This window comes from Camarhynchus parvulus, chromosome 8 (assembly GCF_901933205.1).
Source record: "Camarhynchus parvulus chromosome 8, STF_HiC, whole genome shotgun sequence".
Taxonomy (NCBI): Eukaryota; Metazoa; Chordata; class Aves; order Passeriformes; family Thraupidae; genus Camarhynchus; species Camarhynchus parvulus.
In genome coordinates this window covers 23,796,822-23,928,423 of record NC_044578.1, presented here as the reverse complement: position 1 = coordinate 23,928,423, position 131,602 = coordinate 23,796,822, and the positions used below count along the sequence as shown (strand labels likewise).

At 43.3% G+C, this 131,602-nt stretch overlaps 4 protein-coding genes across 8 annotated transcripts; 2 read left to right on the top strand and 2 right to left on the bottom strand.

Annotated features, from left to right (window-relative positions):
- Window positions 1-56,558: 56,558 nt before the first annotated feature.
- On the top strand, window positions 56,559-73,207 carry IVNS1ABP (influenza virus NS1A binding protein). The gene is made up of 15 exons (XM_030953307.1): window positions 56,559-56,809; window positions 62,346-62,577; window positions 63,762-63,888; window positions 64,200-64,369; window positions 64,457-64,532; window positions 65,347-65,520; window positions 65,877-66,002; window positions 67,357-67,464; window positions 69,515-69,641; window positions 70,146-70,370; window positions 70,448-70,569; window positions 70,731-70,857; window positions 70,940-71,071; window positions 71,211-71,384; window positions 71,798-73,207. The coding sequence occupies exons 3-15, from the start codon at window positions 63,778-63,780 to the stop codon at window positions 72,049-72,051; spliced, it is 1,926 nt and encodes a 641-aa protein (XP_030809167.1). The 5' UTR covers window positions 56,559-56,809; window positions 62,346-62,577; window positions 63,762-63,777; the 3' UTR covers window positions 72,052-73,207.
- A 339-nt stretch (window positions 73,208-73,546) lies between these two features.
- On the bottom strand, window positions 73,547-98,188 carry SWT1 (SWT1 RNA endoribonuclease homolog). Of its 3 annotated transcripts, none has more exons than XM_030953303.1 (19): window positions 98,099-98,188; window positions 97,161-97,235; window positions 95,007-95,065; window positions 93,585-94,329; window positions 92,518-92,589; window positions 92,323-92,379; window positions 91,571-91,700; window positions 91,342-91,443; window positions 90,020-90,208; window positions 89,588-89,681; window positions 88,254-88,390; window positions 87,452-87,603; window positions 86,060-86,198; window positions 85,120-85,265; window positions 83,831-84,039; window positions 83,481-83,609; window positions 76,745-76,811; window positions 76,000-76,064; window positions 73,547-74,616 (listed from the first exon to the last, which is right to left on the bottom strand). In XM_030953303.1, the coding sequence occupies exons 2-19, from the start codon at window positions 97,224-97,226 to the stop codon at window positions 74,511-74,513; spliced, it is 2,664 nt and encodes an 887-aa protein (XP_030809163.1). In that variant the 5' UTR covers window positions 97,227-97,235; window positions 98,099-98,188; the 3' UTR covers window positions 73,547-74,510. The 3 variants fall into 3 exon arrangements, with proteins under 3 accessions (XP_030809163.1, XP_030809164.1, XP_030809165.1); XM_030953304.1 differs by having other exon boundaries at window positions 83,873-84,039; XM_030953305.1 differs by lacking the exons at window positions 73,547-74,616; window positions 76,000-76,064; window positions 76,745-76,811 and having other exon boundaries at window positions 83,831-83,987.
- A 68-nt stretch (window positions 98,189-98,256) lies between these two features.
- TRMT1L (tRNA methyltransferase 1 like) lies at window positions 98,257-112,593 on the top strand. Its single transcript, XM_030953326.1, has 16 exons — window positions 98,257-98,435; window positions 100,987-101,139; window positions 101,993-102,055; window positions 102,797-102,910; window positions 103,886-103,950; window positions 104,296-104,425; window positions 105,861-105,984; window positions 106,396-106,475; window positions 106,737-106,983; window positions 107,644-107,856; window positions 108,636-108,826; window positions 109,654-109,732; window positions 110,418-110,584; window positions 110,787-110,846; window positions 111,189-111,315; window positions 111,438-112,593. Exons 1-16 carry the CDS (start codon window positions 98,306-98,308, stop codon window positions 111,745-111,747), a joined length of 2,253 nt encoding a protein of 750 aa, XP_030809186.1. The 5' UTR covers window positions 98,257-98,305; the 3' UTR covers window positions 111,748-112,593.
- Window positions 112,594-114,208: 1,615 nt separating this feature from the next.
- On the bottom strand, window positions 114,209-129,809 carry RNF2 (ring finger protein 2). 3 transcript variants are annotated; one of them, XM_030953329.1, is made up of 7 exons: window positions 129,674-129,809; window positions 121,638-121,726; window positions 120,818-120,978; window positions 119,367-119,582; window positions 118,288-118,560; window positions 117,260-117,431; window positions 114,209-116,636 (listed from the first exon to the last, which is right to left on the bottom strand). In XM_030953329.1, exons 2-7 carry the CDS (start codon window positions 121,722-121,724, stop codon window positions 116,535-116,537), a joined length of 1,011 nt encoding a protein of 336 aa, XP_030809189.1. In that variant the 5' UTR covers window positions 121,725-121,726; window positions 129,674-129,809; the 3' UTR covers window positions 114,209-116,534. The 3 variants fall into 3 exon arrangements, with proteins under 3 accessions (XP_030809189.1, XP_030809190.1, XP_030809188.1); XM_030953330.1 differs by having other exon boundaries at window positions 129,615-129,724; XM_030953328.1 differs by lacking the exon at window positions 129,674-129,809 and adding an exon at window positions 126,577-126,712.
- Between the last annotated feature and the right edge of the window lie 1,793 nt (window positions 129,810-131,602).

Genomic DNA, 131,602 nt, shown 5'->3' with positions numbered 1-131,602 from the left:
CCATCTTTTTTAGGTGATCTAACTGCAAGGTCACAGCTGCTTTCCTAAGCAAAAATCAGATTTCCATAGTGATGAGTCTGAGCTGCAGAACTCAAATCGTGATCAAAGGTTTGGATGCCTGGCATGTAGGGCATTCAGGCCATTACTGCAGTGTGACTCATGGCACTGGAAGAGGCTGCCTATAGCAGTCAGATCCAGATTTCCCAGTTTTGATGCGGTCAGCACTGAAATGCTGGTTCTGAAAGCCCCTGCTCAGGCTTGGTCAGGTGCCCTTTGTGTTGCCATAACCTCCACACAACTGATAACAACCCGCATGCTCGTGGCTGTATCAGAAACCCCCGCAGCTCCCAGAGCCCCTGCTGCTCACTGTGCCTCCCTGCTCCTCACCACAATCCAGGAGCAGCACTGTAACTTCAGCCCTGCCGAGCTTTCAGGAAAGGGAGGAAATTCCACCAGCACAAGCACTCCGAGCTATCCAGAAGAGGGAGTGCAGAGCATGCACACAAGGACATCAGGGGCTGCTGTGCTGTGTCCTCACTGCCCAGCACAGGGGCTCTGCAAATGTCCTGCCACAGCTCATCTGCACATACTGCTCCTCCTGGATGTGTGTCTGCTTGAGATTTTTCCCGGGGGGCTGTATAAGAAGTGTATTTTTGCTCTTTGATAAGCTTGCTTTACATATCAGCTCTCTAGTCAAAATTAATTAAGTACGTTTTGTTCCAAGTACCTTGCTCCCTGATTTGATAAGTAACTTGTAGGCAATGTTGCAGAATGCAAACTCAGAGATAATTTCTCAGACTTAGTCAAGAGTGAAGTTTAAAAATTCCTTTTCTGTGACCAACAGAGTTTTTCCAAGTGGAACTTCACTCATGTTTATCTGGGTTTGCAGCAACAGCCCAAAATGGTGCCTGGACACTGCTGTAGGTGCCCTTGATAATTAAAAATGCAGTCAAGTACAGGAACAAAGCCACAGGCAACCACCATGTGCAGTGATTAACCAGTCAGACCTACATTATGAAAAGGAAGCAAGAAATGGGCAGCAAGTTTATAAAGCAAACAATTCCGATAATGTTTCCATGTTTTTCTCCTTTCTCCACTGGCACATCCTCTTCCTCCCCCAGCACGTGCTGTTCAGCTGTTCTGCTGCTGAATTACCTTCTTATATATTGGCCTAAATCACTGACCTTAGTTTGACTTTTTTCCACTTTGCTTATCTTTGTCCTTCACTCTAGTTAAGAAAACCCCAAAAGACTTAGCTCTGGAAGGTTTGAAAGGCAATATTAACTCTGTATAGCTCCCAGTAATAGTGTAAACAGCAATAACATGATTCTTTAATGATTATTACCTGATTTTATGTGCCTTCCTTAACTAACCTTTCTCTTTTTTTGATGTCTCTTACAGATTATCAAGAGCCAGTATTCTATTGACTTCTGTTATTCATTAAAAATGAAGTTCAATGTCAACTGATAAATACATGTTGCTATTACAGTTTTGAAAACAAATAACTTCCATTGCAAAGCAGTGAGAAAGATTTCAAAAATAAAAAAAAAAGGAAAGGAACTTCCTGCCTGTGCTGCATTATTATGCAATTCTAAGTGGGTTAAAAAGAAATGCACTGCTGTACTTTGAATTATCAGTACAGTAATACACTGCTTTATCTTGCTCAACTTGCACCATCTTTCTGCAGAGAAGTCAAAATAGCAAATTCAGGTAATAACCTCTGGTTATCTCCAGCAAGGTAAATATCTGAGAAAGTAATTGGCATTAACTTGCAGTTTCTTAAGAGCAGTTCAGCTCTGTTATCAAGCCCTGAAGAGGTTAAGGTCCAAGTGCAGCCCAGATTCGCCTGATCCCTGACTGTGTGAGGAGCAAAGGCAACCTGAGGAAGGCACAGTCTGGGCAGCAGCACAGCAGAGACACCTCCTGTAATGGTCCTCAGTGCAGGAGGCCAGGCTGGACAGGGTTGGGAGCACCCTGGTTCAGTGGAAGGTGTCCCTGCCCATGGCAGGGGCTGGCACTGGAGGGGCTTGAAGCTCTCTCCCATCCCAACAGCAATGGCTTCCCCTCTCCCCCACACCATGTGCCCTGGGAGGGACGCTGGCTGCATCCCACCTGAAGGTGCTCTGGCTGCCAGGGGCTGCAGGGCAATGGTCACAGGTGACACAGGTGAGCACCAAGGGGTAAGGGACTGAACAGCACACTGGGGCTATTTCACAGCCCAGGCCCTGCAGGAACCACAAGGATGTCCATGGACACCTGGAGAGCAGGAGATAGATGCCACTGTGTGCTCATGTCCTTTAGCAGGCCCAAGGCAGGGGCTGTGAGAGCCTCCAAGGTGCCCCTTAGGAACCAGACTGCAGCCATTCTGTTTGCTGATGCAATGGGCATTCTGCCTCCTTTCCACAAAACTCCCAAAGCTTTTCCAGCGCAAGGATGACTGGGCACACACAACTTGCACTGCAAGGCTTGGCAGAGACACCAGCTTTTGTTTAGCAGGGTGCAAAGGACTAATAAACCACTTAATGCTTTGTGTTCAAACACTGAGCAGAGCCATCGACAGCAGCCATCGGCGCTGGGGCTCCAGCGGTGGCTCAGCCCTTGGCTGGGCTGGGAGTTCAAAGCCTGGCCACCAACAAGGGCTGGAAAAGATCTAATTCTCCCTTATTTACATGTATAAATATTGGAACCAAGGAAGGAATAGCAGCAAATGACATCAGTGAACAACCACGATCAATAAGAACAGTCATGGAGAGTGGAAATTAACATGAGTGGAAAAGAGTGCAATGGATCGCTCTCACCTCATTTTGGTTTCTTCCAACCATGAGGGTACGTTGATCCTTTCCTGCCCTGCCCCAAGGATTGATTGGTTGGTTTTCTAGCAGCTAAACCTGTTTTGAAAAAGAAACAATTGTTATTTTTATTTTACTTAGTGGTTGAGCTAAGCTGGAAAAAACACCCCAAACATAAAAATCTATGCCACGGTGGAATCCAGTGCAAGCTTTTCTACAGGAGTAGAAAAATTAGGAGAAAACAAATCCCTATTTATTGATCACATTTCTGGACTGCAGTATAGGAAGAACAAAAACCCACAGAACATCTTGTTGGACAAACCCAGTCATTCTTAGCTTAACACAGGAGCTGAAGCTCTCTGTATAAATCATTCCAGCCTTCTAAGTTACCCAAAGCATGAACTTAGAGGCTTCTTTCCTTCTGCTGAGCCCAAAGGGTGTCTTTGTTCAAAGGTTACAACAATAACTTTCACAAATACTTATAAAATAGTTCTGTACAAGACCCTGCAGTTCTGACCTCCTTTAGTTTCTTTACTCCTTGAGTTTTTTGCAGGGATTTGCATAACCATGCTAAAAGCAGGGCTATTCACCTGCCTGATCTGATAAGGAAACTCATTTCCTGCTACGGTAGGAATTTTATTTATTTTTAAAATACAAATGCATGATGCTGGCAGAGTAGCCATCAAAGATAAGGAAGTATCTAGAAGTTCTGAGCCCCTGACTTTAACCAGCAAGAAAACACTAACACTGACAGTCTGTACCTGCTGTTTTCAAAGTTGTTTAATAAACTTCATGTTTTCAAGGAGTTTAACAGCATATCTGATGTCCTACAGGTTGTTTGAAAACAAAATTTCAATGTACCTTTTTTCCCTTTATAGTCTCCAAATAAGCACTATGCAGAGAGGTTAAACCATGACAGGGAAGAAAGAAAATCAACAGAAATTCACATCATTTGCACAATTGCCATCCCACATGTTTAGAAAGATCGCAAATTTTGGGTCAAATGAAGAGAACAGGAAGCACTGCACACTCTGGCAGCATAAATGCAAAACACAAATTGAAAATAAAACATTAAGGTAGGCCACAAGAAAGGTTTTGAAAAACAATTTTTAAGGGGCAAAGAAGCAGTTATTGATAAAGACAAAAACGAACTGTGACATGACACAAGGATCATGTTCATCCACAGCCTGGGGGCAGATTCTGAAGGATTTTGGTGATCCATCCAGAGGACCTGAAGTCTGTTAGAAGTCAGTGTAAGGCACAAGCTTCCTGTGCTCACACTGCTCTTGTGGTTCCCCTCCAGCATGGATGACTGGATTGGACCAGATAGGTTTGGTGTTATTTTCCAGGGGTTGCTCTCCTCTACCACAGTTTTACAGTACAGTTTTGATATGACAAAGGCATAAATTACTCTGAGTAGCTTGCTGGTTTCTGAAATAAAGAGTAATTTCTTTTTCTCCTTTCACTGACTCCTAGCACTCCTGGAAGTGCTACTTCAATGTTTGATTTTGGTGGCTTTAAGGTGACCACATACCAGAGCCATTCAGAGGGTTCCTGTTTCTCCAGTACTTTTGAATATGTATGGTTATGGGTTTGTTCCTTTCTTCAAAGGATTAAGCTCCTTCAGTAGTGACACATGCATTCTGCCTCAGAACATTATTTAGAACTAGTTCTTCATGATTTGTGATGTGCAGAGCAACTAAATACCCTTAAATTACTAGTATATTTCACCTCCAATTTATCCTGGTTGGAATCTGTTTCCCACAAGTTATAAGAAAGCATGGAGTCGTGTTCTGCCTTTTCTTCCAGCCAGGGTGACTGTAATCACCCAGAGAAACATCAAAAATCAGCTCATACTGTTCCAGTGAAAGTATCCATCTGAATGTTACCAGCACAGCCTCAGACAGTGTCCCACAGGGATAAGGAATTCCTGGGACCAAGGCCACTCAATAGTTATGTTGCAAATGCAGATGTACCCCCAGGCTGACAGAGGCTCAGTCTGTAAACCAGACTCCTGCAAAACAGAGACTGATCCTACTTTAGCAAGGCCTTCTCTGGTCCCTGGTTTAAAATGCACACCAAAAGTGGTCCACAAGGGTCCCTTTGCAATTTTCTCCTCCTTATTAGTAGATCTTGGATATCAAGATGGGATCACTCTCGTTTATGCTGTTTAGTTACAGTAGAATTCTCTTGATTTCACTGATGAACTGCAATTAGTTTTGAGATGGGGAAAAAAGGGTATAAGCTTGTTCAACAGAAGTTCAGTTTTGCTCCTTCCAGGATGTTGAGAGCACTTAGGGCCATTGCCCTTGAGACTGTGTGCTTTTATGGAATGGTTTTAACAGTTGTTATAATTACACAGAATTTAAATGCACCATAAATTCGTGTGCCACTATATGTATTTCACCTGCTATGTTCACCAAAATGGGTGTGGAAGCAGAAATACAGGGGAAGTTATTCTTAATACTTGAAAACAATTTAAAAACAAAAACCAAAAAAACCCCACCAACAAACAACAATAAAAACCAGAGAGAGACTAATTAAAGTAAATGTACAAACCCCTGGTCCTGTGAGTAATCCTTTCCCCTGCAAATCATTCACTGACGTCAGGTGACGCTCTGTATGTGAGGCAGGATTATTTACTTGTCCCAGGGCTTGCAAGATTAAGTCTGAACACTATTCCAGAAAGAGTCCTCAGAGGTCTCCAACTTTATCTTCCTTATTCTGCCCTCTGTAAAGCAGCCATTCAACTGAAAATCCCTCTAATACGTTCAATTTCTTCTCTGCGCTTTCTCTTACCTCTGGGTCAGGTTTTAGTTGTTTTCCTGCAGTCACAGGGACTAGAACAGTGACCTAAGGCTGAATTTGTCATTGTAAGGTAATGCTGTTGCAGGAAGAGCTTAGGCTGAACTTCTGGTATAAAGTCTGGTTTTAGCTCATCACTGTGAAGAATCAGAGTTCATACACTGATATATAAATATAGTAGATACTGATATATACCCAGTCTTTCACTAAGTTCAAGCAATGCCAGTACATCACTGTTTCCTTCGAACTGCTTGATACAAGATTCCAGTGTCAAATTATCTCATCATCGATGCAGAAAACTGGCTGGTACAAAGCTTTAAAGCTTTTAGTATACAAATGACAAAAAACTCACCTTTTTTCATTTCTTTTCAATTGTGTGACTCCACAGGAAAAAAGATGGTCTAAATTGTAGTACATATCAGTAATGTATCACCATAATAAAGTCACATATCAGATTCATCCTTGTGCTAGTGCATTTTTAGCCTTGCTCCAATCTAACACTGTTTTATTGAGTTATATAGTAGTATATTTGGAAGATCACTACCTCAATCTAAGCTCAATAGTATCTATGGTTTTTATTATGCATCATGAAAAGGAGACAAAAGAGTTTTTTAGTTTAGAAGCCATCTTCTTTGACACTTGTTGAATTGAACTGGCTGTTAAAATTGAGTGTAATAAAAGATTCATGTACCAGAATACTGTAAGGGAGTGAATGATATTGTCCTCTCGTGGCACTTTGAATCCCTTCTCTTAAGCAGTACAGGGAGCTGGCCATGTCTCTGTGTTCCCATCTGCACCTGGAACACATGGATGAGCTCATTTGTACCCTGTGCTGAGTGCCCAGATGCACAAGTTTTCCCAGAAAATGGGGCAGTTTTCAGTTTTTCTGCCTCCTGCTGTAGTCCCAGCACTCAATCGAGTTCCCCACTGCTGGGTTTAAGATGAAGAAAAAACAGGAGCTCCTGCTCTGTGAGAGAGCAGAAGTGTGAAGTGCTCCCAGAGCCAGCTTGAAGGCATGGAAAGAGGAAGTTCTGCTCAGTGGATCTTTAGAACACACCTCATGTGGCCTCAAAACAGAGAAGGCAGCAGAATGTGGCCTCTAAGGGCCATTTTGGTCTGGCTCAGATACAGAAGTGTGCTCTGGCATGCCTTACCAATTAACTCATCATCTGCTGTCCATTATCCCCCAGGGCCACACAAAAACTGTGGATCAAGTTTAGGATAAACACAACCCTGCCTGATTTCCAGAACAGCACCAACAGCAGGACTGATACAATTTAGGGTTGCAAGAGAGAAACTCAGACCAATCTGTGGGATAGATTTGAAGCCCAGATTTGCAGCTGGAGGTAATCTTGGTTATTTAGGCCATACCTAATGCTGTTTCTAGATTCAGCATGCACACAGAGGTTCAGGAAAATCCTGCTGTTGTGGGAATATTACACTGAGGAGGACTCAGCCTCCAGAATTTTGTGGTGTCCATTTCAAAGGGACAGAATTTGATCCATGATTTTGGCCAATGGCCCATCAGTCATTCCCACAAGGACTAAAAAACCAGTTGATGCTGCACAGTCCTACCCAAGGGCAAAAAGGGATGAGTAACAAGGCATGTAACATCATTTTTTTTCTGAGCAACTTGAATATAGAAGGAATTCATCTGGCACAAATCCTTAACTACAACAAGCTTATAAATGACAAGTATCCACCATGGCAACACTGGATCATAGCTTCAGCACAAGCAGCAGGAAAACCCTTCTCAATTCAGAGTCCATACCCATATCAGCTGGATTCCCTGTGCAGTTACAGGTTTACTTGTTGTCCTTAAACCAGATGGGATCCATAGCTTTATGCAACAGCTAGTTACCATTGTGTTGTGATGCTCAGATCCTGATTCTCAAGATTTTTTTCAAAAAGATTCACTTTCTAAACAATGATTAGACTCTGTTATAGAGTTCCATGTACCCACAGCCTGTCTATTTGTGACTGGTGAAACAGTGGCCTTAGTAGTAAAACATTGAAGATGTAGATGTCCAAGTGAGGAAGATGCCTCTGAAAAGGTAGGCTTTTTATGGTCTAGAGGGGAAAAGAAATTCCATCTTGCCCAGAATGCATCATGAAAGATCATGGCACAATTCTTGGGCACAGGATGGGTGCAGAATTGCACCTCTACCCAGCCCAGCCCAGTCACTCTGCTACAGGAGATATTTCTCCTGAGAACAGCAAAGTACCAATGCTGCCACTTTCCCCTGATGGGCTTCCCCTGAGAAACAGGGTGGAAGAGAGAGCTACAGTCCTACAGAGGCATCCAGAGGCACCTGCTTGCCAGGAAGTGCTTTTTCCTCTTGGATTCCTGTCACTCCCCTCTTCTCCAAAGGTGGATTTTAGTGATAAGTCCATAAGCCATGGCTCACATTTACACAAACCACTGTGAGCCCTAAAGGGAACACAGCCCTTTGGGAAATGTGATCAATGTCGCAGAATAAACCTGCAAAGAAGCCAAAATACAGGAGTATCCCTTCCAATCCTAGTGGGATTTGATCTCATTTTTTGGAGAATCATAGAATTATAGAATTGTTAGTGTTAAAAAAGACCTTTAAAATCACCAGGTCCAACCACCAGGCAGTACCACCACCATGCCCAACATGCACATGGTTTATGAACACCTCCATGGATGGGCACTCCACCACTGCCCTGGGCAGCCTGTGCTGCACTTTATGGTGGATTTTTGGTTTTGTCTTGGTTTTTAAAGTGCTAAAAGCTGTAATTCTCACCCAAATCACAACACTCTACACGTGGATGAGAGGGGGAAGATACCACCACGTGTTTAAGGACACTGACATCCATTCTGTAACACTGCTGGAGCAGCTGGCCAAATAATTGAGCTGTTGCATTTTAGCATGAGTCATTTGTTTGTTGTCAGTTTTAGCAGATGAATCAGTGACCCTGTGTGTCAAAGTCTCTAATGTTGATTTGTTTTGATATTTTCTTAAAATGTTAAATTGAACCATCTATTTCATTTGCCAGGTAATCTTGCAAATTATTAACACGGCAATCCATAATAAAATAAATCATCAACAGCAGAACAGAAAGGTCTTACCAGGACAAAAACAATCTTTCAATAAAGCCCCAGGCTCTAAACATTAAATTATTTTTTCTATTTTGAGTTGCTTGTATTTCTAGCTAGGAAAATGCAATCCCAAATGAAAAGCTCTCCCAGAGAAGATCAGCAGCAGCAGCCCACTCTCTAGCCAGCATCTTTAAAGTTTGAGCTTCTCTGGAAACTGCAAACTCCTACTGCAGGAAGGGAAGGACAACAAATCTCCCCAAATCTGTGCTGTGTGTATCCTCCCAGCTCTAAGTTACTGATAGACAATGAATCACAATGTTCTTTGCCTTCCTCCCTCAATAACAGTGTTTAAATTCAACTAACATCACTTCAGAGAAATTGTTCATGGACAATTTTTCTGGACCTGTGCTTTAACTGCACGAACAATTGGTCCCCAAAGCCAGGCTGGCTTATCAGCAGAATAACCCTTTGAGAGATTGAAATGCACTGTTCTAAGAGCAACCATCAGCCTCTGAAAATACTTTCCTTCTGGGACCAACACAGTCATTTATATCAATATAACAAAGAAAACATTTACTGTGAGAAAAAGCCTTTGCTATATTATGAACATAATAAATCAGGGCCAGTTGCTTGGAATTCTAGTTTCATTTAGGCCACTAAAATAAATCTGCAGACATTTGCCTGAGCTCTGTTTGTTCTTCCTCTGAGGACATTAGTGCTGTAAGATCTAAAACTCCCACACATACCTCTATTTCTTTCTATTTATCCTTTAAAAGTAGAAAAGGTCTGATCAGGAATGCCCTGTGCTGGCATCCCTCACTTTATCAAGCTCCTTAGGGACAGACAAAAATCCTAAAAAGTTAAGATAAGGTTGCACACAGGATTTAAGTCCATGACTTCCTGACTTCAGATCTAACACATGAAACAGATACTGACTTCCAAGTCTCTTCTACTCTTTTTTAAAAAAGTGCAGGCTTTTTAAATGAGATTTTCATCTGCCTCTGCTCAAAGTAGATGCACAAATGTCTCATTGTGCCATTTCAGGGGCACTGCTGCCAGGCTTGGACTGAACTTTCAGGCTCAGGAATGCAGGAGTGGGCCCCAAAACACTTCCCTTGTGTTCTGTGAGGATTCGTTTCCAGTGTGGCCATTTCCATCCTGAGCACTTGGTCTGCAGGAGAAGCCCACTGGAATTGTCAGTGCCTTGACTCAGAGTGAGCCCCCTGATCATCATTCCAGCCCCAGCCCAGGGTTCATTTCCAGCATCTCTGCAGGCTTAGAGCCAGTAAATAGAGAATAGCTGGTACTGAGAATGAGTCTTGGCAACAGGTCCCAAGGCTTTTAGGCCATCCTGCCTTACAAACCCTAAGGAAACACACACCAAGGCTGCTTTTCCATTTATCAGTGCCCACTGCCATGGGTTTGAACTCATAGCCAGCTGTGTCTCAGAGGAACAGTGAAGAAAACTTTCCATTAGGTGTTGTTAACATTGATTTACTATCAATGGAGATTTACTATCAATGTATTTCCATAACAGCTAAACCCAGCACCGTGGTAAAGGCTCTATCTGCCAATTAAGGGATTTCCTCTGTAAGGCTTAGAGTACTTTAGATTTGTACTTATGTATAAAAGGAATATCTTTATATAACTAATTACATTTCTATTTTTGCAACAGTTCACTTCCCCTCACAAAAAGGAAAAGTTTTCTGAGTCGCTTTTCTATAACACAACAAATATTGCTGTATTTCATCAGACTGAGAGTCTTGTGTATTTTGTCTGCCTGCCTTATTGGACTTGTACACGTGACCTATATAATGTGTCATACCTTTTACAAGAGTAAATTTTTAATCCACTGCAGTCTTGGTGACCTCCTTTGGAGCATTCAAAGTACAAGTCAGGCTTGGTTTACATATTGATAGCCACTCCAGAACATGATCAGTGAGCCATGGAGGTGTTTCCACATGAACTATGCTGCCAGCAGTTGGTCACACTAAAGCACACCCAGTAACAACTGCCTGTCCTGGCAGAGCCTGGCACAGACCCCTCTGGTGCAGGCACAGCCAGCTCTGCCCCGCAGGATTTTCTCTGTATCCAGGCCCACTCCAGTCCCTGTTCCTTCTCAGAGGATTTTCAGGCATGCCTGAGCACAGATCTGTCACAGCACATGTCACAGTTGAGACAGCCATGGTAGATAGATATCATACAATTTCAGATATCATCATACAATTTCAGAAAACTTCAACCCATACAGAGCAACACCTTACCACTTCAGAAGGCTTCAAGCATCCACCCTTCTTGTTGTTTAGCCCAAGCTTTTATCCCCTCATGTTCACACATTGCACCTGTGTGCCCTCTGCTCCCTTTGGTGGTTGCTCAGTGCCCCTGGGCACTCCATGGCTCATTGCTGTCAGTGCTGCTCACCTGCTGCTCACAGCTGCACCCACTGGGGATGAGGCTCCAATTACCACAAACTGTGAAAATGTTGGTGGAGAGGCCACACCACCTCCTGCCATCCCAAGAGGTGGGAAACACCAAGGAAGGGCAATCAGGCTGTAGGATTGAAGGGAAGGAGGACAGGCAGAGCACATTCCAGTGACACACAGCACCATTTCCCAGCCCAGAGCAGCAGGAGGTTTCCAGGGTAGTTGGAAATAGTTTCTTTTTGGCAGCCTGGAAGCCAGAACTGAGTGGCCCTAAGGACACACCACAGCCCTCAGTGGGGAAAGGCTGCCTGGTTTTTCCTTAGGGAGTTGTACCCTGGGAAGAAATGGAGAAGAAGCCACCCATACAAAAACCATATAATAAACCCCATAAAAACACCTACATATTATAGCAAGCAGTGCTCTTAAATCAAGTGAGTAAGCATAAACAGATCTACACAGAGACAAGGGGAAATATGAGCACAGACTCCTCAGAGGAAATCAGAAATTTTCTTTTTCTGAGCAAATAGATTATCCATGTTGAAATATTTCTGTCTTGAATGCAGACTGAGCAGAAATATGGTTTCTTCTGTTTATTGGAAGATCTTCTCCAAATCACTAGCTAGTTTATCTTATTTTCTAGAAGTTTATATAAAGCAGCTCTCCAACTAGGTAGAGAGATGGATGTAAATCTTGCATTTCCATGGTTTTAGGCAGTTGTTAGCTACTTGCAAAGTGTCCTGAACATCTGATGAATGGGAAAAACCTGGAGTACTAGATAAAATTGGATCTGCTTCAATGCCAGTTACCCTGTGCTACCTACCACCCCTTGTTTTGTATACAGTAGATAAATAGTACCAAGAGTTTGGGGGTGTCAGTAAGGGCTTGTTTCTGTGGCCCTTCTCAAGGCTGCACACAGTGTTCCCTCAGCCTCACACTTCACCGACTCCTTGTGCTAATATTGTTGTGGATGTTTTTAACCACCTGAAATTGATTTGTTTGAATGACCCATGTTCCAGTGTAAACCTGGCCACAAAATCAGCAAGTTCATAAGCAACTGCTTAGACACAGAAGGCAGGAATCCACAAACAGGAATTTCTGTCTCACTGGCAGGTTTCCAGGGAGAGGTGGCTGTGTCTTGTTGACACAGAGCTGAGCAGACATCCAGTACCAAGGGGGACACTGGGCAGGCAGAAACCTGTTCTCTGGAACATAGTCAGGAGGACACCCAAACACTACCCTTCCTCCTCATGATTTTCTTTCAGTCTGAATCGGGATTGCACCCAGATGCACTCCCAGGACATACAAACTCTTATATTTCCTTTTAAACACTTACAACAGAATGGAAAATACTACTTTTACTGCCTTTGCCCCAAAAGTGTGCACAACCACTGTACAGTTACAACATTAGTGCAGTCTTGGACTCGGCTCCTTCCCATCCAGGACCTTTCTGAACCATTTCTTTATTTCACACAGCTCACTCAATGTGCCCTCTCCAGTCCAACCCAGTTCAGCATGTGCTGTGTCCCTTCAGGGATATGGGCTGTTTACCTAAGCTTGATAAAACAGGATTTGACCTGCAGCATGTTGAGGAAATACACCACTGTCTTTAAAAAGAAAAGGTAGAAGGAAATCTGAGGTAAAGTATCCTTCAGTCAACCTTTAATCCCTTGGAAACTCATGCACAAACAAATATGAGACAAGAAGGCAGCAAGTTATGTAAAAGCCACACACGTTCTTGGTGCAGTGAGTGGCCCAGAGGCAGGAGGGGAAGCCACAGAGGTTTCTTCCCTTCCCTTCCCTTCCCTTCCCTTCCCTTCCCTTCCCTTCCCTTCCCTTCCCTTCCCTTCCCTTCCCTTCCCTTCCCTTCCCTTCCCTTCCCTTCCCTTCCCTTCCCTTCCCTTCCCTTCCCTTCCCTTCCCTTCCCTTCCCTTCCCTTCCCTTCCCTTCCCTTCCCTTGGCACATTGCTACAGGACATTCTGGGAAGGAACTGTCACCTGGAGTGTAGCTACCAAACCACAGATGTGCGACTCACTGACAAAATTCCTCTCCAAATGTAGTCATCAGGAGAAGATTCACTGTCAGACCCCAAGGGTGTTGCAAGTGGGATTCTATCATTTAGGGTGAGCCTACAAGTTACATCTTAATGCAGTGATTGCAGTGAGAACAGAGAAACTTCATTTACAAAATGTGCAAAGCAATTGCAGATGCTCTGGAAGCCAGGATCAAAATTCAAAGTTGTCTTGACAAAATTAAAATTAGGTCAAAAAGCAAAGAAGCAGGACCCTCAAGAAACTGTCTTATCTACCCTCTGACCATAGGATCAGTTCTGTCAATACAATTTATTCCAGTAGGTTGTCCAACATATTCTTAAAATCCTCTGGTATTCCATGTGCTCCCTCTCTGTTTTGGGTTTGTTTCCAAGGTGTAAGTACACTTACTGCTTTTCCAAAATCAACCCAAATCTCCCTTAATGTAATTAGTCTTTTTTTTTTCGTCTTGTCTGCTTCTGGACATAGAAGACATACTGTTTCCTTTCTTTTTGCAGCAGCTCTTTAAGTCCTTCAGATTTATGTCCCACTCTCCTTCTTTCAAGTGCTTTTAAAGTGAGAGAATAGGGGTTGTTTTAGCCTTGCCCTGAGAACTGTATTTCTTAAATCTCTGAGCACCTTCACTGCTTCCCTCCCAGTACTCTCCAGCATGTTTTTCCTGAAATGTAGCATCCAAAGCTGGACCAGGTCCCACTAATGCTGACTAGAGCAGACACATTACACTTTTTCAAATAATGCTCCTTCTTGCACACCCTCACATGATATTTACCTTCTCAACTGCAGCAGAGCATTATTGATCAGCACTTGATTGATTGGCTTTTAGACTCCCTCTTCCACCCTCAGTTCCTTCTCTGCAGAACAGCTGCCTTGGGCACAGGGTCAAACTAAACCTCTTGGAACCAAACCGGAAGCTGTGGGCTCCAAAGCCAGATATCCATGTTTCCATTTTTCCAGGGAAAGGCCAAATGACAGGGAAGTTATGAACATAGTTGGTGGCAGAGTATGGATGTTTTAAGGATTGGCAAATACTGTTGGCTTTTGGATGCCAGTAGGCAGAACAAGTTTTTAATTACAAGATTAAACAAGATGCCCCCTCCCAGCACCTTCTTGAGCATGACATTTCCTTCTAGCACCTGCACAAATGTGATCCTGTTGGAATCAAAGTGACAAGTGGCACCCTGCTTGCCAAGGAACTTGATTCAATCCCAGCATGTCACCTGGCTGCAGTCCCTGACCTGTCCCCTGTGGTCCTGCAGGGAGATCTTTGTGCAGGCAGTGCCTCCTTTGATCCCTGAGCTCTGGGCTCAGGCAAACCAGCTGCGTCACTGGGTCAGCTGAGGTGACCTGAACCTTTAGATCTGTTCCTTTGCTGTTGTTTCCAAGAGCATTGTTTGGGAGGCTCCTTTTCAGGCACTGCACTGCTGCCAGGTCCTGAGCAAGCAATGGAATGCACAAGATATTTCTCCCCATTTTGTCTTCCTTTCCTTACTTCAGTTCCTCTTTTCTTCCCCTCCTCTACTCATCTCTCACTTTCTTCCTCTTTCTCTCTTCCTTCCTATACACAGAATAATAGAATGGTTTGGGTTGGAAGGAACCTTAAAGATAATCTCATTCCACCCCCTGCCATGGGCAGGGACACTTTCCACTAGCCTAGCTTGCTCTAAACCCTGTCCAGCCTGGCCTTGGACACATCCAGGGATCCAGGGGCACACACAGCTTCTCTGGGAACCTGTGGCCTGCCCATCCTCATAGGGTGTTCCTTCCTATACACCCTGCCCATTTCCAGCATACATCCCAGCTACAGCTAACAATCCTAAGCCCAGCCCATTAAAGACTCAGTTATTCAGATATTCTCCTTTCACCACAGCAAGCCAGCATCCCATTTCCCATTTTCAGTGATGTCAGAAAGTCAATGCTTTAAAAGCCCACAGGCACTCTCAGTAAATACCATAATCCCATTACAGATGGGATTTCTATTTAATTGGAAATAAATAAGCAGGCAAAATAGCCCAACAGCCCTCCCCTACACCAGAGCCACAGTGTCACCCACCACTATTCCAGTTTCAAATCCATATCCATTATTAAAGACACTTGGGAAGTGTGACCATGCAAGGCTCCAATCCTACATTTACCGGTGGAAAGATGACATGGAGGAACAAAAGCTTTTCCTCATTGCCCTGCTATGGTCACAGGTAGAGAGGGAAGTCAGCCCCTGTCAGCTGGAGGGGTTTTTGTCAGGGAGAGCACTAAAGGCAGTGCCAATCCTGCTGGAGAAGGAAGGCTGGGATCAGTCACTCCCAGTAATCCCCACTGAGCTCTGCTGGCTGACATCTGTCACGCTAAGTCACTGATGGCTGAGGAGATGGAAATCATGTTGAAGCACCCATGGATTGGAACTGTGTCCAGCTTCCAAAGTGGAGAGAAAATATGTGATGTAAACCACAGAAAGAGCTGCTTCAGCTGGAAGCTGTCCACCAGAAAAGCGGGATTCCAAAAAAGATGTTAGCAAATCTTCTATTTAAATCTTTGCTTGCCCTCAAAGATAATAAAAATGTCAGTTTGCCACTTTTTCATTTTCCTCTCTTTTCCCAAAAAGTCCTTGTCCAACTGTCTTTCCAATACTTTCTGGAAAAGTAATGACGTCAAAAGGAAAACATGCAAAGGAAAATATGTAAGAGATCTAAACATCATCCTGCAAGCCTCATCCAAAACAAACAAACAAACAAACAAAAGTAGAGGGAAGGCAAGGGAAAATGCAAGAATGCAAGAAATAGAATATTCAAAAAGGCAGATATATGAATATAAGACACATAAGACAACCCAGTTCACTTTCAAACAGTTGTTTTATCATAAAAAGCTACACAGGAGAGTAAAAGGAGCACTTCATCCATGCTTCTGCAGATTTTTAAGGGACCCTTAGCCTCAAACTGCAATACCCAAGAAGGGAGTACATATAATAAATCCTCCCATCTTACTCCATCAGACACACTAAAGGTTTGAATTTTTTTCTTGGAAGCTTCCAAATCCTGCAGCACTGCCATTGCTCAGGTTGGGTTACACAATCTGAAATCAACAGCAGACAACCAGAAGCACTATTGGTTTTATCTTCCTCTTCATTATAAGAAATCAGATAATAAATAGAGCCTATAAAAATCAAGCCAGGAGAATTCTGTAGCTCTGTTTCACCTGAAAAAAGTCAGGGGCATTGGCTCACAGAGCATCTCATAGAAAACTAAGGGAAAGTTGGGAGAGGAGTCAGGAAGCACAAATCGAGAAGTAGTTTTATAGCAACCTCCTTGCCAAATCTTTCACTTCTCCTTAAGTCTTTAAGCACTGGACCCTGTTTTCATCTATTTTATGATGCTCTTTTGGAACAGAAATAATTTATTTAAGGAAAATGGGGACAGAAGGTGATTTTAGTCTAGGAACAGTCATTAAAATTACTAAAAATACTCTAGGAAAGGTTCAAAACAAACCAAAGTTTAAAATCAAACAAACAAAAATAATGAGATTATCTTAAAGTACAGATCAGCAAGTGCTCGCCAGTGGTGAAATGTTTACAGGAGCTCCACTGAAATGGCAACATTTCTACCAGCTTTTATTATTTCTGCTAACTGACCAGGATTTGCAAATATATTCATTTGAAGTTGTATAAAAACTACATGCATATATGTTTATTTGTATAAAAACAAAATAAGTGAGGGCTGCAGAGGAAAACCCCTGTGAATTAGATGAGCATCTACATAAAACATCTGAACAACATCTTCATTTGTTCCTCCTCAGCCTTAGCACACTCAAGGCAGCAGAGTTAACAAAAAATTTCCACTGAATGCTTCCCAAAGATCACATCTTTAGTTTCATAGGGCTTGCAGCAAAGAATCACCAAATCTGTTCATTGTATGCTCACAATAAATACTGGGGACTAAAGAGGAAAAAAGGCTCCAGGAAAATGACTGAGATTTAGCCCCTAAGGGGCCACAGAACACATGGGGTGTGTCGAATCAAAATACAAAAGCTTTGCTACTGATTTAGGGAGAGTAATATATAGATGAGCATTTACACCAAGACCTGTGGGCAACCTGTGTGTGATCAGGGACACCTGCAAGAATGAAGAGAAGCAAGGCAAACAAACAAACCCCACTGCAAATCTAGTTCTATAATCTTGTACAATGCAGGTCTAAGCCCATCAGTGGAGCTCAGGAAGTTCTAAGTCAGTTTGCTATTTTTAACCATCCAACATTAAACAGCAATAAGAGACAGCATTCCAAGGAAAGGTTTATCCATGTTAATCATTTCTCATGGAACTACTGAAAATTTAGTAGGAAATAACAGTGCTATAGATACCTACTGCTCACTCATTGCTCACCAGTCTTGTATCTTAAGAGCCTTTAAGCAGGGACTCTAAGAGAAGCAAGGCAACTGGGATGTTGTTTAATCTGTCACTAAGAAATACTAATTTATCAATAAATAAAAAATTGAAAATCGTTGTGACCATTAAATGGAATCAATGTGATTATGAAGTGGAATCAATATGATTATTAAATGGTATCAATGATTCTGTGATTTTTACAATGTATCGAACTCTGTGATTCTTGTGGGTCCCTTCCAACTCAGTATATTCTGTAATTATAAAATCCTTTTATTAATGTGATATTCATTTACTGGTGACTGGTGTTTTACTGTAATGGCACACAAAGAAACAGTGCTGCATTTTGGGCAAATAGGACTTCAAGCATTCAAGGGATATTTTTATGAATGCTATTAGGTCCTTGGAGAATTAATCTCCTCCAGGTCATTGTTCATCCCCTGAACATGCCCCATGCCCTGTACCAGCTCCCAATATAGTTCCTGACGTGACAGGATCTCCAAGCCCCACAACACCCCAGGGAATGGGGACACAGAAAATACCAGCATGTTTTTATTGATTTAGAGTCAGCAGTGGCAAACCAGCATTGACAGCTGGAGATAAATGTAACCTACATCTGGCAGGGGACACATTGGAAAAAAGGAAGTGGGGCAACAAAAGGCCAATCTCAATTAGCTTTTATTGACCCTGTTGCATAAACAGGCCAGACAGCAGCCTCAGAGCAGAGGTCTGGATGCATTTTCCCTTCAGTTGTTTTCCAAAATATCCAAACATATTCCATCCTAACTACGTGTGGAGCACAGCACGGAGCAGCCTTAACACATCTGCACACAGAGCAGCCCAGGAAGTAGCTGAGTAATAGTCTGGCCACAGGGTTGAGCAACTTCTGGGGAAAAATAACAACTACACACTCACAAATTAATCTCTGGAGAAAAGCTTTCATCAGTTACACAGTATTTTAAAATGCAAATTCTATTTTTACCATGGGTTCCCTTACTATGCTTACCACAGTGAGAGTCCACTATCAATTCTGACAATAAAAATGGCATTTCTAAGCAGTTCTGGGTGCTATAGGAGGTATTTTCTTTCAGAAGAGGCTTGCAAAAAAAAAAACCAAAAAGGGTTTAAAGATCCTGACATTCATAGAAAATACAATCCTGGAATTATGGAATGGTTTGGGTTGGAAGGAACCATCTCATACTACCCCGTGCCATGGCAGGGACACCTTCCACTGTTCCAGGTTGCTCCAAGCCCTGTCCAACCTGGCCTTGGACACTTCCAGGGATCCAGGGGCAGCCACAGCTTCTCTGGGCACGCTGTGCCAGGGCCTCCCCACCCTCAAAGGGCAGAACTTCTTCCCAATATCCAATCTAACCCTGCCCTCTGGCAGTGGGAAGCCACTTCCCCTTGTCCTAGCCTTCTGTTCCTTTCCAACCTGTCCCAAGTTCCTTTCCAACTCTCCTGAAGCCCCTCTAGGTACTGGAAGGCTGCTAATTAAAACACTTCTAATTAAAAATAGTCAAAGAGGAGATGAAACAGTGATTGGATGCTAAACTTATCATTAAACTTCATGACCAGCTCAGACACACCATCAATGAATTTTATCTAGCAAGGGAATGTTCACTGGTGAAAATTCATGCCAAACTGTCATTGAGACCCTCATCTGGCCAGGTGTTAGTGAAAAGCCAAGAGGTGAAGGGGTGATGGTATTTACTGTTCTAAATAATGCCTGTAACAGATATTAAATAATAAATCTTAACATGGAGGCCAGTAGAGCTGGGAAGAGTCACTGCCACTGCCTTACAGACCTTCTGCTCCATACCTGGAGAGAGCAGCCCCCTTCACCTTGTCCACAAGTTCTTTGAGGAAGCTGAATTTTGCTTTTTAATTTTTTTAAGCATTCTTTTCCTGACCTTCCCCTCCTATTTCACAGTGTTTTCACCCTGCTGGTAGGAGGTGCCTTTCTGCTGACGTCCATTCTGACTCATCCACCCCTGACAATTACAGCACTTGCCACGTTTCAGCTCAGGCACAAAGCCTAAGGTGAGGTATGTCAAGTGTGCTGCAGCCTTTCCCAAGGAGAACCAGCCATCCCTCATGTGCATTTTAAAGGGCACCTCTTTTTCCAGCCTGGCAAGGAATTCTCTTTGAAACAAAGTTTTAAAACAAACAAAGATAGATTTTAGCCACATGACTATGGAAAATAAACATCTTTAGTAAACACACCTCACTGTTCTGTGTGTGTTAAACATGCCAACTGGCCTTTAATGGAGCTGCAGCACTGTCAGAACTTTGCCTCAGACAAAAGCTGGCCAATTCTAATTCCTTAATCATCTTAACTGAGATACTTTAAGCCTGAAGCACTGATTTCTTGGCAATATTAGAATTTCCAGGTAATTACAGTAATAGGTATTTGGAAATCAAATACAGACTTACACTATATAGGAAGCAATTCTAGAGCCTGATTCTGATGTTGTACCAACAAAAATTACTCTGGCAATAGCTCTCTAATAACTATTGACTGCTGAAGAACTGAAAATGACCCACAACAAAGGACAAGATCAGAATTTAAATCAATTTCACAACCAGCCATAAGAATATCACTTATCTGTAGCAGGCAGAGGATGTTTCAGCTCTCCAAAGCACTTGACATACACATTAGATAATAAATACCATCATTCTGTAATCAGTAGGAGCATTGTCCATCATATATTACAAGTGTAGAAAACAAATGCAGCACTAGAACCAAAGTTTACCCCAGCTGAAGCACCACAGACAAGGCACAGTTCAGTCCCACCCTCTGCAAACCAGCAATTTTAACTGTGCCCTCAGCTGGCAAATTCAGACAAGTTTAGGCCAGCAGGAGTAGGAAAATTCACCATTTTTCTAGTTTTAGATCCTATTATCAGGAAACAAAACCATATAGTTATTGCCACTGGATCTCAGATGCTGATTCTTATAAAGAAAGAAAGGTAAAACCTCAAAAAGCAAAACTGGGATGGGAGAAGGGAATCCAGTATTGGACATCTGTGATCATCTAACTCTGGAAGAGTTGGCTTTCCCAAATAAGAGCAACAATAGAAACTAAAGGGCAAAAGAGGTATAAAAAAAGAGTGGGCTCCTCACACGTGCTGTGGTCACTATGCACCTGCTTACACATTGGGAAATGTCTAGCCCAGCTGCACAAACCCCAGAAGGATCCCAGGAAGAATTCAGTGGAAATTCCAGAGATTCTTACAGAATTTTCCTTTTTTCAGTATGCATTTCAGAAAAGATTGTAGTAAGATTTATATTTTTACATCCAGTGCCTCAAGACACCAAATTAAGCTGTGCATGAGCTTGTGCATTGTTACAGCCAAAGAGGAAGTGAGATTTGCTCCACACATTTTCTGCTGTGTGTCTCTGCCGTGGCATTAGAGGGGTTCATTAAGAGCCCATTTAAAAGCACATCACTTTCCATTAAACTCCTTGATTCTCACAGAAGCTCAATTGTTTCATCCTTATTAAATTCTTGAGAACTTGTCCATGAGAGTATTCTAACAGAGGCTGACAAACTGTGAAGATTTCAAAGATATTCTAAGCATTAGATTATTTACATCCTTAAGAACACTCTGCTCCAGACAGTGAAATTAATTTGAGCTGGCTTGCCCTAAATTTTTTTCCAGCTCCTCAAGAGATTTTGCTACTGGGTTTAACAATATCAAGCTGGTGAAGAACAAAGTACTACAAGATTTGTAGAACAATCTGTAAATCACATGTAGAATAAAAATTCATGGAATTAGATCTTTTTGAAATAAAGGAATTATAATTCCTTTATATTCAAAGAATAAAATGGAAAAAAAAAGAGTGATGTTCTTTCTACACAGTGAGTCCAGATATCTAATTGGGTTTCTTCTCTACAAAATATCTTTGGAAAGTATTATTTGACTACTTTTGCCAGTTACAGGTAGGGCTGGGAAAGTATGTAAGAAGCTTCACATAGCATTTGCTATTTGAAAGCCTGCAGAAGGGTGCCACAATATCAAATACATTTTAAACTTGCTCCTTTTTCACTAGGAAGAGCATATGAAAACTCTTTGACAGTGAGATCTTCTCCTGGAGCAGCAGCAGCAGTCCTGGAGCCACCATTGCCACTGCAAGGATCAACAGGGTGTTGGTTCCATTTCTGGGAGATGTGGGTATTCCAGGTGTGCTGAGGTTCTTACTGCACTCCTGACTCTCCAGCTGCTGCCTGGCCTCATCACAGGAATAACAGACCTCTCTTTCCAGACCTCTGTGGTGAAGACATGGCAGTTGCCCAGAAAATCTGCTGCAAACTCATTTTATCATAAAATGCGCTATGGATTTCATAGACAGGGAAAACAAGGTAGTAGCTTTGCCCTTACCACAGGTTTTTTGTTCTTGAAAACTTAGGTTCTTCTTCAGTCTTCTTTTCCTCAAGCAACAGAACTCTCATGTTTTTCTTCACAGAAGGGGTTGTAAAGCATGGGCATAGGCTGCCCAGGGCAGTGGTGGAGTGCCCATCCCTGGCAGTGTTCAAAAACCACGTGGATGTGGCACCTGAGGACAAGATTTAGTGGTGGACATGGTGCTGGGCTGATGGTTGGACTTGGTGATCTTTAAAGGTCTTTTCCATCTTCTTTTCCACCTTTAATGGTTTCTTGATGCCTCAGACACCTTATTTTCCATATCCCTGATAACTCCCACCACTCAGCTGGGGGCTGCTGGCATCGGTCCACCTCTATCTCATTCTTGCAAGGCCCATTTCAAACACTGAAAACTGAACAACTCCCCTGACTGAAGGCCTTGCCAAAGGCAAAAACTCCTTCCCTGAGACCACTAAGGAGGATTTTGTTATGGGAAAAAGAGACCCAGACCTTGGCTTAGTGAGGCTGAAGTAAAGGAATTATGGTCAATTCTATTGTGAGAGAATGGCAAAAAAAAAAAAAAGCCAATTACATATTACTTTTCAGCTGCAGATTTTGATGATTAGTTGCAAGTGTGTGAAGATGTTTTCAGTACTTGAAGGTACCTTGTTGATTATCCACTACAAAGCATGTGGAAGTGCAGATGGCACGGCTCTGTTTCACATATTGTGTTACACAACTGTGATTGGAGTGACCCCAAACTGCCACAACAAGACATTTAACCCTCATTTCAGGCCAAATGCAAAAAAGATATTCAGATGCCTAAAGATGCAGATTGAAATCACTCAAACCATTAAAGCAAATTAAATTCAGCATGCATATACAAGCATGATCTTGTAAATAGTTGTAATGAAAACAGTGTTCATTAGTTTGGGAATTATTAAATCAACACTTTGAACAGCTTCAGGAAAACAGGCACAGCAAGAACTGAGCTTAGATGAAGACTTACATAAAATCATCAACTCAGTGGTTGGCAGCTGTCAAAAAGTAAAGTCTCAGGAGTGGTTACAAAAGCAGTACAGCATGAAACAGGTAAGAAGATTATACCATTATATACACCTGTGGATCCTTCATACTGAGTACTCCGGGAAACTTTGGTGAAACACAAAACATGCAAAGTGGAAAAGGGTCAAAAGAGAGCAAAGGTAATTAAATGTATGGACTGACTCCCATATGGGGATTGACTGAGCAGACACCCTGCAGCACAGGAAAGGTTTGACTTACAGGGGATATTTTAGAAGGTTATGTATTCTTGAATAACCTGGAGGAGGTGAGTAAAAATCAACTATCCCTCTCATGCACCAGTTCTTGTGCTGGAAGAGGAAGGGAAGTTAGCAGAAGTCAGTTTCTGAACAAACCAAGGCTGTTGGTCTTTCCAAAGCACTTGTTCAGCTCTTTCAAAGTACTGTAAATTTTGTGCATCTACAACATCCTTTGGTGAAGAGTTCTACAGGTCTACCACAAGCTACAACAATGTCTCCCCTTTGTGTTTTGGCTGTGGAGTTCTGCCCAATCAAACCTCACATGGATGTTATTCTGCACCTTTGTTGTCCTTTCCATTTGCTGCCTTTTTCTATTTTTAATAAGCAGAAAGCTCCCAAAGCAACTGGACAAATGCTTAGCAAGGGCTGTAGATGGAATTATAAAAGTGACAAATCACATCAGCCCTGCCTAAAAATATGGCTGGGAGATCACATGGGATTAGTCAGAGAGAAGAAAGGGAGAGAGAAAGATATGATACACACTCTGTTTTTACTTTTTTCTTGGCATACATCCCCTTCTGGCCAGTTGAGTCAGAGTCAAAGCAGTGGCCAGCTTGGTCTCAGTTAGCATATGTGTTCCTATGTTCACTAAAATCAGAGTGAAATTTAAAAAACAAAATAATTTAATTAGTCTTTTATCCAATAAAAAACTAAACAGTATTTGTTGTTCTGCCTTGAGCTGTTATTTTTATAGCACTGTTAGCTAGGAATTAATTAGTAGTAATTGGTGAACCCTTACTGTGAATCTTGCTGTAGAGTTTATTGTTTATCAAGATGTTTAGTGAAGGTGCATTCTCACGACTCAGATGTGAGGATAATGTTTTCCTTCAGGACTCCTGCAGGTTCCCTGCCATGACTCAGTGCTGTTATTTATTCTCCATGCTAAGGGCACAGCTGGTTTGTGAGAACAAGTGTCTAGACTGATGGATTCTCATCACAACCAAAACCAGAGGGGATGGATGGCTTCAACCTCTCACACAGTGTTAACGCTAGCACACAAAATGCCCATAAACTGAGCTAAAGACACAAACAAGTCACTCCAGATTTTGGAGTATGTCCAATACTCTGACACACAGATGTTGTGAAAACGTCTTACTCCTTATCTTTGATAGGGTAGATGCCAGAAACCTGTGATTTTGTGTTATAAAAAGCTGATAAGCACACACAGATGCTTCCTGCTTGATACTGTAGGGTTCAGCAGAGCCCTCAGTATTAGCAGACATTGGCGAACCAACTCTTTTATCTTTGTTGGTATTTTGAGTCCTTTGATCCTCTTATTTCAAATCTGGATCCAAAAATTCCCAATTTATCTTTATTTTAGGCTCCTGAGAGAGAAAACAATCCTTTAAAACCCATTAAACTCCTGAGTAGTGATGAAATTCTGTATTTTGAAAACATTTTTCAATCCCAGCAGCATTCTGAGGGTAAGGCTGGGCTCAAGAACAGGATTACTGTTTCTAAAGAAGAGGTGGTTCTCTGTTGTATCACTACAGGCTCAAAGCTTACTGACATTTTTTACCCCCTTCCTGTACAGAAAAGTTTCACTTCAAGCATCAGGCAAGCCTTGGGGCTCCCCTGTCCACATTTACTCTGCTATTTACATACCAAAAATATCCACCTCCAAAAGAGGAGTGTGAACCAGTGCTTTGGTGTTTTTCTAGCAGGAACCCAAATAAAAGAAATCAGTGCTTATATTTGCAAAGCCATTTGCTACATCAGGTTACAGGCCAAAGTGCTGCATTTAGAAATTCCTTTGCCTGGCAATATTTGGGGAGCAGCAGGAAGAAAACTTTCAGTAGACAAACAAGCTCTGTGTAATCAGGAAGTTAGTAAACCCTGTTGTGGAACAGCAGCATAAGCTGCATAACACTTCTACATTTCATGACTGACAAACAAAAGAGAATTCCTAGATTTAAAAAGGGAACAACTAACAGATCAAAATGAATGAAAAATGCATTTGCTGCCTGCCCTTTGGAAGTTTCCTGTCTGTGAGCCTGCAGGCACAGCCACCAGCATTCACACACAGCAAGCCAGGTGCCACTATGGACCAGGCAACAGCAGCACCTCAGAAAACAAATAAAAAGAGTAAATAAAACCTTACAAGGCTTCACAGATCCCTTTATTCGTAAGGACACTACAAGAACTGAACCAACCCTTAAGCCCATCAGCAGCAAGACCCTATTTTGAGTATAAACATCACGAGTGACATCACGGAGGAGAGACTTCACCTCCAATCCAATTTGCATTGTCTGATCTGCTCCAGACACAGACGCTCTGAATTCCTGCAGGGGTAACCTGGGAGCAGGTTCCCAGGCCGATCAGCTTGCCTCTGTAGGCCAGGCCAGCTCTGCCAGCCCAGGAGCTGTGACACTGACCTTAGCTGGGCATTTGGGTCACTCCTGGTTGGCCTCGGTGACTCCACACACAGGAGCCCCACAGCAGCTCTCTCACAGGAGGGAGGAGCTGTAAAGCCTCTTGAAGAGCACTCAGCATTGAAGGTAGAGAACAACATAGGCTGGCAACAGAACAGGCCTTAACAGGAGAATACATTGGATGGCTTGAGATTTTTTTCACACAAAGCATGACCAGCCTTTTTTTTCTTTTCTTGTTTTTTTTAGCAAGTGTCCTGTGCTATTATAGAAATGTAAAAGCTTAAATCTGATTTTTTTCCTGAACTGCAAATACAGTATTTCCCCACCCTCTTTATTCAAAACTGTTGCTTGCTGTCAGAGACTTAGGAAACATAGCAATTCCCAAAAGTCTATGGAAAAGTTTATTTTTACTTTGCCTACTCAGACAGTATTTCCCTTTAGCCCTGTCATACTGCTCTTTCCACCAGATGGTTTGCTGGTTCCTATTCTAGCTAAGAGGGATTTAACCAGCTTGAATTAATCCTTACAGTTGTCATCGACTAAGTGTTAATGCTCTGACACTGCTTTAATCCTTAGGGATTTCTTTCCCCTGTGCCCCCACCCTGCCGTGTCCAAAGGAGGGAGGGAGAAAGGAGGGCACTGGGGATGCTGAGCTGACAGAACAGCACCGTGCTCCAGTTCAGTGACAAGGTTACAGGCACTCACCTGGATAATCCATCCCAGGACATTCATAAGGGACATAAACAACTGCCAAGGAGCTTCTATTACTCAGGAAAACTCAGTAATTTCAGTGATTAAATGTGAAGCAGGAGCACATGTACACATGTAAGATTTGGCTTGTCACTTTTTAGCTTACTCGGGGTATTTTGTGTCTTCCACACCGCGATTTTTTTTTTAATTTTCTGCTTTAATGTTTTCTGAAAAGTAGAATCTGATACAAAGTAGCTTTCACCCTGGTGGGGGGTTTCCTTCTAGAGTCCATATTTCCTGTTGCACTGCTGAGCTCATGAACCCAGCACACCTGCGTGCCCTCTGTGTGCATTAGGAACACCTCCTGGAATTTGGGTCATTAGCATATCAGCAATCTCCACAAACTCATCATGTGCACACCCGATTCACACTGACCTTTTCACCCAGCTGCACCACTGACACACTCCCACCTTCCCCTTCCCCCTGTCCCTCAGGAAATCGTGGATTACTGGGTGTTCCCAGGGGGTGCAGGGATTTACCTGGCAGGCATTTATCATTATGGAAGAGATGGTAACGTTTGCCACTTGGTTAGCAACAGAAGCAAATATTCAGGGGGGAAATTAATTCAATTAGAATTTATTTAAGAAGCCTCTTTGCTACTGATGGAGCTCCTCTATGGCAAACCTTGCCTCCAGAAAACATCTGAGCTCCTTCTGCAGGGCTACAGACAGCAGCCTGGGAAGCATCCATTGAAAGCTGGGTGGTTATTCAGGGGGCACTGTTCCCACTGTCCTTGCAGGAGAGCTACACATCACAAAGAAATTATTTGGACTATTTCATCAGAAACCATTTACTAGAAGAGTGATTTGAAACCACGAAGCATCAGGACTAATTGTGACAAAACCTGCCACCCCTAGATTTGAAAGCAGCTGTATTTGAATTCTTTTGAAAAATGCTTTGAGAGGCTTATAAATTGTCTCAGCAGCACCCAGACAGCCCTAGACATGCTACATACTGTAAACTAAACATGAAGTAATTCAGGAGAACTTAGACCATGATCTCACATCCATTGAGCTTAATAAGCGTTCACAAGTATGAAATTAATACCTTTAGACGTTTGCAGGGAAAAGGTTTTAAATAAACATTTCCAGGTAGTGAACAATTTCAAAAGAAAATATAAGTCTTCTCTGGTTAGGCTGGAATCCCAAAGGGGTCATTCATAGTTCCAATTTTATCTTTTCTGTCAGCTGGTTTTCTACTTTTTGCATTAGCATTTTAAGGAGCATAACCAAAGTGTTTTTACAATAGAAGTGTATATTTATTCTGTTTTATTCTACTTTTCTGCAGTGCTTTCAAGAAGCAGCAAAGGAATTTTTCCTCAGATTTTCTAAGCTTATTCTTCAAGCAGCAACAGGGTGTGCAGAAGTTCTACCCAAAAATGAAGCAGGTGGAATCATGCTGGTATAATGGAAACCTTAGCAAGGCTGCAGCTGACATGAGCAGCCTCCAGTGTTAGAGTTTGGGTTGTATTTATATTTGTCTGTGTATATTATTTCCAAACTGCTTTCCTACTCCTCCACATGTTTATACACTTTGTGCATTCCCTTTTTTCCACATGCCCAACTTTACCTGGACCACTTTTCTTCCCCAGTGTACATCAGGGTTCTGGCCTCTCAATCCTTCCACAGAGAAGATGATGAACAAACGCAACTTCTCAATCCACTTCTGTGAATCATGGTTCCAGAATTTATACCTCATGTTATTTTTAAGCAAACTCTTGAACAGGGATACTGGAAGATAAAATATGTAAAATGCAATTAGAAATGGGGGGAAGGTTAAGTGTACTGGGACAGCCTTTATTATCCATTTTCACATTACACCAAAGCTGCTTGTGTACTTTTAATTGACTGACTTTTTTTCCTCCTGTTTCACTGTTCCACATAATGATAGAAACATGGAATTATAGAAAGGTTTGGGCTGGAAGGGGCCTTAAAGCTTATATCATTCCACCCCCTGCCATGGGCAGGGACAACTTCCACTATCCCAGGTTGCTCCAAGCCCTGTCCAACCTGGCCTTGGACACTTTCAGGGATCCAGGGGCAGCCACAGCTTCTCTGGGCACCCTGTACCAGTGTCCCAACATAACATATAATTATGTATATTGTTAAATACATGTTGTAATATATGCAAATATCTACAAAAGTGCAAGGGTCCCAGCACAGCAAAGCAGGACTGATGTGTCTCAGAAGGCCCAGTTTAAACTGATTCACAGCACTGTGGGATGTCTGCGGTGTCTGCATGAGGCACAGAAATCATGAGTCACCTCCTCTCATCTTACTGATCCCTGGTTCCAAAAACTGAAAGTATAAATTGAAACATTAAAGGGAAAATTGGGGTTTCAGCCTGCCCTCCAGTTTGCACACACACAGAGTTCTCACTGTTCTGGGGACAGTAGTGGCACTGCAGCAGTGCCTGTCCTCACCTACCTGCAGCAAGAAACTTGGTTTGACTCAAGCTACTGCAAACTCATCCCAAGAAGGGAATCATGTCCCTGGTATCAGGGCAGGCAGGCAAAGGATTCCTACTTTGGATCAGTTTAAAAACACTGACATTTTGCTTGGACAAAGACACAGGGCCACGTGGGAATGTGAGTTTTGCAGATATTCACTGTACATCCTGCCACTGAATTCCCCATGTCCATTAAATACTGTGAGACTCTAAATAAAAACCTAACAGTAGCAAATAATCACATCATAAATAATCACAAGAATTTGTGCTCCAGAAGTTATCATTTCTACATGAAACCCTTTTTAGAGGTCCTCAGCCTGCCAAAAATGTCACAGGTAAATTAAAATGTGTGGTTATTCTATACCCCACTGCAGAAAGCCAGCTCAAGTCTTGGTGGCAATAGTTGTGTCTGATAAAAGTGCTGAACTACTGATTGATTTATGGGCATCTAATATTTAGGATTTCTCCAAAGTGCTTATGGGAAGACATCCCCTTTAGGAGGATTATCCCTCTCTAAAAATGATCCATCTCCTCAGGCTGAGTTCCTGACCCATGTTCCTCTCTGCTGTGCTCCAGAGGTTGAGCAGATTTATTTTGATTATGTGTAATACCTTTACTTGCTTTTAAAATTATGGCCATGATTCTTATCCCCTAAAGACAATTAATTTAAAAAATCCATTCATGGCAGCATTATTTTGCATGATGTCAGTGATTACCTCTGCTCTTACTCAGGACAACATCTTGTGCAAACCTGTGCCCCACAATTAGTAAGACAGTACTCCCAGTCAAAAAAAAAGGGAGGCAGCAATTGCTTTAATCACATCCTTCAGTGAATTTAAGCCCTGACACGTACACCTGCTTATGCTAAATACCTCTGGTTATTGTCTCTTCATCAATTTAAATATGAATGTCTATTACTCTAACTCAACACAAAGCTCTGAGTAGAACATGTAGCAACTAAGCTTCTTGCTCATGTTGTGACCTGTAATGACTGCCATACTTTCCACCAGTCTGGTTTAATGTTTGCTTTGATGAATATTTTCCCCTCTGTTCACCAGTTCAAACAGCAGGAGAGTTGCCCTGGCCCAGTGGGTGCACATGGTCTGCACACTGCCTGTCCTCCATGGAGAGGCAAGGACAGGGACAAAGGAGCACGCAGCAGGGTTGTTCCACAAGAAAAGCTATTCCCCTGTGCTGCAGCCTCCCCATCAAACAGCCTCTGACAGAAAGGAGGAGGAAAGGCTTCACAGAGCAGCTCCCTCCCCTGCAGAGAGGACAGGGATAAAGAAAAAGCAGCAGCAGAGATATTCTTGCACTGAGGGGACTTAAAGACTGTTCCTCTCAGCTGGACTTTGTAAATGGAAGTTCTGGAGAAGACAAGGGACAGCTGATGTCTTCTCCACTAAACCCACCTGCCTGACCTTTACATATTGATGTAACGGATGCTATCAGGAAGGAAACAGGAATTCTGCACTTGATAGCATAAGCCCCTGTCTGGAAAATCCCTGTGCCTGGAGTAGCTGGCAGAGCTCCAGGGCAGCCCAGCACACCATCCCCTTCTGCTCAAAGAATTCCAGTGGACTCAGCCAATACTGTTTGATTCAAACTCTTCCCCAGATCTCACCCCATAAGCTTTCAAAGTCTCACAGCCCCAGGGTCTGTTTGGGCTGGCAAGTCCCAACTGGCTCTGGACTAACCAACTACTCACAACTATCTAGAGCCCTTTTTAGAGCTCCCCAGCAAAAATAATCCCAGGTAAATTAAAATTATGGTTATTCTATATCCCACTGCAGGTACTGCTGGAGAACTGCAAATTTAATCTGGTGAAATGTGCTGTGATTAAACTGTGCCAGATTCCTTGTTCTGTCAAGTTAACAAGAGGCCTTTCCATCCATGGCTTTATTGCAGGAATTCAGAGCTCTGCTTTCAAAGGAAATAGCTTTAGGCTGCATCACATGTTCTACCTCCATATGGGGAATAGATATAAAACTCTTTTTTTCAACATATCCAGGAAAACTGAGTTGCTGTCAAGGCTGACATAACAGTCTGTTTTATCTCCTCAGTGGATGAGCAGACTAAAATAGCCTTTTCCTCACAGAATGCTAACACAGTTCTGTTTCTATATAAAAGCCCAGAGATTTATTGCAAATCTACTGATAAAACTAGCACTACAGTAACTTATGCAGACTACTTGGGTATTTATTCCTCTTTAGAAAACTTGAATATACTAGTATTTTTTTCCTTTTAAATCTTTTAATAAGTTGCTTTAGGAAGACAACTTTATTTCAGTGCATTTCCTAATTTGACAAGCACCTCAGAAAGCAGACATGAACCAAACAATGCTAACTCAAGCTGCCTCTGTCAGCTTGGAAGAGACCTTGAAGGTAATCTCATTCTACCCCCTTTATCATACCTTCCACCAGAGCAGGTGAAATTAAATATATGCCTTAACTTATCAAATGTCCATCTAACAGTATTGTGGACAGGTGAATTCCAGCTCTGTTGGCAGTGGTAACGTCTGACCCTGCCTGCTCAGATCTGACCTGGTGGCAAGTTTTGGGAGGCTGCATTCCACTGCCAGTCACATGCACCCTGCCAGCTCCCAAACACCTTCCTGTCCTTTATGGCTTTGCCTGAAGCAGTAGGAATTCTTCCTTTTAGACACACATTCTGCATACTGTTAGTAGTTGATGGTATGCCAGCCCCCTTTCTCCTCAACTATTTCCAGTTCTCCAAACAAACATTGATTCAAACATTTTTTAGTAGCCTGCAAATGACCTTAAAGGTGTATTCCAGCCTAAACGAGTATATGAAAAAAAGAAAGCAAAATTTATTATTTAGGTAAGCATTCAGCAGTTTTTCTTGTACTTCTGAACTTTTTTCTCTCTGCTGTAGTTACTGGCAGGTTCCAACTACTTGTGGATTCAAGTTCAAGACCTGATGTAATTCTGACAACAGACCACACCTTTTTAAGGCTTCTAAGAAAGGTGTGTTCTAGACAGTTTCTAAGTTGTGGTAACTATTTGTGTGTCTTGTGCTTGGAGGAATGAGTAAAGGGGTGAAAGGCAGCTGCATTGGGAAGTGCTATTATATAATGTGCCCAGCTTGAGCTCCAATTATCCAGTAATGCAGGGGTTTTTTTTGTTTTCTTAAAGTTCCTCTTTTTTCTGCTGTTAAATCAACATGGGCTTTAAATGTAAGAATTTTCCTTTAACACTTTTCAGCAACTGGTTTCCATTTCCTGGTAATTAGTTAGTGCTGGCCTAGATATGCCAGAGCTATAGGAGAACAAAGGAGACAGAATCCTTGGATGAAGCCAGAGGGGAGGGGGGGACTGGGTCTTGTATTCTAACTCAGCAGCTTGTTTATGCTGCTCCCTTCCTTGCTGTTTCTAAGGGAGACTTAGGGCTCATATTTTTTTCTTTTAATGCCTTGACTTTCCCTAAATGCAGACAGTCATGCAATGATATTCACAAGCAGATATGCTGGCCATCAGCTCTCCGTATTCACAGCAGGTGAAAGCCTGCACAGAAAGCCTGAAGACCCAGACATCTGAAGCAGATGGAAATCCAGGGGGAGGTGGGGTGGGAGGGGTCAGTGACACTTGCATCCTCCTTTATTACTCACACACTGACTGCCTAGAAATCCCTCATAAATGGGATAATTATACTGCTCTTCAGCTGTGGTGTTTTCATTTAAATGCTCCTATGTCTTACTCACCTTCATTTACTGAGATGTCACGGGTTTTTTAAGAAGGCAAATTAAAAAGCTGTCACAGAAACTGAAGCTGAGGCACCCAGGAAAGATCAAGATATTCCCTTCCCTGGGAAACATGAAGCAGAACAAAAATGAAGAACAGATCTTGCAGCACAGTTGGTATTTCCCATTATTATTGTTTGCACTCTCTGCATGTTGGGTATTGGAAGGGAAAATACACAGCTCTGAAACATCTCTTCATTGCTCCTGAAGAGTCTAGCTGGTCTCATTAGTAAGCCAGACACTCCTACTATTTTCACCTCCTTGCTTTGTTTACCCATGATAGCATGATTGAATACATTTCTCCCTTACCATGCAAGTAGGTGTTATAATTTATGCTTTGTTTTCTTAAATAACCTCCTACAACAGACTCCTTCCTCTTCAAAATATAATCTCCACTGCATTTCTACTTTTTCACAGGCACCAGCTGAGGTCCCACTCATGTTATCATTGCTGTAACCCCTGAAGTCTGATCCCAACACAAGGAGGATGTAGACCCTTTGGAATGAGTCCAAAGGAGGCCACAAAGTTGATCCCAGGGCTGGAGCCCCTCTGCTCTTGAGCCTGGCTGGGACAGCTGGGGGAGTTCACCTGAAGAGGGCTCCAGGCACATCTTAGAGCCCCTTCCAAAGCATAAAGGGGCTCCAGGAGAGCTGGAGAGGGACTTGGGACAAGGGATGGAGGGACAGACACAGGGAATGGCTTCCCACTGCCAGAGGGCAGGGACAGATGGGATATTGGGAAGGAATTCTTTCCTGTGAGGGTGGGCAGGCCCTGGCACAGGGTGCCCAGAGAAGCTGTGGCTGCCCCTGGATCCCTGGCAGTGTCCAAGGCCAGGTTGGAGGGGGCTTGGAGCACCCTGGGACAGTGGAAGGTGTCCCTGTCCATGGCAGGGGGTGGAACTGGATGGGCTTTAATGTCCCTTCCAACCCAAACCATCGTGTGATTCTGTAAGTGAGGCAGCCTTGCTAGAACTGGGCAGGGCTTTCTCAGGACTCACTGAGAGCTGCCTGTCAGCCAAACCCTGATGTAAGAAGCACATTGAGGGGCTGTGGGGAGAGACAGGAAGGCTTCAGTCTTCAAATGGCATCCACCCTTGTCTTTTCTATTGAGCATTTTGGGAGAAGAAATCCTTGTCTGTCTGGAATAGAACAGAAATCACATTGATCTGCCAGCCCAAACTGTACAGTTTTTAGCCCATTCCAAACCTGAGTGTGCGCTGACAAGTTTATACATGAAAATAATAAAATGTCATTCTTCAAACCAATGATTCTTTACCACTGAATGCTACATAGAATTAAATAATTGTGTTCTGCACATCTGCCCACAACAACTTCAGGTTGTAGCACTAATGGTGATCGGTGATTCTACTGTTTTACAAGTCAAATTTACAAAAATCTTCATGATACAGTACAAGAATTTCCAAAGCAGCTAAAAATTATGGACCTTTGTAGAAGAAAAAATGTTACTTCAGGAAAAAAATACTTACTTGACAATTACTGCTGAATAAAGCAGAGTAAATAGAGGAGGCTTAGTACACTGTACTCACTATTGGATACACAATTCTCAATCAGGTCTGCTATTTCCCAAATACATGGATAGTATTTACATTACAGATTAACTATCCTTGGAGTGAAAACATTACAAAACCTTGTCACTAGGTAAATATCTTTAAGCTAAATGTTCAAGTTAAATTTCAAACTCCTTTGTCCAGTTCATTATGTCCTACTGGGCAATGTTTTTCTGTTAAATACCTTTCTGAGTTGGTTTTGCCCTGGTTCATTATTCCTAAACAATCTCTTGAGGAAGTTCACAGGATAAGGACTTAGCATGTCTTTCCAAATACAAATGCCTCTCTTAAACTGTTCTGTCGTAAGAGTCACAAGGTCTCCCAGCCCTGCTAGTGTACATGCGGTGGGAAACAAGAAAAATATTGTACTTACGAGTTTTGGAACTTAAAAACAGAAGCACAGCTGATCACAGGCTCTCTCAATCCAATTATCCCACAGAGCCTGCCTAGAAAAGACCTGCTCTGCCACAAGACAGTGCACAGACCTCTGTCAGAAGCAGACATAAAGTACTTCTGGTTCCCTTCATCTTCAGGTGGTATCACTTGACCTCCTCAAGAGGCCACTTCATACTCCTTGTGTATAAAATATGCTCAGGTTTGCCCAGAGTTGCTGTCTTGTAATGTAACCTCCTCATCACATTCAAAGAGTGAAAAAAAATGTTGCTATAATAAGGCAGAATCCTTTTTCTCTGAAAGACCTAGCAAGTTTGTATTGCTTCATCAATATCAAATAGCCTGGACTCAACTAAAACTTTTGTAACCCAATCTGTAACAGATCTGTTTTATCAACATCAAATGCCATTAATAATTAGATATCTCACTCCCCTGACCATGGCAACAAAATTATGTGTACCGCATAACACCCTTCTTGCTTCAGAAATCTTTTCATCTCTGTGTTAGTTATCGTTTCATCACTGTCATTATAAAAACGGATAAGGATTTGAAAATGGGTCATGCAAAATGAAAATATTCCAGAAATGATGCCCCAAGACATAATCAGAACCCTTACATCTTTATATTCCACTGGGTTTAGTGGAGCTATAGTGACTTAAGTAATTCTTTTCATGGTAGTCAGTGATCAGAAAATACTTCTGCACATTCAGTAATGCTTCATCATTCATTCTTTATACACTATAGTAGTTTATTTTTCAATTTATACTCACAAGTTTGGTCTCAGGAGGTTAGTGGCAATTTCACATATTCATATAAGCTCTCGGTTTCATAAATGTAGGGTCATGAATAATTGTCATCACCCAAGAGGGATGTAAAGCCTACAAAGATTTTTTTTAAAAAACTGAATAACCCTTATCTCACACCAGGGATTTCTTAATTGTAAGTGTCTCCAATTAATTACCGCTGCCTCATAGATTCATAAGCTATCCAATATTTCCTGGAGAGACACAGAGGCAGAATTCTTTCAGAGAAGCACATCCAGAAAATATCACTCACTCACTAAAGAGAATGCTCCCAACTGACTGTGCTAACAGATAATGTTTCTTACATCTTCAATAGCTTCAGTCTTGAAAATATTTACAACTTTTTTAACTTTGCCCTTTCTCATGGTGTCATATGAAATCTGACTGGCATCATTAACTTTTTGAAATGCCCTGCATATCATTTGGAGCTGGACTATTCTCATGTGAAATCATTTTAATTGAATTTGAGTAAGAAGCTCTTACTCCAGCTACTAAATCTGCTTTGTTTTAGCTCCACCTTTCAAAATGCCCAAATCTATGACATGTCCTAAAAATGTACAGTGTATATACTATGAGGTGATACCCAACTTAGTTTGTGCTATTGATGTCTGATCAGTTCCCATCGAAATAAATTTAAAACATTGTGTTGACTTAGTGAAAACTGATTTTGGCCCCAGAAGAGTGAGACTCTGCTTATATGAACTCAGAGAATAAGGTATTTCTTTGTTTAAAGAGAGAATGAAAATTCAGGAATCTCTTATTAGAGAGAAGGAGAGAGATAAGGACATAATTCCAGTGAAGTCAGCAGAGATAAACTGATAGAACTGCTTTCAGATGAAATCTGATGAATAATGAAAAACCAGAATAGCTGTTACAGCCTCAGGTTAAAACCAAGACACAAAACAGAGATATTTCACAAGATAGAGACAGCGCTGTGTTTATGAACATAATGACATATATTCAGCTCAGCATTTTCATCTTTTCCCTCTCATACTTGCATTTATGATCTCATCTGGGTTTCCTGCCCTTGATTTCTTAGCAGCCATAACCTGCAGTACTCTGAGCTTAGGGACTCTGTGAGTTGCCCTGGATTGTTCAGCACCAGTGGGACACTGCAGCAGCACTGTCACCTGGACTTTTTAAGCTCTTACACTACAGCTTTCTTATTTTGCAAACCATACCTCACGTAGAGCTAAAGAGCTCCCTGATAAACAAGCTTACCCACCTCAGTCAAGGTTCAGAGGTATTCCTGTGCTCTGATAGTCTTCCTGAAGTTTCTGATGTGCTTTGGCTCCCTTGGATCTTTCCAAGTGAAGGATAGCAGCTGAAAAAGCTGAATGAGTCTGTGTGACTGGGCTCTTTGGGGTTCCTGCAATGAGCTCTGAAACCCTTTCTGGAGGCTTCCATAGAGCAGGGACCAGGCTGAAGCTGTTACCACCTGGTGGGCGTGAAGGGGCACCCACTGCTTCTCTCCTTATCTAAAACTTGGAAGCATTCATCTCTAACAGGAGAATTCCTGTGTATCTACACCAACCCTGGAACAGAGCTTGGCCTTTGGATATGATCAATCATCACCAATGAAGTGCTGAAGTTGCAATTCTAAAAGCTTTAAATTCTTTTATACTTAAAAAAGAGCTGTATACTCACACAGAATCTGGAGTTTTGGAAAATCAGAGTCATAGAGTGGCTTTTGTTGGAAGGTCACGTCATTCCACCCCCTGCCATGGGCAGGGACACTTCCCACTGTCCCAGGTTGCTCCAAGCCCTGTCCAACCTGGCCTTGGACATTTCCAGGGATCAAGGGGCACCCACAGCTTCTCTGGGCACCCTGTAATTCTGCTTACAGATGAGTAACCACCACTACTGAAAATAAAGTAGCTGGGCCTCCAGCCACATGAAATGCTTTGTCTGTTTAATTGATCTGGTTTTGCAAGGGAAAAGTGTATTGGATGTTAAAGCCCAGCCGTTTTTTGGTGGGACAGTTTCCATAACTAGGAAAGAGAAAAAAAAATTCCCATGTTCATTTCAACACTGAGGTTCTTCATTAAAACAAAAAATGCATTAAGCATGGAATATAAATATTAATTTTAGAAGAAAAGACAAATAAGGCACTGTTAATAAAGACAGTAAGAAAACATAGCTGAGATGGATTTGATTAACACATTAGGAATGACAAAATAACCCAAGCAATGTTCAGTTTCCCAGCATTAAGTAACCTTAATTACTTTGTACTTCTCTAATATGTGTTTGCCACAGGGCATCAATCTACCACACTGAACAGTAAATTTATGTATTTCCTTATGTAAGTCTCAGTATCAGCAGCCTCTTATAAAAAGCAAAGTTTAGGTCATGCAGTGTTCTATATTTGCAGTCTACAGCCCACTGGAGCCAGATTCATTCTCCCACTGACTCCCCAGCCACCAGCCTGAGCCTGGTTAATGTGAGATTTTTTTACCCTGGGGAGTGTAATTGCTGTCTGGTCTGTCTGCCACCCACTGAAAGCGTGCATTTACCACTTGCTCTAGGTGAGAAAGTGAGTAGCAAGACTATAACTCCATGTCTCTACCAGGTTTTACAGCTGTATGTATTTTTATATATGAACATTTATCTGCATTTTCCAGGGGTAGGTAGTGATAGAATGAGGGACAATGACTTTACACTGAATGAGGTAGATTGGATATTAGGAAGGAATTCTTCCCTCTGAGTTTGGCAAGGCCCTGGCACAGGGTGCCCAGAGAAGCTGTGGCTGCCCCTGGATCCCTGGAAGTGTCCCAGGCCAGGCTGGACAGGGCTTGGAGCACCCTGGGCTAGTGGAAGGCATTCCTGCCCATGGCAGGGGTGGGAGTGGATGATCTTTAAGGTCCCTTCCCACTCAAACCGTTCCAGGGTTCTGTGACATTGCCAGGAGGTTGTAGAGAGCAGCAGTGATGAGGGAACATTTGCTGCTGCCCAATTCTCATCAGTCCAATCTCAGCCAAACCTTTTGTCATTATATGGCAAGAGTTCTATTACCATTACATTGCAAAGGTTCCATATTGCTAGAGTTTCATACCTCTTTAATGTTTCCCATAAGCAGCTCCTCCAGACACCAACTCTTCCTTATCCTCACAGTAACCAACCAATCCACACTTTTTATAACACTCTTCTTATTGGCTGCAGGTGTGGCCTGTTAAAATCAGGCCTGTTCCCAATCTCTAATAATTGGCTCAGCTGCAACTCCTTAATGGGGTAAGATTACTTTCTATACTATCTTTATTTTCTTATATTTTATCCCCCTACAAAACTTGTATCAAGAGCAAAGTGCTCTGAATTCCCCACTTGCCTATGGCTGGCAATGATTTTTGTGGCCCTGGATGTCATGTGCAGAGGAGCCAAGGGCTGCACTGGTGCTCCCCAGCTGTGCTGTGCCTTTTCCCCCTTCCCAGGAGAAGGGTGGCCAGTCCAACACTGCTGTCAGAGCTTCTGCTGTGGCTCTTTAGACACAGCCTGCTGCCAGGTGGCCAAAGACCCCAAATGAACTCTGAAAGGATAAAGAGGGTTAAAGGAAGAGTTAACATGAAACATCTGAAACCACATTCCCCTATTTTCAAATTCTCCATATATTTCTCTCAATGTAAATTATCTGTAGAGAGAAAGAGATAATGGCTGTTTATAGAAGTGACAGTATTTGTTATTACTATGAAATAAGAGCAAATTCTGAAAAAAGTAAAATTATCTAAATTATGAGAGAGGCAGTTAAACCTCACAGTGGTGACAATTCAAACTGTAAATATTGGAATGAAGCAAGCAAGTGAATAATCCCTTTCCATAAAGCATTGCCCGTAATAGCTGACATTTTCCAGGCCCTATTTTAGCCCCTTGCTGTATGTCAAATACTACTGCCACATTAAAATATAAATTTCAACTTTGAAATGTTATGGAAATAACTCCTCACTAACCTGAGGAAAGCTGTCACTGTCAAATCAAACCAAACTAATTCACTAGCATAAACCAGCTTGTCTCCTGGTACGAATGGACTGCAAAGAAATAAGTTGACATTTGGAAAAAGACAAACAGAATTGGAGTAAGGGGCCAGAGTGCCTTTCTGGAGGAATCTGATGGATTATTATTTTACATTACATTTTCCCTGTGTTGTATTGAGCCCATCAACTGCTGTGCATCCAGTTCTGGGCAGGGAACATCTGAGTTTTATTCATCAGAAGCACTTTTAATATTTACTCTGCTACAACCAAAAGCAGTTTTGCATTTCAAAGGGATTCTTTGTATTTATCCCCTCATTAAACAACTTATTTTTCTGCTGGAGACAGGTTTCATATAGTGAAGTGTTAATATTTAAAACTAACATCTTCTCATGTTGGGGATGCTACCTGCTGATTAAACCAGGTATTCAGCTCAGCTGGGCAAGTTACTTCACATCTCTGAGATGTCAGCACTCATAGGATCAGATTGATAGCCTCTCCTCTGTGGAAAGATGGGGCAAGGTTTATTAGGGCTTTGTAAAGTTTAAATGAAGGATATTGATCCTGAGATGTGAGGAAGATCTTGCTCTTCCTCCCAGTCCAGCATAAAATTTAGGTTTCACAGTCTGAGCCTGGGGCGGCTGGGCTATTGACCCGCTGATAAGCAGCATGTAGGTGAACATTTAAACATCAAAGCCCTGACTGGGGAGGGTGAGATGATCCAGGTTAAGCAGTTTCCATGAAGTTTAGCTTTTGGGCTGCACAGTGCCCTTACATACGAGGCAGAGCAGCTCAGTTGGATTTTGGCAGTCAAGGGTGGCTCCCCTCAGTTTGTCACCACGCTGAAGGTCAAGGTCCTGCTACTCTGATGCTTTTGGGGCTTAGGAGAATATTTTATTTGAGCATTTGTTCTCAGGAAGAATTTGCATAAGAGGTTATGAGCATGGAAGTGTACAAGAAATGTCTGGATGTGGCACTCAGTGCTCTGGCCTGGGTGACATGGTGGGGGATCAGTCACAGATTGGACTTGATAACTTTGGAGGCCTTTTCCAACCTGAATGATTCTGGGATTCTGTGTTTTCCACAGACAAGGTGTGTGAGTTGATTCTCACATTGCTTTTGAACTTAGGAGGCCTTTTCCTGCTCACCAGTAATATCTGAGCTACGTTCCCAATCCCAAGCTCAAGCAGAACAAGCTAATTGCTAAGAGACCTGCTGTACACAGAACTACTAATTGCAAATAGAGTATAACACACAAGAAGGCTGACATTAAATTTTGCCACCTGGCCTCCATCATCTCACATGGACTGGGGTTGTACAATTCATTTCCCATCACATGACTTCCCTGTGTATTCCATGGTAGTCAGCCTAGAAAGACATCAGTTATAATCTACAAGCCTCATTAAATTTTCATAAATATTCAGCTTTGGTGGTGACCTCCTGAACACCCTTTACTTGATGTTGTCTTTCACCAGGGAATAATTTCCCTTGACAAACATTGATGAAAATGCATTCAAAGTTAATAGATACGATTTCCATTTTTCACTCTAAGCATAGTTACACTCAAGTTTGCTCTGTTGCACATGCCAAGGATCTTAGAGAGGGACTTACTATGCCTGAGTGACTACAGCATCTTCCCACAAGCATGTGTGTGACAGTCTCCTCCAGTCAGCCAGAAGTCTTTTGCCAGCCATTTTCAGTCTCAAGGATAGCATCAATCTTGTGGTGGAAAACCTTATGAAACTGAAAGCTGCTGTCACCATCAGCAATCCAAACACTCTCCCTCCCTTTCACACAACAGTGCGATTTCTCCCTGAAGAGATGTTTCCCAGAAAACAGATGTTTCTCTCTGAACCAGAATTATTTTTAAAGGTACTTTTTATAAGTTTAATTTATCTTTTAGGTGCAGTGGCATCAGGAGCATCATTGTGAAGTCTGGCAGTGTTCCATGTCTCCTAGACGGAACTGATGGCACTGAACTGCCTCTAATCAAAACCCGCTTGATATTTAGTGACAAAACCACCTTAATTAAAAATAACAGCACAAATTTGTCAAGGTTTTTGCAACATTTGATATCATTAGTTCAAAACAGGAAGAGAAACAGCAAATATAGATGTGTTTTTGTATTGCTTATTGCTTCTGATGGCATCATGTCCACAGACTGCTTTCTGCAGACATGCCTCCATCTTACAGATGATTTCCTTGCTCAAAGCCCTTCAAAGATTAGTGACTATGTCAACATGGGTTTGCACAAGAGCAGCCCTCAGGGCCAGAGCAGGATAGTTGTAAAGTTGGAAATGCTACAGCAAAAATGCCTTAAACATATGAGTGTGTTGCTCTATTGTTAGTGAAAGTTAAAAAGCACCATCATTATATTAAGAATTCCAAAAGTTTTCCGTTCCCTGCTGATTTACAGGAAAATCATCACCCAGCTCCTAAAGATTCAGTGATTGTCAAAAGCTTCTCTGCAAAATTTCCCATTTTGTTCTTGTCCATTTTGTTCTTGTACCTTTGCTGTTTCCCTTTCCCTGTTCTTGCTGTAGCTGGAGAAGCCAACCTAGTTGTGTTTACTTTGCATGAACCAGACTGTGCAGAGGGAACCAGACACACAAACCTGCTGGGGAACGGGCAGGGTCAGAGAGCATCAGGAAGATCTGAGGATTCAGTTACCTGATCTCATCTTCCAGCTCATGGATTACTGCAAGGCCAGCTCTGCTGAGCTCCTCCTGCTTTGGGAATTAGGATGTCTGGGCACCTCACATCACTGGGCTCATCGTGTGTAGGTTACCTGTGATCAAACCATAAGGGAGATCATCCCTGATGCACATAAAGGGAAATAAAAAGACAATTTATCTTTTCATTCTTGTTACTGGAATTGTACAGCAAACTAATCCATTCCCTATTCTCTCCTGTGAGGGTGGGCAGGCCCTGGCACAGGGTGCCCAGAGAAGCTGTGGCTGCCCCTGGATGCCTGGCAGTGTCCAAGGTCAGGGCTTGGAGCAACCAGAGATAGTGGAAGGTGTCCCTGCCCATGGCAGGAGAGTTGGGTAAGGTGATCTTTAAGATCCCTTCCAACCCAAACTAGTTTGGGATTTTGTGATTCTATTGATGGGATTTTCAAAGCAAAGCCACAATTTTAAATCCAAAGTTGATTTATTTACAATTAAATCCTTAATACCAAGTGTTTGGAAGTATTTAAGCCTTGAACAAAAGGAAAAGCTTCAGGTGCTTATGAAAGGGCTCTATTTTTCACAAATTATCCATCAGCGTTTTTCCTTGGAAAAGGCACAGAGTTCAGTCTCTTTGTCCTAAAAGTTCCAGATCAGGATATGCAAATATGGGGCTTGGCTGTCTTGTTCATCATTTGGGGAGAATTTATGCTACTTTACATGGATACTGGGCCATGATGAAGTATACTGCACTCAAAAAATATAGAGAGATCCACAAAAAGAGATCAGTCTCTAGGGATTTACCCTAAAACCAGACTGGGATGTCAGTTAGATGCCTAATGGGATTTTCAAAAGTACCTTCATAGATTCAGCATCCAGTTGCACTGAGATTTAGGCATCTCATTTTCTTTTTCTCAGATTTTCCTTTGAAAATGTGATGTCTGAGTCCCAACTGCATTTCTAGGGACACAAGGATCTCTGGAAATTGGGCTTTAATTAATTTGCCAGGCAGAACATGGTATGTAAGAGAGCAAGTGCAAGAGCTCTCCAGGCTGCTAGCTGTGGTTCTGTTAGAGACTCATCCTTGGGCATTGAAGACATTTCAATCATGACAACCTCTGACTGACATGAACAAAAATACCTGTAAATAATGATATTGAAATATACCCTTATAGAGCTATATTATGAAATAAAATCTTATATAAAATATAGATATATAGAAAAATATATCCTAGGCCTCTCCATTCCAGATTAAGTGGAAGAAATAACATTTGTAATTCCACTCATAGAGGAAAAAAAGGAAAAATTTTAAATTAATTTAAACTTTGGCTCTAAAAGACTGAATTAAATTATTTTTACCTCCTCTCCAGATCTTATTTGTTTCCTATAGTGGCTGAACTCTTCCTGTGCATATTATCATATTATTTCCTATTTGTTTCTTTTTAAATCCCTCCTTTAGGGCTCTGCATCCTACACTCCCTCTTATTTTTCATGGAAATTTTTACCATGAAAAAAAGAGGAGCAGACAGAGTTAAGGTAAAGAATACTTTATTTAACTTGGCCTCTTCCTGGACCTACATATTTGTTTATGATTTGCAAGGTTCCTGCTTTCATCCAGGCAGAAAATAGTTGCTAAGAAGCAGCATTGCTTTATAAAAGGCAGAGGCAGGGCTTGATCCTGCACTGACTTGTGCTTGTGGCTACTCCCTCCCCAAGGGAGGGAACTTGGAGTTACCTCCCACCTATGCACTAATTTGTGTCTCTGTACAGCTCACAGTGTCCTGGTTTGGGCTTGGATAAAATTTGGACACATGGGTATATATGTGTAAATACACACACACACACACACACACATATATATATATATATATACACAGAGATAAAAAGAAATTATATTTTTGTTCTTGTGTGTATTTCAGGGTGCACTGGTACAAATCAACTTAAAACTTAGTGACTGCCTTCTTAAATGCATGAATTTACCTAAACTATGCTGGTAAATAAAGCTGGTCCCTGATTTTTGCCTTGGAAAAATCATCTTTAAAATCTTGCATCAGATTTTTGAGTTTCTTGCCAGATTTCAAACACAAAAGTGAAAAGCAGAGAGCTTTGTAATATATACAAAAACTGTCAAATAATGTCTCAGTCTTTTTTGCCTTGTCATGCCTCTGCCATTATTTTTACTAAAAAGCATCTCTTTCACTGAAATTTATGCAAGTGTGTGAGGTGCAAAAAACTCTAGAAATGTTTGGAGATTTTGTTCACTAATTATCACTGTATTTTTATATTTGATCTTGGACACAGCAGCCAGTAGGTTGCTTGTTGCTTCTCAGCTCATTAAACAGACCAAAAGCCTTAGAGGAGATGAGTGCAAATATGTGGAGTTTATAAATTTATCATACAAATGTAATAGGATATGAAATGTTTATATTGTCTAATCAGTAATGAGACTTCATCTAAACTGCTGTAAACATCCCACACAGACCCAGAACTTAGACTCACAGAATCCTTCAGGCTGAAAAATTCTTTTAAGATAATCATTCCCCCAGCACAAGGCCACCACTAACCCGTGTCCCCAAGTGTCACATTCACACATGTTCTGAACTCCCAGGGACAGTGACTCCACCACTTCTCTGGGCAGCCTATTCCAACTTGATCAGCATTTCCATGAAGCAGTTTTTCCTAAACTGGGGTGCTCTTACTCTTCAGAGTGCTTACACAGGTTACCTGATTCCCACTATTGCTCCTGAGACAAGTCCAGTGCCTGGGTGCTGGGACCACATGTGGGAAGCCACCCAAAGCTTCCTTAAATCCATAAAAGTGAGCTGGATTGAGGAGAGGTGCCATAAATTCCTGACTTGATAAGCCTGACGGTAAATAGGCTGAACTTCAACTCCTAAACTTAACTCCTGAAATTGCCCAGGTGTGGCACAGGTTGCCAGGTGTCTTGGGGCAATTTTCAGGGATTCTCCACACTCTGTGTGTAATGCAGGGGTCTGGCTCAGCTGGGAGATGCTGTGGTCACAAATGGGACAATATACTTGTGCCCAACTGCTCCTGCTTGGGATCATGGCAGAGACCCAGGAGAGGAATGAGAGGATGGTGCTTCAGGAGAACACAGAGTTCCCTTTGGAGGCACAGCTGGCCTGCAGATCTTTTCTGTGCTAGATCCCTGGCACAGAAAGTCAGGGCAAAACAAAACAAGGTTCAAAAGCAAGTACATGGAGACCAGGTTGTCACAGTTCTGAAACACCAAGAAAAGCTGGATTTAGTCATCAGTGGTTGTTTTGCTAATCCAGCAGGGATTACACAAGGTACTCCAATGAGAATTTCAGTCGCACCCTCTACCTGTGTTTATTATTTTTTTGGCTTACCCACTTTCATAGGCCTTAATATTTAATCGGCTAGAAATGAACACAATTCCCAAAAATGAGAGTGTAGCCTGTGTTTCTCAATTTTTCCCACTGCTGCTAACATTAATTTGTTTCACTACTGATTAAATAAGACAACTCTAGTACCTTCAACATGAACTTTAGATGTATATAATCAGATGTACATCTCCCATATTCTGTAACATCAGGTCAATACCAGAGGTTAACACAACTTCTCAGCACAACTTTCTTAGCATATGAAAACTTAATGTTTTGCCCAAATCTCCAGCTCTCAGGAAAACTTACTGCTTTTTCTCTTTGGTGTTGAAAAGCAAAACTGATTGAAAGTGTATTTTTAAAAAGCCAGTGGGAAGCTAAAAAGAGAAGTCACACATGACTCGTGGTCCTGGAAACAGCTGTACTGCTTTTGGTGACAAAGGGCTGGCTTAGGCCTTATATAACTCCAGGAAAATCAATATGCAGCAAACGTACTGAGCCAGAAAGGAATCTGAGCCTAAATTTTAAAAATCACAGAGGCTGTCTCCTCTCATATCTTTAAATGGGGGTTCTTTGTCCCCCAAATACCTTATTTCCTGTGATGCATTGGCAGTAGATTGGGTCACTTGTAGGTGACAGGTTCAACATTAATCACTGCTGTATCTTAACAAAATGAGGAGTATGTTGATCCATTAAAAATTGCCAAAATCCAAGCTGCACTCTGCCTAACTGCAGGCATCTTCAGAAGAGATACAAAGGGCTGCATGGTACAGCCATACCATTCCCTGGGAAAGTCAGTCTCCAGAGATCTCTGCAAGTCCTCTCAAAACTGTTCCTTTCCACACCTCAAAAATATCCAAGAAACCAGAGCAAGAATGCTGGGTGTTTCTTTAAGGCACAAATTCTATTTGATACCAAAAATGCTGGGCCTTGAAAGAGTAAACTCCTCCTCAGCACGTACTTGAAATGGATATTGTTGTGCCTGGCTGTTTGTTTCCCAGTATTCCTGACAATGTTTTATCTGGTGTTTATGTTCACAGTAGTCTGTTCACAGATTTTTGGGTACTCACTACTCAAAGGTAAAGTAAATCCAAACATCTGGGATACATATTTAGCAACCTCAGGCCTATTTATATAGTGCCTTTAGGGCACTGGTCCATCTCAGACAACTGAGAACAGAAAATGCTGTCTCAGGCAAGCCATGAGCCACTTCCTGTGGCTCTCCTAACGTCCCCAGTGAGAGGATCCATCTCTGTATCACTGCACATAGCACTGCAATCCTCACCCCATGGCCCAGTGGCTGTAGTAGCAAAAGTAGGTGCAAGAACCACCAGTCCCTGCCCATTCCCATGGAAAATCATCCTGCTGAATGATTCAGGTTGAAAACAAGAAAAGCTCCTCAGAAAGCTGATTCCTAGGTTAGGTGATTTCATTGTGCATTAGAGTGTGTCCCAGCACATAACTGCAGTGCTGCAGAAGAGAAACACTGCCAACATGTAATGTTTGTCATATTTCTATTTTCATAGAAACAGATCTACATCCTTCTAAAAAAACTCTCTCCTTTCTTTGTTATGAACAGAATTACAGGTGACTGTAGAATACATCCACTTGACTCCCTTTTTACCCTAATCTGCAGAACCCTGTAAATCTGTGCCTAACTGAGATGTGTCTTGAAGTGCTTGTCCCATCAACCTTCTGAAGTTACTGCAGGTTTTGGACTTTTTTTTCTCTAGTTTGGCTTGGCTTTTTAATTCTGAAGTTCAAAATCCTAGAAAGCTTGAGAATGTTTCCTTCTTTCATTTGCTTCACCAAACTTTTCACTATGATCATGCCATTACCTATTCTTTCCCCAAATATACAGTTTCCCAGTCCTAACATTTAATTTTTCAGAGAGGTAGCCAGGAAATATAGGAAGATACCTGCACAGCAATATCTGCAGCCAGCCAGTTATTTTGGCCATCAGCCTCTATTGATGACTTTAAAAAGCTGAAGTTTTTAATCTTATCTAAATCATAATAATTTTTCTAGATATTTCCTCCCTAAGATCATATAGTAGATCATATGGTTACTCCTATTCATAAGGTGGTCCTCTTCTAAATGGTCATACAGAAAAGACATGTTACATGCATGACTCATATTGTTCTTTCCCTCACAACAGAACAGCTTTAGGGTGAAAGTATTAATACAGGACTTGGATGATCCCAATTTAATTCACAGTTTTGCTCCATTCTTCCTTTGTAACTCAAATCAATGATGTGGCCTTTTTGAGCCTCAGCTTCTTAAGCTGCAAAATGAGGCCTATAAATCTCTCCAAGTTGCTGTGAGACTACAACCATTCATCTTGGTGATGGGATCAGAGATTACACTGGGGAAAAATTAAAGAAAATAACTACAGTAGAATTCCAAATAACAACAGGGCATAATCCTGATTCACTCATAGAAAGGAAGTGATCACAAACCCAAGAGGGATTCAGGTTTCACTTACAGCTTTTGAACTGGAGTTTGTAAATGGTTCTGCCATTTCCCCATCAAACACATTCAGATACCCTTCATGTATATGCAGAAGGAAAGATAAGGCATCCCACGAAAGTGTCACAAGGTAAAGACACTGGAGATTGTTCTCTTTACTGAAGAGTTGGTAATTTATCACCTTGGGGTTTGCCAAGGTAAAAAGCGGGCAATGGAAATTACTGAAGAAAGGACATTGAGAAGACAAAGCCATAAATGAACAGAAGCAAAAATTCAAGAGATGAATTCTTCATCCCTTGAATTTTCTCTCTTCATCTTCAGGACAGGAAGAGAGATTATCAGTTTTGGGGAAAAGCAAGACAACATTCTCTGTTTCTTTTTAGAACTTTGGGCCTCAGCAATACAAAGTGGACTCATATAAAATGAACATCCATTTTGTTTACTCTAGTGCCTACCAGAATTGACAAAAGCTGAATACATTCTCTGTTTTTTGGAGTGGCTGTGTGACTTTTTGGTTTGTGTGTATTTTCTGAACATGGTAGAAAACCACTAATGCCTTTTTCTCTTTTCCCTAAATGTGTATCAGTCCTAATATAGGAGACCTGCATGGTAATTAAGATTGTAAAACTGTAAGTAAAATATGCTGCAATTACCTCAGTAATTTGGTTCAAATCAACTCAGAGATTAATGAAGTAAATGCTCCTGCAGTCAATTATTTCCCACAGCTCCACACCAGGCCAGTTCTTGCTCCAACCAAGTTCAAAGGAAGGCATGCCTTTAACTCTGACAAGAGCAGGAATTTGCTGTTGACTGGTAAGGATGGATGGCTGCAGAGCTTTCAAGCTGGAATAAAACACACAAGGCCATCACACACCAGCAGTTGTCTTGGCACCACAAACATTTACATATCAGCATGCTACACACTCTTCATTTTATGTGTGACAGTAAAATAACTGAGACTTTAATGTGAGGGGCAATGTAGAGTATTTCATCTTAATAAAAATGGAGTTTATTGTTTAACTTCCTCTCCTGACTATCCTGGTATGTACAAAATGTAAGAAGGGCACAATGAAATGCACAGATACAGGTGCTTGAGCGTGTCCAGAGGAGGGCAGCTAGGCTGGTGAGGGGCTGGGAACACAAACCCTGTGAGGAACGATTGAGGCAGCTGGGGGTGCTCAGCCTGGAGAAAAGGAGGCTCAAGGGTGACCTTATCACTCTCTACAGCATCCTGAAAGGTGGCTGTGCTCAGGTGGGGTTGGTCTCTTTCTCCAGGCAGCATTGACAGAACCAGAAGACACAGTCTCAAGCTGTGCCAGGGGAAATATAGGTTGGATAGTAGGAAAAAGTTTTTCACAGAAAGAGTCATAAAGTTCTGGAATGGTCTGCCTGGGGAGGTGGTGGAGTCAGCATCCCTGAATGTATTTAAAAAAAGCCTGCATGTGGCACTCAGTGCCATGGTTTAGTTGAGGTGTTGGAGCATGGGTTGGACTCAATGATCTTTAAGGTCTCTTCCAACCCAGTCATTCTGTGAATTCTGTGAATATATATTTAAAGAAATAAGCTGGGCATTTCCCCACAGTGTTTGGGCAGCCAACAGCACTATTAATACTCCAGTGTAACATGAATCAGCCTGTCGGGGTTCTCCCTCTCTGTGCTAAAAGGATGGGGCCAGAAAGTCAGATGCATGACCTTATAGTGGAATTTGCAGTCCTCAGGAGAGCAGATGACATTGCATGTGTGTCAAATACTCTTGTTGCATCTAGTCCATCCCCACTGACAGCCATCAGACTGAAATTTTAAATTTCTCCAGCCTTTTTGTCCCCTCTCAAGGCTGGACAGTAATTTAGATTCTGGAAGGGACACTGGTGCTGCAGGAAAAGTATTTCCCACTCCAAATGTGTTCCTTTTTACACTTTTCCCCTGTGCTGCTCTACCTTCCATAACCCTTCCAGTGCTCATCCTGTTTGCACTCGTGCATATCTTCAAAGTGCACTGCATTTTCATTATGAAGATGCTCTGTGCCTGCATTACAAGGTGTTGCAACTTGAGGTTACTTCTGTGCAATTAGTGATTCCTGATCCTACAAAAATATGCACTGACTAGCTCTAAAATAAGACCACTTTGTTCCTGTTTACTTAAATTGAATATTCTTGTTAAGGAGAAACTTGCAATTACTCGTGTCCTTTTATTTTAATGATGATGATTTCCTTAGTATAAACAGGTCATACTACAGATATTATACACGAACCTCTCCCCCTTGAATTGTCAGAGATTTGCTGGAATTAGCATTGCAACCAGAAGCTCCCAGCAGAATATGAAACAGGAGCTGGGAGCAGTGACGTGCTCTGTTTTCAAAGGCAGCGTGCACACAGAGTGACCTCAGCTGCCCCGGCTCTCCTTTCACCCAAAATGAAAGCAAATCCTGCTGCAGTAGGGAGTAAAATAAAGTTCTCACATTCCTTACCCAGCCCCTGTTCCCCATATCCCTTCTAGTGAGCCCTAGCCTCTTCCAAGCTCCAAGGAGAGCAGGCACAGGCAGTTACCTCCCTGCACTGAGGGGGAGAGGTAGGCACTGAAGATCCACCCCCACACAGATCTCATGAGGGAGCACTTGGGTTGAAGCAGTTCAGCTAAAAATCAGGTAATTCTGTAACCTGCCCTTAAATAGCATTCACATTATCTGCTTGCTGCTGCAGCTCCCTCTCTTTACTCCCTCCCAGGTATCGTGATCATCCCACACATCAGACACACACCATAAGCTGCACTTGCAGAAGTCCCCAAAAATTCTGATGAGTGCAGACTGCCCTCATCTTCCTTTCACCATATTCTCTCTAGATTCAAGAGCTGGAAAATTTCATTTCTGTCAGCAGTGCCAGAACTTGCACTTTGGTGGTGTCATCCAGGTCAGACATCTCCATGCAGTCCACTCAGCTGTGGAAACAAACACCACTGAAAAGTGAAACATAAATATTAAATAGTTATCATCTCCTATGCATTTCTATGCTGCAGAATTAATTTACATATAGCTCTGAGGTCTTCAAACAGAAAGTGTTACAGAAATGCAAGGTACTGTGAGTTATGTGAAAGAAGACCTCGTTTCCATGGAAGCTTTCCTCAGCCCTATCCAAACCTACACTATGACAGGCTGGGTGTGGCACTCACTGATGCTTCTGGAAACAAACCACACCAATAAAAGACACCTGCCCCAAGTGTTAAACATAACCTCCTCAGTGCTGAATGTCCTCCTGACATTGGTGAAATCAAAGAGGATCCATGTATCAGAAGGTTTATTTTTTCAGACACTGCAAGCTGCATCATAATAGAGAGTGAGCACACAGTTACAATAAATTTCTGTGTTCTTTGGAATAAATTATGAGGTTGAAGACTAATTCATTTCTGTTGATCAAGAAACAGCACAGTTCATCTCTGGCTTGCTCCTGTGCTCATTGGAAAACCAATCCTCAAGGCAGGGTTCTTATTAATCTGCCTTTGTGATAGCAGGGCTATACAGTGGGAACAGCTTTCCTTTCATGGGACATAAAGGTTCTTCTACTCTTTTTTCTTCTCTTTTTAAAATTAAATTACTCATAACATTACTATGGCTGGAACATATAAGCAGAGTTAAAGTGACATCAAATCTATTCTTCTGCTTGTGCAGAGATTACAAATGCACAGTCCAGCTCTTAAATAATTTTGTCCTCACAGCTTATGATGTTAGTATTAATTTAAAAAGCAAATTTGAAGGATGCTGGGTTCTTCTGTAAAAGCAGAAATAAGAGTTCTGTTGGGAAAAAAAAGCCTCACCAGAGGAGCTATGGACCTCTCAGTATAAATTTTCAGTTATTTTCTGGAACGCTTTCGGAGCTGCTGATAGAACAGGATACTTCATTCTCTTTTACTGTCCCACAGAGCAGCTAATTCCCCACGTGGTCACCCTTTATGTTATTTTAAAAGCTCACCTGTCTCGCAGCAGGGAGGACAGGAAGTGCATCCCTCACAGCCAGGGATGTGTGGGAGCAGGCCTGTCCCCCAGGCTGTTGGTGCCCTCAGGCTGCTGCTGACGCTGTGTTCTGGTGTTCCTGATTACAGCCATCCCTTAATGACCACGGCAGGGATGCAGAAGGCTGAAGAACACACTTCAGCCAAGGAGCAGCCTCTTCCAGCTGTGGTGGCCTAACAGCCATTCCTGATGCTTCATCTCAAGAGGATTTCCAGGCCTCCCTTTTCTCCTCTGGCATGACCTAGCACAGCTCTTCTTTGGGATGGAGGCAATGAAGTCTCTGTTCACTTGTCTTCCAGAGATTTCCCACTGTTACCACTCTTAATTAACATCCTGATTTTTCACTAGGACCATGAGTGAAAGTAATGATGCAGCTTCAGAGGGAGAAATCTCAAAAGAAGAAAAAGCAAACTGGGAGCTACCAGGCTCCAGTACAGCCAGCGAACACTCTGTAAATGCAGCCCCAAGGACAAATAGTACAAAGCTCTTACTTGCATGCACAGTCAGAAGCTGGCAGAAAGCTGAGGGGTCAGGAAGGCAAACAATTCAAGTGCAAAGTGTTTTATTGTAACCCTCTGAACAGGATGTTTCAGCCAAAGAAACTATTGTCCTTATGGAAGCAAGAGAGACATACAGGTGTATGAAATGAGTCAGCGTTTTTGTAATGTACAACTAGAATATATTTGCAAATATCACTGCCCAGCAACCATAAATTAATATAGCTGAGAAGCTTTTAATTTTAATTAGGCTTCAAGTCCTAAGGAATCAATAACAAAATTTCAAGTTCTGTAGGAAAGCTACAAACTAGAGAATTTTTTTAAAGGCTTATTCCTGATCAGGAGCTCTTGAGCATACATGCAAAGTCACGAGGATTACACTTTAGTCCACTCTCCTAAAAATCACAGAATCCCAGAATGGTTTGGGTTGGAAGGGAACCTTATCTTGTTCCAACCCCTTCTGCTATCCCAGGTTGCCCCAAGCCTTATCCAACTTGGCCTTGGACACTTCTAGGGATGGGGCATTCACAAATGTGCCACCACAAACAATTTGAATCAGATCTGAATATCAACTTTGGATTTGTTTGCTTCCAGAATGACGACAGGACAGGTGCAGGATGTGTGAACACATCCATACTTCTGAACTGATGTTACATCTGGGTTAAATACTGTCCCAGGCCAAGGAAAAATAACTTTTAATAAAAATAAAGGTAGTATCTCCATGCCCAAAATGGATCTGCTGACATTTGCCTGGGGAGAATTGTCCTGAAAGAGTTATAAAAGCTGTAGTTTTTCTAAAATTGTAACTGTTTTCTCTGTGCAAGATATATCTGAGAGTTCACATGAGGCTTCCTCCCAAAAGCTGTGTCTTTGAGATGGAAAGATTGATCCTTCAAGGACAGGAAGTCAGAAGAAGGGGTTTTTTATGACCTTAACTAGTGGCTCTATCAGAATCCTCTGAACATTTCCTATGGACTTCATCCAATGGAATTAATTAAGGAGACCTCTGTTTGCTTAATGGAAATAAGACATAATTTATAGCCTTGGTGTGGCAGACAGTCTCAGGCTTTCTGTCCAACACAAATCAAGGAAGATGACTGTGGTGGAAGAATGGTGTCTCCTGAAATGAAGGAGGGAAGTTGTTTGCATTGTTCAAGAAAGATGAACAGAGATTTGATAGAGAACCTCTCATTAAAATCCAAGGCCATGGCTATTAAACCTGTGTCTTTTAATACTCCTTCATAGTGCTTATAAATGTCCAACATTCTTTGCTCCTATGTAAAGAATTTATCCAAGACTATCACTGCTTTGCCACAGGGAAGGAAATGAGATGAACTGCCCTGCTCAGAGCAGCTCTTATCAGCCAGCCAGATGGCAAATGATGTGCCAGAATGTACAGAGAAGAGTCCAATATGGACCATTAATCCCAACCCATTCCAAACACCATTAAAATGTCACTGCGAAGGACTCTGAGAGCCAAGGCACTGACAAAACGTGTACTACACAACTACTTTTGCAACCAGAATGAATTATGAAAAAACCCTTCCGAAGTGCAGGCAGGAAAAGTTATGGAATGAGCAGATTGGTGGAAGTTATAATTACACAGAACACAAACTTCAGCTGCAATACATATCTGTCTATAGGTATATTTTAAATATATAAGTGATAAAGGAACTAAATTGTATTTGGTTTCACACAATATTCTGTTAATTCATAAAAACAATTTTCAATTTAAAATAAGAGCAGAGACTGGATTCTCTGGCTGGTGGTGCTGCACTGCACTGAGCTGTGCTAGTTTGTTCAGAGAAACACTACATGACCCTGAATTTAAAGACATTTTGTAGAGCAGCTTATGAAGAGAAAAAAAAAGACCTTATTCTCACTTCTAAGAGTGACATATTTTTTTCTATACTTCCTCCATTTTTAGTGCAGCAATCCAAACCACATATTTTGCTCTAACCAAATACAGTATTTTCCACTCTCGGGTGGTTTTAATGACAAAGCTCTATAGGAAGCAGAGTTTGATGTTATAACATTAAGCCTTTGCAATAGCCAGAGACATCAGATCTTTGGTAGAAACCAGCAGAAGAGCCACATCAGGGACACCTACAAACACCTGGCTCAGGGGGAACACCATTTGGATGACAAGCAAGAGGGCTTTCCAGGCATTAGGCTGTATTTTCCATGGCAGGAGGCAACAGGTATGCAGAAAACCCAGAACCTCCACACATATAACAATTAGTTCTGATTCAGCTCCGGGTAACTCAATCACTTGGTATCAACTCAATTCACTGGTCCTTTTCCATAATGTGTTCTTCTTCACAAATCAGTTAAGATTTAGCACAAGCTGCATTGGGAAGTTTTGCAAAGTTTCCAGCCATTTGAAATGAAGGTATTTGCATGTCACAGAAGTACCTTCCGCCAGCATAGGATTTCATAAGGGTGTTTTAATGATTTAAAACAATTTCATGTTGATTGCATAGCAAGGAGCAGAGGAAAAAAAAACTTCTTTTTCAGTGGGAGTGAGTTTGGGTGACCAGAACACAGCTGGGCCAAAGGAGAGCTGAGCTCCTGGCCTAGCCCTGTTCTGCATGGGGTCCATGGGAAAAGAACTGGGAACACTCATCTCCAAACTGTGCTGTAGGTAAGCTGCTGCTCCTGCTCTCTGACATCACACGTGGTGGCTGACAATGAAAATTGATGGTGATTCATAAAGGCATCTCCATCCCTAAGAAAACTGGAAGAGCAGCTTGCGTAATCTTGAGATTTACTTCATTAAGTAACATCCCAGCACCAGTCTATTTGATCATCATTCCTTTACCTCCTGCTCCCTCCCAGCTTTCCCTTTGATTAACACAGCCCTGATAAGAAACTTCATTCAAAAAGAAAGCAGAGAGTGGGAAGGCAGCCCTGAGGTGTGGCTGGTGATTTAAAAGCTGAAAAGAGGCAGTAAGAATGTCTCAGAGAGGTGGGAAGTTGGGATTGCCGTTTGCTGCAGGCAAGGTGAGAAACTGGAGAGGACTCAGCTGCAGCTGAGGTATCTGTGCCGGTGAGGAATATACCTACAGCTTAATGCCTCTGCCTGCTTCTGATGAGACAAGATTATTATTTTCAGTATTTTAAAGTACTTTATGCATGAAACCTCAGAATGGCTCAACTTCAGTGTTTTGAAACATGCTTCTCCACTGAGATTCTTGAAGAGCGTTAGAGAAATGTGTAAATTTTACAATATATGACAAAATATCACGTACATTGCACAGCTGAGACACTGAAGGTGTATCAAACATAATCTACAGGTTTCCTATTTCCTGACCAAGGCAGCCTCTGAATCTGGAGGAAGCACTCAGGGAAGTTGCACAGGGAAGTGTACGCTGCCTTCCAGGTGACCTTGGCACTTTAAATCAGGAAGCAAACATGGATCCTCAGACTCTACCCAGCCCATGGATTATTTATGATGATCTTGCAGCAGCTCTCAGGCCCAGCCATGAATCAGGAGCTTGCATGCAAACACATAACAAACAGACAGGGCTTCAAATACCCCTCGTTTATCAGCAGGAGGGATGTTTAAAAATTAATTTCCCTGGAAAGACAGAATTTATCCTGAAGAGTGTGTGGGGGAATTTCTCATCCAGCTGTTGAAAATGCTGTTCATCTGGAAAATGCCGTTCCCAGAGAGATTCCAGGGTGATAGGGTGAGGTGGGATGGGGCTGTCACGGCCCCACACAGAGAGCAAGCTCCCAGGGAGATCTCCCAACATTAAACACAGAATTTTTTTGGTCAAACAGATCTTATGCCTTGAACTACAGCACAGACTGATGAGGGAGTGTTGTGGCTGAGGGGGAGCCATGGCTGAGGGAGCAGCATGGCTGAGGGGGAGCCAAGGCTGAGGGGGTCAAACGGGTGAAGCAGAGTCGTGGCTGAGGAGGAGTAATGACCGAGGGAGACCTGTAGCTGAGGTGCTGACACGGCTATGGGAGAGTGACGGCTGAGGGAGTGTCACGGCAGGGAGGATCTCATGGCTGAGGAGGCGTCGTGGCTGAGGAGAACAGGCAGCGCCAGGTCCGAAAGGGAAAGCCTACTGAACCAGTTGTGCTCGTGGCTGAGTGCTGCGACCAACACTCACGGCAGCAGCCGGTACGGGCAGAAACGGGCACGCCGCTCCCAGCCCCACCGTTTCCTCCGCCTCAGGCCCGCCGGCCACGGCACCTCTTCCCGCCGGCCCGGAGGCGGAGGGGCGGCGGAGGGCGGGGCGGCCGGACTCGTTTCGCGGTCGGAGCGGAGCCGACCGTGGCCGCCCCAGCACCGCCTCCTCCCCTCCCCGCTCTCCTCCCGCCTCCCGGAGGAGGAGGGTCCGGGACGCAGCGCTCTGCGTGTGTCCGCCGCTCGCGTGGCCTCGCTTACCCACTCCGCTCCCGCCTTCCATCGGCAGCGCCGCGCCCTCCGCTCTCCGCTCCCTCTGTTCCTCCGCTGCTCCTTCCCGGCCAGCCGGGGTTGCACCTTCGAGTCTTCTTCCCCCGCATTCTGGAGGCTCCCAATATGTTCAGCGCCGTCCGCGCCCAGAGGCACCAGGTACGGCGGGCGGGGGCCGGGTAGGGGCCGTGCGGCCGCGCTTTGTTCGGCGCTGGGCGGCGGGCGGAGGCGGCGGCCCCGCGCTCGGGGAACTGCGGCCCCGCGGCGCTTTTGTTGCTTGCTCGGGGCCCGTTTTCTTGGGCCGCGAAGTTGCCCGCATGGCCTGAAGGGCGTGAGGCCGCTCTCTCCGTGCCGCGGGAACGGGCGGGCCCCGGCGGCCGGGGAATGCGGTGTAGCCCCCAGCCGGGAGTTCCCGGGTTCCCTGCGGGTGCGGGGCCAAGGTCAGGCGCTGCCTCTTCCAGCGCCACGCTGCAGCCGTGGAGAGGCATCTTCCTAAACCCGTACCGTGAATGGCGGGGGAGAAAAAAGAGAATCGCGGGAATCCTGGACTTTGGAGGAAATAGCCGCTCCGGGATGAGCAACCTGTGCTGATAGCTGTTTGCCAATGCCATGACCCTCCCTGTCATCTATACTAGTTCTAGGAAGTGGGAGATAATAAAGCAGTGGCTGTCCAGGAAGGAATGTCCAGTGGCTGTCAAGTCACATTAGTGCTTCTGGGGAAAGCTGATGAGGTGAATGACCAGAGCGGTTTGGTTTTGGATTTTTTAGGGTTTTTTGGGAGGTGTACAGTATTTTCTGCCTGCATGCACCAACTTCCAGAGCCTTTTAGAATTTTCAGAGGCGCTTCAAGGTAGAAAATACCTTTGCATTGGCACTTTTGCTGTTCCTTCACCCAGCATTCCCACAGATAATAAAACCTGAATTGGCTGTAATTTCATGCAGGGTAGAAAAATACTGGCAGTGAGAGGTGAAATATCCGAGTTATTTCCTAAGGATATGTGTGGTGATAGACTAATGGAAATACAGTGTCATGTCTCTCCTTGTTTGTGCGGTTTGTGAAGAGAGAACTTTTTTTTCTTGTTTGCAGTCATGGGTGTGTAGACACCACATCTCTTCTGTCAGAGAGCTAGAAAATAAGAAAGCAAGCAGGATGTGGTGCTTTGATGGTGAGATTGGTTTAATTTTCAAAAGCAGATTTTGTAGCCACAAGCCTAACTCCTGGAGCACAGGATGCAACAATCAGGGAATACTTTCCAGTTAGGAAGCTGTGTGTTAGCTGCTGTAATTAAGTCTGATTTTATTTCCATCAGCTTGAATTCTTAAGGAGCAGGAGATGGTAAGAAAGGCAAAAACTGCCCAGAATGGGGGTGGAAGACAAGAAGGACATAAAAACAAAACTCAGTGATTTGGTTGTGTGACAGATGTTTGGAGAACTGTGGGAAGTCTGTGTTAATAGAAAAAATAGACCCAGGGGGTGGGCAAAGGGCAGGAAAGAACTCAGATTTTAGTAGACTGAATGTGAGGCAGAAGGTTGAAAAAGAGATGTAGATAAGGACTGTGACAACAACAGCAAAAGTACGAAATGGGAAGGGAGAGGAAGGGCAGAACCAGCGTGAAAAGGGAAATAATGACTGGGGCTAGGGCTTAGAAGCGTGGGAGGCCACTGGAAGCCAGTGCTGGATGAGCAGCTGGAGTGTTGCAGCTGAGGGTTGTTGCTGGAACAGCAGTAACATTCAAGCATGAAGCCTGCTGCTTATAAATTTTTAAAGTCTGCATGCATAAATGTGTTTAGAAGAGCTCTCTGGGCTTCCTTTCTATAGAGGGCTGTCCAAGCATTGCACCTTCCTGGGCTGCATGTAAGAGATTTTGGAAAATTTCCACAGTACTCTGTCATTCCTCTTCAGTTCCTAACCAGTGATAGCAAATATTCCATCTTCCCTCTCCCTGTCCTCACTGTTGGCATGGGAGCATGACTAAGGTTGATGTGCAGTGAAATAGAAAAATTTTGTCTACAAGTCGTAGTTATCAGTGAGACTAAATCTTTAGTGGAAGGTAACTGAAAAATGAATAAGCATAACAAAATTGTTGTAAATTCTGAGTCTTACTGTAGATTACTGGTGTAAAGAGGTTGGGTCTCTTTAGTGATGTAAAGTATGTTAATAAATGTCTTCGGTGTTCTGCCCAAATGCAGACTCAGACATGAAAAGATGATGTGTTTTTACCATAAATAAATGCTAATGTATGAAATAAATGTTTTGAGGATGTTTGGTTTTCTATTCTGATACAGATAATGGACTGTGAGCAGTTGTAGGTGTGACCTACATTTCTTGTGAGCTGGGCTGTCACAAGCCAGAAAGCTCCGGCTGGGTGTTAAATTCCATTTTTGTTTCACAGGTGTCAATCAAGTGTCTGTCATTACATCAGCAAGTATTGATGTTAAATCAAAAGATTATCAAGTATCTCCTCCAAAGTAGTGCTTTACCTGTGAGTTGAAGAAGTAGCACATTAATTTGACTAAAAGGTTTGTGCAGAATTGGCACAGCAAATACTGCACATGGAAGATGGGCTGTATTAAAGATGAGAGGTAAAATAGATAGTCCCTGTGTTGTTAGGTCGTGGGCAGGGTGACTCTGCCTCTGGGGCTTGTCTTGGTGGTCACCTGAGACCACAGCTCCTGCAGGAGGCTCTGCAGGGGAGACGCCTAGGGCAGCTCTGAGGATCACTGTGTCTCAGTATCATTGCTGTTTAGGTGGGTTTTCTTAAATGTACCTTTAAATACAGCAGTGAAATGGAGGAGTTTAAAAGGAGGGAATCTCCCTTCTGGAACGTGCAGCCAGTTTATCTCTGAGTGCATGATGCGCTGTGACTCGCTCACGGCCCAGTGGTACACGTACATGGCAAAGGAAAATCTCAGTCTGTGCACGACTTGAGGCATTCAGGAAACACAGTTACTACAACAAGGTTGTGTTTAAAATCCAGCAGCTGGGCAGACATTTGAGTCCTTGCATTCTTGTGCCTGGGAGCAGCTGGGGTGCCAGAACACACCATGTGGATATTCTGTGACTTCAGGCCTGCCTGAGCCCACTGTGATCGGCTCTTGATCCAAGGGCGTCTCCAGCCTCAGCACCAGTACCAGTCTTTACTGTTAAAAGTACAACAAAAATCCAGGGGTTATGGCATTACTCTTTAGTTTTTTGCATAATATTAAAAGTAAGGGAACAGCTGCTCTCAAGTAGGAGTTGTCTCCAGTGGAATGTGTTGTTCCCATTCTGGCATGATAATTCTGTAGCTTTAATGTTTATAGAAGTGCATTTGGATGCAGTCATGGTGTCAGAGGCACCAGGCTTTGCCTGACTGACAGTCATCTGGGAACATCTCACTTGTCTTAAAAAAATTTAAAATCCTGGATAATTATAAAAAAAAGCCACAGAGTTCTTCATGTGCTGAGTTAAAAGGGAGTATAAGCAAGGAGGGGGAGGTAATGACAAAGTGATTTTGATTTAAAGATTTAAAAAAATAATTTAAAGGAAAGAGTTTGTTTGCAGTACCTCTTTATGACCTTTAATGCAGAATAGGCAGCGTTCTTGACTTTGCAGTGAATTTTGGCTGATAGTTTGGGTTGTGTTCTAGCAGCAGTACTCCAAACCAAAATGTGAAAAGTTGTGAATTTGCTTGTGCTATTTAATGCTGTTTTGAGTAATAACATTAGCCATGACACACACAACAGCGTTGAAACTCTGTGGCAGTAATTAAGATGTTCAAATTCCAAAATGTTCATATTCCTCGATATTCAGATTGGACAATACCATTAGGGACATAAATGCATCCGCATGGGATTGGTGTCTTGCACAAAGGAGGGTTTTAACAGACAAATCTTCCATTTCAATCCAGAACTATTTTGGATGACCTTCTTAAGTCTTCAAGGTCCCAAGCAAGTGCATGTGGCAGAGTTAGAACATTGGAAATAAAACTGATGTGTTATAGCAGAATGTGACAATACACACCCAGAGATGTAAACAGAGCGAGGCTGATTGTGGGATTTAGTTAGAATAGTTTGACTTAGCTGTCCTGTGACTTGAAATGTTTTGCTTGAGGTGAATTTTTGGGGAAGGTGTGGACATCAGACTCTTGGGTTCTGTTTTGAGAAGTTTGCTTGCTTTAAAAATTGCAGTGATTATGCCAGTTGTACCAACAGGGAAGTGTTGACTGCCAAATGCCTAATTAAACAGTATTTGTTAAATAGAGCTTGGTGTCACCTTCTTAACTTGCCTGTAGGATTACAAGAAGAATATACCTTAATTTATTATTCTTTAATCTCACATATACATTTGATTTCCTAGTGAAGCACACTGGCATAGCAGTGTGTTGATGGAAGTTGTGTGCAGGGGTGCTGTTCCTGCAGTGCCCAGCATTCCGGGTGCTGTGTTCCCGTGATGTGGGACACTGCTGTGTGTGGGAGCAGCTGTTCCCTTCTCCAGGCTGTGTGGCTGTGCCTGCTCCAGAGCCAAGCTCTGAGAGTGTTTTCTCTGCCTGCACAGTTCTCTGCTGGCTGAGGCTGTGGGAATGAAGGCAGTGTCTGTGGAGCTGGTGCGTGGTGGGATAATGCCCTCTGCTGCTCCCAGGAATCAGCCTCCTGCTGGAGCTACTGGGCTGCACCAGGCAGGTACTGCTCCTGCCAGAGTCACCCTGGGCTGAGCACTGGCCATGCACCATGGTCACAAGGTTCTCTTGCAGGGCACTTTTTAGTTTTTGACAAGGAGAAATGAGCTGCACCTATTTTTAGGAAACCCAGTTCCGAATGTGGCATTTATTCTGTGGATACAAATATAGTGTTGGAACTGAAGTGATTGATGTTTTCCTGAGGTGGCACCAGGGTCATGGAAAGTTCCAGAATGAGTGTTTGTTGCCTGTTCCCTCCCTGCTGCTGCTCCTCCTCCTCTTCTCCCCTCCCCAAAAAGTCCTGGCATAAAGAGCCCACCAGCATGTGAATTCACACCAAAGCCAGCCCAGTCTGCACTGCCAGTGCCGAGCTGAACCAGAACCCAGCAGGGTCTGTTCCCAGCAGAGAGACCTTTTACCAAAGAAAGCTGTCATACAGATTCCTGACTTTTATAATTCTGGAAGTAGCGGGGACTGGAGACATGCCCAGTCATTTCAGACATGTCCTTAATCCATCTTCAGACAATTTTAGGCATTCAGTAGAAGAAGGCTATAAGTAGATGAGCACAAGAAGAGCCGAAGGTAGGAGGCTTGTGGATTGTGTTCTTTTATAAAATGGAGTCATTTCTGTTGTGTTACGTGTGAGTTACCTACTTGTGGAAGCAGTAATAGGATGTGCTGAAGGGCAGAGTTGGTGAGGGATTGGCTAAAAATGGGATTCAGCTGTTCTGACTTTTTCCCTAAGCACTAATTTAGCCCTTTTCTTGTCTGTGGGGGTATAACGATGATGTGGTTGATTTCTTATTAGGCATGAGGATGTATTGGTGTCAATATGGAATTTTTCAGGCTGCTTGTGTTTTGTGGGGAAAAAAACACCCCAAAACCCCCCAAAAAACAACAGCAACAATAAAACAACCCCAACTTGTTTGTGAAGAAAAACTTGTTTGTTTGGGTCAGGACCGTGAATCAAGTTTTATGTGAAATACATGGCAGCGCTAGTTGTTGTCCTTACTTGATACCTTCTCCTTTATTGCAGGTTATGATGCATGATTATCACAGAAGAAATTCATGTCTATAGCTCATAAGGACTATATTACATCATCTTCAAGCCTGATAGTTTTGGAATCCATATTGCAGCTGCAAACACACGTCTGCTTTTGCATTTCCACAAACATCTTCCCTGTCAGGAGATCCTGAAACTCAAGTGCTCTGTTCTAACACAGTGATACCATTGGGCTGTTTTAAATTTACAATCATATATTTGCTTGGTAAGTTGTACCATTAATTGTGTATACAGTAGTTAATACTTCTGCTGAAATTATGTAAATTTAAAATCTTGGTGTCTTTTCTTTACTAAAACACAACAGATGGATGTTTGTAAGATTATTGTTGCCAGTTTAGGGTTGAATACTCGCAGTAGTAAGTGAATTTAAAATAGATGGATTAACAGTGGAAGTATTTTGTGTGAGCTTTGGTATTTTCATTGCTGATTTTTGCAATCCACTACTTCTGGTTTGGAGTTTCCTTATTTAGTGTGATCTTCAGAATTTTCTTAAACTCGAGGTGGAAATAAAAATTGTTGCTGGTAACATTAATAGAATCCTACATTTACTCTAAGATTTTTAAGGTAACTGTACTTCTGTGTGTGTTAGCAGCTCAAACTTAGAAATCTGTTTTTTGTTTTAAATGACTATTTCAGATTTATTAGGTCGTGTAAGGGTGATAGTTAAGTGTTCTTAATTAGCTTCTTATTTGCAAAGTGCTTAACTAAATAAGAATCAATTAAAGGAGCTAAGAAATAGCTTCCAGATAAAAAAAATTAAAGTTTCCTGAAGTTATTTTTCCAGTCTTGGACTGATCTCCCTGAGGTGGTATCTTTGTATATGGCTGAGGTCTTCAAAGGAAGTTGTTCTGTCTTTGAGATGATTTAAAATACATGATTGTTGTTCAGAATTTATTAAATTATGTCTGTTTTGTTGGTCATAATGTTTTCATGACTTCCAGCTGCTCTAAAATACTGAGTCATTACTCATAAAATTAAACAGAAAATGTTTATCTATTCTACTTCACAAGCTATTTTAAATTCTCAGTTCTTATTTTTTCAGTGTGGCTGGGTTTTGTGTCTGCAAAAAATACAGCTGGACCAGAGTGGTAGGGAGCAGAAAGTGGTGATGAATAATGATAGCTGGGGATGGATCTACCAACAAAGATCTTTAAGGAAGGGAATCCATGTAATCCAGTGATTCCCAGCTTGCTCCCACAGAGCTGGCACAGATTCAGCCTGTGGTTTTGAACCCAGTACCTGCTGAAGGGATGTGGCCTCAATCTCTGAAAATCATTAATTCATTAATCCATTAATGCCCCCTGCGTGTTTGTTTGCAAACAGTGTTGCTAGTACTGCTGCACTGAGGCCAAATGCTGTGTGTGTAACCTTTGCCCATTGCATGTGCAGCCAGACCAACACCAAAATGATTCCCAACGGATATTTGATGTTTGAGGATGAGAACTTCATCGAGTCGTCTGTTGCCAAACTCAACGCCTTACGGAAGAGCGGTCAGTTCTGCGACGTCCGCCTCCAGGTACCTGTGCCCTGCCCCACTGGGGAGCCTGGGGGCATGTGGGGCTTACACCATGTGAAGCTGTTGCTTCACAGACTGGGGGATGTGAGATTTTAGAAGCTAATTTTTCTGAAAAATGCATACTAAAAAATATCCAAATGGGGTGCACTTGGAGAGAAGTGATGCTGACTTTCAGCTGGAGACTGTTGATTTGAAATATTGAATTGAACTGGGGCACTCACCTGAGTTGGCCTTCATGTTGTGAAAATACAAAGGTAATTACAAAAAATCCTCACCACCACATGGGCTTCTTGTTTTTGTTTGACATAAAGGTGTGTGGACACGAGATGCTGGCGCACCGAGCCGTGCTGGCATGCTGCAGCCCCTACCTGTTTGAAATCTTCAACACTGACAGCGACTGTCATGGAGTTTCCCATGTGAAATTTGATGATCTCAACCCAGAAGCTGTTGAAGTTCTGTTGAATTATGCCTATACTGCTCAGTAAGTAGTTCTCATGGTAACTAGAGAGAGGATAGACTTTGATTTGAAAAATCAGAATAATAAGAGGTAAATTTCTCTATTTAATAGGTTAAAAGCTGATAAAGAGCTGGTGAAAGATGTATACTCTGCAGCAAAGAAGTTGAAGATGGAGAGGGTTAAGCAGGTATGGTTCTCAGCTCTTCTGGAAGTCCTTTCTGCCTTCCCAGGCTGACAGCATTGCACCTTTTGGTGTTAGTGAGCCAAAACCTGATGCTTCTGTGGAAGAAGTGCCCAGCACAAAGGTGCTGTAGATGTTCCTTAGCACGGTACTGATTTGGTGCCAGCTGGAAGTGTTGCTTCCACTTGAACTGTCTAGGTGCCAGGGTGTTCCCTGAAGTTATGTTTTGTTACATGTGAGTTACCTACTTGTGGAAGCAGTAATGATAATAGGATGTGCTGAAGGGCACAGTTGGTAAGGGATTGGCTAAAAACTGGATTCAGCTGTTCTACCTTTTTTCCTAAGCACTATGTAAGAAAAACAGCTTTAAATCTTGGCTGATTCCTTACCTTCATGTCTGTGGCAGTGCTGCTGTGCTTGGTTGTGTTGGGAGCATGAACAAACCTGTAAATCTGTCAGAAAAAGAGTAATTCACACCCTCCTGAACATAAATTTGGCACTGCTTGACTTTGGAAATACCCTTAGCTGCAGATAGAGGTACCCTTAAAAAGGGAATTGGGATCAATAGCTCACCTGACTGAGAAGCAGTTTTGAGTAGGTGTTCAGTAGAAAAGCATGGGGTCAATGCAGATGTCAGTAGCTTCCAAATGTGTCTTGAGTTGTTCATTTAAGATGTGCATACTCCTGTGGAAGGCAACATTCCCTTTACCGCGCTGGCCTGGGGATGACAGCAGAGTCGCTACTCTGCAGTTAGAAAACAGCTGCTGTCTGTTGGGATAGATAATTTAAATGTATAAAACCTGTCTGCTTGCATTGCCAGGTTTGTGGTGACTATTTGCTGTCCAAGATGGACGTGCAGAGCTGCATCTCGTACCGGAACTTCGCCAGCTGCATGGGAGACTCCCGGTTGTTGAACAAGATCGATGGCTACATTCAAGAACACCTTGTAGAGATTTCAGAACAGGAGGAGTTTCTCAAGCTCCCACGGTTAAAGGTTAGCTTCAGTTTGTAGAATTCCTTCTGGTACAGGATTTCCAAAAAGCAACCTGAGGAGCAACTAGGATTTCCTTCCCTTTTGAGGGCAGGAAAGCTTGGTGTACTGACTGCTGCCAGTAATGTGACAATTTTGGATCTGTGTCCTATTCTTAGTGCTGTGAACCTTAACCGTAGAGAACATGTGCTGTCACCCTTTCCAGGTGTAAAAGGTGATTGTATTTAAATGTGCTTCTTAGTTCCTTAGGCTGAAAGCTCCTTGTGGTGTTTTCTGGCTCTGTGGTAAAGATAGAGTGGAGAGAGTAAATTCCTAGAGAATTCCTAGAGACTAAATAATCTTTTCTCTTCTCCCTCAAGCTTGAAATAATGCTGGAAGACAATGTTGGCCTACCCAGCAATGGCAAATTGTACACAAAGGTAATCAACTGGGTACAGCGCAGCATCTGGGAGAATGGAGGCAACCTGGAAGATCTAATGGAAGAGGTTAGTCTTTAAGAAAATGGGATTTTGGGATTAATAATTTAAAAAAAGCCAATATGAAGGATGATCCCTTTTTTTTTCTTTTTTTTTTCCCTTCACTTTTTTAACTGACCCTAAAGAATTTAAATTTTGCTGTAGGTACCCCTAAGCTGAGAAACTGGGGGGGTGTTCAGGTGAGCTGAATGCACTGTTCAGTCTGGTCTTCACTTTCCTTTTTGCTCCCCGTTGCTGTATAGTAGCCTGAGAGTGGCCTGTATCTGCTTTAGTTTGGGGAGGTGGTACTGAGACTTGCCATAGATTGGTGATGTTTTCCTTTGCAGGTTTTGCTTGTAAATGCACAGTAGGTAAAAGCTTCTAATGGTTGTTCCTCCCCGTTGGTTTATCTCCCCATAGGTTTATTAACAAAACTAGGATACCAAGGCTGAAGAACCAAGAAGAGCCTCAAGTGTATTGACACGTACAGAAGCAGCAGTCCTGCCCCAGTGCTCCTAAGAAAATCCGCTGTGGGCAGAGAACGATCATGATGATTTAATGGTGTTTACTTACTCCTTTACAGGATGCATTATTTTCAAACTTGTGTGTTGTTAAATGGCTTTTCTCATGAATACTAATAGTAGATGTAGCCTGGGCAGTGTTTAATGGCAAAATTAGCGGGGAGATAAAATTTTTAATTGGCTCCAGCAAATGGACTTACCAAATCTTGTGAAATTCCTCAAAATTTTCAAAATCTGCCATTACAAGGACAAAAGATCCCCAGAAACACTTGTCTAGGCAAAAAGTACATGTTGATGCTGTCGTATAATCTCAAGTGTATATTTCCTCTTGGAGAAACTAATTTAAAACATCATGTTGAAATTAAGATGCGTTTCGTTGAAACAGCTGCATCTGGTTTCAGTGGTGGACAACAGTTTCTTCCAGAACTTAGATTTGTGTTGTCTTCCCTCATTCCCATACCTTTCTTTTAGAGTCTGTTGGCTTCTCTTGGCCTTTTTTGATGGAGATAAATATGTGTATTTTTCATAGCAGAAAACTTGTGTGAAGGGATAAGGAAAATGCTTGCATGAGACTGTGAATTTGTGTAACTCTGCAAATTAATGTGCCTTTTGCTTGTCTAATGTTTCTGTGCTGGGAAAACAGCAGAAGCCTATGGAAAATGAAGATTTCTCTCAAGCTGAGAAAGTAAGGAACCTTCACTCCCTATTTGAAGATTGCCACCATGACATCTGCTTCCTTTTAGTTTTGCCACTGTGCGAGCTTGAGATGAGCTGACGAGCAGTGTGGTGCCTGGGGTAATGTGCCTGTAGCTGAGGAGCACAGAGACAGCAGCCACATGGGTGTTCTGTTGTTGTTTTTGCAGGTGCAAACGCTGTACTACTCAGCTGATCACAAGCTGCTTGATGGAAATCTGCTAGATGGACAGGCTGAGGTGTATGGCAGTGATGATGACCACATTCAGTTTGTGCAGGTACCAATTGCAGACAGTCTCAGGTAACCCCAGGTAGACTGGAGCAGTTTACAGCACACCTGAAGTCCTGTGTTCTGCTGGCAGAGAAGGTAGCAGCAGGTGCTGTAGTGGAGAAATGCAGCAGGAGAAGGTGTCTGGCTGGGAGCTGCTGCAGGCCATGGTGTGCTCTCAGCTTCTGTCTCTTTGGCAGGCTGGGCTCACTCTCAGCCTTTGCACAACAGAGTGCTCTAATTCTGACTTCAGAATCAATCCTGGCTGTTAGAAGAAAGAAGAGGCAGACAAGAAGTCAGCTGAGACCTTGTAGAGTTCCCAGAGACTGTAGAGAAACACGGACTGCTTGGCTTGCAGTGGGGAATGTGTCTGGTAAATTTGGGCCCAGAAAAAGATTCCAGATCCAAGTTCTAATCCTTCAGGTGCCAGCGTCCGCTTCTTTTGTTCAGCTGCACTGGTGATGTAGCTGCCAAATCTCTCTGATGCTTTGACTGAGTGCAAATCACTCCTGTGCTTTTTGAGAGGTCTTTTGTTATGGTTTTATTTTTTATTTCTCACCAGGTGTAATCCTTCTGAACTCCAGAAAACCACATGGCTTAGTACAAATGCAGGCTAAGATAGAAAGAATCAAAAAGGACTAACAGTTGTAAATTATCAGTTGCTTTATACAAGTGAACTTGGTTTAAATTTATGAATTTGAAGCAAATACATTGTAATATTTTATAACAGTGAAACATGTTCGTACAGAAAGTTTCCTTCATTAAATTCTTAGCTAATGTGTAAAACACTGTCCATCCCAGAATGTGGATTTTAGAAGTGAAATGAGAGGAAAAGGAAAAGCCAGCTAATTTTCCAGTTTGTTAATTGCTTTTAGAAAGCCTTCACAGGGTTCTCTACCTCTGGATACAATTTGTAATGCTTAGAAGCAGAGAGGTGAATGTTAGGAAAGTTCATTTTCAGAACTAAGACCAGGACTTCTCAACGTTTTTCCATAAATCCTTTCTAATAAGCAAAGTCACCAACTTCAGATGTCCTAAGCAGTTGAGGGAAGTAACACTAAAAATCCCCTACATGCCAGTCCTAGAAAAATTGTAACTTTTACATTTTTAAATTACAAAACTTTGTATTTTCTGTTGCTGTTGAGGCAATTTAAAGATAAGACCTTAAGTGGTTAATTGGATGAAGGTTCAGAAATAAAAAAAAGCTCTCTACAAGTGCACTGCGTGTCACGGTGAGCTGAGCTTAGCAATCCAGCTCCTCTGTGTGAGGTTATCTGAGTTAGGTGATGTGTTTCTGAAGTCTTGTGACAGTTTCCATGGAGATCAGGCTCCAGGGAACTGTGCAGGCATCGCAGACTTAGGACTGTGGTCATAAACTCTGCTGCTGAACAGTAACTTCCTATGCTTCAGGAAGAGCCTCAAGCAACCCAGCCAACTGTGCTGAAACTGGGAATTTTGAGGTTTTTCTTAATAGAGTAAAATAATGTGAGTTATAGTAGAAATTTAATTGGAGATGAAAAGAAAGCAGAAATCTCTTGTTAGCGGGAAGTATCAAGGGAGTAAAATCCAAGAAACAGCTAATCTGAGCACAGAGGGGAACTGAGGTGAAATTAGTTTTGTCTTCAGGGAATGAAGAGAATAGTATATTCATTTCCAAACAGCTTTATATAATTAACTCAGGTTCCAGAAGCAGAGCTTGGGAGTGAGGCTCCTGTGTGGTAGCTCAGTTCTTTACAGCTGCGTGTAGCTCTTTCCTTATATTTGTAAATCCTGCTAGAAATGCACACTCACTTCAGGGATTTGCTGTCCAGCACCAGCAGTATAAAGCTGCAGTCACAGGATAAAGTGAGTTCCAGGAGAAAAGTGTAGGGTGGTTTTTGGCCACTGTTGCTGGGCAGGCAAGATGTTCTGCTGAAAAATATAGGTGTGCTATAAATGCTGCTCTGCGGAGGTGGTAGACAAGTGTGCTCTGGAGTAGCTATGCAGTGTCTCAGAGAAGCAGAGGTAGAAGGAGCTGTAGTCTGTGGCTAGGTTTCTGTAGCTGCCTTTTGATTTTGCAGAAGAGGCCACCACGTGAGAATGATCACAAGCAGATCAGTAGCAGCTCCTCTGGAAGTCTTTCTCCAAATGCTACTGTTCAGAGTCCTAAACACGAGTGGAAAATCATTGCTTCAGAGAAGACTTCGAGTGAGTAACAGGGGCAGGGGTTGTCTAACAGATGTGTCTCCTCTTGGGTACCTGCCACCTACTGCTCCCTGGGGATTTCCTTCACATCTCTGAGGAATGCTGACGTGTTTCTTCTTACTGATGATACAAGTCAAGTAATACCTGAGCTAAACTGGGATGACATACATTTCAGTTCCTTATCAACTAAGTCCATGGTGTGTCATCATTTTCCCAGAAAATCCTAAGGAGACAGTCCATAGTTAATTAACAGAGCTGTTTGCTCGGTGTGTGCAAGGAGACTCCCAGCACATGTTTAAGTTGCTGTCGTATGTTGTTCAAGCACTCTTTTAATGTCTAAAGCATAGTTGTAAATAATTACTAACACTTTTGGAACCAGTAACCTGAAAAAACGAAGTTTCCGTGCTGCTGAGGGGAGTGGCACAACCAGCAGAGCCCATTTGGCATCCAGCTCAGTGCCCCTTCCCGTGGCACCGTGCTGAGGGTGGCGGTGTGCTGTCCCCACAGGTAACACGTACCTGTGCCTGGCTGTGCTGGACGGGGTGCTGTGTGTGATCTTCCTGCACGGCCGCAACAGCCCCCAGAGCTCCCCCTCGAGCACCCCGCGGCTGCTGAAGAGCCTGAGCTTCGAGCTGCAGCCCAGCGACCTCATCGAGAAGCCCATGTCCCCCATGCAGTACGCGCGTTCGGGGCTGGGCACGGCCGAGCTCAACGGCAAGCTCATTGCTGCGGGTGAGCCAGGGCAAAGGTGCCGGGCCAGGGCTGGGCTGGTGCGTCTGGATGCAGGGCCAGTAACCTCTCGCTTGCAGGGGGCTACAACAGGGAGGAGTGCCTGCGCACCGTGGAGTGCTACGACCCCGAGAAGGACACCTGGACGTTCATCGCACCCATGAGGACGCCGAGGGCCCGGTTCCAGATGGCTGTGCTGATGGTGTGTGGGGTGGGAAACAAGCCCGCACCTGGGCTGAGCTGAACAGGGCACACTGAATGGGATGGCTCTAGAAGTTGTTTCTCTGTATTTCCGTGGTTATCCAAGTGCTCACGAGCTGACTGGTGTGCTGAGAGGTGACGGGTGTTGGTTTGTTCTCTCAGGGGCAGCTGTACGTCGTGGGTGGGTCAAACGGCCACTCGGATGACTTGAGCTGCGGAGAGATGTACGAGCCCGAGATTGATGACTGGACCCCTGTTCCCGAGCTGCGGACCAACCGCTGCAACGCAGGTGAGGCTTCTGCGCTGCCTGGACTGCGGGGTGGAGACTCGGCCACTTCTTACTCACTTGCCATTCTGTCCTGTATCTACAGGAGTGTGTGCCCTGAACGGAAAGCTGTACATTGTGGGTGGTTCTGATCCCTATGGCCAGAAAGGACTGAAGAACTGTGATGTGTTTGATCCCGTAACAAAGGCTTGGACGAGCTGTGCTCCCCTTAACATCCGTAAGTTCGTTGGGGAGCTGGGCAGGGATGGGGGGAAAAGGGCAACTGCAGAACTGCACCAAACCAAAAACTACAAAAACCAAAACTGCCCCTTTGAGTTGCTGGTGCTGGTGGCTGACTGTGCTGGCTTTGGTTGCAGGGAGGCACCAGTCGGCCGTGTGTGAGCTGGGGGGGTACCTGTACATCATCGGCGGGGCCGAGTCGTGGAACTGCCTCAACAGCGTGGAGCGCTACAACCCCGAGAACAACACCTGGACCCTGATGGCGCCCATGAACGTGGCACGGCGCGGCGCCGGCGCGGCTGTCCGTGACGGTAGGGCTGGGGCTGCTGCCTCGGGGCCTTTCATGTCTGCTCTGATGCGAGGAGAATACAAAGCTGTGCTCCTTTCTGGGCAGGAAACAATACAGTAGGAGCCTGGTTAAATGCCCAGTTTCAATTAAAAAGAAAAACCTCTTGGTTTTGGGGCATTCACTGCACCTCTTTCTTCTGAAAGTGTCACTGTGCAGCTTCTAGAGCTGCACCTGTTTGAATTTGGACTTTGCTCTTACTCTGAATCAAATTCCTGGGCAGGAGACCCAAAGCAGATCGCTCCTGTAAGTGCAGACCTTGACCAGGCCAAGGTCTGTGACAACACCTGAGTCCCTTGAGGCTTTGTTGAGCCTCCTGCTGGGAGCACAGGGCCAGCTGGTGCTGAGCGGTGAGCGTGGCTCTCTTTCCTCACACAGGGAAGCTCTTTGTGGCTGGAGGATTTGACGGCACGCACGCGGTGAACTGCGTGGAGATGTACGACCCTGCCAGGAACGAGTGGAAGATGATGGGCAGCATGACCACGCCCAGGAGCAACGCTGGCATCACCACCGTGGCCAACACCATTTATGCAGTGGGGGGCTTTGATGGCAACGAGTTCTTGAACACACTTGAGGTCTACAATCCAGAGTCAAACGAGTGGAGCCCCTACACCAAAATTTACAAGTTTTAAGTGAATTAAATTCCCTTTTCAAACTAACAGGCTTAGTGATGTAATTGTGTTTCAGTTAGAGGTACACCTGTGAATAGGGGTGGGGAGGGCATAGATGTTGCCAACAGCAACACAGAGCTTTTGCATATTGCATATTAACGTGCTGTATATATTTGTTTTGGAAAAAATATTGAGATGAAGGGGTTTTTTGTGTATTTTAGAACTTTAAAGGTTTTGGTTTTAAGATTTTGACGATAATGCAAGAGAAACTAGACTGGGCATATCATTTCAAGAGCTTCCCCCAGTATTTGTCACTTTGCACACTGGATGACTTCTTGGAGGTGTGTTCTTGGGGCAGGAAGGGTAAAATTTCTGGGGGATAATGTTTTTTTCTTTCATCAGGCCTTGGTTTCCTTCAGTAACTGGAACAATCTGTAACAAGAAGCCTTATTTAAATAGATATAATGGCTATTTTTTTTATTAAAAAAAGCTGACATGCCTCTGCTAATACCTTATCTTTTACAATTGCCTTTTTATAACAGTTTTTATATACTCAGCAGAGTATTTTGTCTGTTGAAATGCAAATGGCAGATAAATGGTTATTGAAACAGAGAGAGCCTTGGAGTTTCTAGAGCCCGAGTGGGACAGTGGATTGCCCCCACAGGTGAGCTGCTGCCTCTGCTGCAATAGTGTGAGTTAGTCTGCACCACCTTCCTTAGAGCTGCATAGTGTTTCTGGATATGACACACCCAGACTTTCTAGGGTGGGAAAAGGATTCTGGCTCCAAGTGTTTTGAGGAGAATGCAGAGCATGCTTTCTGTACAGCAGTTTTGTTACTCTGGGTGAGCTGATCTTTGTACAACAATAACAGTTCGGGGAAGGGGGTTCTCATGGGTTTTAAACTCTTGCCAGCTGGCAAAGAAAATGTGTTGTAGTACCTGTCTTAAGTTTATTTTTCTAATATTACCAGCTGGAAGTGTGATAGAACACAAATAACTTGATTTTGTATGTGGTCATAGTCCTGTTTTAGTTCACTTTCTCTGTTCCTATGGATCAAACATTGGGGTGGGATGACTTGGTGTCTAATGTGTAGCGCTGCACATCTAACTCTGGGTGCCAAAACTAGCACTGACTGCTTGCTGCTGCTGCAAACACATTAAAGGTACCTTTTGGGAAACCCTTGCACCACAGGCGTGCCCTGCCCTGGCTGTGTGTCTTTTTCTTCAAGGAGGTGGTGTCCAAAGAGATACAGAAAGTGACATTTCTGATGGGTGTAGGCAGGGAGAGCTAGAAAGAGGAACAGAAGACTCATCTTCTACAACAGCCCTTCCCAGCCAGCATGTGCTGCAGCTGCCCCCATCAGCACCTTTGAGCCAACATCCCCACCCCACTCCCAGGGCTGGAAAAACCCCCATGGGAACAGCCCTGCACAGTCACTGTGCTCCAACAGGAATTCCACCCCGCTCCCTGGCAGGACTGTGCTGCACTTGAATCCACAGGGACTGGGCAGAGCCACTCAGAATTAACCACTGGTTTATGTAACAATAAATTACATTTTTACAATCAAGAATTTACAAATACATCCAAAAGTTAATATGAAAATAGACACTTCAGAACTTTGCCAGTCAGCTCATCTGTACAAATACATACAAGAAGAGGTAGCATTAAAGGCCTTAGAAAATGGCTTTTGGAAAGTTTCATGGACTTAAAGCAGTTCTGGAAAGCAACCAGCAGTGCAGCCACAGAGGGATGTCACCTGGAGAGCAGGGAGGACCCAGGCCCACCTTCCTGAAGGATGTGGCAGGAGCTGGATGAGGAGTTTCCCCGGGAGCACTGCTAGCAGCTTTCCACTGTATGAATATAAAATGCCTGCTTAAACAAAGGAACCCTCTGAAAAGGGGTATGGGACAAACACTTGTGTGAGGGTGGGGGGTCTGTTTTGTCTTTAAGGAAAAACAGGCATCAGTCTGCTCCTTTGCCCATTCTACATCCTCCCTGAAGCCTTCACTGCACAGGACACACACGGTGTGTGTCTGTGGGTCAGTCCTTCATTCCTGGCCTTGCACTCAGCTACTTCCTACCCTCGGGTCACACAACAGATTCCTTTCTCTCATTTGTGACTTGTAAACTACCAGCAAAACAAACAGAGAGGTTTTCCTATCCAACCATTAACAGCTCAGCTCCTGACAGGAATGCTGGATGCTCAGAGCAGCACAGCACAGCTGCTGCATCCCAAAGCAGCCCTGCTTCTCCTGGCTATCCATGCCTATCCAGCAGCACTCTCACTCAAGACAGAACATTCTAGTAGTGAATAGAATTCTCAGCAGAAATCCCAACATTTAATATCCACGTGAAACTGTGTTTTCCCTTCAACTCCAAGCCCAACCAGCACCTTCGAGAAGAAAAGCCGGCAGGGTTTTGGCTCCTCCAGCACTTCCCTTTTCCTCTCCTCTCCCTGAGGAGGCGGAGCTGAGCCCGGGTCAGAGCCAGCCCCGGCTCTCGGCCTCCCTGTGCACGGACGCCTGGCACTGCTCCAGCGTCTGCTCCAGCTGTGCCAGCTGGCAGCAGCCCACTTCCAGCCTCTCCCTGGGAGACAGGAGAGAAAGGTTAGCAGGACACAGCAGAACAGCAATCTTTACAAATACTCCTTAAATTTTCAAGGACGTTTCCATCAAGCTCAAGCAGCCGCAGTGACTTTTGCACTACAGCTGCTACATCGGAGGGTTTCAGGTGAGCTCCTTGCAACAGCCAACCCACAGCTGCCACAGGCAGAGCCCCTGTTCCCTTCTAGGGCAGGTAAAGGGGACCAATTGTCAGGAGAGGTCACTGACATCAACCTCCTGCAGAGATCTGGGATTCTGGAAGGTTCATAGCCTGTACTCACACTCAAAATAAGGATCTGGATACACCCCCTTACAACTTAGACCCTTTCAAAAGAGTAATCTCAACCTGATCACATATAAACATGCCCTAACTTAGGTTTCCAAAAGATTCTTTCTCAAAAGACCATTTAAAAGCTGCTCCTCAAAAAAGGAAGAAAACCCCAATCACCAAGTTCCCCAAGCACAGCCTGAGGGCTGCCAGGAAGTCTCCAAAGCACCTGCTTTACTCTGCTGAGCCCAAATTCCCACACACTGTTTTCTTTATGCCTGTATCAATACAGGTCTAGAGCCATCACCTTGTGGGAGTGAAGAATTTCCACACATTGTTTTCTTTATGCCTGTATCAATACAGGTCTAGAGCCATCACCTTGTGGGAGTGAAGAATTTCCACACATTGTTTTCTTTATGCCTGTATCAATACAGGTCTAGAGCCATCAACCTGTGGGAGTGAAGCTTTTAAACTGTTTTTTATTACTGATATAAATATTGAATGTCTCCCTCCCTGAATAACTTTGTCTCCTGATCTTGCAATCTGCACATTGAACTTCACAGAAGATTCAGGGACCCAGAATGAATCCAGGCAAAGGGAAGCTTTTTAGAGTAATTCACCCTCCAGCCTTTCACTCAGCTGATCCTGGCCAGTGACAGCTCATTCATATCCCTACAACAGCAAAATCCAGTTACCTGCCCGTTATTAGCCAGCTCAGAATTATTAAAAATCCATGATGGCATTTTAGAAACCTCCCAGAGCCTGCATTCACAAGCTTTCAGTGACACAAATTCATAAAGAAATGAGCCAGAAATCACTGGCAGAGGAGAGAGGGCTCAACACCTCACCTCCAACAGCTGAAAATCTCCATGTAAGCACTGATGTCTCAAGTCCAATTTATTTTCTGTCCTCATCTGCTCTGTGTTAATCAGGCATTAACATTAAAAAGGGAATTTAAAAATCCCCCATTTATTTTCCCTACACTATTCCTACAAAGGGAGATTTTTATTGACCCAGATGATTCCTCTCATGGTACCTTGGTTAATACAGGTGAAAAAGCTGCCTCAACTCCCCCAATGGGGTCAGTAACTGGCTCACCTGTAGAGCTCCTGTGAAACACATTCATACAGCTCCTCAGCAGTGAATTTCAGACTGTTATTGATCTAAAACAAAGAAAAAAGAATTAATATAGTAATTTATCAAGTATCACATGTCTTCTACGATTATACAGTAGGAATAGCAGATACAGCCCATGTATTCCCTAACAGGCTCTCAGGTTCAGACAGGACATTAAAAAAGTCATCCTGTATCTTGTAATAAAATCAAATATTACTAATTTCAGCTTAATTTGCTAACCACTCCTGCACAAATCTAAAAGACCTTCAAGAATTCTTCCTCCCCTCTTAAGTTACCCTATAGTTTTATTTACATATACATATATAGATATATGTGTGTGTATCTCAAATGAAATAAGCCCTGACTTGCATCAATTCCAAAAAATTATGTGAAGGCCCAAACCCCAAATATATTTCCCTGCACAGCAGAGCTCTGCAAGCCTGAAATATGTAACATATTAAACAGAAATATTCTACTAAAAACATTCATTTTGAGGTTTTTTTACTCTCAACAGCAATTCATTCACACCAAGTGAGCACTCAGCAAATCATAGGAATAACTCAAATACCTGTTGAAATCCAACCAAAATCTATCTTTATGTTCAACTAATAAATAAGAGCAAAGAATCAAACTTCTTAATGGAAATACAGTGATGAGACATGACTGCAGAGCTTCCTAAAATAAAAGCTGTAAGTGAAGTGATCAAACACCAAAGAAAATGTCATACCTCATGTCTTCTGAGGAAGCTATAGAGGGTCCAAATATCTTGGAAACTGCTGGTCGGGGTTAAAATTCTGAAAAAGAAAAGTTTGGGGATGATTTACTGCAAGTAGAAAAGGAGTCTGTGAAAGAGTTAAAAAAATAAGTCAGAAACCTTCAAGGGGAAAAAAATGACTTGAACAAAAAAGAAATTATGAACTTTGAAGAATTCTCCCTTCCACGACTCCAACAGAATTAAAGAGCTTATTATTTCTGTGAGGACTTTCCTGGAGGCTTTTTCTAATTAAAAATTCTCTCCATGTTTTTGTGAGCCATTTCTGAATGAGGGAGGAGGGAGGAAACCCTTTAAGCACTAACTGAAAGCCCCTTGAAGCCCACCAGTGCAGCCCATGGGCTCACACACAACATTCCCATCCCAGCTTTAACTCATTCCCTCCAGATTCCCACATGCAGCGCAAATGCTGCAACTCACTTGCCATTTTTGTTACTTCTAATGAGCACCAATTCCCACCCAATACAGCTAAGAGCCAGTGGGATGTAGCAGCTGAAGAGGGGTGGCTTTAATGAAGCACCTTGATGGACACCCTTTTCCACAAGGCTCCAAAGGCAATCCAGTAAAGAAGTTGGTTTTTAACAAAATTAATTAACCTCATCTATTCAGTCAGATACAATTCAGTTCCACCTCAGTGTAACTTCATTTGCATTCACCAGGAAAAGCAGAACCCTCCTAAATGCTGCAAAATGTACCTTAAAATTAACACAAAATTAAAACACAACTAACACCTTATATATATTAAGAAATACTGAGAAAATTCTGGATTTTTAAGTCTTACATAGTTAAATCATGATTAAGATAATGACTGGACTTGGAAAAAGAAAATTGCTTGGGGAAAGCTCTATTTACTTTCCCATGGGAAAGTGCCCAAATTCTCTCCCTCCTCTTGCAAGCGGTAAGCTTCATTTATAAATGAATTAATTAGGAGTTGAAAAAAAAAAAGGAAAGTAACAAAGTTTAAAAATAACCGTTAAAGGAGCCTGTGTTTGAAGCAGGCTGGAATACTATGACACAGCACAGGATTTATTGTCGAGTCCCCTCTAAAAGCACAGTGTCCACTGCTTTTTCCCATCATTTTTCATAGGAATTATCACCAAAAATTAGTCATGCATTCTTCCCCCTGCTTCCTAAGAAGCAGTACCCAAAATCTTTGCCTTAATAGGAGTCAGGAAGGGAACCAACCGGCTGCTCTGCCTAAAAACACCTCAGAACCTTCCCCAGGCACCTCAGCGACAATCGGCTTTGACAGCGGAAAACCCCGGCAGGGAGAAGCTGCCGGCAACCCTCCATAGAAATGCTGGGAATCCTGGCAGCTGCAACTGCACAGCAGCTCCCACTGCCCCAGCAGCTCCCACTCCCACCCAACAAAGTGGGATTCTCCCACTCCTCCACCCAGCAGCTCCCACTCCCACCCCAGCAGCTCCAGGCTATCCAGCCCTGCCTACCACACCCAGCACCTGCAGGAGCAGGAGCAGAGCATCCTGAACCTGGGAGAGGCTGAATTATATGAATGATTCTTCATGGAATCATTCCCTCCAGCCCAGGCAGAACCTGCCCGACTGCTGCCATCAGCCTGGATGCACAACTGGACACAACATAAAAGCTAAGGTGTTATGAATAATCTCACCCCAAGGCTATCACAAAATGCTGGGGTAAAATCTGTACATCCCCATTCTTCCTGCTGTGCCAAGGACTGAGCTGCCATTGGAAAACCTGGCCATGGGAGCTCTCCAGAGGAAGGATGGAGGGAACACACTCAAGTGTATCCCTGCAGGACCTCAGGTGTATGAACAAACCCACTGTGCCTCCAGCTCCTTGGGGGAAAAAACCAAATAGTGTAATTAATCATCCAAGTAACCTAATGTTAAATCCTGTACCTCATTTTATGGCCTTTGCCTGGATGATGCCAATGGTTTCTGCTGTGGAATGAGAAGTCTGACATTTGGCTCCAAGTTTTACAGCATCTTCAAATGTAAGAGATTTGTTGTTTTGAGGGGGAGCCCTCACTCCATACAGAGCCCTGGGAAGCTGCTTAGGGAAGAGCCTGCACCATAACTCCCCCCACAGATTCCCAACAGGTCAGCACTCACAAAACAGCCTGGTTCTGTCTGCAGCTAAACAAGGGCTGCAATACCAGTTCCAGTCTGGGAATATATTCTTCTGTACAGAACTGACACACTCCTGTCTGCAAAGTGATGATTTCTCAGCACCACAGCTCCCTACTGCTTTCAATCACTTCATGTTCCTTTCATCACCTGTAGTCACCCCCTGTGCTATGGAAAATGGACATTTTAAGGGAATGGGAAGCACTGGGAAATTTGGACCTGTCTGTAGGAGCATTGACTCTGCCTCCATTACTTCATTAAATCAAGTTGCCTTTGTTTCCATGGAAGCTTCTCAGTGACAAAACATCTGCCTCAACTGCAGAACTACGTCTAGAGAACTGCCTGTAAATCAGTAACCCATGAATCAAAGGGCTTCTACATCCAACTCTTGTAAGCAGCCATGTGAACCTCAGCACAACAACACCAACCACTGCTGCTGCTCCTCTCTCCACACTGGTTCAGAAGCAGAGGGTGGAAATCCATGGAATCACTTGGCCTTTCCATCAGCACAGCCTTGCAGAGCCACACTACAACACCCCCCCTTCTGTACTTCAGCTTCAACCTAAGGACTCCAGGGTGGTTCCACACAGTTTTCTGGAAATATTGAGGTAAAGAAGGAAATGTCATAGGTAAAGAAAGGAATTTGAGGTAAAGAAGGGAATGTCACAGAAAGACCCAAGAAATTACTATGAATATCTGCCACCAATTGGAGGTTAAATGCTGTCTTGGGGGCAGGAGGGAGAAAGGAGACAGATGATGATTTTATCTCAAGTGCTTCCCAAACCACTCCCAATGTTTATCTCCTGTCCTGTCACTCATCTGATGCCAATACTGTATTTTACAAGGTGTAAAATGCAATAATAAACAGAAATGGATAAGAAATACTTCAAAATGTCTCAGCTGTCAGCCCCTGCTGGCACCCCTGGCTCTACAGGCTCCAAGCACCATGGCTTTAGAGCCCGGAGTTTGAAACCTTTCTGCTTTTCAGACTGCTCTAAAGGCACCATGGTGTGAGCAGCTGCACAGCACCACCTCTGCCCTGCCCCTTGGGGAGCACTGCCCACCTCCAGCTCTATTTGAGCTTTGTTTCTTACAGCTGTCATTAAAATTGGCACAACAGAACATTTCAGTTTGGGCCTGGCAGCAGAGAAGGCTGCAGGTAAGTTCAGTTTCAGGTTTCACCTAAATGCATAAAACCGTAAAGACCAAACAAGTAGTGATTGGAATGTCTGATACTTCTTGAACAGGGAGCTAATCTCCATTTTACTTCCAAAAAGAGACTGTGTGCAGAGAAGATTACAGGCAGAGCTCTTCATCTAGAGACTTTATGGGGACTTTATAGCAGAAATTATTAACTGACACCAGAGCCTAAGGCAATGAAGACAATTCGCTATTGAGACACCAAGGAGAAGAGACCTCAGTTCCTCCACTGACCAGCTGAAAAAATAGAGGACACAGTTTCTCTGCATCTGAGGAACTCTGTACTAAAGCTAGTAACACTGCAGAATTGTTTTTCAATTATTTCAATTCAGTGATCAGTTCTGTATGGTAACACTCTCCTGCACTACTGAAATCTTAAGAAATTACACTTTTAATTTACAAATGTTTATAGAGTCCTGGCCTAAACCACATTTTTCCAAACCATTGGGCGTGTGAGAGAAGTTCAATTTAGATAATATATTAGAAAAGCAGAAGTCAGGCTCCTTATGCAGTCAGTAACAGACAAATATTTTACAGGTGACAGCATATTAGTATAAATATTTAGAAGGCCTGTATCTAAGTGTATATGCTGTAAGATGTAAGTGATTTTCAAGTTGGCATATGAACAAAAAATTCTTTTTTAGCCAAGAGATGAAAGGAAAAAATCCAACTTGAAATAACTGCATCAATTCACCCAAGACTGAATTTTCTTTCTTTCCTATGAACAAGGATTTCTTATCTAAAAGAAACCTGGCAGGAAACATGAAGACAATGTCCAATTCCCTAGGGCTGCATACAGCAGCTTAGAATCACAAGTTCTATTCAGCTAAGGGCAAACATCAGCTAATCTAAACCCCTACTTTATTTTAAAGAGTTAATTTAAGAGACCTTAAATAAGGTGCCCCAATTAACTGGTTCCACATAATACCCAACCCAAACAGAAATATAAACCACCACTGAGAACACTCACAAATCCTCAATCCAAAATTATTTAAAATCACGTAATGTTTCACAATTTTACTGGATGCTTAAATTTCAGAGGTTTCATACCCTTTGCCCATTACCAATAGTAAAGGTACATAGTTAGAACATGCTAACTGTACTGATTATTCTTAATTTCAGAGCTGAAGGCTGTCATTGCTGGCAAGCAGAACTGTGCAATACAAACACACTCTGCTACCAAGGCTGTTAGAGGAAGAAATCCAGACAAAATAAAAAAAACTGCATGGTGTTACAGAAATTACCAGAACGGGGTAACATGCAAAAAGCTGTTACTGACACATCTTCAATGAAACAGCTTTTTTTCCCCCTTATCTGTATTTGTCGTTAACATGTTCTGGCCATCAAGCCTGAATAGCTGAGGTAGTGCAACTGATGTCATTTTTTTTAATCATTAAGGGTATCATTACATTTATCTCAAAAAGCATAATCATGTTTTTCTAATTGTTTTTAACAATCTGAAAATCTAATCTTTTTTAATGCAGTTGAACTTTCAACATAATTTACTGGTAAAGCTTCCAAACTTTCACAAGATATTTTCTCTGTTCTTTGTTCTGGACAGCAGGGATCAGAAGGTACCACAGAATCAGCTGTATTTGATCATTAAAAGCTGTGTTACCTCCAAATATTCAGGACAGAACTTACCCACTATTTTTTCTCCAGTGCCTCCTTTTCTGCAATCATGCCATTAGATTAAGTCACTGAGAGGAATTTCTTTTCAAAAATCAAGAAATATAAATATGCTGCAAGATCAGTTTTAGAGCAAAATGAAAATGAGGTGTCTCTGCCCATGGCAGGGGGTGGAAACAGAAGAGCTTTAAAGTCCCTTCCAACCCCAACCATTCTGGTTCTATGAAAGCTTCTGAATTTTTGCTTTAATACTCTGCAATATTCATAAAACTGCAATGAGATATTAACCTGGCTCTGGGCTCTTTAGAAAAGCTCCTCAGAACTCTCAAACTCCCTTAAACCCCTCCATTCAAGGCCAATGCAGCAAATGCTTGGAGCAAATTCTCCCTATTTCTTGCTCCACGATGCCACCTACTGCAAACCTGCACATCAGAGCAGGCATTTCCAAAGTGTCCAGCAAAACTACTCCATTCCAACAATCAGCCTGTGTATTTTTATTTATTATTAGGAGTTTTTATTTTTACAGAGCTCTCCCACAAAGAAAACCAACAGTTTTAAATGAAACACCTCTGCAACACAAAAATAACCATTCTGAATACTCCATATTCCCATTTAATCTCATCTACCATATTTATAAACTGGCACCACAGGATCTGTTGAAAAAACTTTAGCATCAGAATGAAGAGAGCAAAGTTTAGCAGTAACCTACTTTATTGAAACAATTTCCTTAGAGGGAAAAAACACACCAGCAATAAATTGAATCCATCAGCATTCACCTGCTCAAGCTCTCTTTTCTACCCATATTTTTCTGTTTCTGATTTTATAATATCTTGATCAGTTATATTTGAAAGAGAGACAGTAATTCTTTGAATAGATCTGTATTTCAGTGCCATGAAAAAAAGACTAAGCCAAGACAACACAGATTCCTTATTTTTCCTGTAACTTCCAATTTTTTTGTGCTGTAAAAAAACAGTGGAGGGATGGGGCTCTCCCTGCCAGAGGGCAGGGTTAGATGGGATACTGGGAAGGAATTGTTCCCTGGGAGGGTGGGCAGGCCCTGGCACAGGGTGCCCAGAGAAGCTGTGGCTGCCCCTGGATCCCTGGAAGTGTCCCAGGCCAGGTTGGACAGGGCTTGGAGCAACCTGGGATAGTGGAAGGTGTCCCTGCCCATGGCAGGGGTGGCACTGGATGGGCTTGGAGGTCTCTCCCAACTCAAACCACTCTGGGATTCTGTGATTCTATGAAGACAGAGGGAATATTACCCTGCCTACAGAGAGAATGCAGCTGATTGTTCATATGGCTGTCATGAAGAGCACTTGAACTGGAAACAGCAAAGGCCCAAAACTTTACATCTTTCGCTCTCTATTGGAACTTTGCCCCCATCTGAGTGGGCCTCACATTTGAAACACAAATGCCCTGAATTATTTCAAGTTCCTGCCATCAAAACTGATGTATTAATCATAATCATTAATAGCTCCAGTTACACCTGAGCAGAGGCAACTTGCTGGTCAAACACTGGAAAACAAATCCCAGGCATCAAAGGCAATTCCCTGCAAGAGATCTCCACATCTGCAACACTTCCATGATCTTTTGCTACCAATGGTTCAAGGCAGCCTTGACCTTGGCAGCAGGATTTTTACTGCAAATCATGTCACCAAGCACACAGAATAAAGAGTGGTTTGGTGCTGAAATATTTCAGACTTTTGTGGCTTCAGGTGCTTGTGACACATTCTGTGCCCAGCTGGAGTGCTCACCTGCCAATGCCCTCATGGATGTCCTTCACTGCTGCCAGCAGCTTCTGCAGGCCCAGAAAAGCCTCCTCAAATGAGGCCTTGCCAGCCATGGTCACTGCACTGGGGTCCAGCTTCTGGAATAGCTCAATACTGAAATTCAAAAGAAATAAAGAAGAGGTAGAAAAGCAGTTAATAAAAAAGCTCTGATTGACATAACAATTTGCATGCTCCCAACTTTTGTGTGATTTTTTTTTGGGAGGGGGTCAATTTAGATTAATTACAGGGTAAGAAAAGCACAGTTGCTAAAGTGTGCTTGTTTGAAAGTTATCTAAGGTTATGTGTTAGTTCTGAGCCCTTTTAGCAAGCTGTACCTGTACAAGTTCATGGTGTTCCAAACACCTTCCAGGACTGACCAGATTTCCTGGTGCCTGTTTTCCTGAGCCACATGAAAGCTGGGCTGTAGCTCCTTTTCCTCAGTGCTTTGCAGATTGGGCATCGTGGCTTCCATTTTTTCACACACAGCATTTTCTGAAAGAACCATGATGTCTTCTGATAAATCCTGCTCACTGTCTGCCCTCACCTTATAAAACAGTTCAGCAAACAAATAATCAATGTATTTGGTTCCTGACTTCAGAAAACCAGAACCTACACACTTCTACAGATTTTTTTTAAGCAATGCTAAAGAAATCAAGGCTGAACTCTTTGGGTCACCTTGGTTACAGTCTCTGCATCCAAAGCCTCTCTCAACAGTTTGGGCTGGAAGGGACACCAAAGCCCATCCAGTCCCATCCCTGTCATGGGCAGGGACACCTTCCACTATCCCAGCTTGCTCCAAGCCCCATCCAACCTGGCCTTGGACACTTCCAGGGATCCAGGGGCAGCCACAGCTGCTCTGGGCACCCTGTGCCAGGGCCTCATCACCCTCACAGGGAGGAATTTCCTTCCTGACAAGTTTTAAGAAAGAGCCTGATTCTCATGACACAGAACATCAGATTCAGGGCTGACTGCATTGCACAGAGGTCCCAGCACAGGTGACTCCTGACCTTTCTTTTCCCTTCATTCTTTTCCAAAGACACCAAGAACTCTTTACAGCTGTTCTGACCTATCTTCTTTCCCATAAATCCAAATATTTCATCCATGCTCATGACTCCAGTTTTTACATCATTACATACAGAACTGACAGTAACCATAAATCAAGATAGTTGGAATTTCCTCCTCAGAGCTGAGCTGGGAATAAAGACCAACTTCTAAGAACACAAAAGGGGCCAGCACAACCACCACAAACAAGGGAGTCCCTTCTTCAGCTACAAAGACAATGAAAGCTTAAGAACAGCAGTATGGAACCCATGTCAGAAGGAGAAACAAGTTTAACCTCTAAGGCCCATCAGATACAAATGCAATAGAAAACTAAGACAAAATAATGGTTTTCAGTCACCCTTCTGATACTAACACATTTATATTAGGGAAAAAAATGTATCAGCAGATATTCACTGCATGAAAATAAAAGTTAAAGTCAGGGTCTCTTCATTATGAAAACGCCCCAGCAACATTTCCTGGAGTAATCAGTGGAAATGATGGGAATAAGAAATCTAAGCCAGGTTTGGAACATGGAACAACTTGAGGATGGGGTGAGGTGGACAAACACCAAAGCTGCCCTTACCCCCCCAAGGGTCTCACAGAGTTTTGCAACTTCAGCATAAGCCTGGGGCAGGACACCGTTGTAGTCTGACCTGCAGCTGAAAGCATGGAGCAATTTTTTGGATTCCTGGAGTAAGACACGCACTGTTGAGGAGTCAAATGGTTTATCTGATGTTTAGACATTAATGTAAGAAGGAGGAAAAAAACAAGTTAGGATTTTACAGTCTTGGCAGGCAAATTTAATACTCAAATACCTAGATTAACAGAAGCATTTGAAAAACCTAGGAAAATGGTTCAGAAGCATCAGGTACAACAATCTCAGAGAAACAGGCATGAGACTGCTCACTCCTCAACCAAATTTATCCTGGGATCTTGCACAATGATCAACTGGCATATCTAAAATAATTCTGCAGAACAGCAGAATATCCCAAAGAGGCAGAACCAAGAAATCCCAGGATATCCTGAGTGGGAAGGGACCCACAGGGATCACAGAGTCCAACCCCTGGCCCTGCACAGACATCCCAACAATCCTGCCCTGGGAGCTTTGTCCAAACCCTCCTGGGGCTCTGGCAGCCTTGGGGCTGTGCCCATTCCCTGGGGAGCCTGGGCAGTGCCCAGCACCCTCTGGGGGAGTTCACCAGGTCTGTCTGTCAAAATCAAATGCTCAAAGACATCTTTAAACAAATGGAAGGTTTGTGGGGGTTTTATTTTAGTTGGCTTCTTTTTAAAACAAACCTCCCTGCCCTCACATACCACATTAAATATCCTTTGCTCCTCCATAATTTTTTTGGTAAATGCAGATCATTTGGTCACATGTAACATGGAGGCAAAGGAGGGAAAAGGAATTATTTGCTTTTTAAAAATAATTCAAACCTAGGAGTACACACAGTCAGTTCCATAACTCAAACCAGAGCATGGAGGCTTTTTACAAGTTTACAATTAACTTTCTCAGGGACTGTTACCTGCATAAAGGTGCTTAGAAAGACATTCAATGGTTGAAAGTAAACTCCTTGGCACCACATAACCAAAAACAGCCATCCAGTGTTTTTTATAACATTTCAGCAGGTTTGCCAAGGTCCATGGTGGCTTCAGATACAGGATCTGGAAGAGAGTATGATATAAATGCAAAGGCTGGTTTTCATTTAGACATGTTCCTATAAATCCCACAACTGCTCTGCTCTTCAAGAATGTGATGATTTGTGACTGCTGAAGGAGAAATTCAGTGATTCCTTAGAAATAAAGACCATGTCCAGATTTAAACAAGTTTATCAATTAATAAAGATTTGATTCAGCAGCACCCTGGATTAAACAGTGATGCTCATTCAGCAGCAATGCAAAATCAATCAGTCTCATGATTTGTGGTTCCCCATTCCTCAAAAAATCTTAGTACTTTTGACTTATGTCAAAACTGATCTAATGAGTTACTTGTGCACAAAAGCCAACAGTAACAAGAACAAAAAGAACAACAGTAAATATGCCTTTGATTTTCCAGTACTGTTACAAAGTAAAAATAAACACTATTTACACATGAAGTAAAATACATGTATTGCAAAAAACCTGAGAATTCACTACTATCAAGTGAAACCAGTGTTTGAAGATATGTTTAAAGAAATTAACTAAGTGAATAGAGAAGTGATTGAAAGTTTAGCAGCTAATCAGGGCAGCTTGGGAAACAACAGTCACCCCATGAGTTTGGGGGATTTTTAAAGCCACAGAGGCTTATACACAATAAATTTAAAATTTAACAACCCCCCCACCAGCTATAAAATGTAATTTAAGTAAAGCATGGATGATTTGAAAGTGCCTTGTATCTGGGTATTTATCTTTTGCAAACCATACTTCTGCAAGCATGTTTAGAGGTTCTCATTAGTACCCTTGTTATTCTGCATCTGCACTGGAATGAATTCAGCTGGGAACAGTTTTATCCACATCTGTTCTGGTAGGGAAGAAATGCCTGCAACAAATGCCCTGATATTATACAGAACATGATGGAATGATTTCTTGCAGGATGTATTTACAGCGCAGGGTTTTACTTGAGTAGAAAAACTGAAATAGAATTTTAATGCCACTAATAAAAAGAACTCTGAACTTTACACTGAGAAACCAGCAGCCCTGTTACTGTGTCATTAAAATTCTATTAAAATACTGCACGTGTTGCACACTAGTGATCAAACAGGATAATCTTGCTGTAAAATGAAATATTAGAAGTGAGCACTGAGCTGTTCCTGTCAATGATATCAGGGACCTGGATGACTGGAGTTTGGCTTGGCACAGGTATTAACAGCAATAAAACAACAAGGACATTCAAGCCTTTCAATAATCAAAATATCAAGCAAAATGATGTAAGAAACCACCTCCATCCACAGGTTTCCAAATGCAAGTTTCATTTCAGTCTCCAAAATACAAGACAAAGCTTCTCCTAAGTTCTTTTCAAGGTCTGGAAGCACATTTGGGAATTGTGCAGTAAAACCAGCATCACCTGTTGTTGTCTTCCCAAATTCTGTATCTGTAAAATCAATGACAAAAAAGGCATTTATTGAAAGTGGGTTTATATCTAATTCATGTTGATGGCACATGAAGAACTTGTCCCCATAAATGAAGATATACTGCACTTTGGTTTATAAAGTAGATGTGCTTCACCTAATTAAGTTTCAATTATTTCTAGTTATACCCACTTGTACTGTGTGTATTTTTAATTAACAGCTACTAACCAAGAAGGTTAATGTCCCCAGAGTACTATTCATTAGTGATCTTACTCCACATTTCTTTTCTCCTTAAATAACCTAGATCATATACAGCCAGCAGGGTTATCAGCGAGCACAAGAGGATCTCTGTGAGCTGTACCTGTATCCTTGGAAAAATTAAAAAACCTCCTTCAGTCCCAAAAAGTTTAGGACACCTTTTAAATTACTCTAAACACAGGAAATTAATGCAGTGTTTTTTCCCTATAAAATAAAAATATGTCATATTTGAATTTCCTAGAACTCTGAGATGGTTTAATTAATATCTCGAACTTTCAGAAAACCTTTGAAAAAACCTTCCCCAAACATAAAACATTCCTAAGGATTGAAAGCATAGGAAAACTGAAGGCATAGTAGCAACTGTTCTTCCTCTACCCCACTGATTTTTACAAACCACCATATTCCCCAGACTCACCCTGCTTTGGCTGCTGCAGCTCCTCAGAGTTCTGGGGCCTGTTTGCATTCACATTCTGCAGAGCAGTAACCAGATCAGCTTTGCAGAATGCCTTGACCTCACTCACAATGGCTTTATTACACAGATTTTTATCATCCCTAGAAAATAATTAACTGTTGTCAACAAAGGAATAAAAGCAGCACACTGTATTTGGAAAACTTATTTTGTGAACTTCATTATATAGACTAAGTTCTATTTCTCAAGCAATTAGAAGCAGTTCAAAAATTTAAAACAGAAAATTAGTTAAAAATGAGAAACATACTGAGAAGTGTTTCAGGATCTAGGTTTAAGAAAACAATAGCTATAATTACTACTTTAGTGATTACAGCAGTGGTGCTTAGTTGCTATGATCTCAGAAAGCAAACCAGGCAATAATTTTAAGACAGTACTATCTTATTTGATGGCTAGAGTTAATTCTCCTTGTTGAGACCCTTTGTAACTATTCTGCTGGCCAAATCTTTGTCCCAGATGCCACTCCGAGGTTCTGCTCCAGCAAAACTACTTTAAAAAGCCAGGACAAAGTTGCATCCCAGTACTTTCTCAAAAATTCCCATTGCTGATATTGGTAGAGGATAAAGAGATTTTTGGATGAAAACCAGTTCTGAAGGCATCTCCTGTTTTTTGATCAGTGAAACCAAAAATCACCATCATGACCCTATGAACACTGTGACTGAAATGGCATTTTGAACAGCCACCTGTGTCAACTTAAATAACCCAAATGGTGCCCAGAGCTTTAATCCCACTCACTGAACCGTGCAGGAACTGGTTCTAGCCAAGACCAAGTACAGCCAAGGAGTATTAGTCCTTTGAGCTGGCTTCACCTGCTCCTATCAAATTCAGAATCAATACCCAGAGGTCAGCTGTTATCCCCACAATCAGGAACAGCAGCAAATCCTTCTCCAGCTTCCCTCTTTCTAAGATTAACCCCTTCTTTGCTTCTGCTTGCCTGGCTGGGAACAGGGATGAAGTCTCTAACTGGATCTCAATCCTTAATTTAAGTATTTTTTCCATTTAGTAACTTCAGAAATATTTTTTATGAGAAACCAGAATAAAATCTGAGAAACCTATGTTTTAACAAGTTTTAAAACTGTGTATTGAGTAAGCTGAATTCTATTTCAGGCCTCAAGCTCAGGAAGGTGATTCCATCTCTAGGTGCAGTGGTTTATTATAGCCTTCTACTCTAGCTTTTAAGAGGGTGGTTGCCCTTCCAAGAGCTTACATCAGAAAGTGCTCTTTCTTTAAGCCCTGCTTTGAAAGCAGTGTGGCAGGAGAGCTAAAGGCAGCCAGGAACTCACGTGCAGAGGACAACAAGAGCTTGTGGGAAGAGCTTCTGGTACTGCAGGCAGCACTGCAGGACACGGTCATCGTTGTTCTCGTCACTCAGCCCATCTGCAAAGGCAGGGCAGACACAGCTGAGGGATGTGGGCACAGCTCAGCCTCACAAACACCTCAGTGCACTCATGGTGCTCTTTGTAGATTTAACACTCCCCATACAAGGACACAAGTGTAAGGTGAAAGTGAGAAGCAATTGGTAAAACAATAGATAGTAGAGACATTTGCATGCCACAGCCTTGGATACACTGTGAAGGCTGCTGCAAGAAATTAGCTCATGTTAATTAGCAAATAGCAGAGTGAAGAAGTCTCCATTAAACTCAGAATTCTAAGGTTGCCACTAGGTGAAGTGCAAGGATGAAGTACCCAGCACAAATGGATTGCACATGTATTACACATTTTTTGAGAAGCCAGCTGCATGGATTGCCCCCACAGTTTGGAATCCTGGTTCTTGAGACACTTGTAGATGAACTGCACTGCAGGTATAGCTTTGTCCCGAACATGCTGCAACATTTTCCCCTTCTTCAAGTTGTCCAGCTCTTGTAGGACGACCCAGGGAATGATTAATGCAAGTCTGTCAACTCCTGGAAGGAAGAAAACCACCACCACCAATAAACAAAGGTATTTGCAGGAGCGACACAATACAGAGAACTTTCAATTCAAGCATCATCTTCATGCAAGTGCACACTTTTTCGCCCATAGTTTTCATAGTCCTTGCTCGAGAGAATCTAGCATTTGAAAAAAAGCTGGAAAAGGCCGACTTCCCTCTTTCTAATCTAACCTCAATCTGGCACTACACTGATTACATAGAAAAGTGACAGTACCAGGCAAACAAAAGGGAGACACAATTTTAATCAGCAGAATACTTTGACAACATTAATAACACATATTTGCACCAATTATCTTGGCACACACTCGCTGTGAGATGCTGCAGCAAGGTGAAACAGCAGCTGGAATACCTGGCTGCACACACCCAAGTGACCACAGCAGTCACTGTGCCAAAACAAGCAGCAAAAAAAAGCAGCAAGGGCTGGTGTTCATTGCCAACCAGCACTCCTAAACCAGGAGCAGAAAGTGTGGATATTGGACCATGGCTTGATTTGTAAGTAAGTATGGGCTGAACTTTAAAGTTTTTATATGAAATACAGGGGTAAATGAGAAGTTTAATGACTGTTCTGTTGGTCTTCCCATGACAAATACTTCAACTGTTTTCTTTCACATTCACATTATGAGAACAGAATTTTAAAGAAAGGCATTAATAACCATCTGCTTTACAATAAATAGGCTGGGAATCAGCAGCCTTGTCAACATAGTGGGGCTGGTGCAGGACCAGACACTGGGAGTTGCAGTATTCTAAAAAGGCATCTCAATGTACATAAGACAGCAGCATTCCTAACCTAGGAAAAGAAATACAGTCTGACACACTCCTGAATATCACTTAGGCCCTATGGAAAGGTATTTTCCAGGTGGCTGGAATAAGTGTACTCATTAGCTGAAAGCATCAAAACACCCTAGGGATTCTGACAGACTCCAGATGTGCCTACCAAGAACTGACATGCACAATCCCAATCCTGCAAATATGAAATAACCAACAGCTTCCCAGAATATTAGAGGCAAATATTAAAGCCAGGATCTGCATTCTGAATTTCTGAGAAATTCCCCAGTTCTGCCACCTTTACCTTTACAATGTCTTACTCATCAGAACATATTTACATACCTGGTATATCCTCAGATTTCAGGGATCTCACAAACTCAAGGTGACTAATCATTATATTTGTGTCAATCACCACTAGGATGTTCAAACCAGAACTAAAGGCCCCTGGGGAAAAGAAGAGAAAAAAGAGAAAACAGCAGAAATAATCAGTTGTGTGCTCCTTACTCAGACCATCAATAACTGTAATTACTTGTTGCAACTAGAGAGCAAAGCAGATCCAATCATGACATACCAGCAGAAGTATTTAAATCCTGCTCTGGAAGATCTATCTCCATGCTTGTAAGCTCTCCACAGGTCTGTACTACAGACAGGGCCATCCTCTTCTCCACACGAGCAACGTGCAAGTCTTCAACTATCTGCATCTACAGTGAGAAAATGAGCATGTGTGCAATCCATTGGAAGGCATCACTCCATAATTATTTCCCAAAAAGACACTTTTGCATTAAAGCTGTTAAAATTGCCTCAAAATTATGTCTGAAAAATTTTAAGTCAGTACAAGAAATCAATGTAAATCTATGAGAACTTCTACATATTCTCCAGTAAAGACATCCAAAATATGGCCTAGAAAGATTTATGACCTTTCTACATGGTAGTCAAAAATTTTGCTGCATTTTTTTGCTACACAAACTGCAATTTTAGGAAACTTTAAGAAGTTTCCTAACAGGCACTTCTTAAAAAATATGTCTCTCTTCCAACTAAAAAGTTAGAGGATGAAACATGAGATAGCTGGAGCATGTGAGCAACTGTGAAGGCCTTTTTGTTGCACATGGTAACAGAAAGACACACTTTATCTCCAAAAGTTCCTAATTAGCAGTACTTCAGCAAGTTTGCTTAGTTTTTTAAATAAATGCTCCACATTTGAGTGTAGATCATGAGTCAACAATGTCAAATACTAGGAAAGGTCATGGAATTGTCCAGTTACACAACCTCGGTGCCCTTGGTCTTTAAGACAACACAGAAGTGCTAAATGAAAGCATTACCAACCTCTTGGTCTGTTTCTGTGTTCTGACTGTCTTGAAGGGGTGGAAAGTCTTCAGAGCTCTGTAGGGAGAATTAAAAACACCACAAACACACACCTGCCAACATCACAAAATATCAAGAAATACTGAGGTAAAAGGGATCCCCATGCCAGGAGTTTTGGAATACAGCCCTACATTGTTAAACAAGTCCCTCACTCACCTTTGGGACAGGTACACGCTTTCTGACCTCACCTCCCTGGTAGGAGTCAGATGTGCAGGGTTCCTCAACATTCTAGAAACAAGCAGGAACAGAAGAACAACACATGTCTTAGAGGGCTTTTTAGAGAACACTGGGTACTCACAAGTGAATAGGGAACACAAACTAAACTTATTAGCATCTACAGTATCATTTTAATATGGCTTAGATGCATGGCTTTCTTTTAAATAAATGACTGGACTACACAGCAAAATCCATCTGAACGTTAACCTCTCACCTTTTTTTACATTGAAGGTACCTGACCAGGCTGCCCAGAGAGGTTTTGGGGTCTCTGCCCTTTGTCCTGGGCAATGAGCTCTGGCTGACCCTGCTTGAGCAAGGGGGCTGGACAGGATTATCTCCAGAGGTGCCTTCCAACCTCAGTGACTCCCCAGCTTTGCATGTAATAACTCTTAGCATACACACAAAATGTTCACACTACTGTAACACAAACTGCAATCTCCAAAGTTGCTGGGCATTTTCACCAGAACAACAGCAAAAACACCCCATGCTCAAGATCCAGCTTGTGTTTGGCTCTGCACCACAACCTGAGCTTAGAAACAAACCTGTCACAGATAAAAGGGAAGTTCTGCAGCACACATACCAATGTAGTCCCACATCCACCCCAAGCTCTCCTGGCATCACTCTGCAAGCAATGCTCTGTCTGGCAGCAAGTTTTCATTGCTTCAGTTTATTAATTCAAAAAATGAAATAACCATATCAGCTCAAAACAAAAAATCAGCTGATTTATACATAAACTAAAGTACTCCACACCCCCAGCAGCAAAGCAAAGCCATGGAAGCACCTGTGCAGACACAGTCCCAACATCCAAGACCTTTACTCTTCTGGTCTGTTTAACATTTAGCTGAGGAACATGGAGACAAGGTTTGCATTAGGATCAGAAAAAAATCCACCTAGTTAGCTATGAAACCTGGCTGGATTCTGTAAGAAGACAGTCTGCTCATATAAATCTGCCATTAAGAAACCATCCTGAAACATCTACGTAATACAAAGAATGGGGTTCTAATTACCTGCTTAAAACACAATGCTGTGGCTTCCAAGTCTCCTCCTTTAGTTCCTGAGTGCTCAGGAGCTTTAGGAGAACCAGGGCTGTGTTTCTTGCGCTTCCAAGAGTCCCGTCGTGGCGGAGTTTCACATGGGGAGTGTGATGGTCTGTGTTTACTCGTGTGCCTCTTTTTCTCAGCAAAGTCCTTATATTCTTCTTCCTCCTCCTCCTCTTCTTCCCAGAAGCTAGATAATACACTTGGCTCCTTACTGGAAGGTCTGTCACCATGCCCAGTCCCTGCAGAGCTGTCAGGTGGCTTTTTGGGAATTCTGACATCTTCACTCCGCTTCTTTGAGCCCTCTGCCTTTTTATGTGGTACCTCATACACAGAGGACTTAAACTTTTCTATCATAGCTTGTTCTGCTTTTAGCTTGAGTTTACAGAGTTCAGCTTTCTCTCTCTTTTTCTTCAGTGCCTTGTCCCTCTGAAGCTCAAAGCTGTGCCAGAGCCTTTTCCCTTCTTTTCCATCAGAGCGACTTCTTTCCTTGCTGGCAGTCACCACATCAGGAATGCGGGTGGTTTTGCCATGTTTGATTTCTTTGGCTTTAAACTGGATCACTATTTTCTTCTGCCTTTCAGTATGAATTGAAGAACCATCTGGGGTTTTGCTTCTCTTTGGAGATTTTTCCTGGGATCTTCCATCTGCATCGTGAAAAGCACAAGAACTTCGATGTCGCTTCTTCTCATGCCCATCCTTCTCTGGTTTGGACCTACATGATCAAGAAAGTAATGTATTTTAGCTCAGTTAATGGAAAAGAGCAACAAAAAAGGCATCTGCATTTGATTGAGACAGAGCTAAACATTTATGAGCACCATATTCCTAAATATGAACTTGAAGCAACAGTTGTCCTTCAAAATAGTTTGATACGGCATTTTTTGGATTTATCTTTCTCCACTGTACAGCCATTTTAGCTTTCAGAAAAAGGAGAAAAAGCTTCTTCTGCATTCACTGCTGGTTTGAGAGACACCCTACACAGTCGAGTTTCTTCTTATCACACAGATCGGTTTTAACAGCAGTTCAGTGATAAGGGAGGTGTGTTACCTAAAAGGTCAGCTTGGCCACACAGTGCCAAAACACACACAGCTTCCAAACTGTTTATTCTGCACTGACTGGGGAACTTGGAAAGGGGACAATGGAGGGAATATAATACCATTCTAGAGAAATCATGAATTATATGAAAAATTATTAGGAAACTTTCTTATAAAAGCAGAGAAAATACGTGGTAATTATATTTACTGTACACTAGGTTTAAAATATCCAAAGAAAGACTGGTTAAAACACCATATTTTATTTGGTGAACTGGTTGAAAAAAAGTCTTCAGCATTAAACAGTCTGTGACTATTATATTTTTAAGTAGTTCTATTTAATGACAGATTGAGAATTTACCTCTGATGTTCTGTTTCTTCTTTTGCAGTGTGCTTGTAAGATCTTGTGTCTTCAGAGTTCTGAAAAAAAAAAATTCAGGGGCTTACAGAGAAAACTGCAGTTGAAAAAAAAGCCTTCATAAGATAATGTCAAAACTGGGTGGTTTGACTTTGCTTAGAGAAACACTAAGGTCAAAGGGTGCCAAGGATGTGCATGCAAAGATAAGGGCACAAAGGGTTTAGCAGCACTTCATTATTTAATCATGGAGCACTTTAACGCTTACAAAGTGATTCAAAGGGTCCACTACAGCAGTGACAAGTACAGACCTGAGACAGTAACATTCCCACCATGATCAATTCACAGGCACTCACTCAGGTAAAACCAAGTGTCCACATGTAGTTTTTACACACCTCTGGGTTATAGGACTCAGTTTTCCCCAAACTGCAGCAGGGTGCAGGAAGTTACAACAGAGAACAGTAACACATGGATTATTTTGGATAAGGAAGCTCCAGTCAGTTCATCCTTTCACAAATAATTCACTCCTTCAATGACTAGGGCCTGCTGACTCAGTGAGGCCATTAGGTCACTGCTGCAGTGATTTTTCCTACCTAGAGAGGCCTTAGCTGGTTTACTCCCACACTAGAGAGCACTTTATGCAAAAATCAAAGGCTTGCAGAAACCAGGGGAATCCTAAATTAAGGCAGTTCTGAGAACTTCTGCCTGTGGCTGGTTCTGAGCTGCAGGACCAATACCAGCAATGCAAAGAACAAACAGAATGAGAGACAATTCCAAAGGCTCCTCCTGGGGTCACATGCACCCCCCTGCTGTCCCAACAGCTGGAAAACACTGAAGGAGCTCCCTTGGGGTAGGTGGAGCTCATGGTGCTCCTGGGACAACTTGTGGTGACGACAAACCCATTTCCAGCTGCTCATTTCTCTCTTCAAGGCCTATTCCCCAACAACAATGAAAACTCATGACATTTTAAATATTTCTTTTCAACCCACCTCCTCCTTTTCTCAAACATTTTCATTTAATTTAATCATCATAAGCAAATTTTCTTACTGTTCCCCTCCTCCCAGCACGACCAGTTTGGGGTATAAGACACCTCCCACCCATGCTGGGATCACACTGCAGGGCACTTGCTCCTATTAGAGATTTCCTCATCTTTTTGCTGTTAAAGCTGTATTCTTCAAACTGGTGAGGCATTAGCAATGGCAATACGCTACAGTATGAGGTTTTAAGCCAAGTGTTTACCCTTTGTATTACACAAGTAAAAAAACCCAAAACAATAAGGCATTTTAGGATAAGCTATTTTTAAAAGACAAATTGAATAGTAGTAAGGAAATCAGGGCAAGAAATAATAGTTACAAACATTTGACTTTGAACAACATTTTCTCTATGATCAGAAAGCATCTAACAGGAATAATTCCGTTTATAAGGCCATAATCATGTTTATTTATTAACAGTTGCAAAAAATTTTAGAGAAGGCAGGTAAAACCTCTCTTACTTTATACATATTCCTTGCAAAATCCAACGGGAGAAAATGTATAAAATTTAAGTGTGAATTTATTAAACGACTGATTTATCAACTATGTATTGTACTTCTGAGAGGGTAACTTGTCAGAAGTGGACACAAACAATAAAAAACAATAGGAAGCGACACACAAGTAGGACCCAAAGGTGACAACTCCTGTAGCACCTGCATTTTACAAGTGATTCAGTGAAAGCTGACTCACTAGATACAAGTATGTACTAGAATATGCTGAGAATTTTGGTCATTAATTTATGTCTCAGTGGCTAGAAGGAAATATTTGAGAGTCACTCACCAAAATGCTGTGAAGTGTCACTTGTGGCTAATCAGAAAATTAGGATATATGATCCAAGTTACAGAACAGGGCAAGAAAACAGCACTGGTTTCAGCACCAGTATTAAATCCAACTTTCCTCAAACAGAAACATATACTAAAATGAAAAAGTTTCTTATTTTCTGATACCCATACTACTCACAGCTTCTGAAGAAAAACACATTTATCTGCCCAACTTAACTCTCCTGCTGTTCTTTATGATGCTGTCTTTAAATTGGATTCATCCTTCTATCACAAGGCAGCTAAACAATGTTCTCTTGAATGTAGGAGGTTGAATTAAGATATAAAAGTAATACTATTTCTGCTCCTACTTTGTCATCCTGGCCATCCAAAGAGACTTCCTTTCCAGATAGTTTCTTCAGCTTCTTTTTAGACATCTTCAAATCCTGCAAAAAAAAAACGTGTTGTCTTTATTACTTGTTTTACGTTTTTAGAGATAAAAATAAGTTTTAACTACACAGAGAAAAACACTTTATAATAGTCTTCTTTTGTTTCCTCATTACAGATCTACAGCAGATCTCAACCGGATTAACTAATTACTCATTACTCTGAGGGAACACCAGAGCAGAAAGGACAGCAATTACACCTCCCCAAAGACACCTATTTTGTACCAGCAAACAAACAAAAACTAGCATCCCTTAACACTGAGTCGTATAACCAAGTTTCAAGACCATCGGACATTGCAAGGTGCTGCCCAGGGCGGTGTTGGAGTCCCCATCCCCGCAGGTGTCCCAGGAAGGCCGGGACGTGGCACTCAGCGCTCTGGGCTGCTGTCACGGCGGGGATCGGGCACAGCTTGGGCTTGATGGGCTTGGAGAGCTTTTCCAACCCAGCCGAAGCTGTGACTGTCTAAGGCAGTCCCGGCGGTGTGACAGCCGCCTCCGGCCCCTCCCGAGGATGGGGAATTACAGTGACATCCTGCAGCAGCCCCTCCACACAGACAGCGCGCACCACCAGCAAGTTCAGGGAAGCTTCACCCGGAGCTCCCAGCGACGCGATCCCAGATCCCAAACCTGAGCGGCGCAGCCCGGGACCGGCTGCGCCCTGAGGCGCGGGCAGCACCGGGCTCTGAAGGAGCCTCTCACGGGGGGCTGAGGGGCGACAGCTCCTGCCTCACTCCCTCCGAGGGGACAGCCCGGGGGCCCGCAAGGTACCCGGGGCGCTGCCAACAAACACAGCTCCCTTTCCCTTCCGCCTATTTCCCTTCCCTTCCTCCCTCCTCACAGGACGCCGCGCGGCGCTGCCTCACCCCGCTCGGCCGCTCCCCGGCGGGCCCCGCGACAGCTGTCGGGGCCGTTCGGACGGCTCGGGCCGTGCCCGGCGCGGCTGCCCCGGCCCCGGCGCGGCTCCTCCTCCGCCGCGGTGCGCGCCGGGCCGACCCGGGCGCGGCTGGGAAGTGTAGGCGGAGCGGGCCGCCCTCAGCGTGAGGGCTCCGCCGCGACTCCGCGCCGGGAACATGGCAGCGCTGGAGGCGGCGGAGGCAGCACTAGAGGCGGTGGAGGCCGCGCTGGGGCAGCGGCAGGAGCAGCAGGAGGAGGAAAACCACAACCATGACCATGAAGGCGGCGGCGAGCCGGCGGCGCTCAGTGAGAGCGGGCAGGGATCGGGCGGGTGGGGGGAGCCGGGCCCTCCGTGCCGGAGCTGAGGGCGGGCGGGCGCCATGCGGAGCCGGGGCGGGTTTGAATTTACAGCCCGGGCCGGTTTGAATTTACACCCCGAGCTGGTTTGAATTTACACCCCGAGCTGGTTTGAATTTACACCCCGGGGCCGCTCGCCGTCCCCGTGTGCCCGCGCCGGGGAGCCCTGGGAGGCGCAGGCTCCCCGTTCTCCCGTTTTCCCAGCGCAGTGCGGGGCCACGCGTGTTCCCGCCGGGCCTCGCTACGCTTGAACCCGCGCTCCTGTCGCTTCTTTCTTCCCCAAACCTACCCATACTGTGTCTCTGGGGATCATTTATTGTTCTACGAGGTCCCTTAGGGAGCCCAAGGTGCGGCGTGGGCCGCGCGGGCTCAGCCGCGCATCTTTCCTGGCGGGTTTTTAAACCCAAACGTGTTTGCGCCATGTGCTCCAGGACGAGCCTGCTGGAGCAGGGGAGGTTGGACCACCGTGGTCCTTCCGACCTGGTCCGCTCTGGGATTCTGTAAATTGGTTTTGCTGGATTTCCAGCTCCTCGAGTGAGCCCTTGCTGCCAGCCCTTTGCTGCTGCAGCCTTATGGCTGGAGTGAACTGACTCTTCTAATTAATTTTTTTTTTCTCGTGTAAACGTACTTTAGGTTCTCTGAAGAAGCGTTATTCTGTTTGTGTGTGATCAGTGATTCCCGGTGGGCATTTAAAAAATCCTGACGTCTTGACTCGGTAGCAGTCTGCCTTTCTTCATCATTCAGTGTGAAAGTTTACCTCTCTCCTTGTACATTTACATCTTAACTAGCTGTTTTTCACATATATTCGTATAATCCTTTTCAACCATTTTAACCTCTCCACGTGCTCTGAAGATGCAGAAAGTCCAGCTCTGCTGGATTTTGCCACTGCTGTGCTCTCACTATGTATTTTTGTAACTGTTTCCTATTTTCCCCGCAACTAATCAATAGTCGTTAGGGATTTCTTACCAAACACGCTTTTACTTACTCGTTTTCTTTCTGTCTTTATATTAATAAAGACAGAAGAAACTATCACCAGGAATCCTGCAACTTTTTAATGGAGCAGTAGGCTCCATGCAAATCTTTCTTAGGTGAGTTGTCTTCTTAAAAGGCAGGTCTGTGAGAAGTACAGCAACAATTTCTTCCTAGCAATGCACCTCTTGATAGATTTTAAGATAGGTAGAATAATTTTACTCTGTGCTTTTGTTTTTTCAGGTTTTTGAGCCCCTGTCTTGAGGTATTCCTGCTATTTTCTCTTTCTGTCAGTCTTCATAATAACAGATATTTTTACCTAGCAGCAATGTTTAAAAGAAAACAAACAAATGTAGCCCAGGGGAATCCGAAGAACTGCTGTAAGATCCTTCCAGCCTGTCTTAAGCTGTGGTCAGGACTAGGGGGATAGGGAAGACCAGAGAAATCAGAGAATCATGGAATGGTTTGGGTTGGAAGGAACCTTAAAGCCCATCCTGTTCCAGCCCCTGGTCTGGGCAGGAAGACCTCCCGCTATCCCAAGTTGTTCCCTCCACATCCAGAGAACAACCATCCATTCCTGCATCCTCTGGAAGTAACTTCCAACACAAACCAGTTTGTAGGCCCGTGTTTTCTCCATGAGGTGCATCCCAGTTTCTGTGTTGGGACAGACAGCCCGTGGTTGCCTTTTGTGCCCTCTCTGCAACCTCCTGTCTGCCCCATCCGGGCTGAAAAGCCTTGGCCTGCTCTGTTGCTTTTCAGTAGTTGCTAAGTGATGCCCGAGCTTTGGTTCTTGTTACCCATGGTTGAAACTTCACTAGTCCCACCTGTCCCCTGGGAGCCCAACAGTATTTATAGATTAATGTGGCTTTCTGAATCCTTTCCTCGTGCTTCCTTACATCCCTTGGAGAGGGATTGGACCATGCCTTCCGGGAATTTCTACCTCTTCCTTCAGTTATTTTCCCCGCGTTTGACTATTCTCATCATTTTATCTCCCCATCTCTCAGGCTCTTTAAATGCTTGAAATTCTTCACCAGGCCCATCTGTACTGCCCCAGGACGTAATTCAGTTGCAAATACTGATGGCACGAGCACTTACCCTCATCACTGCCTCTGCTGATAGCAAATTCCTCCCTTAGTATCTTCTTTCATACTGTTCCATTCATGAACTAAACTGTTACCAAACTTCTTTAGCTGGTAGTAAATTGTCTGGGGAATTTGGAGCTCCTCCTTGCCTGCTTTGCCTTGCTTCACTGCATCCTGCCAGAAAACAACGTGTAAATGTTATTTTGTTCATCTTAAACATCTGATACTGATGTGTGAATAGTCATTTCAGCTGTCCAGGGTTACATTATTCCAACAGTGGTTTCCAAGGATAATTGGAGTGAAAATTCATCTCATACTATTTTCCTACATAATTTTGTTTCCCTCCTTCATGCTTGTAGTCAGCAACAGATTATTGGAAACAAATGAATGTGTTTGTATAGTTCAGTTACATCAATGACACTTTTACTGTGTTTTTGTTTGGTTTTAAGATGGTTTGGTGGTCTCTGAAAACGTGAAAAGCAAAAACATTGATGTGAAAATTCCCGAGTCAAAATTGGAAGCTGAAGACAAAGGAGCAGAGGAAGAATGCCCACGGGAATCTGATAGCAACATTTTGGATCTATCATCTGATTACCCACGAGGTTTGTTAATAAACTCTTAATATTTGTGCTATGTGCTGGAGGAAAGGTAGAAATACTAGGGAGCAAAGGTAAAGGGAGTGTGTGAAATCTCATTTTAAAACTCACCTCTGTATCCTGACCACATGGATCAGTTGCTTTGTCTGGCATAAGAAAACCTGAATATTTATCCTACAATGTAAAAACATTGTAAAGCTTGAAGTTGCTACAGAGTCTGGGTTACAGTGGACTGGGAAGTTCTGTGTGCTGGAATCAGTAAAGCAGATTTCAAACAAATTTTCTTGGTATTGGCAAATTCTGACTGATAAGTTGAAAAATCAGGTGGTAGATTTAAAGGTTAAATTGTTTACTAAGGGAAAGAAAAAAAATGGTAGAATTTAATATATCCTGGCTCCACAGTGAATAATTGTTCTTAAATTTGGTCCACTTATAGTTGATATTTAGTTTTGCTACTGAGTTCATATGATGTTTTTGTACTGCTTTTGTGCATGATTTCCATTCACCAACAATGCTGAGCAGTAAAATCAGGTGTAAAGGGTATGTGACTTGATCTTTTCAGCTGTTTTTTTTCAAATTAGGATCTTTCCATCTGAGAAAGTTTGTGTGTCAGTATTAAAAGGAAGTAGAAATATATAAAAATATATGGATCTTATTAAACAGCTATTCTGGGGATAATTTTTGCAGTAATTTGTGCTGCCATGGAAGTAAAAAGACAAAAACAATTATTTCAGTCCCTATTGCAGTCATTCTCTAACAGTGCTAGATTTTATATGTTGCACAGAAAAGTAGCAGTAAACTAAAAGCAGTTTTTAAACTAAGAATCTTTAATTTCTAAATATTTCTGGCATTTTTTTAGACAAACATATTTCAATTCAGAGACACCTTGCTGATCTAGAGAAACTGGCTGACCTGAGAGAAGGTGAGTTGTCCACAGCAGTGTCCCAGAGCACAGATCTTCGTGTTACAGATATTTACATTTTCCTTTAGATTTTTATCTTTATCACACTACATATATTTATGATATTTAAAGATGAGGGATTTTGTAAAAAAAGGCTTTATGATTTATTCTCTTGTTCTTCTCCTAAATTCTGCCTGAGAGGTTGTTTGACATTCAGCTAGTTTTTATTTAGGTTAGTACTTCAAAGGCTACCTTTGTACACAGCCTTGCCTTTGCTTTTTGTGTCTCACATGCAAGATTTTCAAGAATTATTTTATATTTTCCAAAATTATTTTATATAGGGTACATTGCCTTATTTTGCAGCTTAAATAGATATCAGCTGCTTGTTTTGTCCAAAAGATTCAGGAGTTGGAACTTTCAAGTCTTTGCATGTCATCTGTAAAGTTCTGTTGTTCCTCAGTACTTTTCAGAAGTTTCATTACCTTCATGTTACTGGAGTAAAAAATACCAGAAACCAAAACCCAAAGGTTGTAGAAGTTAATGATTTTAGAAGTTTGTAGTGATTTTGGTCTATATTTTATGGAGGAGAAAGAGGCAACCCATAAATTTGAAGTTTGTGCATGAAATAGAACGTTCCCTGAGGATTTCAACTTTAACTCGTGTTGATTTTCCCTTCAGCCTTTTTTCTCTTGGCCTGCATCTCAGCTAACACAAGTGGTAACTGCATTTCATGTTTCTCATCGTTTTTAATTGTGTTTTCAGATGAAAGGAAGCCTTGTCCACTGTGTCCTGAGGAGAAATTCAAAGCTTGCTATAGCCACAAACTCCATCGTCACTTGCAGAATTTGCACTGGAAGGTTTCTGTTGAATTTGAAGGTAATGGCAATTGGGTTTGAATAGTAAATACTAGAAGAAATTGTGGGTATTTTCTGTGTTTCATCTTTCAAAATTCCTCTTGACCTGAGCATTTTGTTATCAGCTCTGAATTAGAACCATATTTTGACAGAATGAATTTTGAGGTGGGATGTAAAATGTAAATGTGAAAGAACTCTATTCTTCTCCAGCCAGAATGGTGACAATTGTGCATTTTCTCTTTAGAAAAACACCAATAATTGCATGGCACGAAAATTACCATAAAATTTTTAAAAAGTGCACAATGAAAACTACTTCAATATAAGTTTTAATTATATATTGATAATAATCAGACACACATGGGTGATCGGTTTTGGTGGATCATAAAGATTCCATGGGTTCTGATAAACATTTGAAGTCTTTATGTAGTATCAGTACTTAGTAGCTTTAATTGTTTTTCAATAAACTCTGTGATCTGCTTGTAAGACACATTAAAATCCCTGCAAGAAGTTTAGGAAGGAAAACAAAGTGAGTAGTGTGTGTTTTTTAAAAATCCATGTGTATGGGTTTGTGGGAAATAAAGTGACTATTTAGAGGATGGGAAGATAAAGTTGAAATATAAATTTTCCAATTGGAGTATCAGGTATCTCATTTTGGTTTTCTTTAACTGTGCTACATATGTTTGTAGATAGAATCTACACGCCAGTCTTTTAGACAGGTAACAATATTTTTGTGAAAGACTCACAGGTACTTTTGAACTGGAGACTTGGAGTAGCTTTGTAAGGTGCTCAGAGACTTATTTTAATAAACTTTAAATTCTTTGCATTTTAAAGTTTAATGTATAATTAGCTGATAAATTTCCCTGTGCAGAGGGGGGATGTTCCAGATAATTGGTGATGTTCTCTTCTTGCTGTCTGGTGAAATCTGAAGTGAGAGCATGTGGTGCAGGCCACAGACATGCTGTTCATTTACTGTTTTGGGATGGCATTTGTTTTCCAGGGTACAGAATGTGCATCTGTCACTTACCCTGTCGGCCAGTAAAACCCAACCTTGCTGGAGACCAGGTAAAAATGCTGAATCCCAGAAATTCTTGTGACTGTACAAAGTAGGGGAATTGGGTGACTGAGGGGAGCTTTTGAGATCTGCTTAGTCTCCAAATACATCTTGCTGCTCTGTGAGTGATGCCAAAAGCTTTTTGGTCCAGGATGTGTGATAGAACCCTTGGGTAGCTGCATGGGGTTGTACCTCTCTCATTTTGGGGGGCAGCTGCCTAGCCCAGCTCTGGCTGTAGATTCCAGATATTTTGTGTGCTCTAGAGGTAACAGATGACTTCTCATATGCCTGTGTTCAGTTCTACTTGAAGCGTGTTTTATGTATTCTGGAACTACACAAAAGGCTCTATTTTACAGACATTGTCCAAGATGGGAGCTCATTACCACTGCATCATCTGCTCAGCAACAATAGTACGAAGAACTGACATGATTGGTCACATCAATCGTCACGTGAATAAAGGAGAGACTGAGTTCAGGTTTAGCACAGGTGAGCTCTGACTGACAGGAAACATTCAGTCTTTTTCTGTCATATACCACCTGCAGTAACACAGGAAAAATTCAGAAACAGAGTTAGCCTTTCTAATGAAAAATCTGCCCTTAAAATTTCAGAACTTTTGTTTCATCAGAGTTGTGGTTCAGTCTTGCATTGACCAGTTCCTGTGTTCTTATTGAGATAACTAGTACTCCCCTCACCCTTAATTTTGTAAGGACCAGCTTGTGTGTCTCCAAAAGAGTGAGGGACATGGCATCCACAGGGAAAAAAAAAAGTCTGGAGTAAATCTTTCTGCAATGAGAAATCCTTAGCTTTTTATCCAGACTGAACCAGCCTGGGTTCCCAAAATAAGGTGATGTTTTTTCAGTCTCAGAAAGTCATGATAGAGGTGTCAGTAGTTCTTTTAGTAAATTGCAATCCTACCTGACTTTGTTCAGAAAGAGACTTTGGTTTCTAAACTTAAATAAACTAGGTTAAAGACATTTGAAATAATTGGAATGCCAGTAGTTTGATGCCTGGACATCAGTTTTGCATGTCTGAAAAGCGATAGTAGTACCACATTCCATATCTCTATAGATTTTGTGCTGTGAAATACATTGATCTCTGTGTGCTTCCCTTCAGAGCTGTGAGTAAAGAATGGCCCATTTAGCATTTTTTAACAAAATGCATGAGGCAGTTTTTCCTCATAGAGGGAGGAGAAATCCAGAGGTTTTGTGATCTGTAGGCACTGGGCAGCTCTTGGGGCCCCTGAAGGTGGAACAGATCCACCATGTGTGTGTTTGAAATCCCTGAGAGGCAGGGTCATTTCCAGTTGGTACAAATTTTTCTTGCTTGTTCCTAGGTACATTTTAGACTGTGGATGAATTGCTCAGAGGAATGGCAGCCTGTGTTTACAGTTGTCAGATCTGAAAGCTTGTTTTGCCACAGGCTGTCTGCACAGAGCTCTGGTGCTGGAATTGTCCATGTGCCTGTGCTGTTTCTGCACATTTTGTGTGGCTGTTCAATAACTTAAAACAGATCAAGGATTTTTGCAGTTCATTGAGACATATTCAGGACTTTGTTAACAGGTTTTAATTAATTAGCAATGTATTATGTTTAAACATGCAAAACAAATGAGCTAAGTCTCAGGCTCAGGGGCTGGCTTTCTTAAACTGGAGTGGATACATAAGAGCCCAGCTGAGAAGTAAATCTGATGTTTTATTAGAAGAAAATTGTGGTAGAGCATGATCCTTATTTGCCACTTTTGAGATTAGAAGATAAATTGTTGCCTGCTTCTCCCCTCATCCTTGTGAAGTGGTCCGTGTGCTGGTTGGGTTGCAGCATAACCCAGAGTTCTTGCTTAACAGGAGCAGTTTGTAGTGTAATTTACCAACTGTGTTAATTTCAGTTCTCACCAATTCTTTCCTTCTGCCTCAATTCCTTGTTTCAGTTCATGCTCCTAAGTCATCTTACAAAGTGGTGAAGGAGTCAGCCACAGATGTGCAGGTTCTTCCCAACCACTCCACACCCCAGAAAACAGATTCCTATTTTAATCCTAAAATGAAACTCAACAGGTGAGAGAGCAGGGAGTGGGAGGATGCATCTGAGGGGGGGAGTTTGTAGTGAAAAATCTGTGTTTTGAAAAGCAACCTGTGAAACCTCGGTTCAGAGGGCAGGAGAAAGGAGTTTCTCATCAGAAAACTCTTCTTGACAAATAATATTTATACCCAAAACCACTATATGTGAAATAGTGTCATTTCTGAAGTAATTAAGCATTTTCCTGTAATTAGTAGATCTTACTTTAAGAATACTCTGCTGTAGAATTCAACTTTTCAGCATAGCTGAGGTTTTTATTTACAGTTCTTCCCTGTAAAAAGTGGAGTTTAGTTTAGATAGTCCACTGTTAGTTTAAAGGGAGATAAATAATGAGAAGGAAATAAAACTGTTCTGTCAATTTACAGACTGTGGCCATTTTTGTCTTCCAGGCAGTTGATATTCTGTGCACTGGCCGTGCTTGCTGGGGAGCGCAAACCCATTGAATGTTTGGATGCTTTTGGTGCCACTGGTAAAGTCCATTTCTTTAATATTTTGCTTAATATCCAAAAGGAGGAAGCAGCAGAAATTCGTAACTGACGTCACATGCTCAGAAATAATGTGAGATATGTAATAATTCTCTTCCTTAGGCAGAGTCCTGAGCTTCCATACAAAAAGACAGCTGTCAAAAGCTGTGTATTAAGGCTTTTAAAAAGGTTGTAAATAATATTAAAGTTCAGTGGTCTTGTTAAAATCAGTTGTTTTACTGTCCTTACATTCTGTTTTTCCACAGGAATCATGGGATTGCAGTGGGCAAAGCACCTCAGAAGTTCTGTGAAAGTTACAATTAATGATTGTAATGAAAATTCTGTGACAATGATTAAGGAAAATTGTCATTTAAACAAAATGAAGGTGAAACTGAACAGTAGGGAGGAAGACAATGGTGAAACTGTGGGAAATGGAGAAGAAAACAGTGACACCATTGAGGTGACCAAAATGGATGCCAATGTTGTCATGCATTTGAGATCATTTGATTTTATGTAAGTGTTGAATGTTTCTGTCAATTTTCTGGTTTGGTAATGACACACCCCACCCCACTTCCCAGTATGTCATTATTTGGAGAAATTGGAATGATAAAAGAATCAACCAGCAGTCACTTGAAATGTAGTTTTGTCCCAGAAATGGTGTGGGGACAGAACTTTAATCTTAAATGTTTTAGAAAGTGCTGGAAAAATATTAGTTTTTATGGCATTCAGAATGGGTTACAAATATGCATGAAAATTTTAACGCAGGCCGGGTTTTTTTATAACTTCATTGTCTGTTTGCTGAATGGAAATACCAAATAAGTTTGGGTTTTTTTAAAAACTTGTTTTTAGTTTAAAATGCTGTTTGTTGCCTCTCTTGTTTTTATCTATTTTGCAGCATATTAACTTTGAATTAAAGCAGGCTGATTCTTCCAGGTTGGGTGTATAGATGCATGCATTCAAACCCATTCAAACAGATATCAAAAATAAGTGGTGGGATTTTTTTGTGTTATTAATGACTTAACATTCAGATCTAAGCATTGCTGGAAGTTTTAGTCCTGTTCTTTCTGTTTTAAATGTGATCATAGGTGAAGGTTATAAAACAGTGTTTTCCTCAGTGTAAAGCCAGACTCTGGACCATTTATAGACACTGAGTGGTACATCCTTTCTTTTCAGCCATTTGGACCCCTTTGGAACTTCTGTGAATTACCTGGACTCTGCCTTTAGAAATGTGAGAAACCTTGGGATTGTGTCACTGACATCCACAGACATCAGCTCCCTCTATGCCAAGGCTCAGCACGTGGCCCTGCGTCACTACGGCTGCAATATTGTCAGAACAGAGTACTACAAGGAGCTGGCAGCCAGGGCTGTGATTGCTACTGTCACCAGGTACTGCTAAACCATTTCCAATTAGGCTAAAAAGTTATTAGGTAATTATTCAAAATAATTTGTGACTGGGCAAGGCGAAAATGCATCAGTAGGGTGGGGCGGTGGGATGGTAATGTGAAAAAAAAATACCCAGACTTGCAAACTCTTCTATTTCTCTATCAATTTTGCCATTCTAGAGCTCCATAGGACTTCCTAAATAAAAAATAAACTGCTGGAATGGCTTCTAGCTAAGCCTTTCAGTTGTACTTGCTTCAGTGGAACCTGGTGTTCACTGCAGACCCTCATACTTGAGGTTAAAAAGATGGATGTGGTTACTAACTTGTGAAATCAGTTATTTGCATATAGATACCCTAACTAAACTCAGTCTGTTAAATAAATGAAGACCTAAAACCTAATTGGAGAAAAAAGGTTACAGGCAAGAGGAGGGGACAGCTGCTTGGGAAAGATGAGGAGGAAGTGAAATCACCAGAGGTTTTGAGAATGCCAGAGCACAAATGCTGAGCTGAACGTGTTCAGATTTCCCTTGTCCTCTCCCTGCTCATGTGATGATGCAGGAAGCTGTGATAAAAGTAGTAAAATTAGATTTGCTTGGCCTGCCAGGAAGGCCACAAAATGAGGCACTTCAGAAAGAACACTTCCTCCTGCTCTCTCAACTCTCCAGTACCCCTCTCTAGGAAGTGGACGAGCTCAAGAAGCGTGCAGCAGGTTCAGGTGTCCATGGCAGTGTTTGCCTGCAGACTTCAGTACAATTTGGGTTTTGTGTGTGTTTCTGCCCCCAGAGCTGCAGCTCGCTGTAACAAAGGCATTGAAGTGCTGCTGGCAGTAGCTCTGGAACACTTTGTTCTGGTGGTGGTCAGAGTTTTACGGGGCCCAACCCCTGCAGATGATTCAGCAAAGAAGGTCCGATACCTCATCCACTGCCAGTGGTGTGAAGAGAGGGTTTTCCAGAAAGAGGGCAATATGGTGGAAGGTAAGTGGCTTTTCTTTTGCAGTTTGTATCTCTGTTCTGTGCCTTGTTTATATTTACATCCCATTAGTAGCAATTCCCTTGTATGTAACAATGTGTGAGGTGGAGAGGGCGCTGTGCTTCATGGCCATGGGCTGGATTGGTTGTCTGCATGGATTTTCCTGTAAATGGACTGGATTTGTGGCACAAATTGCTCAGGTTGTGGCTGCCCCATCCCTGGAGGTGTCCAAGGCCAGGTTGGACAGGGCTTGGAGCAGCCTGGGCTAGTGGAAGGTGTCCCTGCCCATGGCGAGGGGTGGCACTGGATGGGCTGTAAGGTTCCTTCCAGCCCAAACCATTCTGAGATTTGTTCTACACAGGACATCCTCCCAGCCTGCTCTAGCTGCTGGAGCTGCCAGGATTCCTGGTATGTCCATGGATCTGCCACTTCAGGAAAAGCCCTAGGCTAGGGATAGCCTTTGATACTATTGGGTTCCTTCAGATGGCAGCAGCTGGATAGCTTTTGGTGTCAGATTGCTTTTCTGCTGCATTTCAGTTCCTTAAAATGCAGTGGACCAAGCAGTGTGGTTTTCCCCTGCTGTTGTTAATGGACTGTCCCCACACACAGGTTAGCAAAGACAGGAGACAAAAATTGCACTTGATTACCGATCAAGTCATCAATCACTAAATCCCACCATGAGCTGCTTGGCAGAAGTGAAAATAGTGTCACAGTTCTGCTGCTGCCCTTCCAAATACCTCACTGAAGTGAGCTCCCACTGCATCTGTCTCTGCAGTAACACAGGCATGGCTGGCTATTGCCAAACAATTTACATGCTGTTTTTCTGCTGCAGAAAACCCTTACCAGCAGCTGCCCTGTGACTGCCATGGCAGCATGCCTGGGAAGACAGCAGTGCTTCTTGGTCCTCTCTGGTAAGTTCCCATCACAGGACACATTTGGAGAGTCACTCTGGTCCAGGAGCTCTGAAGCTCAGCTGTTCATGCCATAACAATTTTTATTTCAGCACTACAAAAGGAGGTACAGCAATCAGCAGGAGCTCAGGAAACAGAGTGTGGATTTGAATTTAGTGGGGTACTCAGTTTTTACTTTTGTTCAAACCAGTTAATAAATAGTAACACATTTTAAATTTCACATTCAGTGCACTTATGGAATACGTCCTGCACAAGAGAACCTGCCTATGTGTTCCTCTGTCTGTCTGCCAGAATAATTCCTGTTACTCTAAACTTGTGGAGAATTTATTAAATAAATCATTACATGTGCTGATGGTAATAAATACTATATTGCTTGTTAATTAATATTTGTAGAAACAAGAATAAATCTTTTAAAGTCTTTAGGCTATTTCAGATCAGTATTAAAAATGGTTTGCAACTGACAGTACCTTTCTTGTGGCGGTTGAATGACTTTCTCTACATCTTAGGGCAGAAATAAAATGACTGGGTTTGAGATCTTGATTTTTTTTTTTAAACAAGACCACTGTTGTTGTCATTGCAAAAAATTGAATTCAGTATAACATAATTGTTAATCAGTTTGGGCAGTGAATTTTGGAGCAGCTTCCATTAAGAAGCCTTAACTTTTGACTTCTCTTGTTTTTCATAGGTCAGGAGCTCTCTTTAACACTGGATTCCTCAGGAGGATGCTCCTGGAGGCTGTGCAGTATGGCTTGGATGAAGCTCAGCCACTTCTGAAAACATTAGTTTGTGAATCAGAGTGCACAACTCCCAAACATTTTTCTATCCACAGTCCTGGTGACGAGAACAAACAAGGTAGGAAAAGGGACAGCCTGTTCACAGAAAGGATTGGCTTTGTGGTGATTCTTAGAGATGCTGATCTGTGATAAGTTACTTAACAGCAATGTATCCGTAGAGTTGAATGCATTATTGAATAATTGAATTATTTCATCCTGTGTAATTAAAGTATTTTGCCACTTTACAGTAGAATTAATTTTGCCTTCTAATTGTATTTTAGAAGAGTGTGGCGTATACATTAGAACACCAAATACTTCTGCAGAACCCTACTTAGTACATGGTAAGTGGAGCATTTTGGTGTAGCTTTTATATTTAACAGTATTGCACTCTGGAGTTTTTTCCCCACCCAGTACTGATTTGATTTTATCTTTATCCAGAATCATATTTATTGGTAAAAGCAGAATGCCAGATACTCTATGAAGGACACTTTAATTTACATGTTACTACTGAAAATGGCCTGTTGATTAAATTCAGGCCCGATTTTACCTCTGCGCACACCAGCTTAGAAAAGCAGGCACACAGCTGAAGTTGCTGCATGGCTTTGTTTTTGTGTGTGCTGCCTGAGGCTTTGCTGGTGTTTCTGTGAGTGCTGAGTGGTTTCTGTGGCCTTGTTGTGGTGCAGGCAAGAGGAAAAGCGAGGAGGTGCTGCGCGGCACGGCGAAGCGGCAGCGGGCCGAGCACAGCGCCGAGCACCCCCCGTTCTACTACAACATCCACCGGCACAGCATCAAGGGCATGAACATGCCAAAGTAAGTGTGGCTTCACCTTCCAGCCCGGTCTGACACTGACACACAGCTTGTTCTGTGTCAGCCCTGGCAGCACCACATCCGTTCTAAATGCAGGGCTTTGGTTTTGCTGCCTTTCTTCCCAGGTTAAATAAGTTCCTGAACTATCTGTCAGAGGCCGGATACCGCGTGAGCCGAACCCACTTCGACCCCATGGGAGTCCGCACCAACGCGCCCCTGGCGCAGTTCAAGACTATTCTCATGAAGTACAGCACTCCCACCTATGTGGGGGCACAGGCAGAGGGCCCTGTGCATCTCCCTGGAGAGGTCCAGGTGGGAGAAGAGGTTCCAGCTGCTGCAGTGATCAAGGTGGAGGAGGCCAACTTCACGGAAGATGATAAATCTGGGGCCGCCGTGTTCACAGAGTCCTACCCCACTCACTGTGCTGCTGAATAATGCGGATGGCTTTGTTCATCAGGATGTTACAGATTTCTAGCACACCCTGTTCCAGTAAACCACTCCTTCCTCCCAAGCTGGAGTTTGACCGTTTTGAGCTGCCTGTTGTACTTGGGAGGGACAGTTTAGACTTAGATAACAGAACTTAGCCCTGATCCCAGCACGGCTGTGGTCACAGAGCCAGCACTGTGGGAAGGCTGTGGAGTTACCTGCTTTTATGCTCACCTCCTTTTCACACTGAGGCATGGAGGCTACTTCCCAGTCTGTCCAAGCCTTACTGCCAGCACAGCATCCAGGAGGTGGGACAGGACCAACAGTGTTCAGCATTTTGGAATATGACATTCTTGTGAAACAGCCCGTTCCTAAAATGCATCATTCCTAAAACCTGGCTAGCTATGATCCAGAGAGAGGGCATGTTAAGGTAACAAAATAGCACAGGATAAAATGCCCTTTGAGTTAAAGCCAGGCAGTCCTGCCTGGCTGCAGCTGTAGCTCCAGGCTGCACATGTAACTCTGCATTCAGGTCAGTTTCCAGGGTTCTGCCTCCAGGCAGGAGCTGATCCCAGGAGAACAGGAAGGAGCGGTGACATGGCTGCTAGCGAACTTCAGTTTGTACCCAAATCGTAGTGAATTGTGTAGTCACTCTAGGTAGTTGTCTGCTCAGAGCTTACAGTGGTTGTGTGCTGCAGAAAGGTACAGGGACAAGGGACCACAGTGGACCTTCAGGTGGTTTGTGGTGAGTTGTCAGTAGTAACTGAGCTAAGATCTCTTCTGTGAAGGAGCAAAGCTGCCAGGTGTTGGCAGTTCTGGTTTCCTTAAATACATGGCAGCATTCCAGCCAAACGAGCTTGCCTTTGTCCTTTCTTTCCCCCACACTTAGTTCTGGTATCTCTGTGTATTCCACTTGAACAGCTGTCAGCAGTAGTTGCCATTTCTCCGAGTCTGGTGTTCAGCCTGGCCCCCAGTGTTAGGCTTATCTAAGAGCAGAATATGAGGGGTTATTATCCTTACCCATCTCTGAAATTTTACAATAGAAGTAACAGGACTAATCTACTCCTGATGATGCAAAACATCCTATGCTCCTGTCAGGCCAAACAGAAGTTGCTGCCTCTTCTACTCTCTTCAATTCCAGATTGCTTTGGTGGAGTGTTATTCTCTTCTCTAATTTCAAAAAGGAAGAACCCACAGAAGGGTTCTTGAATCAGTGATATAGCAATGTTTTCTTCAAAAATGCAGTGCTTACAGTTCTTTTCCAAAGATCACCTGGAAGCTTAATGGAAGGAGAGAATTTTATGTTCCCTAGTGGCATTTTTGAGTTTTTAAGTGGATAGAGTGTTGGCAGATGTTGCTTGCAGGTAACAAACACATTTCAGTGTTAGTAGGATAAAAGCAGTCCTAAAGTCAGTTACCTGGGGCAAAGGATTGTTCTGATTACAGTAAATTAGGCTAAAAAGAAAGTTTAACTGAAGGCCCTTGTGGGAAATACTTTTTATTACTCTTGCAGCTCCTTTTAAGGAGCCAAAGGTATTGAATACCTTTTCCAAGCCAATGCAACTATTCCCAGGTGTTTGAAGGGCAGAAAAAGTGAAACTCAGACTTGTCTCTACAATCTAGGCTCTTTTCCTCTGCCAGACAGGCAGAAGCTGTTGTAATCTGTCAGGGACCACCAGCTGAATGAGTGTTTGTAGCTCAGGCCTCTGGGAATTACTTTTCCTATCCAGCAGTTGTCTCTGCTGTTTACCAGGTAGGGTCAGTCCTGCCCTAATCGGCTGCCAGAACATTACTGCAGGTTTGAGTCTGGAGCTTGGGACATCTTTTCCTCTTTGCATGGATCCACATGGCCAGGAAGCTTTCTGGGAGTTGAAGCTGTTCAGAGGCTTCAATTTGGGTAACCAGTGGTGGCCCAGGGAGCAGCAGGATTTCTTTAGTCAGGGACTGTTCATTTTCAATGCATCTCAAGAAACCCTACACTGGGCATACTCAAGCATTGCTTCTTAACTCAAGGTGCATCCTCTGGTTAAAAGTTGTGGTGAATGTAGAGAGAAAACAAGGAAAGGAACAAAATTTGATCTCTCTAAACAATGGACCTCAGCTGAAGACGTTCATTACAGTTGCTCTCTGCTGCCCTTGACTGAAGCTGCCTAATAGTTAAATGCACCCAAAGTTGCTGGGCTTAACCTAAGTGCTGTGAAAATCCTTCATCCCCTTCCTCAGGCTGCAGGATCTGGTTGGAACAGCATCACCTGTGACAGGTCAGTGGAAGAGCTGATACCTTCTGTGTGCCCCTTTTTCTCACTCGAGGCTCAGGAGCTGAGCTGCTCTCAGGGGACTGTAACAGCCACCACTGGTGGAGCTGAGCTGCACCTGCACAGCCCCAGGCGTGGCAGCATGAACAAAAACACTGCCCAAATGGGGTCCTTCATCAACCAGAAGAGGAAGCAGCACTGCAATTCCCAACAGGTTGTTGATAACATTTTTGCTTTTATTGTCAATTTGAGCATTTCAGTGGGACTTTAGTTGGATAGGAGATACTTTAGTTGGATATTAGGCTTACCCGTACGTAACACACATTATGTACTTACAAAAGAACATGGCTTTAAAAGGGGGAAGAATAATGGCATTTTGAAAATAAAATAGTTTATAGCACTAAAGAGTCACAGTGCAATCAATGGTTTAATCAAACAACTACATTATATATATAATATTTAAAGAACATAAATATTCAGGAAATTCACTACAACATGAAAATAAAAGCTTCACGTTCTCTCACGCTTTTTAAAAGAACTGGAGACAAAGTGACAGCTCCTAGACAGACTGCTCAGCTTCACAACACCTCTCTTGCTTAAGGGACTGTCCCTCCCCTCAGCTCCCCCCAGGAGGAATGCTGGCACTAATCTAGAAGTTCTCCCCAGTAACTTTAAAGCATTTAGCACAGCCACTCCCCCACCCCCCATTATATTCCGTGGACATGCACTACAGTCTATACAGCAACGCTTCACAAAGTCAGCAAAAACAGGTCCCTAATAGCTGCCCCTCTGTGCTCTGGGGCCTGAACTCTTCCATTTCATGTCACAAAAGCCCAAGGCTCTCCAGTCAGAGAAAATAATTAAGTTACTCAAAGAAGCCTGTGCAGTTTCCACAGCGGAATAAAGCCGATCTGAACAGCAGCCAGCAGGGACACTATTTACAAGTGCTAGGAAAGCCCAGAGCCAGGGAAGGGCAAGTCCTTCCCAGGAGAATCCCCGAGCAGCAGAATACTTTTGTATCACATGCCAAAGCCAATGGGAGTCCAGGCAGGACAGAGGAGTGTAAACCACACCATGTGGAGTAAAGCCTGGTGCTTCCCATCTACCACCAACTCTTTTTGCTTCGAGCCTCAGGCGCAAACAGGGGAGGGTTCATCAGCAAGTCTTAGAGCAAAGGGAGCCTCGTGGTGACAGCTTCCCTTCAGACAGGACATGAAACAGGTCAGGCTGCCCCCTGAGAGCCACAGCAAGGTCCAGAACCAGGGTACAGGGGCTGTACATGCAAATGACCAGCAGCTACCGGGCCTTACAGCACAGCCCCCTGCCATGTTGGGAAACTTGAGCCTAAAAGTAAGACACTAAATGGTAAACTTTGTCAAGTACTGAAATTGTCTTCCAAAGTGCTAAGCCATGTTTGTTAAAGCTATGGCAAAATAACAAAAGTAGAATCTTGGAGCAGCTTAAAATTGAAGTCTTCCCTACTCACAATGACACTGGGGAAGGTCCCTGCTGGGGTGGCACAATTCCCCAAAGCAAAGTATTTTGATGGCCATGTGCTGGAATTTGGGGAATTTGCTTCAACAAAAAAGTTTTCTGGACCGTTCTTTACAGCAAATTCACAACAGAGATCCTACTCTGGGGAACAGAGCAGGGCTATGAAACATCCAGATTTCATTCAGTTCAGCTGTGAAGACAGGGCAACATTGCAGGAGGGGCCAGGCAGGAATCAAGACTGGCATGTCCTGCATGGGGAAGAGTTATGGGTTTGGAAATAGCCATTAAAAACAAAACCAAATCAATTTGATGAACCACTTTGCACTGAAGTATTAAATTAAGCCCAGTAAACAGCAAGGATTTGAAGTGTCAGTTTTCACACTGCAGCTCTCTTTGGAATCCTAGGATGGTTGGACTTGAAAGGAAACTTAAAACACCATCTCAGTCAAAGCCCCTGCCAGGGGCAGCAATACCTCTCACAAGAGGCAAAATTCACCTTTGTTCACAAGAAAATGTCTTAATGAACCTTTCCTAGGGAATCAGATTACCTCTAGCTGCAAGACTATCCCAAACCCATTCTCTGCCAATCAATTCTTCAGATGGATAACAATCACCAAATTCCAACATTTAACACATTCCTTGGCATATGCTACTATTGAACAGACTTCCTTAGCCACCCAACACTCCACACTTCACAGAGGCTACTATAACTGTGTCTGATAGAGCAGAAATCCAGATTTACCTGGACAAAACGAAGCCATTCCAAACTGGAACACTGGATCAGATATCATGCATTAGGAACAAAAAAGCATCTCAAACACTGCAATGCACTGGAGGTCATTTCGTCTCCTAGGGAAAAATCAAAAACCCAACCCAAAGACTAAATTAAATACAGCCCAGAATACTGTCTAGTCATATTACTGAGTATAGTTAGAGTGCCTGAAGGCACCACGTGTGTTGTCCATGAAGATACTGGTGGTGCCTTATTTTAATATTAAAGAAGTTGTAGCTATAAAAAGAGTTAGTTCCATCCCAGTTTCCCAGCACTTATTTGTGCTCCTTGGTGGGGGCATAGTACAGTTCCATGGGTTTGTTCACTTTCCAGTACTTCTCACTGACCAGTTCCAGGGAAAAGGACCCATTTAGCACCTAGAAGAGAACAGCAAAACAAGAATAAATTAGGTAATCTGGTGTTGTGCTGTGAAACAGGCTACTTAAATCAATGCTTAAATGTATTGACTTGAAGGAGTCACCAGTAATGTGGCACAAGTTGTGGGGGGATAGAATGTAAGAAAATAAAGATAGTGCAGAAGGTAATCTCACCCCTGAGGAGTTGCAGCTGCACTAATTACCAAAGATTAGGAACAGGTCTGCCCTTCACAGGCTACAGCTGTGTCCAATAAGGATGGGTGCTATAAAAGAGTCAGTTAGCTGGGTGAGAAGGGAGTTGTTGGAGTTTGTTGGCTGTGCTGTGAGGAAGAAGGATTTAGTGCTGCAAGGAGCTGCCTGTGAAAAATCACTGAGAAGGTATGGGAGCTTCACAATAAGATGACAACAAGTTACAAGCTAAAAAACACAAAGATTCTCAAGTGCATAAGCCGTGGTTGGTGCCACTGCTGCATTTTCACCAATTAATTTCTATGTCTCCTTTTCTACCAACCAAGTTTTTCCCAAAAAGCAATTGCTGTGCTGCTCCATAAGCTGGTGCCATGAATTTCCCCTGAGCCCAGCAGTGTGTTTTGAGCAGGGGTGCAGCAGGGCTTGGTGCTTACAGTGAACTGGCCGGCGGCGGTGGCGATGTAGATGGTGTACTGCTTCTCACTGGCCGTGTCCAGGTTCATCTGGTTGGACTCTCCTTTGCTCCTCAGCTCCTCCAAGGCCAGCCTCACTGCCAGGTACTTGGACAGGTGATCAACCGTGGCATTGCCCGAGGTCTTGATGTACCTGTGACAGCAGCCAAGCAGAATTTCCACGGATCGTCAATAATGACTGAGCAGCAGCTGTGGGAAAAGCCATCTGGAACGCCCCAAATATTAAAGGTCAGCTGTGAAAAGGCCTTTAGAGACAATTCCCAGCTGAAGATTTGCATAGATTTACACACATCACAGAGAGATGTCTCATCAGCAGTCAAAGCCAAGAAAAGACCTGAGGAAACACCATAAAACTACTCTCTGCTGTGAGCCAAAACTTGCAATCTGTACTTGGACTGGATTATGAACAAAAAAAGTCAGGAAAAGCTGCCAGCCTGCAAATCCTGCTGACACAAAGCTGCTCTGGAAACTGCTGACACTTATACAAGGTTTGTTTATTCCCAAAGAATCTTAGAGCAAATAGAAAGAGGCTGATATAACACAATCATCCCACTACTGAACTGCAATGCTAGAAAACCTTAAAAACATCTTTATTTGTGATCAAAGGCTTAAAACAGCTTGTGACTGTATTTTTTATAAAAGTTGAGCAGTACCATCTAGCTGACTTGGAACAGAAAGAAGGGGAGAGTGCTTATTTGCATCTGGTCCTGGCACAGGGTGCCCAGAGAAGCTGTGGGTGCCTCTGGATCTCTGGAAGTATCCAAGGATGGGGCTTGGAGGAAGCTGGGATAGTGGAAGGTGTCCCTGCCCGTGGCAGGGGGTGGCACTGGATGGGCTTTAAGGTCCCTGCCACTTCATCCTGTGATACAGTTAAACAGGATGTGATATGACTGAAGTAAATTGATGTTCAGAAGCCCCAAGAAGTGATGGAAAACCAAATCACTAGGAAATTGCAGCAGAATTCCTGGAGATGGCAAGGGGCCACTGACCTTGTCTGTGCACTGTCATCGTTCTCCATGAGGGTGGGGTGAGGCCTGAACACCAGCTCGATCTCACTGGCCCCGTCCATCACGGGATCTATGGCCACAGTGGTGTTGTTGTTGTCCAGCTCCAGCCCAGAGTCATCTGAGGTTTTGGTTCTCTTGTTGCTGGGCCCAGCCTCCTGGTTGCTGTGTGTGGAGGCGTTGCTGCAGTGGGAGCTGTCGCCGTTGTCCTCGGCCCCGCTGCCATTCTCAATCTGCTGCTTCTTGCCCCGCTGCAACCTGGCCACAAACAGGCAGAGATACAGCCTGACCCATCCAGAATCCAGCCGGGTCACAACACACCTCCTGCCCAAGTGAGGCATGTGCACAGGCAAGCACTGAACATTTCAGAGCCATTTAAAGTTTAAAAACTTACTAATATTAATTCTTTAGTAGAGAAAGATACTCACAGACAGAACTATTCATTTTTTTATGTCCCTTAAACACCTTTTAGCTATGTTTTAAGACTGTTTTAACTTCACACAGTTGTTTTTCAGGCAGTTGCAGACCATTATTTTCATGCAAGCATGGATTAGAGTTATTACACATTATTAGAATTAACACATCCACATGTGATTAGAATTATTAAATCACACCATGCTTTATCATGCAAACTTTGGGGCCTCTCTCCCAGCTGGCTCTCTTAGGTTTAAATGCACATCTGGAATTTCACCATGGTGTAAACACCACATATTCCAGCCTGTGAATTAAGTCACAACTAAGCCCCAAGTCCTGGTATTCTGTGCATTTACTGGCATGTAAGGGCAGCGTTTTGGTACAGGATTCATGGTGTTATGATTTCTTATCTAAGACATGACAGCCATAATTGGGTAAAGCTAAGCTGAAGTTTCTGTCAGGCTGCCACAGAAGTCACAGGGAGTGATACAGAGATTTCTGATAGTAGACAAAAGGTTAAAAATCCTTTTGCCAAAGGTTAAAAACTCTTTTGGCAGATATCAGAGGAGAAGAGAAAATTCTCAAGCTCCACAGGGCATGAGGACAGGCATTGTATTTTTAGCCTAAAGACAAACAAGGTGATTATATACCTGTTCATAGCCTGAATCTTTAATCCCTCCTCGATGCTGTGACTCAGGGCTTGCTGGTTGTTGTGCTTGCTGATCCTGGCCAGCACCCTCTCCTGGTGAGCCTCGTACTCATCCCGGCTCGGGTAAATCTTACTGATGAGAGCGTCAAAATTGGGGTCTGGCCGCAGGGATCTTTTGGAAACGAGCTTTTTGCGACATGTGGGACATTCTTTATTCCTGGACATGTGCAGGAAGGAAGCAAACAATGCTTAACTCTCCAGCAGTAACAAAACTCTGCCCTGTTGCTTCCATTCTTGGTCAAGGTGCTCGCTAAGATTCAGTATTTACAGTAAATCTGGAAAGGGGCTTCTGTCTCTTGACACATTAGGTAGTTACAGATATTTAAACAAAGATCCCAAACAGATCTCTCCCTGCTGCTCTTTTATTTTAAAGTATGTTTGAGCAAACTATTTAGACTGAAGAGATCAGAAGTCCCAAGTTCCCTTCTCTTCATTTTCTGGATGAATTTTTACCTAGAAAAAATGGATGTCTAATGGAAATTATACAGAGGCATAGTCTTAGGAGGAAATCCTTCCCTGTGAGGGTGGGCAGGCCCTGGCACAGGGTGCCCAGAGAAGCTGTGGCTGCTCCTGGATCCCTGGCAGTGTCCAAGGCCCAGCTGGATAGGGCTTGGAGCAACCTGGGACAGTGGAAGGTGTCCCTGACCATGGCAGGGGTGGCACTGGATGGGTTTTAAGGTTCCTTCCAAGACAAACTATCCTGGGATTCTATGATTCCATGATTTCTAACATTCACAGGATGTGTAATTTGAAACAGCTGAAGGCCACATAATTTGAAATGTATTATTAGGAAAAGAAAGAATAAGGGAAATGAACCCCATTTTTGTCAGTAATGTGTATTTTTGTTTCACTGTTACTGGATCTAAGGGACAAAAAGAATATAAAAAAGGACTTCAACTCCTTGCAAGACACAGAATTATGAAATGATTTTTCATGAGGAAGCAATTTGACCCGTCTTCCAGAGATGGCTGAACATGGAAAAACAGGATTTGAAAAGTGTGCTGCACATTCAGAAACTCCCAGTGCACAGTGACTGTCCCACATCAACCTCACCAAGGACACTTCCACCTCAAGTGCAATGGACTGTCCGAGCCTTCTTTCCTCCACAGTGTTCATCTCTGCTCCTGGCAGCATCCCCTTCTTGTCCTCTGGCAGTGTCCCATCCCTCTTCCCAGCAGTGTCCCATCCTTGGCAGTGTCCCCTCCCTGTGCCTTGGCAGTGTCCCATTCCCATGCCCTGGCAGCGTCATCCCCACCGCATCCTGGCAGTGACCCCTCCCTGGCACTGTCCTCTCCCTGTTCATTGGCAGTGTCCCATTCCCATGGCCTGGCAGTGTCCCTGGCAGTGTCCCTCCCCCATGGCCTGGCAGTGCCCCTGGCAGCGCTCACGTACCCGCTCCTGAGGGCAGTGATGATGCAGTCGGCGCAGAAGCGATGCAGACACTCCTTGGTGGTCATGGTGTTCTTGAGCATGTCCAGGCAGATGGGACACATGAGCTCACTGTGCAGGCTCCTGGGGGACACCACGATCTCCAGGCCATCTGTGATGGCTTCCTGGCAGCAAAGAAGGGAAAGGTTCTTTCCTGGGATTGAGTCCCTTCCTCATGGAGACAGCGTGTTTTACCCAAGGGAACACAGCAAAGAGACACGATACACAAACATATCAAGCACACAAAACCCCAGTGCTGCCAGCCCTGCAACACACAATAAACGTAAGGAGCTGCTGGAGAGGGTCCAGGGCAGGCCAGGAAGCTGATGAGGAGTCTGGAGCATCTCTGTGATGAGGAGAGACTGTGGGAGTTGGGCCTGGTCAGTCTGGAGGAGAGAGGACTGAGAGGGGAATCTCATCTATCTTATATATATATATATATATATGTCTCCAAGGGGTGCCAGAGAACAGTGCCAGACTGTTCAGGGCTGCCAGTGGGTCAAGCTCTGATGTTTGTGAGGATGTAAAGGATGAGGAGCAATGACCATTAACCAAAACACAACAAGCTCCACCTGAACACAAGAAAGAACTTCTTTCCTTGGAAGGTGCAGAGCCCTGGAACAGCTGCCCGGGGAGTGGAGTCCCCCTCTCTGGAGACATCCCAAACCCCCCTGGATGTGCCCCTGTGTCACCTGCTCTGGTGACCCTGCCTGGGCAGGGGGCTGGGCTGGGTGATCTCCAGAGGTGCCTCCCAAGCCCAGCAGTGCCACAGCTCTGTGATTACCTGGGGTGTTCTCTGCAGCTCGTACAGACTGAGCTCCCAGGTCTTGCTCAGAGGCTGCGTCCCGTTGGTCTGCACGGCCTGAGACATGGCTGGGGAAAGAAGGGACAGGGGCTGAGCACTCAGGGAACCAGTCCCCCCACGTACCAGGCTCTGCTGTGTCACACAAGGATAATCCCCTGCTTGTACCACTCAGGAGAACTGGGGGAGCTGCTCAGCCGTGAACACTTGGCAAAAACCAATTCAGTTGTTAAACAAAAGTGACACAGAACTGAAGGCCAGAGAACATGGGCCAGAAATGCCACCTGATGCAGAAAATATTCCTCAAACATCCACTTCCAAACATGCACATGGGTCAAGCAGGGTCTGCTTCCTACACTGAGGGGAGGGACATAGTGAGACAGGACACAGCACACCAGCCAAATGTGCTCACTGGAGCACACCATGAGGGCTTTTCCTTCTACAAAACACATCCCATGGGCTTTCCCAGCAAAAGTTTGAAGGATACTTTCTCTTGAAAGATCAAGAGAAACCCAGTCACTGCATAATTTAAATAATAATAATAATAATAATTTTAAAAACCCACAGAAATTGCACAGCTCCTCCATCAAAATTTTACTATTATTGCCTGAGATGAGGCAGTATTACCACACAGAGTCACTGCAGATGTGGAAAAAGTCTGGTCAAAGTGATAGAAGAAAATTATGTTCCTAAACAGAAAATACTATTATGCTGGGAGAGAGGAGGCATTGCTTCCCATGACTCCAAAAATGCCTGCCTTGAGCAGGAAAACTTATCCCAGACAGTGGTATGTTTAAAAAAATAATTTTAACTATGTAAGTGGCAAGACTGCAGTTGCAGACCTTTTTTCTAGGTGGAAGAAGTAGAAGTGCTTTTATTCCTTCTTTAAATCTGGGTCTCCAGATCCTTCAATTCAGCAGCCAAATGTATTTTCTATTGGCATCTACCACATACATTATAATCTATTTTCCAACTCATAAAGTTCTCTATGAAAAGTCCCAAACTCTCTGGAGAACAAGGTTACTATATAAGCTTTAATTAATTGTAAAGGGAAAAGCAAGATAAGCTATGCAGAGTATTAGATCTACTTTCATCCAGGCATGGAAATCAGAGTTTTCTCACTTGGTATTTTCCTTCTTTTTGAGGAAGGAGGGGAAAAGAAGCCTGACATAAAATAGCCACATGCACTAGTATGTCTATTAATTAGAATCACAGAATCCTGGAATACTTTGGGTTTGAAGGAAGCTTTAAGACCATCCAGTTCCAACCCCTGCTATGGGCAGGGACACCTCCCACTATCCCAGGCTGCTCCAAGCCCTGTCCAACCTGGCCTCGGACATGCCCAGGGATGGGGCAGCCACAGCTTCTCTGGGTAATCTGTGCCACGGCCTCCCCACCCTCACAGGCAGAAATTTCTTCCCAATATCCCATCTAGCCCTGCCCTGTGGCAGACCAAACCTCTCTCTCTCAGAGGCACCAACAAGCAGTAGTTGTTTGGATTAAAACTGTGGCCAGAGGGCCATTCTTGTCAATCATTCAGAAAACCACCCTAATCAATATTATATGGACCCCTGCAACCCTTCAGACTGACTCAGTCTTCAGGCACAGCAAAAACCCTGAGCACAAACTCCATAATTACAGGGTACACACATCTGTCACTGTCAAAGCCAGAGATGATTGATAAATCAACGTATTACGCTTCAACAAACGTGAAGAAAACCAGTTGGGATTTAAAAATTTAAGAATATAAGCCTCGTTCCTGAAGCACTGGAAAAGAGGCAGTTACAGGAAAATATGAGTAAGGAACACCCTGTCTGGAAGGCCCTTGGATCTCCTGTCTGCTCACTGGCTGGGAATTCATGCTGGGATGTCCTTCTTCCAAATGTGCTTGCACAAAAAACTCCAGCAGACTCATATCCACACTTGTTACACACCATATCCACTTCACAACCTCTTACACTGAAATATACCTCATTATTTACTCCAACGTAGTCATGACTGAAGTAGTGTGGGCATTTGGATATCCCACTCCTGAAGCTGTCCAGTAAAAATAAAATCCAGCTGACAGCACTTAGAGCAGACCAGTCAGATCTGTGGGCAGCCAAAGGAGGAGCTCAGCACCACCATTTCTCTGCTCCTGCCCTTCCCAGGTTATTTTTCACAGGTTTCCACCCTCAGATCCACCAGTAACAGCTCCTTAGTCCTATTGCTGAAAATGTGTCAGGTCTGAATATGTAACATTTGTTGAGCTCTATACCAGCACTAACCTTGATGGTGGTCCTGCTTCAAACAGGGAGCAGGGGATGCCATCAGGGATCCCTCACAACCCTGGATTATGCTCCAAAATGCTTTGCAGGGCCTGTTTTAGCCCAGAGAAAGGCTAGAGAGCATCTGCAGTGTGGCTGTGTCAGCACACCTTGAGATCAGAGAAAGGCTGGAATGGTACCAAGCAGCTGGAGAGAGAACCCATAAACCCAGCTCAGGTGTGACCATAACCACACCACCCCCATTCAACTTTCTGTGATACTTTCATGAAAAAGAAAACACTTATGAGGGAAAAAAATTGCATCAGGCTCTTTAAAAAAAAAGATTACATATATTTTTAGAGAGTATTAAAATCTTAGAAATAACCGATTTCTGTTCCAAGTTGTAAAATGTAAATATTTGGACTTAAAACAGTAAGACAGTTAGACCTCTATTCGGTGTGCCAAATTCAACAGCACCTTCAACCATTTCTGGTTTTTCTTCCTCAGGATTAATTCCTTTAAAAACAGGTATTCATAGTGCAGTTATTTGGAAGTTTAACAGGTTTAGAGCTTTAGGTTTTACTCTCTCTCACACTAAGACTAGTATTGGGAACAGACTGCACATTTTCACACAGTGCTCAACTCAATCACTCATTTCAAATTATTCAATTAAAGCATTCTGAAATGTAAGGTTTTTTCTGGTTTTACTTGTTGGCTTAGAGCTTGATTTGAAAAAAAAATCCACACAATCTGGAAGACACTATTTGAAGGAATTAACCTTCCCTGCACTTCCCTGGCAGTTCAGATAGCTTTACATCCAGCTGTAATCCAGGACAAGGGGTACTAGATTATAATCTTGTATGTTTAGTATTCACTCTGAAGTTATGTGATGACATCTGACTGAAGGAAAAAATAATACTGGCATTTCTGAAACCTTGGAAGCACATGGTCTTTTACAGCTTCTTGGCTGTTATTTACTCTCCTAAGAAAGTTTTGCCTTTGAGGTATGGAATCTTCCAGCTCACAGCCACTCACAATTCCCTGGCCCCAAGAGGGATCAATCCATGGAGTTGGGCAGCATTTCCAATCTGGCTGTCAAGCTGCTGCTCCTGGCCTGGAGACACTGGAGTGTGACCTCACACAAACCATCTGCTGTGCATCTGGACACCTCTGGAAGGGCTCCACGAATCCCATGCTGACAGAAGCGTCCAAAGGGAGATAATCCTCCTGGTTTAGATGTCAAGGGCAACAGGGGAAAATAAAGTACCAAATTAAACTGTTGATCAAACTCCAGGCAGTTTTATGAGTGGTGGGAATAGCCATGTACTTCTGGACATGACACAAAGATGTGACTGATTTTACATTGGTGCTTCTCTGTATATTAGTAGCAGCATTGAAGCACCCTGAGCCCAGGTACATCCCTCCTGTGGAGCTGAGCTCAAATTTCAGTTTATTCTAACAAGGTCTGTACTCTGTATGCATCTGGCCTCTTCACACCACCTCCCAGATCACTCCATTCCTGTCAATAACCTTCAGTCCTCAGTGTCAGCTCCTCATTCCCAGTTCTGTACCCTCCTCTCTGAGACATCTCCTCAGCTAGAAAAACCAGAATACATAAAAATACCATGACATTTCCAGGGAACTATCTATATCATCAGTTGCCTCCAAGGTGTCCAGAATTCACCTGCTCAAACTCATCACATGTCAAACCCAAGCTATTCCTAAATTATGAAGCTTAGATCTTTTTTTTTAATCTTGAAGGATTAATTTGAAAACTTTTCAGGTTTCACACACACACACGCACAAAAGCAAACACTGCCCACTGTTCTAATGCATCAGGCAGTAAGATTATTTTAATGATTAGAGCTCAAATCCTGGAACTCAGCCTTTCACATCACCTATATCTTGTCCAAAGTAGTATGAAAATATGTTACAACATTCATGCCTTCTGCCAGGAGTAGAAACAAGCCCCAAAACTGTTACAGGAACAGCAGCTTTTCACTGTTCATGTGGGTCAACAGATCAGGCAAACACTTGACCTCAAATGTGCCAAAGACCTTAGCCAAGAATTCATTAAAAAAAAAAGGAAAACAGCCAATACCAAGTTATAATTTAGCCCTGTGAAGCAACAATCCAACAATATTCAGCAGAACTCTGGGGGAGTGAGTAGAATTGTGATTTTATCTGCTGCTTGTTAAATTTTACGCCAAGTTTTTCATATTATCAAGCATGGTACTGTATAGTACATGTGTGACTACCCAGGTGAGTTTCAAAAAATGAAGCTCTTTATCTCTTAAATTAACTTTGGACTTCAGAATTAATCACCAGCTGGGAAGGAAAAAAAAGCCAAAGTTCCTCTCTAAAATTCATTTCAGTGCTGTATCAGATCAGAACAGGAGGGTAAAGGACTGAAAACTTTTGGGAGCAAACAAAAGTAAAGCTTCAAACTCCAGAAAGTTGAATCCGTCACAGCAACTAAACTGTACAAACAATTCATGATATGTGTTGCCTTAGGATATTTTTAATGAGATTTAGTTTTTAATTTTTCCTTGCCCTGCTCTGCTGGCACATTTTTTGAGGCTAACCACTCTCTTGTTGTGTCCTTGAAGTAACAGCTGCCAAAAGCAAGATCTGAGCACTTCAATCAGTAAGGTGAAGTTTAATTATTTCAGTACCTCTGTCGTGGCCTTTAAATTTTCTGTACACTTTAACAAAAATTCTACGAACATCCATGCACTACAATTCAGAATCTTTTGGATCTTCACAAATGCTGTGACTGGTTCTGCCAGAGGTATGTGCAGGATTCCAGGTTCCTTCCAAGAGCTATGTTAGAAAGCCACAAGGACTGCTCTCCCACTTGGCAGTGAAGCCACAACCAACAGCGACAGAATTTTCTTGATGAGAACAAAAAGACAGCTTGGTTATTAATAAACAGAAAATAAACTCCCCCACAACACTTGAGAGACAAAAAGACTCAAGCAATTTTATGTCTGATTGACTTAATAGCTGCAATAAATATAATAAAAGCAAAACAGTGAATCTGGCAAGCAGGCAGCTCTCACCTAAAGCTGGGCAACAGCAAAGAACAATTTGTGTTTCAAGGACTCCCCCACAAGTAAGACTGTCCATTTTGTGAACAGCACTACAGGAGCAACACTTAATAGAGTTTAAACCAATACTTACACAAAACAGTGCAATGTTATCCCCAAGAGGCAAAGAGTAAAGAATGATTAGGTTTTAATTAGTTAGCAGAACACTACTGCTAACTCCCCGCTGTCTGCAAGAGAGCTCCGGGATCCACAAGTGGGGGGAAAGCAGACAGGAGTAATTCCTAAAATATTTCTCCACTGCAACAAGTCTAAACAGCTCCACAATATCAAATACTGCTCATTCCTTCAAAAATTAAGAATTTTAGGTCAGCTCTGACAGCCAGTTATTCGAATCATCAGAAAACCAAGCAGAAGCAAGCTGAGGCTCAACAGCATCTCTTCACCAATCTCTTTACTCTCTGTCTGCATCATTATTAAACTGCTGACCTATTCAGAAAAAAAATAGGTAAAAGGTATTTGAGGAAAAAAAAAAGTGGAAGGAATTCCTTTACTCCAATGCTTCTTTCTTGCATGTTCCTAGAGCTGGTGCTTTAGTAAGAGGAGATCCAGTGCTCCTAAGAAAAATACAGCTGAGCAGTCACAGACTGGAGTCTCATTTTTAAAGCTCCTTTCCCTTCCTCCATTACATTTTTTTTGTAAGCAAGGGAAAGAGTTAAAAGAAAGATGAAGAAATTCACTTAGCCCAACGTCTACTTCATATATAAGACTGATGGCTTTCCTGCAGCCTGTATTTCTATTCAATGACAGCAGAGCACTGAAAATGCCAGAATTCTGCTCCAATCACCCAAGATACCCAACCAAGTCTTTGTACTCAACCCATTACCACTCATCACTCCTAAAACACAAAGCATCATTGACCAAGGGAAACTCATGCAATTTATTTTGTTGGCACCTGCAAATTATTTCACCTCTAAGACGTGACAGAAAGTGCTTTTCTTGGCAGCTGCAGCAAGGCTGGTGCTTCAAAGCTTTGAAGCCAAAGACCAACAATTCTAGCCACCAAAGAAGTCAGAGAATACCTCCAATGTCTGTGTCCCTCTATTATCATAAATTTGAATGCAGACCACAATGTTATTAAACACTGTGAGTGACAATTCATGGGGGCAGTGAGGTTTAAAGATGCTCTCGATTTGTCCGTCATTGCTGAAAGGCACTGTCACAGAGTCACACCCAGCCACAAATTTGTACCTGACACTGCAGCTCGTGCTGGCCAGCGAAAATTCCTCCCATCTCCAATAAAGCTAATCCTTCCAACAAATATTTTTAATTCAAAATACACTGCTTATCCATATCCGCTGCTGTCACAGCCAGTGCCTCTGTCTTCGCTGACAGCTGAATGTCAGCTCTGAGCTTGACATGATGTATAAGAAAGTCAAATTATCTCATTACACAAGTTTTTAATGGAAACACAGATGAATACAAATCAGAGCACCTCTGCAGGGAACTCCTATGACAAATCGAGTCTTTGTCACTGAATGAATGACACTCGACGAAAGAATTCTCCCCAAGCAATAATAATTTCACCTGCACACCAGTCACAGTTTTTCAAACGCAAGCAATTCCCTTTAATCCTTAAAAGCCCATGTGCAGCGCACAGTTATCACAGAGAGTTACAACCACTTCCAAACAGGGCTGGATTATGAATTATCATACTGGAAATCATCTTTCTCTACTAGCTGTCCTCTGGATTTCTGTAGAATTAGGCACTTGATCCAATTATTTTCCATAGAAAAGGGTCTGAAAAACAAACAGCTTACAAAAATCCCGAGAAGAATATTGCTCAGTGCTCGTTTTATAGACACACGGTGCCATAGGGTTGGTGCAAGGAAGGCGAGCGATCCAGAAGAGCTCCTGCAGAATGCAAAACTTGGCAAGAAGCAAGTGCTAAATTCGTACGGGAAGCAGCGGGAGCGATGTGGAGGGAGGAGACACATCCTCAGCTCCCGGCACAGCGTCCTTCTGCACCTGCTGCCCTGCGGGAAGCGACATTTTCCCGGGAGCAGCCGGGTGGCTCCCAGCCCCAGTTTGCGAGCATCACGCCCCGCCAGCACCGCTCGGCACGGGCTCCGGGACAGACAAAAGACCGGGAAGGCCGAGCTATAAATCACACCCAGGCTCGCGTTGCTCAGGGGGGCGATGCGCAGAGCCACGGGAGCGGCTCGGGGCCGTGTCCGTGAGCTGTCCCCGGCCGGGGATGGCAGCGGCGGTGCCGCGCTCGCCGGCTGCTGCTGCTGCGCTATGCGGCTGCGATGGAGCCGCGCTCTACCTCTGCCTGCAGCTCCCAGGCTGCACACATGCACCTCATATGCATCCCTACGTGCACGCACAGGGAGATAGCTGCGTGCATATAGGTATGTGTGTACAGATAGATACCCGGCGGCTCCGCGCTCGGCAGCTCCACACCGGCCCGGGGGGCGGCTCGGTGCCCCGCGGCCCTGCAGCACGGCCGGGCTGGGAGCAACGGGGGCTCCAGGCTGCCACGGGGCCGCTGGCCACGGCTCCTCCCGGACACCTCGATCCCCGCCCCGCCGGAATAGCCCCGGCAGCCGCCCCGCCGCCTCCCCGCCCGGGGTCAGCCCCCCTCGGACACCGCGCCCAGGCACCTTCGGCTCCGCACCCGTCCCGGTCCCGCAGGGACAGAGAGCCCCGGCCCCGCGCTCACCGCCCGCCGGTGCCGCCTCAGTCCGCGGCCGCCGGTGCCGCCGCAGCCCCCGCAGCACAATATGGCGAGCGGCGGCTCCGCAATGGAGCTCGGGAAATAGAGGGGAGTTACATATTCATGGCCGGGGCTGGGCAGGGGGAGCGCGGACGGGGCCGCCGCGCCCGGGCCGCCCCGCGCCCTCCTCCGCCTCCTTCACGGCCGGGGCGCGGCGGCCGCCGGGGCTGCTCGCTGCTTCCCCCGCCCTGCCCACACCTCCGGCCCCGCCGCCGCCAGCGCTCCATATCCTTTTCCCTTCCCTTCCCTTCCCTTTCCTTTCCCCTTTCCCGGGATGCGGCACCGCGTCCTGCGGGGTTCCCTCCGCACCACTGCCCCTCTCCTTTGACCGCCCTCCCCGGCTGGGGGCGGGCTGAGCTGCGCCCGGAGAGGCTCAGGTCGCACATCTGGAGGAATTCCATCCCGGAAACGGGAATTAGGCATTAGAGAGGGCTGGCTGCCCGGGGGGCGGTGGAGTCACTGTCCCTGGAGGTGTTTAGGGACAGGCTGGCGGTGGCACTTGTCCCACGGCCTGGTTGACAGGGTGTGTTGGGCACAGGTTGCCCTTGACGGTGCCGGAGGTGTTTTCCAGCCCCGGTGACTCTGTGGTTCCCGCAGCCAGCCCTGGGGCCGGAGTGCGGGCGGCTGGTGGTGCCGGCCGGAGCGGGGCCGGCCCGAGCAGCCCCCGCTGTCCCCGGGGAGCCGGGTGAGCCTGCGGGCCGCAGAATTGGGCGATTGCCGCCTCATTGCCGGCTCCGTCACCGCGCTGCCCCGGGGATGAATGCGCGGCCTCTGCTGGCTCTGCTCCCGGAGCTCCGGGGCGCTCGGACACCGCTCCCCGAGGGACTTGCCCGAAGGCTGAGGGAAGCGCTGAGCCCGGACAGGGAGGGCAGGGCGGCACCGAGCCCAGCGCCATCCCCGCCCCCTCAGACCAGGGACAGAAGCTGAAGCGGGACTTTGCGGTGTTTCTCTTCACGACACACCTTCAGGTGTTCTCCAGCATCTCCAGCCCGCTCTGCGGTCCTGACCTGAAATAAACGTTTGTCTTCCCGTGTCTGCGTTTTAACGTCTGGTAAATTAAAATTGGTTTTATGAGCTTTGGGTCTTCAGAGGTGCCTTTACTGGTCTTGGCATTAACTGTTTTATAGCGACAGCAAGGCAGCGTACTTAGTGTAATTAAATCTGGTGCGAGTAAAAAGTGAACAGAGATCAGACGTGAGTTTGAATTAATACTTCAGTCTTTAATCATGCAGCAACATAATTAAGATTATTCGATATGCACTATTTAAAGCAATTCAATACGGAGTATTTAAGGCAATTCAGTATGAAGCATGGTAAGTTTTCCTAGAGTGTTTTACTTAGTGTTCTCATAATTAGAATATTTTATAAGTCCTGGTTTGGACCTTCACCTCTTCTTGCAAAACGTCACATATTTTTGAGAAATTCTAGCCTAAGTCAGATTATTCCTAAGTAACTATTTTTATGGAGTAGTTACTTTTTATGGAGTAGTTATGGAGTAGTTTTTTATGGGGTGCACTCCCTCGCACCCCTTATGAGCTATACTGCAGCTTCTATAATTGATCCTTACAAGACATTGATAAGTTAGTCAGGGATAACATCTCTGTTTTATAAGAGTGATCAAATGTCTCAGATAAATCCCAGAGGGAGTCAGCTGTGGACAGAATTTAACAGTTCTTGCTCTTGATTTGGTTTCTTAAAGAATTCTTAAAGAATTTCTTAAAGAATTCTTAAGGTTTCTGAAGTGGGTTGTGTTGAGCTCTTTCAGTGTTAAAATTCAAAGCTGGTACAGAGTAGAATAAGAGATTCTGATACATTCCTCTCTTTAGAATGACACTAGTCAGAACTAATGACTGAAATTTTCCTGAAGTTTCAGCT

Excerpts from the sequence above, each read along its gene's own strand:
- TRMT1L (XM_030953326.1), top strand. The coding sequence starts at position 98,306 with ATGGCAGCGCTGGAGGCGGCGGAGGCAGCACTAGAGGCGGTGGAGGCC. Across the intron at positions 98,436-100,986 it reads CGGCGAGCCGGCGGCGCTCA|ATGGTTTGGTGGTCTCTGAA; the intron begins GTGAGAGCGGGC and ends TTTGGTTTTAAG. Across the intron at positions 106,476-106,736 it reads GGATGCTTTTGGTGCCACTG|GAATCATGGGATTGCAGTGG; the intron begins GTAAAGTCCATT and ends GTTTTTCCACAG.
- RNF2 (XM_030953328.1), bottom strand. The coding sequence starts at position 126,634 with ATGGATGTTCGTAGAATTTTTGTTAAAGTGTACAGAAAATTTAAAGGC. Across the intron at positions 119,583-120,817 it reads ATCACTGCCCTCAGGAGCGG|GAATAAAGAATGTCCCACAT; the intron begins GTACGTGAGCGC and ends GCACATGTCCAG. Across the intron at positions 117,432-118,287 it reads GATGACAGTGCACAGACAAG|GTACATCAAGACCTCGGGCA; the intron begins GTCAGTGGCCCC and ends CTGCTGTCACAG.
- SWT1 (XM_030953303.1), bottom strand. The coding sequence starts at position 97,226 with ATGTCTAAAAAGAAGCTGAAGAAACTATCTGGAAAGGAAGTCTCTTTG. Across the intron at positions 76,065-76,744 it reads GCTTCCTCAGAAGACATGAG|ATCAATAACAGTCTGAAATT; the intron begins GTATGACATTTT and ends TCTTTGTTTTAG. Across the intron at positions 74,617-75,999 it reads GTTTCACAGGAGCTCTACAG|GGAGAGGCTGGAAGTGGGCT; the intron begins GTGAGCCAGTTA and ends CCTGTCTCCCAG.
- IVNS1ABP (XM_030953307.1), top strand. The coding sequence starts at position 63,778 with ATGATTCCCAACGGATATTTGATGTTTGAGGATGAGAACTTCATCGAG. Across the intron at positions 70,371-70,447 it reads CGGCAAGCTCATTGCTGCGG|GGGGCTACAACAGGGAGGAG; the intron begins GTGAGCCAGGGC and ends TCTCGCTTGCAG. Across the intron at positions 70,570-70,730 it reads TCCAGATGGCTGTGCTGATG|GGGCAGCTGTACGTCGTGGG; the intron begins GTGTGTGGGGTG and ends TTGTTCTCTCAG.